This window comes from Callospermophilus lateralis, chromosome 2 (genome assembly GCF_048772815.1).
Source record: "Callospermophilus lateralis isolate mCalLat2 chromosome 2, mCalLat2.hap1, whole genome shotgun sequence".
NCBI lineage: Eukaryota > Metazoa > Chordata > Mammalia > Rodentia > Sciuridae > Callospermophilus > Callospermophilus lateralis.
The window spans coordinates 23561292-23683187 of NC_135306.1; the positions used below are offsets into that span (position 1 = coordinate 23561292).

General features: G+C 48.5%; 1 protein-coding gene and 1 pseudogene across 7 annotated transcripts; one reads left to right on the forward strand and one right to left on the reverse strand.

The window, feature by feature from the left end:
* The first annotated feature begins 13042 nt into the window (after positions 1-13042).
* Positions 13043-121272, forward strand: Ptpn3 (protein tyrosine phosphatase non-receptor type 3). 7 transcript variants are annotated; one of them, XM_076845699.2, is made up of 26 exons: positions 13043-13100; positions 43246-43400; positions 49198-49305; positions 49380-49422; positions 51573-51651; positions 56446-56490; positions 59877-59929; positions 65009-65129; positions 66245-66332; positions 69115-69203; positions 73204-73267; positions 74484-74656; positions 77759-77893; positions 80180-80356; positions 88076-88262; positions 88363-88440; positions 89454-89510; positions 90523-90679; positions 93162-93322; positions 103255-103345; positions 103616-103677; positions 105612-105758; positions 114643-114771; positions 115739-115884; positions 116374-116509; positions 117828-121272. In XM_076845699.2, exons 2-26 carry the CDS (start codon positions 43263-43265, stop codon positions 117894-117896), a joined length of 2733 nt encoding a protein of 910 aa, XP_076701814.1. In that variant the 5' UTR covers positions 13043-13100; positions 43246-43262; the 3' UTR covers positions 117897-121272. The 7 variants fall into 7 exon arrangements, with proteins under 7 accessions (XP_076701814.1, XP_076701815.1, XP_076701816.1 ...); XM_076845700.2 differs by lacking the exon at positions 77759-77893; XM_076845701.2 differs by lacking the exons at positions 13043-13100; positions 43246-43400 and adding an exon at positions 46623-46659.
* LOC143392069 (POU domain, class 5, transcription factor 1 pseudogene) lies at positions 107777-108889 on the reverse strand (annotated as a pseudogene).
* Positions 121273-121896: the final 624 nt, after the last annotated feature.

Here is a 121896-nt window from a genome sequence, read left to right on the forward strand (position 1 = left end):
AGATCTATGTGATAGATCCCATCCCATGGATGCGATCTATCACATAGATATCATCGGCTTCCCTCCCCTGAAGATATTTGAATTTTGGCTCAGCTGTTTGTATACGTGGATTTGAGAACCAGTATGGGGGTATTGTAAGACTACAGGGGGTAATATGGAACGTGGGCATCTCAAAGAATCCCAGAACAGATATTCAGCTGGGCTTACGTGAGCCAGTAATAAGTCAGTCTGCAATAGAAGGATTCAAAGGATAGGCTCGGCAATAGGAGTCCCTCTTGTGACTGCCTTCGTTATCTGTTGCTGGTAACAAGCCACTCCTAAAATGTGGTGGCTGAAAATTACATTTTTTTTTTTTTTTTTTTTTTAATTCTCATGATTCATTGTGTTGTCTGGGTAGCCCTATTAATCTGCTCTGAGTTCAGCTCAAACAGACCTCACATGGCTTGGCCTCTCTCCATGTAGTTGCTAATCCTGGGCTTTCTTGGAGTGGGGATTGGACCTCACACATGCTCAGCATGTGCTCCACTACCAAGCTACACCCCCAGCACCATCCCAGAATTCTTAATGGGATGGTGGTCTCAGGATTCCAGAAGGGCCAGCAGCAGTGTGCAAATACCCCCTTGTCTTGTTCACTGATATTCCACCGGCAAAGTCAAGTCTCATGGCGGTGCTCAGCCTCAGCGTGGGAGGGAATTCACAGGGGTGTGGACTACAGAGGCTCACATCTTTGGAGGCCACTGCATTCCACCACAGTTACTCTGGCTGTCTCTTGATCTGGGGATCTTTTTGTGTTTCTTCTCTTTTATCCCCTTGGTAATCCAGGTTAAATTTTTGCATGAAGGAATCCAGTTGCTCTTGCCGTTCACTTCCAGTGGCTTATGGGCATCCCTTTTGTAAGACTCCTCACTGGGAGAGAAGCTGGTGTACAGGTCATGATGAGGACATTAAGGACATCTTAGGCACTATGGTTAAACCTCTTAAGGGAGAGTCATGAAATTCCAAAGGTTAGTGCTGCAGTCACCTTGAGACAAAGGTCTACTCCTATATATTTTATGTATCTACTCCTGAAGTTTAGTGTTTGCTATTGATTACAAAGATTTTTATTTAATGCTTCTGATTTTTAGAAGTGCTGAATGCATGTTTGAAAAATTTTGAAAAAAACAAAATAAACAATTAAAATCACTGGTTATATCATTATCTACAAATAAGTGCTCTTGAGTAACTATTAGCACATTTTCTTTTAGACCTTTCAGTGTGCAGAAGTGTGTTTTGTTCTTTACAAAACAAAGGTTATGCTGTGGGTTGTATGTGGTAGCACGCGCCTGTAATCCCACAGACTCAGGAGGCCAAGGCAGAAGGCTCACGAGTTTGAAACCAGCCTGGGCCATTTAGTGAGACTCCATCTCAAAATTAAAAATAAAAAGTGCTTGGATATAGCTCATGGTAGACTACTTGTCTAGCATGTGTGAGGCCCTGGGTTTTATTCCCAGTATCAAAAAGCAAAATCATATTGTGGATACAGCTTTATGTCTCACAATTTTCATCTAAACTCTGTCGCTGACATTTTTCCACGTTGTTACAACTGCTTTGTAAAATAATTCTTAGTTACATCATAATCAATGAGAGGACTGGGGGTGTAGCTCAGTAGTGGAGCGCTTGCCTGGCATAGCTGAGGCCCTGGGTTCCACCCCCAAAACTGCCAAAAATAAAATCAATGTGACATTTCTATTTTATATTCATTCAGTCACTTGTTTCATATTTTTAGCAATTATCAATTGTGCTATAATGACTCATACCTGTTCATAAGTCCAATTTGCATTTTTTTTTTCTTTGACTAGATTAGGTCCATGTTTCCCCTTATATAGGGGACTTTTTGAGATGGTTTCAGTGTTGCCTAATAAATAGCTAAAAAGATACTTTCCCTTCTGGATGGGATCAGTACTTTCCTCGACTCCATATGCCCAAGCTGGCCTTCCAGCCCTGGGCCCTGTACAATGAATCCATTTCCTCTTGCTCCATTTCCTCTTGTTGGACAGTCCGGATTGGCCCCCATTTCCATGCGGGTACACAGAAGAGCCAGGCTAAGTTGGCTTTTCAGTGACTTTACCAGAACTAGAGAAAGAGCTGTACATGTTCCCACGGTTGCCTCTTGATCCAAACCATGGAAAACTGGCTTTTTATTTTTTCATAACTGGCACAGGCTCTGTTTGGGTCAGGAACCCAACATCAACTACAAAGACTGACCTCAACTGAGGGAACTTGAGAAAAATCTAGATAACACTGTTGGGAAATTGTTCTCTCATATGAACTGGCATTTGAAATATGTGCTAGTATTATGTACATTTTTTTTATATCACTGAACCAAATATAATGGAAAATACTATAGTGGCTTTGGTAAGTCACGGGGCTTTGTTGACTGGAGCACATCAGTAAAGGAATCCAGGGGTGGGGTGGGGTGTGGAATTCAGTGGTAGAGCATGTGCTTAGCGTGCCCAAGGTCCTGTATGTTCAATCCCCAATACCCCACAAACACAAATAAATCTAAAGCAATCCTATTTCCATCAATTCACTTACTCATCACACTCTTATTAAGTAACAGAATCTATCTAGGCTCCCAGCAGAAGAAGAAAGGATGTGAGAGTTCACAGTTGGGGTGACAGACTCGCTCAGTTGTATTTAATTGGCTAAAGTGTGAATCTAGTGGAATCTCCATGCAGAAGGCGGGGCCCCTTCACCTGCCTGTGCAGTGGAAGCTGATTGATTACTGCAGATTGTGCAAGCCAAGGTTGGGAGAGATATGGAGACAGTCCTCAATGCATTTACCCTAGAGTGTGAGAATAAAATACTGTCACAGCGACTGACAAAGTTGGGACAGCTTCCCAGGGTTGAGACTGTTTATGATTCTAGGCTGCAGTGAACTGAAACCATGAGACATCAAAAGGGTTTTGGCCTTTCTTTGTTCCCTGGTCATTTCTATGAGGGATTTCACTCCTTCCATTATTCCCAATCTTTCTGCTTCGAGATGGAGGTCATGAGTCCCAGACTTGGCTTGGAATTAAGTCACACAGCAATGCAGGTAGACAACAAAGAAGTGTGCACTTCACCTATAGACCTTTCGACAGCACAACCAGGTGGTGCTTGGGTGTGGTGAGGCAGAGATGATGTCCCAACGCCATTAATTAGTTCGCACAGGCAAGAAATTGAAAGTGCATAGTGATAGCCTGTCATAGATTACATACACCTTATTTGGGACACTGCTGGACACATTCCTACCTATATGTGTACCTATCTATATCTCTTTCCTATCTATCTAATGGTTGATTATCAAGCCAGCAAGCAAAATTCTGGAATGATTTTTGATAAAAGACCTTTAAATACATCATGGAGTGGGGATTGGACCTCACACATGCTCAGCATGTGCTCCACTACCAACTTTTCCTGTTCACTGTAGGAAGGCAAGTGATTTTTCAGAAATGGCTCAGAGTCCTTTACGTACTTTGCTTATAAATCATAGTCACAGCCCATGTGGCATGGGAAGGTATTTCAGGAGATTTCCCAAGAGCTTTCCAAAAGGGACACACGGTCATTAATAACTAAGTGCAAAAGTGATAAGAATAGGCCTCGAGATATAGCTCAGTTGGTAGAGAAATCGCCTCCTATGCACAAGGCCCTGGGTTCGATCCCTAGCACCACACACACACACACACACACACACACACAAATGTGATAAGGCATAAAAGAATGAATCAAACACCCTGCAGCACAGAGGACAGAGAGCTCATAACCAGTTGAGAAAATCTAGGAAGTAACTTCTGGGATGGATCTAAAAGGAGGCATGGGATTTCAGCAGCAGAAATGGTGGCCTGAGCTGTTTCTGGAGGTTGATACAGGTGGCCTTCATTCTTCAAGGGGAAACTTGAAAGAGAGTTGTGCCTATGCTCAGGCTGGAGGACCAAGACTGGACAAGGTGGTGACCTCCAGGACCAAGAAGGTTGCCACAGTTTGAATATGGTTTTTTTTGTTGTTGTTTTTTTTTTGCTTGCTTTCTTTTCTGGTACCAGGGATGGAACTCAGGTGTGCTTAACCACTGAGCCACACCCCCCACACACACTTTGGCTAAGTTGCTAAGGCTGGCTTTGAACTTGCAACCCTCCTGCCTCAGCCTCCCTCCTGAGCCACTGGGATTACAGGTGTGTGCCACCATACCCAGCACGAATATGGTTTATCCCCTCCCAAACGCATGTTGAAATTTGATTCCCCATGTAAATAGTGTTAAGAAGTTGTGGGCCCTTCAAGAGGTGATTAGATGTTTAAGAGGGATTAGTGCCTTTCTCCCAGGACTGGGTTAATGTCCACAGAACCAGATTAGTTATTTCAAAAGCAAATTGTTACATAGTGAGGCAGCCCCTTGTATTGGTAGAGTGTTTGCCTCTTCTGCATGTGCCCACCTCCCTTTCCCACTTTTGCACATCAAGAAGCAGCACGAAACCTTTACCAGGTGACCAGATGTGACTGCCAATCTTGAATTTCCCAGCCTCTTGAGCTGTGAGCCCAGAAGCCTCTTTTCTTTATAAATTACCTAGTCTTGGGTGTTGTGTTATAGCAGTAGAAGCTAGACTAAGACAAAGATGAAGAAATGGAGAAAGAGTAGTGTATTCTGATAGGATGGCTGGAGAACTACATCCCGCAGGGGAAGTTAGCGATGAAGAGCAGCCTCTATGTAGGCCTCAGTGACCTCTGCATGGAGCGCCGCTCACTCATCTCGGCAGGAAACCCTAGGACCCTCATCAACCTGCACTCCTCTGTGAAGACCATGTGCCTCAGGAACCCTGCTGTCCCTGGCTGAACACGGATCCCTTTAGCTTCACATGTGACTCATGTTTATAGAGACATCACCGTACAGACTGTTTGGACTGTGACGCAATGACGAAGTGTACCATGGAAAAAATGAGAAAGACATCCTAACTGGACGCCAGGGCGCAGTTGAGGAAATCCTGTGATGTGTCATGCGGGCAATGCTAGAAGGTCACCAGGGCACTGGGCGGGCCAGACAAGAGCCCCGGTTCTTGAAATGTCACCAGGAGTCAGGAGCACAGTTTTCTACTGGTCCCAGATCAAGTTTCCAGCTCCTCAAGGATGAACCGGTGAGAACGGGACCTCGGATGATCCTCTTCCCAGAGACGTGACTTCCCGTGGGGACCTGGGTAGTTGGAGTTCCCCACCTGGCTTTGCGGGCCATTTTGGCATCAGTGGTGTCAGGCAAGCATCATTCTTGATCTCAGGGTCACCAAAACCATTTTTCCTTTCATCTTCATCCAAAAGCTTTTTTTTTCTTTTTCTTTCTTTTTTTTTTTTTTTTTTCCTGTTCCAGCCCATAGTCATGTGATTTCCCAGGGGAGTAAGAATTCTTGAATTACGGCTGTTTCCTTTGAGCAAAGTATACATTGCTGTGCCTGGGTCACAGTTAGGGACTTCTCTTGTCAAGTGACCTGGGCTTTATTTACACCTGGGCAGCAAGATTTAGAGGGAGCTGATGTGGGGTACAAAAATATTTTGAAAAAAAAAAAAAATCACGTGTACCTCCATTATTTTTTTTTTCCTCCAGTGAAAACTTCTTTATTTTTAAATAGGTTGCACATTACATGGTAGAAAAATTCAGAAGATTTGAAAATGTTTAGGGTAAAAACTAAACTTTCATTCCTCCCCTCCCTGATCTCGCCCTGTTTCTCTTTGGGAGGTAATGACCTTGCCAGTTTCAGTTTTGTGTATATCCTAAATACTTCCATGTGTTTATTTTAAGGTCCACTCCTCTTGCAAACATCCCCCCATGACTATTACCCTCACTACTGCCTCCTCGCCTGTCACATGAGGACCTTGCTCTTTGCCCCAGGAGGGCGAGATGGATGCTATCAGGCACACAAGGTCAAGGGCAGAAAGCCTGACACTGGGGAGTTCCTATTTGCCTGCTGCCCTTTACCCCTTTATATGTACACCTCCTTTAGGAGCTTAGCGTGTGTGAGGCCCTGGGTTCAATCCCCAGCATCCAAAACAAAAACACCCCAAAACAAAAATAAAGAACTTCAGTGTGCCGAAGATTCTTACGGAAAATTTTAAAATGCAGATTCCTGGTCCCATGCCCAGAGATGCCCTGTGCTGAGGCTTTGAGTCTGCTTTTCTACAAGCGCTCCCTTCCCAAGATGATCTTTTTTTTTTTCTTTTTCTTTTTTTCTTCATTTTCTTTTTTCTCTTTTTCTGTTTTGGACTACCTGAGATTAAACCCAGCATCAATGTGTCAGGAAAGCAGAGCTAAACAGTGCTACACTTGCTGTATCCCCAAGCCTATCCCAAGATGATCTTGATGTATGGGGGTGGCTCCAGGATCTCACTTTGAGAAACACTGTCTCCAACATTATTCCTGACTTTCCTGGCTCTACTATTGGGGGTCACCACAGGTCCTCTTCATTATTGCTGATTTTTCAAACTCATGCCCACTGGATGGCTATTCTTCATCACCTGGGCATTTTCCCTCTCTCCTTCTGTTTTCAGCAGAGGAAGCTTTAACGTGTTGTTTGGAGACTCCCAACAAATCCATTGTCTCTGAGTTTGGTAAGATGACACCATCCTTTTCAGGGAAAGCCATTGGTTAGATATGGCCAGCCACCGTTCAGGAATCCTGGGATGGAGTTGTTTGATGTTATATTTTCCATTTCCATTTCTTTCTTTCTTTCTTTCTTTCTTTCTTTTTTGGTACTGGGGAATGAACCCAGGGGCACTCAACCACTGAGCCACATCCCCAGTCCTATTTTGTATTTTATTTAGAGACAGGGTCTCACTGAGTTTCTTAGCACCTCACTTTTGCTGAGGCTAGAGATCCTTCTGCCTCAGCCTCCTGAACCACTGGGATGACAGGTGTGCGCCACTGTGCCTGGCTCCACTTCTATTTTAATATTAAAAATATATGCACAATTTGGACTGTCTGGCTGAGCTTCTTATAAAGGAGGGCTGCCTCATGATTTGGGTTCCATTACTTCAATCTGTATTTACGGTCAAGTTGGCATCAAGTGACAATCTAAAGGGTCCACATTTACCTTTTGATAGGTTGACAAGTGCATCCGACAGTAAATTGGCTTGACCCCCCATCTACCTCAGACTGGAAGACTGAGTTCCTCCTGGAGCCACTGGAGAGAGGGCCTCAGGTTCCCACCCAATACTCTCTGACCCTTTCCTTGTCCTACCAGGCTTCTTCTCCAGATCTGGTCCCTTAAAGGCTTTGGGACTGGCTGTTCCCTCTGCCCAGATTCTTCTCCCAAATATCTCTATTAATAACTCTCTGTTCTCCTTTGGGGCTTTGCTTAAGCCATTAAGTTTCTCAATCCCCCTATTTAAAATGGACTCCTGCCCGCTTCATGCTCTCTAGCACTCTTGCCCTCTTTACAGTTCATTTCTTTATCATGTCTGTTCCTTATTGTTGCATGCAGCTCCCTGCATTAGAATGTGTACCCCATGGGAGTGGGATCTTTGTTCTGTTCATCGATGTCTCCCAAGCACCCAAAGCAATGCTTGACACACTGTAGATGCCTAATAGACTCTTGATGAATGAATGAATTCTCTAATGCCTAATTACTAACAATCACCACCTCGTGACTGCTCTTGTATTCAGTGATAAATCTGTTAATTAGTTTTATAAAAACAAAACTCCTCTTTTCAGTGATAATTTGCCATGAAAGACATTTTGCAAAGTTTGAACATGGGACTCGAATGTTTGTATTTTTGGAATGGGTGGGGGAGTGTAGCTCAGTGATAGAGAGCTTTGGCCAGCATGCAGGGGCCCCTGGTTAATCTCCACCATCAGACACACACACACACACACACACACACACACAAAATAAATAAATAAATATGTGTGTTTCTCAAATGTGGAGTCCAGGAGCATAGGCTGAATGGATAAGGGTCCTGGGTTTGACACCCTCTAGCATGTTCCTGACTGAGCACTGGCCACTTGTTCCTCTCTCTCATTTTCAAGCCAGGAAAAGGCATCCTGTCACCATCTGCCATTATTGGTCATTTCTGGTGTGGTAGACATACCCACTTCTCCCTCCAAGAAGAGTCTCCTCTTTTTTTTTTTTTTTTTTTGGTACTGGGGATTGAACTCAGGGATACTCGACCACTGAGCCACACATCCCCAGCCCTATTTTGTAATTTATTTAGAGACAGGGTCTCACTGAGTTGCTTAGCACCTCACTTTTGCTGAGGCTGGTTTTGAACCCTTGGTCCTCCTGTCTCAGGCTCCCAAGCCACTGGAATTACACACATGCTCCTCTCTCACATTCTTTGGATAATTCTGGAGTAACCATTTTTCCCCCTCTTGACCTTATTTCTTTCTGTTTGACAACATTTTAATTCATTCCATTTTCCCTCATAATAAAAGAAACACTGGCCGGGCTTGGTGGTGCACACCTGTAATCCCAGTGGCTTGGGAGGCTAAGGCAAGAGGATCTCAAGTTCAAAGCCAGCCTCCAGCAAAAACTGAGGTGCTAAGCAACTCATTGAGACCTTGTCTCTTAAAGAATATGAAAACAGGGCTGGGGGTGTGGCTCAACGGTTCAGTGCTCCTGAGTTCAAAAATCCCTAGTACAAAAACAACAACAACAACAACAAACCAACAGCAACAAAAACAAACAAAAAAACATGTTTTTGTAAAATAAGATTTTGTGAACTCTAAAGATATATGAAGAAATAGAAGCCCCACAACTCGAGGACCTTCTGTAGCTTGTTTCTCTGACTATAAATGTAATAGCGGGACACAGCCACTTTAATATTTTGGTTTAGTTTGTTTGGTCTTGCAGTGTCAAAGATCAAACCCAGTTACTCATGCATGACAGGCTAGCACTCTACCACTGAGCCACAACCCAAGATTCTTGGTGCAGTTCTTTCTTGTTTTTTTCCTATGTGTACCTATTGAGGTGAAATACAGGAAACTGCCCATGTTCAACCATTTTTGACCCACACATTGGCAATATTCTATGTTTCAACCTGGTAATTCACATAGTTGAGTCTATACTATGTATATAATTTTACACTGTGTTTTTCCATGGTATTACAACAGCAACATTTGCCCAAGTATTTCCGGATTCTGGGCCCTTCCTGGACTTGCATTAGCTGCACAAATAATTCATGAACATTAGCATGTCGGCTGGGAGCCCCGCCCTGTCAATCACTGAAGCAGTTCAAGTGGAGCCCAGACTTGCTGAGTCTTCATATAAATGACAGTCCTCACCAATTCTTCTAGGCATCTCTTCCTATAAATTTCCCCAACCAACTGCTGGTGTGCAGTGCCTGCCACCAGATCTTCTGTCCAAACGGCAGTTTCTGGGAATGTCGCTAATGACTGTTTCGTTTCTCATCTCCGGTCCCTCCTATATGAATCTGGTCCATTACTAGTGACGTGTACTCAGCTTGTGGCTTATCTTCCTCCCCAGTGAAATGCCCCTCTTTGATTTGTTGTTGCTGTCTCTTGGTTTCTAGATTTCTGGGCTAGTCTACCAGTATGTTTAAAAGGGAGAGCCAATTAGTTTTGGGGGGGTTTAACAACAGGAGCAGTGCTCCCCTGGGGACCTCTGACTGCCTCAGCAAACAGTATCAAGGCCGTCAGCTCTACATTTTATCAGCGAGTTCCTGAGAAGTTCATGGACCATAGTTACCCTGAGTTGTGACCCTGCCCCCAAAATTATTGCCCAAGAACAGTCATCTATGTGGGTTCTGTCTGAACCAGCCTGGTTATCTGGATTCTTTCTGTGCAGCTTTGTTCCCAACTGGGCCTAATTTGCTCTAGATTTGCAATGTTCAACTTTCGACTAGGGGTTCCTCCAAAAACCCCATTTGAATAAGGTTTGAGAACTTCTGATACAAGATCAACTCTCTCTGCTGATAATAACATTATGTCTCTCCAGCAGATTAAAAAGGATGGACTTTAACATTTTGGCCCTAAGAATAAGAGAGTAACAGGAGACCAGAACATTTAAAGGTAATATGTAATCTATGAACACATCAATGGATAAAGAAAATAAGGCAAAAAAAAAAAAAAAAATCCAAAATAAAATGCTCTGTGGCTCCTCTTATCAAAACACAGTAAGCTGCCACACATGGAGGCAGTGGGCCCTGAAACCTGACACCCTGGTTTTGAAATCAAACTAACTTGCATTCAAATCCTGACCCTGTCTGTTCCCAGCTATAAACAGGGCTGAGATTGCCCTTCAGTAAAACTGAGCTGAAAAAAAAATGTCCACTGTGAGGATGGGAAAACTTGAAGAGAGAATGTGTAGAAAATACTGGCCACACTTGAACTTGATCAGAGTCATGGTTACTATTAGACTTAACAAAACAAAAAAAGAATGTAATTTGGTCTTATGTTTTTATTATTGCAAAAACAACATTACAGCATGAATCAACTCTGTTATCTAAGCTCTTTGCTTAGATAAACTTGAAAAAAATAACCCTACTACAAAAAAAAAAAAAAGAAAAGAAAAGAAAGAAAGAAAGAAAAATCAGACTTGACACTTTTCTCTATTTCCTTCTGGACTTGGTGATCTTTACCCACTTGCTTCTCAGCTTCTTCACTTATCACATTCCCGAAGTCTTCCTGGCACGGCATGTTCTCAGTGTAAAAGTTATTATTTCAACCAATATACCCAACCTGATAGTCATGCCTCTATTGTTGAGCACTTATTTCCAGTTTGGGAAATATCCTTTCATTTGGTTCCTGTTATGGTGATTTGAAATGCGTGATTAAGAAAAAAATAGGTCTTTTCATTTAGGTGTACGGATATTTCTAGCTCGAATTTGAGAACACTGCTTATGGTAAGCAATGTTAAAAGAAAATAAAGATGGTTTCAGTCTAGTGGATTGCAAATTGGGGTAACTCCAGGAACTCGCATGTCCGTTCACCTCGGGTTTTCGCATCTCGACCGCTGTCAAATTGGTCTGAGGATGAAGAATAACTGAGAATGAGATTTGGGGAGCGGGGGTCTGTGGCAAAGTTCACAGCTGAGTGCTAAACCATGTGCAAGGCCCTAGGTTCAATCCCCAGCACCAAAAGAAAACAAAAACTTTTAAAGTGGACTAAACAAATTCGTGTTAATTCAGTTCTTCACACTCCACCCATATGAAAGCGTGGGAATCCGTATTACTTGAACACAGAGAGGGATAGGTGCTCGCCTCAGATCCACAGCAGCTAGAGATGGAGAGAGTACAACGCCTTCGGCCAACTCGGAATTGTTTTCCCACGGCACTTTGGGGGGTGGGGGGAACTTCCCCAGCCGCTCTCGGGAGAAGGCGGAAGGGCGAGCCACCAAAGGCCAGGTGGAGCTCTGTGGGGCGTCGCTGGCCCTCCAGAGGGCTCCTCCTTCCCGGAGCTCGGCCCCGCCCGGCTCCGAGCATGCCCAGTGCGCTCCCCGCCGGTCGGAGCAGTATTGGGCAGGCGCTGCGGCTCCAGGTTTTGCCGGCGACCCGGCCCGACCGGGGCGGGGCGCCTGCAGCGCTGCCCCAGGGACTCCCGCTCCATCGGAATTCCCCCGACGCGACGCCCGGGCGGCGCCCGCAACAGTGGCGCTACCGCGGGACGTGTGCCACGGTGACAAGGACTAAAGTGAGGTATCTGGCGTTGCCAGGGTCTCCGCACGGCTCTGGGACAGATAGCTCCCTGGATCTCGGGTAATCGGGTCGGGACCGGAGGGTCCCAGGCTTCTCTCCATCCTTCAGTTCACGCACTCATCCAACACGTGTTCATACTCTGTGCCAAGCGCAGCTGAAGGGCCAGGGTCACTGCAGCAGACAGGCAGAGCTACAGCCCCAGAACTGACGTTCCGGAGGGGCCACACCTGAAGAAGTGAGCAAATCAGGAAAAGCCAAAGTTTGCTCTCTCGCTGTTCCTTCCGCAGTCTTGCGCTTTTTTGCACTGGTTGGTTCCTCTCCCAGGAAGGCTCTTCCCGTTCGTCTGCGGGGCTGAAATGTCACCTCTCAGTGTCACCCGATCCGGCCACCCGATTAGACTACTCCATCAGCTCAAGGGCCTGAACTGACCGCTTCATTGAAAATTGCACCAACTCCACCCGCAAGCCTTCTCACCTGGCACTTTTCCCATTAAAGAACTTCTCGCCTTTCCTGTGCAACTTCGTTTGCTAATTTGCTGTTGATCTGTTGTCGGGTCTCTCTTCCTGCAACCCCTAACCATGGGGTAGGATTTTGTCTGTTTGTTAACTGCACGTGAAAAAACGGGAGCAGGAACTCGGCAATATTGGTTGAGTGGATAGTGACAAATGCTTTGAAGAAAATTAAGAAGTCGAGGGCCAATTTAGAAAGGTGGTCAGGGAAGGCCTCTCCAATGAGGGGATATAGGTACAAGGAGGAGGCGCCAGACACGTGAAAAGCTGGGCAAAGGCGTCCTACAGAGGGACAGACGTGCAATGTCCTGAGGCTGCTCAAGCCCTGAGTGTCTGATGAACAGAAAGGTGCTCCTGGAGCTGGAGGAAGGCAGGTGTGAGAGGAGGCTTAAGAGTCAAGTAGTAACACGGATCAGGTAGGGGGGCCCCACAAACCATGGATGGAAGCTTTCTACAGCCGCCGGACTAGCACAGCACTAGGAGCCAATAGGAATCCATTTCAGCCGCTGACCTGCCGTGTAAGACCCTTCTCCCCCCTCGTTTTAAAGAGTTCTTGGGCGCCAACTGTTTGCCATTTGTCGGCATGAAATCATTGAGGGCCCAGCACTTAGTAGGTGTTCAATAAATGCGTAAGGAACGAACGCCTGCGTGCCGGAGCCAGGGAACAGGGGCCGGTCCTGAGCTCCGCGGTGGTGCCAGGTGGTCCTGGAAGCCGCGCAGGAGCGCGCGGCCCGGGGCGGGGGCGGGAGCGCCCCACAGGCCGGCCCGGGCACCCGCCCCCCGCCCGGCGCGCGGGCCCGTCGCGGCCAGCCCGGCCGGCGGGAGCCGCCCGCGGGCGGCACTGGGCATGCTCAGACGGCGGCCAGGTCGCGCCGCGAGCGAGCTTCCGCGCCGCCCGCACGCGCGACCTACCTGGGCGCCCCGCGCCCCCGGATGCTGCAGGTACGGGCCGGCGCGACCCCAGAGGGCCGGGGGCAGGGTGCGGACGGCCGGGGCTAGGGACGCACTCGGCGCCGCCCCGCCCCCACTGTCCCCAGGCGCGCGGCGGACGCGCGGGCGGGCTGGCGGCGCGGCGGACGCGGGGTCCCGGAGCCACGTCGGGGCGGGGAGGGGGCGCCGCGCCGCGCTCACCTGACTGGGCCGGGGCAGAGGGCGGGGGCCGAGGCGGGCGCGGCGGGGCCGGGGCGGGCGTCCGGGACGCCGGGCGCGGCGGGCGTGGGCGTGCGCTCCGGCCGAGCGGGGCGGGCGCAACCCGCCGAGCTCGGTGCCTGCGCGCGGGAGGGCCCCGCGCCGCAGCGACCCCGGCTCCGGGCGCCCAGGGGCGCACCGCGCGCGGGGAGCGAGCCGGCGAGGGCCGCCAGAGCTCGGTCTCCGGGGCGAAGCCGCCTCTAGGCTTTCAAAGATGGCATTTCCTGGGCCTGGCACGAACTCCAGCGCCAATAAACCCTCCCGTTCCGCGGGCGATAGGGAATGATTTATCAGGTAACTGCGGTGAGACAGCTGCAGTGGGGGAGTGTAGGTGAGAGCGCTCAGCTCCCCGGAAATGCCCGTGTTCTGCCACCTAAACTTACTGAGAAGTTGCAGTTGCCTTAAAAATTAATGGGAAGTTGAGACAACTTGACACCTGGGTTTCCCGAGGTGGTGGAAGGATCTTGTGGCTCGGAAACTGGAGACTTGTGTTCAGGTTGGGCTCCCCCTTGGACAGCTGGTGTCCTTGGGCAAGTCGTTTAACCTCTCTGATCCACCATTTCCTCCTCTGCAAACAGCCGGTAATAATGCCCACCTCATTGGGTTGTTGGTGGATTAAGTGGGATAAATTATGTGGAGGTGTTTGGCTCTGTGCCCGGCACAAAGCAAGCGAGCAGTTGGCGTGATGTGAATTTAATTCATTTAGAGACCCTCGTGGCTCCCATTTCACCAGGAAATTAGAATTAGCAAAGCATCTTCTGGGCCTGTCTGTGCCCAGGAGAACTTCTGCTGAACGCAGAGGCTTTGGAAAAACAATTTCCCGAAGTGTAATCAGAGAGCATCTTCCTTAAAAGCAGTTTTATGCATTCAGAAACTCCAGAAGTTGGCAGTTTGGCTTCACTTACAAAAGAGCTGTTTTGCAAGATGGATCATCTTGCAAATGTTTAAGCAGATGATTTGAGAAAGTAAAGCCTGTTTAGGAGGATTTTTGTTCTACAAAACTCCCGGGCCCAACTTTAAGCGATTATTTGGATCAGGCTTTCTCAACCTCACACAATTGACAGTTGGGGTTTGATAATTCCTCTTTGAGGGCGCTGTCATATGCATTGTAGACGTTTAGCAGCATCCCTGGTCTCTACTCGGTATACTGCAGTAGCAATCCCTCTCTCAGTTGTGCCTCCAGACATTGTTAAATGTTTCTTGGGGGCTTAGTGCCCCCCTCCTTCCCCTTTGAAACTGCCAATTTAAATAATCCCTGTTTTCTGACATTAGCCTGAGTTATTTGAGAATTTCATCTTGTGCTTTTTTTTTTTTTTTTTTTTTTTTTTAGTGGTGCTAGGAATTGAACCCAGGGCCTTGTGCATGCAAGGCAAGCACTCTACCAGCTGAGCTATATCCCCAGCCCCCATCTGTGCATTTATGATAATAATCTTTGCATCACCTTCTAGAACTGTATGGAGTTACCAGTATCATCTCATTTGATTTTTACAACTCCCCCACGAGGCTGGTGTTACTCCCGTTTCACAGATGAGGAAAATGAGGCTCTGAGCAGCCAATTACGTAGAATGTGGTACAATTGGGATGTAACCCAAGTCTTCTGGGTCCCAGGGCAAATCTTTCTCTTGTGCATCCAACTGCCCTTTGTCACATGGAAGCCTTCACTTGGATGACTTTCCTCCTGATTGAATCAGGATGTAGAATATATTGGAAGCTGGAAACCTTTCTGACTAGTTGAAAATTAACAAGAGTAGGCCATTATCTGGGAGAGAGTAGGCTGTTCTAGTTAAATATTCTAGTTTATAGCGAGCTCTCATAAATCCCACATACAGTTAATGGAATACCAATTTGCAGAGAATTAGAGTAGAATAAAACGTGCCTAATACTCTATATTGATCCTGGTTGTCTCTGGTGATTTGCCTTCTCCTAAAAAGGACTCATATATGCAAATTAGACATTAGCCCGGGCTTGTAAAAGGTCAGGTTACTAAAGGCATTTCAGAATAGCTCCACTGATTGAGCTGCTTCTGTATGGCAGGTGCAGAGCTGCGTGGGGATGCTGAGTTGGACCAGTCCCCAACAAACAAAGGGTGCCGGGGTGAACTTCCCTGCAGTTCAGGCCAGGCCAGACCCTTGGTATGCCCTTCTGGATAGCTTAGCGCAGGAGAAGGAGCCCCAGTTACCGTGGAGGCAAATTCAGGATCCCACACTGCTCACTCCTCCTATCTCTGAGCGTTCGCTTTGTCTGTTACACCAGAGGTATTTTGGTAGCTTTTAACATTCTTCAAGTTTTAGGGACCCGGTAAGGGAGGCAAGGTTCATAGACAAACCTTATCTCAGAAAGAAGTTGGGGTTCCAAGATGGCAGATGGTCTTAGGTTTGAGATCAACAATGACATTTTACTGTGAACTGGAAGGGTTGCTGCCCATGCCTCCTGACTTCCATTCCCTTGCAGGTGAGGAAACTAAGTTAGAAAAGATGGAATGGGACCAGGAGTGAGAGGACTAATTGTCACCTTCCGCACGCAAGGGGTGCTGTTTTCTAGAATGGAAATAACCAACCAGAGGGGACCAGCATTGTGTAGTAGAGGGAACAGGGAAACATAGCAACTCCCTCCTGAATTCTCAGGGACTGGCGCAGATTGAGAGGGATCAGCGATTTGTGTCCCTGAGAACTCCTCTGGACCTAATCCTAGGGTTCACTGTCCTGCCACGAGACAGTGAGTTCCTAGAAAGCAGGGCTGATCTTTCCACTCTTCCCAGGCTCTGCAGCAGGGGCTGGAAGGCCAGAGGCCAGAGGCCATACCTGGGCTGGCAGGGGCAGGGCTGCTCCCCAAGGGTCAGCTCTTCCTTCCAACTCTGATTCAGATGGGACTGATCCAGGTCCCTTGCACACTGCTCTTGTCTGGGCCCTGGCGACCTCATGACCTCAGCCTCCCATCATCCAGGTATCTTCTTTCCTTGGGCTGCAAAGGAGACCAAGTGAAGCTCTTGGTAGGCTCCTAGCTGAAATCTGATCTGGCCATGGCTTCTGAGACCCGAGCTTCTGCTTGTACCTACCTGAAGCCTCCAAATTAACTGGTTATTCTAAGACCAGCTGTGAGCGGAGTCAGCCACAAATTCAGACATTTTTTGAGTCTATACTATTTGTCAGGCCAGAGGGCTGCAGAGATGAAAGCTGAACCTTGCCTTGGAAGGATTTGTGACACTTGTACATGTGTATGTCTCCATCCATCCATCTATCCATCTGATAACATGGGGGAGCTGAACCTTGCTTTGAAAGGATTTGTGACACTTGTGCATGTGTATGTCTCCATCCATCCATCCATCCATCCATCTGATGCAACATGGGGGGAGGCAGCCATTCATTTTGAGGGGCACCAGGAAATACCATAGGGAGTTGCTGACATTTGCATTAAGCCTTGAAAGTTAAAAAAAAAAAAAAAATGGCATTCAGGGTGAACAGAATAGCAGAAACAGAAATGCAGAGGCATGAAAGACCTCGCATGTTTTAGTTTAGGGTTAAACCCAGGGCCTCGCACAGGCAAGACAGGTGCTCTGCCACTGAGCTCTGTCCCTAGCACGCGAGAGTTTTCATATTTTAGGCCTGCTGACTCTTTCCAAACCCATTCTTTTTTTATTTTTGAGGCAGCGTCTTGCTGTGTTGCCCAGGCTGCCCTTGAATTTCTGGGCCAAGCGATCCTCCCGCCTCAGTCTCCTGAGTAGATGGGACTAGACTTGTGGGCCAGTGTACTGGCTCAGGCCCAGCCTCTTGACTTGCACTGCTGCAAGTCGCCACTCTTATGGACGGGGTGCTCCCCCATCTCTGTGCCGGGCTGGGCCTACCCAGCACAGGGGTTAGTGCCAGTTCTTTTTGTCTCCCCAGCATGGGAGTGACACCTCTGGTTGTCTTTGAAGCAGGACCCACTCTGCCTGGGATGCTCTGGTTTTACCTATTCAACCCTAATGTGGTACTCCCAGGCGGCTAGCCACTGTTCCCAGAGCTTTCCAAACATTGACTGACTCCTTTAGCCCGGTAGGTAGGTGGGGGCAGAGCTCACCTACGAACTATGTGTATCTGTGCAAGTGGTGTTCTGGTCACTGAAGTCACCTCTGGCTATAACTGACTTTGATGTGCGGGGGAACAGCCGAGTCTGAGAACGTGAGGCACTGCTGACGGCCACAGATCTCTCTCTGTGACCCCGTTTCCTTCAGGGGGCCAGCAGCGCTCTGCTGACTGCATTTTCTGAACCAAAGACTGGGATGGGTAGTCCAAAAAAGAATGTGCTGCTGCTTTGTACGAGAGGAGGCCTGGGAGGTGTTTGGATACTGAGAGAGTGGAATTTTTGAGACATTTTGATGGTTTATGTGGAAAGTTAGGACAGAGGATTTGCAATTGGGATAGCGCTGGAAAATTCAGGTCTTATGATTCGTCAGGATACACAGCTTTTAGCAAATGTTTATGCAGTGTGTAGTTTGGAGTGAATTTTCTGCACTTATCCTCTGGTGCCCCAAAAGGGAACAAATGGTGCCTTCTAGCCTCCAAATTTTGCTCATTCCTACCAACCTCGTTTGATAGATGGAGTAAGAAAATCAGCCAATGAGAGGTACACATAGTGGCCTGGGAACCAGGACCCCCAAAGGACACAGGGCTTATGAGCAGAGCAGTCTAGATTTGAACCCATGTCTGTCCCCACCCAGATCATTTATCTGTAAAATGAGTATCACAATAGAACCTATTTTCTTTGAGCTGGCTGGATTTCTTTTCCTAGTTCTGGGACTCAACCCCGGGGCCTCACATATGCAAAGCAAGTGCTCTTCCGCTAAGCTGCAACCCCAGCCCTAAACTGACTGTTTTAAATGAGCCAATAACCCATGAAAAATTGACAGAAGATCCCAGACAAGTGCTTGGGTCTGGCTCAGTGCTGAGCATCGCTGCAGGACCTATTCCCGGGGATCCAAGAGGCAGGACCACGAAGGAATTGTGGCTGGCTGGGAGCTGTGTTGGTGAGAGGCACTTGACTAGGGAGTCTTCTGTACCCTGCCTCCCTCAGCCAAGTCAGCCGCAAGGACTGTCCCAGAGGCTCTGGGTGAGAGAGACAGAACCAGCTTCCTCCTGCGTCCCTGACCACTGCCTGCTGATGACCTGGAGAGAGGAAGGGGCAGCCTGAGCCCACTGTCCCCTCTGTGTTCCTCTAGCCCCTCCTGGGGAGCAGCAGAGACACACAGTGCTCCTGGGGGGAGCGGTCACTGCTGCTGTGGAGTCCTTCGTGCCCTCTCCCCTTCCAGTCTGTTCTCTGCTCTGCAGCCCAGGGTCTCTCACAACACTTCCTGTTGCTCTTAGAATAAAGACAAAGTGCCTCTCCCTGGCGTCTCCCTGTGGCCCATGGGTACCCTGGCCCAGTCTTCCCAGCCCCGCCTCGCTGTGCTCCTGTCAGGGCGGTGCAGACCAGGAGGCCACTTAGCGCGTCCCCTCCTCCCCATGGCTGCAGACGCCTCCCTCACCTTCCTGAGGTGGGTTAAACTGCTGCTATAAATGGTCATGCCACCAGAGCACTCTCCCTGATGGCGCTTTTCTTGGTGGCAATTTTGCAGTTAATTAGTGTAATTATTTGTATTAGTACCTGTCTCCTCCGCTACGCTGTGAGCTCTGAAAAGGCAGGATCTCTCTCTTTTTAAACTTTCTCTAAGCTGTATTTTTTCCTTTTAACTTTCTATTTTGACCTAATTCAGACTTACAGGGAAGTTAAAAGAACAGAACAAAGAACTCGCATGTCCTCTTTAGCTCGATTCCCCCCATGACCATTTTACCCCATTTATTTTTTCCTTCCATGTAGATGTTTTTGTTCCAACCATTGGAGGATCACCGAGAGGCTCTTCCTTTCCCCTTCAATCTATTTCCTAAAAAGCAATGGCACTGCTTACAAAATTACAGAATGCATTTTAGAATCACAAAATCAACATCATTACAGTAAGTGCTGGGACCTAGCCTATAGACCGTCCTCAAGTTCTGCCAGTCATCTCACTAATGTCCTTTTGGTAACAGAGACCCTCCAAGCATGCATTGCATACAGTTGCCACGTCTCTTTGGTCTCCTTTAAACAGTTCTTCAACCTTGCTTCGTCCTTCATGACCTGGACGATCTGGGAGAGCATAGGTTGGTCATTTGGTTTCATGCCCCTCAATTTGGGCCTATGTTCTAACTCACCCGTTGTGTCCCCAGCACCAAGCACAGTGCCTGGACCATCCAGTGCACTTGGGTGAGTAGTGTTGGGTGAGGGGAAGGAGCCGCTGTGGTTTCTGGCCTCCCCCACCTCTGCCTTTTTCCTTGCTGAGGGATGTTGTTATTTGTTGCAGTCAAATGTAAATTGTTTATAACAAAGAGAGGTTTCCTCAGCAGAGAGAGAGCCTGCTGTCCTTGCAGGTGTAGAAGCAGATGCTGGAGGATGGCTTGCGGAGGGGGATTGAGAGAGAACAAGGGGACATTTGAGGAGGGCCTAGACTCAGACTGGAGTCCCCTCCCGGCCTGAGCCGCCCTTTCTCACTGCACCTCTAAATTCAAAGGCTTAGCTGCCCAGGAATAAGGCATCTCGACTTCATCATCCAAACAGGACCTTTGGAGAAGGAAAGGAGGTGCTGTTAATAATTGCACATGCTGGACAGGCCTCAGCCGGGACTGCCCTAGACAACTCAAGTGTGGCTTTGAGATTTAGGATCAGTGCTGCAGGACCGTGGAAATCCCTCTGGCACTAGAAACCCTCCTCCTGGATGAGGACAGCAGTGGCCAGTGTCCCCATCTCCCTGGTCCCACACTTCTGTGGCACCCACACCCTGGGTGTCCCCTCCCCAGCTTGCTCCTGTCATTGCAGCCTCTTTGCAGCCCTCCCCTCAGTGTGCGCTTTCCTGCTACTTGGTCAGGGAGCCTCGCTGTGTGCAAGAGGATGGGCATTCGGTAACTAGTAGGTGCAGAAAGGGACTTGGATGCAGAGAAACCAGGCAGGAAACCAGCCTTGAAAGATCCTGGTGACAGGGTCAGTTTGGGGCCATTTTTGGGGAAGTCTAGGGTCAGACTATCAAGTGTGCAGACGTTGGTCAGGGCCGGGCTCCAGGATCCATGCAGTCAGGTTCTTAGAAGAAAATGCTAACCCTGACTTCCTGGGTTAAGAAGTGGATGAAGATGTGACGATGTGGAGCTACTTTCTGGGAAGCATCCCAGTCATGTGGACCTCAAGGACATTGTCGGGGCACTAGAGTGTTTATGACTCTAGGCCCCAGCGGCTTTGTTGGAGGAGCCAGTTAATGCAGAACGTTCAGTTCTTAGAGTGCAGTGCCTTGGAAACGTTGCAAAGGCTTTCCAGTTAATGTGCTGTTAGATTTTACTACTTGAAAATGTACTTGCCCTCCCAGGCACAGGTAAAAGCATTTAGTTCGGGGGCATTTTTTTAATAGAACAGAGTCACCCAGTGTCAGAACTGAAAGGGACCTTAGAAAAGCCTTTTCTTCTATTTATAGCTGGGGAACCTAAGGCCCCGAAAAGGATGTGGTGTACCCAAGGATGGGCAGTTGGCCTGTGGCAGATCGGGGGTGGTGCCCAGGGCTTACAGTTTCCAGCCCCCAGATCTTGGGTGTGTTTTTAGATCTCACCCAAGCGAGAGTATCAGACAGGATATACATTTTTCTTTTTTTTGTTCATACCCTTTGCCATTCCTCCTGCTATAAAAATACAGCATGTTGGTATTGAAGCAGTTATGCATTTCTTGTTTTATGTAGAAGTTCCTAGGTTGTTTAAATTTTTTTCCTATTAAAAATATTATACAGTTGCCATTGAAGCCCTATATTCTTTAAGAGTGCTTCTCAAACTTGCACATCACAGTCCCTAGGAGGACTTGTTAAGATGCAGGTGCTGGGCCCCTGTGTCCACTCCCCGAGCTGCTGATTCTGTTGGTCTGAATGGGAACCTCAGGGGGGACTGGAAAATTTGCATTTCTCTCAGCGCTCAGGAAGTGGCTGGTGCAGGGACCCTCCTTTGAGGAAGCTCCCCCGCACCCCCCAGTGCTGGTTGTGTTCAGTGCGTCCTCTCACCTGGCTCTCACACCAGCTGACCGGACCTTCCTGCTCTCCCCAGGTCTCCTTGTTGTCCTCCCTCCGGGTGACCTCACCACCCCCTCCAGTTCCCTGTGATGCAGGAGGCTTCTGAGCCCCCCCCCCTCCACTCGTTCCTTTTCATTTTCTGGCTCTTCTCCTCTCCTTCCTTTTCTGAAAAAAATAAATGTCTCTGGCTCCAGCTTATCCTCCTCCACTGACCTCCTGCCGCCTGGAGGGAAAAACCTTCCCTCTGGGGACAGCCTCGCCCCCTGGGGTTACTGCCTCACCTCCTGGAGGGGTGGTCCGCAGCAACTGTGAAGGACTCGCTCCTGCCATTCCATTCCAGGAGTCAGTTTTATCCCTATAATGGAGGAAAGATATAATTTTAAATTTTTGGTGAAATGCACACAGATTCATCATTTCACTGTGGTTTTAAGGGTACAGTTCAGTGGCATTCAGTGCAGTCACACTGTTGTGTGATGGTCATCATTGGTCCACAGAGCTCCCTGCGTCTCCCAGAATGCACGCTGTGCCCATTAAGTGGTCACATCACTCCCTCCCTCCCCCAGCACCTGGCGACCACCTTTCTACTTTCTGCCTCAATAAGTGCCTCCTGTGAGTGCCATGGTACCCTGCCCTTTCTTGGCTGGCTGATTTTTCGCTGAGCGTGGTTTAAAGGCTCATCCATGTTATAGCTGAGTCAGAATTTTCTTCCTTCTAAAGGCTGAATAACATTCCCTTTATGCAGTTGTGTGTTTTGTTGGTCCATTTACCGGTTGATGGACACTTGGTTGCTTCTGCCTTTTGCCTATTGTGCATAACGCTGCCACAAGCGTGGGTGTACAGAAAGAGATCATTTTGATACACTTAAAACCTCAGGTGGAATGTTGAGGTATTTGTGTAGCAGCCTTAGCCTCCTCCGCAGCCCACAGGCACCAGATTTCCCCTTCCTGCCACTTGACTGACACTCCCTTTGCGGACATGGCCAGGGACTGCTTACTTGTTAAGACCAGAGCCGAGTTCTCATGTGTCAGCCTATTTGGTCTCCTCGTGCCAGGGCTTCTGTGATGCTGTTCTCCTACCCCGCAGCCTACCCTGGCTCCTCCTGTGCTTTTACTTCCTCCGTCCTTGTTCTTACTGTCCTGCAGGCCATCCTAGCTCAGTGCTCCCATTTCTGTCGCCAGGGGCTCCCACGTCTGTGCCTTCAGCCTGGTATCTCTAGGCATTTCTGGTTCTCAGGACATCACTTCTGGACATTTCCCCAGGAGTGTCCCCAGGAGTGTCTACAACAGACTTGTTACCTTCTTTCTTAAAAGTGACCTCTCTGTTAGCGATGGTCTTCCAGCCTAGAAAGACCACTGTCACCCTACTCTGGTCCCCAACACCTGCTCTGGAGAGATCTTGCCAGTCAGCCTCAGCACCCCACCTCCAGCCTACCCCCTTTTTCCATCACTCCCCAAACTGGCTTTTTTTCCCCACATGCTTCTCCCATTGCCTCTGCCTTTGCTTAGTGTCACAATAGGCCTCTCATGCCCCTCTTTCACACTGTCACCAGAAACTGTTCCCCTGAAAAAGCACGTGGATCACAGGATGTTCCGCCGGCCCTGTACTGCCTCTCTGTCTGACCTTTCTTCCCCGTCTTTCCCCAGCTCTGCACGCCATCCCTCTAAGCCAGGGCTTCCCCAGCTTGTGTGTTAAACTGCAGGTGCACATTAAGCAGGGGTCGGGTGCACCCAGTGCTCCGTGTTTCCAGCAGGTTCCCTGCGCATGCCAAGATGTGGTCCATAGACCACCGCAGAGGAGCAGCTGGACTCCAGGACACAGCTGCGTTTCACAAAGCGCCACAGCCCTGTTTTCCATCTATTGATAGTATAAGAATTTTTAAGTTTTGTGTTCTAATTTTTTCATGTAAAGTTGATTCTAAATGTTTTCAGTCATAAAGGCAGATTCCTCCTGGCACGATTATTTGCTCTTGAAAGAATTTTTGTTGTTGTTTTTAAAGAGTTGAAAGAATTTTCAAAGACTAAGAAATCCTTTGCTACTGTACTGGGGTGGGAGGGTGGCTTGTGAGATGGTTTTCCCTTGACAGGGGTTCTGTCTTATGAGGGGCTTCAGAGCAGAGTGCTCTCATGTTTAGCCCTGTCCCACAGGGCCCAGTGCATCAGGGGAGTGGGACTGGAGGACATGAGTTTGGAAACAGGATTTGAGACTGGAAGACAGGGCTTGGCGGGGAGTCCTTCTGGGGTAGTGATGGAGAGGGACAGGGTACACCTCATGGAGGCCACAGCAGCCTGGCTGGGAGCTCTTAATAAGACTGTGCAGCCAAGGAACCAGTTGAGGGAAAGCTGGACATTCTGGAGGTTTCCCAGGAGGTGGGCTTTGTCCTGGTCCAATAGGGAGGGGTCATGGAGGTGCAGAGTGGGCAAGGTCGAGCAGGCAGCTGATGGAGCTGATTGTGTTTGCAACATCTGGAGGGATAGGAGCAAGTGCCAAGTGGTGATGAATCAGGTCTGCAGGGTGAGGGAACGGGATGGACGTCAGAGAAAGAGATTGGCGATTTGGACCACTGTTCAAAGACTTCATCACCTTCCTGACCCTCGTAGGTCTGCCCCTGTGGGGCTTCCGCACCTGGCCTCTCCCACTGATGTGCACCACTCCCCTTCTATCCAGGTACCAGCCAGTGGATTGTCCCCTCACTTAAAGTGCAGATGCCCTGCCTTAGGGTGAAGGCTTTGCCCAGCAGTCGGCTCTGCCAGGTGTGGTGCTCAGTGTTATCTGTGTACAGGTTGGAAGCCCGGACCATTGCCAGCCCCCACTGTCCCACTCACTCAGTGGCCTGTGTTGAGCCCCATAGGGTCTCAGTCTCTACATCCCACGCAGGAACAATCGTGGCACCTCCACCTCACCAGGTTGCATGAAGATTGCAGGATGACCCAGTGGCACGTGCTGATTACTCAGGCAGTGCTGGTTGTCAGCCAGTGCCTGCCATGTGACATCTGTCCCCCATTTGAGCCAGCGGTCTTGGGGATGGAGAGAGCTGTGGTTTGTGCATGCTGCCTGGGCAGGGCAGGGCAGGGCTGTGAGTGGACACTCTGAAGGTTGGCATTAGTTCCCTGTGTGGGTGTTGAAGGCGCCAAAAGATGGCAACTGGTAACAGAGTGAAGAGGGGGATGCCAAAGCCTGGGAAGTGGAATTGTGGGAGCAGAGCCTCGCAGAGTGCATACCAGATGAGTCTGTTCTGGGGGCTTAGAGTGGGACCGGTGGGTCTGCAGGTCTGACACACACTCAGTGCTGCTGGAGCTGCTGGTCTGGAGACCATCCTTTGACTGGAACATGATTTATGATGGGGAGGCTAATGGAGAGAAGGAGGAATACAGATCCTGCATAGGCTGTCTTTTCCTGAACACCCATACCTATGATCAAGTTTAATTTGTAAATCCTGGGTTCATTCGATCCCGAGAAATACACACACACCCTCCAAACTTTGAATTATTTCTGGAATTTTCCATTTAATATTTTCAGACCCAATTAACCACAGGTAACTGAAGCTGTAGAAAACCAAGGAGCTGGCCCAGGGGAGAGGGTACAGTAAACCCAGTCTATTGCTTGGCTCCTTGGAGAGAGCTTGGCGCACCCAGGTCTGGAGCCTGCAGGTACAGTTGGAGTTAAGTTGTGGGTGATGAAGGACGTTCCCAGGAGCTTTGGATCCAGTATGGGGCCATCTGATTTTGTTGACTGGTACTCCCTCCTTCTGGGTCTAGCCTCACAGTTAGATTCTCCTTAGGAGGTGTTGCTTTCCGCCCCAGGCTGAGCTGGGTTGTACCCTGGACTAACATAGCCCAGCAGCCAGTGGCTCCTCTGTCCTTGCAGCACTCACCACACTGAAAGGTGATTTTTCTGTCCCACTAGCCCTTGAGTTCCCAGAGTGCTGAGGCCTCAGCCAGCCTCTTACATACCCCCTAGGAGCCCGCCTCAGAGCCTGGCCACAGTAGGGGCTCATAAATCCCTTAAGTGTCATAGAAAGGGACTAGAGCAAATACAGAATTTTAAGAGGGAAGAATGTGTGCATGCTCTGACCAAAAGGGAGCAGGGGAGCCCCAGCCCTGAGCCAGGGAGACCGGCCAGTAGGGCCTCAGGTGGGATATCAGGGATGTGGAGCCAGAGTGGGGCTGTGCATCTCCAGAGGAGTAGAGGGTTCCGCCAGGGACCGGGGTGGGAGGCAGAATGAGGATTTCAACCAAAAGCCTGCACGTTGATCTGAGAAGCCAGGGCAAAGCTGCTTCTCTTCTGCTGTCCTGAGGAGAGGATGGTGCTCAGATGTAGGTCACTGAAGAACAAAAATTCTCTCCCTGTGCCTCAGGGCACTGCCAGTAGCAGAGTCTAGGGCAAGTTCACAGACCTCAGTGCTCAGGGGGCACTTTCAGCCTCTTGTCCCTGAGGAATAGGCAGAGTCTCAGGGAGGTTCAGTCACTTGCGCACAGTTGGGGATGGGCAGGCAGTGGGGGCCTTGCCCCAGGAGCTGGGACTTGGAGGAGCAGGTGCAGAGTTGGGAGGGCTATGGGGCCAGGTGCTTGGGGGCCAGCCCCAGAAGGAGGGAGCGGGTCAGGTGCAGGCAGGGTGCTGCCTGTGGTCTGTAGAGTGAAGTTGGGAGGGAGGGCTAAGTCCTTGAATGCCCTGTGCACCCTAAAAGCATCTGGTGACCACTTTTTCTTTAAAGTTCTATCAGTTTGATTTCCTTTAAACTCATTTATTGCTCTTTGTAGAAATGTCACACTCCTTTGTATTCTCTCAAATTCCTTTGTTCTTTTTATTAGTTCTGGCCTGCTGAGGATGTGACTTTATAACCAGCCTTTCTTAATATTCTAATCACTTTCCATATCATTTTGAGGTTTTCCTATGGTTATTTTTACGGCTCACTTAAGTGGCTGCCTGAAGTTGGCAGTTAGCTTTTTTTGTTTGTGATCTCTAAGGGGATAAGTGTAGCTGGGGAGATCTTTTGCAAATAACACTTTTTGTGTGTGTGTCTGATAATCCTGACGGTAGGTTCCTGGGAATGGAATTAGTCACACCACCTCCCAGCGCAGTTGGGATGGAGTGAAGCGCTGACACAGGCCTTCTCAAATTGCAGGTGTAAGCGCTGCACGCATTAGTCGATCGTTCATTCATGTGTGCATTTATTAAGCACCTGTGGGTCGAGGCTTCCTTTTCTCTGGCCAGGTCAACAGAGTGGCCGCTGCTTGCATCTTGGGCTTGACAGCGACGTGTGGGAGTGTTTGACTACACATAATGTCCCTGTTCTCCCTGTCCTTGTCACAGCCCAGGAGTCCCATCAGCCTGTGGGTTCAGAAGTAACTTGTTGCCTCCATGCCACGGGGCCTGGCAGCAGTCACCTGTGCTTATGGAGCCACCTGCCTTCCCTCTGATGCTCGGCATTAAGGTACAGGCTGAGTGTGTCTTTTCCATCATCCCTGTGTCCTGCAGAGACTGATCAAGCTAGGGACTGCTCTAGGTCTAGGGAGTCAGCAGGTCACTGACGAAGTCCAGCCACTGTGGAGCTTACGTACTAGTGGAGGTGGGGGCATAAGGATGTGGGAATCAGGGCAACAAATAGTTAACAAAGGTGGGCAAAGGACAGTGATCTTGGGAAGGCCACCCTGATAGGCAGAATTTAAGCAGACACAGGAAGGAAGCGAGGGAGAGGGCCAGGGGTGGATCTGAGGGAACATCGTTCCAAGCAGGGGGAACAGCATGTGCAAACACCTGAGATGGGAGAGTCTGGCCCAACCTGGGAATGACCTGGGGAGCTGTGTGGCTGAGCAGGGTGAGTGTGGGTGTGGGCTGAGGACAGAGAGGTGGCCAGAGCCAGGCCATGCAAGGCCCTTGGGTAGTGGAGTGAGATCTAGGACCTGGGGTTCACGCCTCTCACCCCCAGTTCCCTGTTTGGAGGTTTGGGAACCAAGGGCCACCCCGCTATTCAAAGCACTTCAGACTAAGCTCATGTATTTTTGCAGCTTCTCTATACGGGTGATCCCTGCGAGTTTTCTGGGGAAGGCCCTGGCAGTGGAAGCCCTTCCCTCACTTGCCCTTCAGCTTCCTCATCTGCACAGCGAGAAGCAGCCAGTGAGGGGACTGGTAAGGGTCGGTGAGCCTTCCCGGGCTGGGACCCTTGCTCCTGTTAGTTAGGGATGCTCGTTCAATCGTGGCTCATTTTAAGTTAACTAATAGGAATGTGTAAGAGACATGGCTGGCACATACGTCCGGCCTGTAGGGTTTGCATCTTGTTTGTTGTGGAGCATCTCTCAGCCAGCTGGGGTGGTCTTGCAGCAGTCAGGAGAAGCAGGTGGAGTGAGGGGGCTTATCTATCAGTGAATTACTGATCACCTGCTGGGTGTGCTGGGGGTGGGGTGCTGATCTTCTACAGGTACAGACCAGCCTTCATTACTATATACAAAAAGTAACTCAAAATGGATCAATGACCTAATATAAGTGCTAAAGTCATAAAACTCTTAGACAAAACAGGAGTAAATATATATCTTCACGACCTTGGATTCAACAGTGGATTCTTGAATATGTCGCCAAAAGCATAAGCAACAACAGCAAAAAATAGGTAAATTGGACTTCTTCAAAATTAAAACTCATTTGCACCAAAGGGTGAAAGGACAACCTACAGCATAAGAGAAAATATTTCGAATTGTAGATCTGGTAATATTCTAAATTTAAAGAATTCCCAATGCTTGACAAACCCAATTTAAAAATGGGCAGAGAGCTTGAATAGACATTTCTCTAAAGATACACAGATGGCCACTAAACCCGTGTAAAGATGCTCAGCATCCCTAGTTGTTACGGAAGTGCAAATCCAAGCCATGAAGAGACACCACTGCACACCTGCCATAATCAAATAAAGAAAAACAGCAAGTCTTAGCAAGGATGTGGGGAAGTAGGAAACCTCCTACATTGCTGGTGGAAACATCAAGTGGTGCAGCCTCTGGAGGAAAGTTAGGGTCCTCAGAAAGCTAAACATAGAGCTGGGCATGGGGCAAATACCTCTAACCCCAGCAACTCAGGAGGCTGAAGCAGGAGGACCACAAGCTTGAGGCCCTGAGCAACTTAGCGAGACCCTGTCTCAAAATTAAAAAAAAAAAAAAAAACAAAAAAAAAAACAGCTAAATATAGAATTATCATATGGCCTAGCAGTTCCACTCCTAGGTATATACTCCACAGAATAGAACACAGGGACTCAAACAGATTCTTGTATGCCTCTGTTCATTGCAACTGTAGCCACAGCAGCCAAAAGATGAAAACAAATGATTATTGACAGATGTATTGATTTTTTAATATGTATATATTTTTAGTTGTTGATGGACCTTTGTTTTATTTATTTGTATGTGGTGCTGAGACTCGAACCCAGTGCCTCACATAGAGCACTAGGCAAGCGCTCTACAACTGAGCCACAACCCCAACCCCAGATGTGTTGATGTTTAAAAAAACGATGTCATGGAGTCATGAAAAGGAAGGAATTCTTGCTATGTGCTAAAATAGGGAAGCATCTTGAACATATTACGCTGAGTAAAATTAAAACACAAAAGGTAGATACCTGAGACTCCACTTCTGTGGGGATAGCTGAAAGGTAAATCCATAGAGCAGAAGGTAGAGGTTCCTGGGAGGCGGAATCGGGGACGTGTTGCTTAATGGGTACAGAGTTTCTGTTTGGAGTAATGAAAATTTTCAGGAAATAGTGGTGACAGTTGCGTAAACATTGTGTGAATGTAATTAATGCCGCTGAATTGTACTCTGTAAAAGGGTTAAGACGGCCAACTTTAAGTCCTGCGTGTTTAAGTTCTGTGTATTTTAAAATACCACCGTTTTTAAAAGATCACAGTAGGTGTGTCTGGGAGGAGCCCCGCAGGTCAGGAGCCCCTGGGTCTGGACTCCGTTCTGCTGCTGGGGAACCTCGGGTGCCAAGCCTGGGGGTTCCTTCTGATGTGAGACTCGAGTGGGGTGGTAGGTGTGGGGAGCCTGCAGTGGGTCCTCAGGATGCTCCGAGGATGCCCTTGTGGCCCCCCAAGTCCATCCTTCTCAGTGTAAAAGACTGCTGGTCTGGTAGACAGAAAACAGTAACTGTGAGGATTTTGCCCAAGTCATCCCCAGTTTCCTGTTCGTCTGATGTGCCATTTTTGCCTGGGTGTTGGTCTAGCCCCTTCCTGTCAATGCCTGCCCACTCATCTTTGGTGTTTTTGCTCTAAAGCAGGGCTCCTCTGGGCCCCACAGCCCTGTTTGTGCCTGTCCTTGGTCACATGCTACCTCTTCCTCCTCTGGGTTCATTGTGGATTCTTTTGAAATCTGAGCTCTACTGATTAGGAGTCATCTGAACACCCGGCCATGGTTACCGTGCACCCACTTGGTGGAGTATTGTAAAACCATAACAGAAAGCTCAGTGGTGTGTTTGACAAACCTGGACAAATGTTGGATCGTGATAATGTGAAAGAGGAGACTATACAACTGTGCAGACGTAGATCACAGCTTTCTAAAAAATACACCCCAAGCAAACAAGACGGTTGGCTTGTGGTGCTGGAGGCTTGTATTGTTCAGGTGCTCGGAACCACCTTGAGTTTGCACAGCCATCAAGGTCGATTTCCCTCTGCCTGAGCATCCCCCAAGGTTGGTTTAGACACTGCGAGGCTGTCTTGGGTCCTCCTGTCCCACCCAGGGTGAACCCTCTAGTTTATTACCCTTGCCCCAGGACTACCTTTAGGAGATCCTTGACTTAGAGCCTGCAGGTGTGCCCCTGAAGTGAGCAAGCAGGGTGTGAGGGAGCTCAAGTTCAGAGGGTGGGGATGAAAAGGGGCCTGGCAGTTCTGAGATCCCTGCAGGCAGGTACCCACAGAGGGGGTACTGGCTGGGCTGGCTGGCGGTGCCCGCCCTGCACCCAGGATGTCCTAGAAGACAGCCACTGGTCACAGGGGAGGAGGGGCCCAAGGTCAGACCTGGACCTCGCCTCAGGAAGTGGGATGGCCCACTCTGCTCTGGCTACTAATAATTAACCCAGGGATGGCTGCCTGTCAGGCCGGAGGCCTTTAGATGTCACGTGATGTGCTCCAGCCACGCCTTTCCAAAAGTGAGAGGAAGTCATTTACTACATTTTCTCCATTCTGAAAAGCCCTTGTCCACATTTTAACATTTCTGAAATCGCTATGACTTTCACAATCAAAGGGAATTTGGGGTGTCCTGTTTCTTCAAAGTATTTTTTCTGAAACACCTGTTAAATCAGTTGTGTCACCTTTCAGTAGAGGGAATATGGTAATAAACACCAAATCATTACTCAGGTTTCTAATGTTGCAGAATTAATTAGGGGGAAACAAGGTTTTCTGGACCATTTCCTTCATAAGAGGAAATTTACCTACATATGAGCCTCAGGGAGTGTTTATAAAGATTATCTCAAAAGGGTAAGAATATACCTGTAGTCAGTAAATTACAGGGACGGTAGTGATTAAGTGTGGGGCCCTTTTTACTCCCAGTGAATCACCTGTAATTCACCTTCTTCCTGGTTGTGTAGGTCAGTAAACTCGAGAGTTTGGGAGGTGTGTAATGCCTGGAACCAAGTTGGGGCTTTTGATCCGTGTCTGGATCTGTGAGATGGGAACAGCAGTGCTGCCCGCCAGGCCAGTCACAATCGGTGGTGTCAGGGGTGATGGGTGTGAAAACATTTGGAAAACTGAAGTCCTGGAGGACCAGAGAATGTTGCTCAGGACAGAGGCCCCAGGCTGGGAGAAATGGGCCAGGGACTTGGGAGCAGAATGGGTGGAACGTGTCTGGTGGACCAGGCCCTGCACTGCATGGGGGTGTGGATTGTTTGTAGATGGGGAAACCAAGGTGTAGAAGGTCGGTTTGTCCAGGGCTGTGTCAGCTTATGAGACTGGAACCCAGCTCTGGCTTTTTGTCTTCCAACCCTTGAGTTGGCCCTGGCCTGCTGAGAGCCCTGGCCAGGCAGAGCCTCTAGGCAAAGATGCTCTTGATCCAAGTTGCCCAGTGCTCTTTGAAATCAAGGAAGGGGTTGTGTTTGTCTCTGTGGCTTCCACATCCCACATTTGGAAGGCCTCAGTCCAAATAGATGTAACCACAGAAGCAAGGAGATATGCATATTTTTAAAGAGCTTAAACATCATTTGTATTTTAAAAAAATAATTTTGTTGTTATTTATTTATTTATTTATTTATGGTACCCTCAGTGGTTGAGGGGCACTCAACCCCTGAGCCACATCCCCAACCCTAATTTGAATTTTATTTAGAAACAGGGTCTCACTGAGTTGTTTAGTACCTCGCTTTTGCTGAGGCTGACTTTGAATGCAGTCCTCCTGCCTCAGCCTCCCAAGCCACTGGGATTACAGGCATGTGCCATCAGGACCCGCTATTTTATTTTTTTATGTGGTGATGGGATTGAACCCAGGGCTTCATGCATGCTAGGCAAGTGCTTTACCACTGAGCTATCTCCCAAGCTCCTCTTTTTTTTTTTTTTTTAAATGACATCTATACATTCCTGTATTTCATATTGTAAGTTTTAAGATATTCAAAATGATGTTTTGATAATACACATCTGTTTCATTCAATTATTCCTAAGTATTGTTGTTCTGATTAGCACCGTCATATGATTTTGTCTTCTATGGAGTTGCTTTTCACCTGTTTTTTGAACTCATTTTATCAAGGCCCCAAGCCTTGGAAATGTGAAAAAGCTTCATAAAAAGGCATTTTATCTTGGTTTCTAGAGGCATTGGCAACTAGCAGGGTGAGTGTGCCCAGTATCACCCGCGATGGCCCTGGGAGCGAAGCCTTCCAGGCAGAGGACTCTTGCTGGAAGGAGCCTTACAGGCTTCAGCTGTGAAGCCCAGCCCAGGAAAAGCAGAGTAGTGACTTCCCAAGTGACAAACAGGAGGGTGCTTTGGGGGCCAGGGAGCAGTAAGGGCAGAAGTATTTTTCTGTTTTTTCCTTGAGATAAAATTATGGCGAGGGCTACTGGCGGTGAGGGTCGGGTTTCTCTGGCCAGGCTGCCACTGGCTTTGGATTCCTTGGCAGGAACAGTCTGGCGGGATGGTCCCTTTGTAGGATTCCAGCCTCTTGGCTGGGTTGCGCTGCGATTAGCACATCTCAAACCTTTCAAAGTGACTTTAGCTGTTTTCTTTTCTGAAGTCTTCTGCTGCTTTTGGCTGTTAAGGGGTGGGGGCTGGAGCCTAAGATAGAAATATCCTAGACTGACACCCAATTGGGTGTGTCTGTGCCTGAGGGCAAATATTAGCACAGTATTTTTGTAAAGTTTATGCAACTTGAATCATGTCCCTGTAGAGTAAATTTATTCCATCCTGTTTTCCAGTCTGTTCGGAGCCTGGTGGAACTATTCAGAGGGAAGATGAAAAGAGGTTGGTAGCTTAATTTTAGGTAGAAGCTGCTAAATATTGAACATATTTCATAGTCAGTTTTTGAGCTTTACAGATGACTTTATGTCCCCTCCCATTCTTTTTGTCTCCCTGTTTCATGGTTTGATAAACCATTTTAGTTTTTTCCGAAAACAAGGTATTCATTTAGAATTTCCCATGAGAAGTCCATCCGTGGAAGGAAATCTGAGTTTGAACAGTGTGTGCTTGAATGTGGTTTACATGTACAGAAATAGCCCCTTGGCACTTTGGAAACAGAAGTCGCTGTAGAATCCCAGACCTGGAAGCCTGAAGTTCATCAGTCTCGCCCTCTCCTGTGTCAGTCATCCCTCTATAGCCTTCTCAGTGCAGGTCTGGTCCAGTTCCTCTGCTTGATGGCCGCTAGGGACCTCAAGCTCCCTGCCTTTCATATATGTGCCTTGTTCAAAAGCATTGTTCTTCTGTGGAGAAATCTGTTTTTTGAACCCTTGAGGTTGAGAAAAAAAAAATCAGTCTTATGATGGTAGCTAGTCTGCTTGTATTTTCACTCCAGTGCTTAAAGCAACTTTGGAAAGCAGGGGAATCTTCCTTCTTTCATAGAGAAGGAAACTGAGTCTCCGAGATGGGAAGCGATCTCTCAGGTTCATCTCTCAAGCTAATAAGTAGTCAAGCTGGGGTTCCCAGCCAACCCACAACTTCTGATTCTGAATCTAGGAGCCTTCCAGAGCCTACCCTGAACCCTGATTCCTCCCTTAGGTTTCTGAAGAAACTGATCTTATCCTCCCTGAGATTTTGCTGGGATTTCAGTTACTTCTGACACTTGTGCTGAGTCTCTTTCCATAGAGTACCTGAAACGTCCCCTCCAGCCTTTGCACATGCAGTTTGCAGTACCTGGAGTCTTCCTGGCCAGTTTCCTTTTATCTGACAAGATTCCTGCGAACCTGAGTGAATGGTCCTGACCCTCCCCCCAGAGCCAGGCCAGAGCCCTGGGGGTTCCCAGTCCCCTAGGCTGCCTTCTCCCCCCAAGTTGACACTTGGGCACCTCTGCCTTCCCTACCCCCACCTCACTTCCTGGCCTGGCCTGGCCGGGAGCCAGGAGTGAATTGAGTGAGTAAATGGCCCGGAACTCCTTTGCCAAAGTAATAACAAAGGAGGCTAAAAGTAATTATAAACAAGATCTGCTGGTCTGTGAGATTGCATCTGAGTCCCTAGTTTAGCTGGTTGCACAGAGGCTGTTGGGGGGCCTCTTGTGCAATGGCAAAGTCCTGGAAGTCATTCTCAGCAGCCCGACACCACTGAAACACTCCACAAGCCATTTTGCCCAGGAGGCAGGTTTGCTGGCCCTCAGGCTTCTGGGTTCATGGAGGGGCACTGGTGGGAATATTTGCAGTCCCTGTTCAGTGACTGCATGGACGAGACCCCACTCTGCCCTTCTCCTTTCTCCAAAGCCACACCACGCAGGCCACCACAGCCCACCCTGTGTGATCCTAGAAGCCACCCTGGGAGAGTTGAGTCCTGTGGGCTGATGGGGTGTGCACCTCAGCGGCACCCTATCTCTTCCATGAACACTGAAAAAGTAACTTCTGAAACTCTCACTTAAAGAAACCTCATGAAAATGCTGTCTAAGTCAGGAGGGGTCACCTCCAGGGGGAATAGGACGCGAGGGGGCTTCTGCCAGGTCTCCTGAGAGCAGTACACTGAGGATTTGTGCTTTTCCTCTATGGGAAACTTCAAGAAAAAATATAGATATTTTAAAAAAGAATCCAGTGACTGCATGTAGAGTTCTCAGCGTGAGCGTGTGCTCCTGGCCGGGAGCAAACCTCGCTGAGGTAGCGCCCATCCCAGAGCTGAGCCCTGGGCTCCGCAGCAAGGAGCTTGATTTCTCTTTATAGCAACCGGGCCTCTTCCCAAAACTGCCCGAAGCTCCCACAGCATTCTCATTCTCATCTTGCCCTTCAGAGAGCTTAAAGCTACTTCTTGTTATCCTCCCAGTATCAGGTATGGCTTTTTATTTTGTTAGTTTTGCAAGTGTCAGTGCTGTCCAACCTATAAATAAAGCCTATAAATAAATCCACACTCCATAATAAGAAAACTATTTGACATTTTGAAGTTGTATGAGAACAAGGGTGCTAATTATGGGTCTCGGTTAGAATACAACTGATCCTACAAATTACTCCACCACTGCTTCCCAGGGGCGTCCCTCAGAGATCCATTCCCTGAACCAAGCATAGGACCCACAGAACAGGTGATGTGCTCCCAGGAGGGTGCTTCTGAGTGCAAGGATTAATCACTGCAGGATAGTTGGAGTATTGACCTGTGTTGTTGAAGTGACTTGTGTTTTATACCATGGTGGTAGAAAATAATATGAAGTCTTGAGTGTCATGTTCGTAAATGCACTTTCACTTAACATGATTTATAAGTACTTTTACAAATGCAGGCCCAAATTTTTAAGAAGTTTTGCACACCAGTAGTTGAATTGGGAGTAGTTACTATCATACTCATCAGCAGGTTTTAAGTTTTAAAAATATTTTTTTTATTTTACTTCATCTTCTTTTACTTTTTGCAGTACTGGCGATTGAACTCAGGACCTTGCGCGTGCCAGGCAAGTGCTCTTCCAATGAGTTACATACCCAGCCCTTCAAAATGTCATTTTAAAATAAATGTTTGGGTTTATAGGTTCATGATAAATTAGTATACTGGCTTTAACATTAAAATAGCAATATGAACTGGGCACAGTGTACACGTGTAATCCTCAGCAACTTAGGATGCTGTGGCAGTAGGACCACAAGTTCAAGTCCAGTCTTAATAGTATTATCGTGTGCCCCGCAAAAAATAAATAAATAAAAAGGACTGGGATGTAGCCCAGCTGTTCAGTGCTCTGGGTACAATTTCCAGTACTGTAAAAATAAGTAAAAAATAAAAATATTGAAAATGCCTTGCTTAATGAAAAGTTTTTTTTTTAATTTACTATGTATTTAGTAGAGATTGTTTATATTAAAAGCTAACTTTTGAAATATATATATATATATATATATATATATATATATATATATATATATATAGTTATACAGTGTTGTACTACTTAGGAAATTTTAAAAGCCACGAAAATGGAAGAAAGAAACAGAAGGTAATGTTATCAATTTAGAAAATTTGAGTCACAAGGAAAGATATTAAATACCATGTAGCAGTTGTAGGATGATTTTGTTATCAGCTGCATATAATTTAAAATTAGTAAAGTGAATGTACTTGGAAGTATTTTCTAAGTTGTATGGACATTTCACAAATGCAAACTAAAATCACTTGATTTTTAATTAGTTGGGCTGAATTTTATTAAGAACATTTGCAAAGCCTAATTAATCACCAAATGCATTCATCTCTTTCTTTCTTAGCTATTTTTTAAGACAATTCGAGTTGGGTCTTTCACCTCTTTCTGAAAAAGGAGGTGCTTTATGCGGTACTGTGGTCATTTTGTCATATTGGGTATGATGAAATGTCCAGAATTGGTGTCTGTGAGTAATGCCAACTATTCTTGAGTGAACAAGACAGACATCTGGTTATGTAAGAGCAAGTGACAGAGCCCTTGTTGAACTAGCTTTCTTCTCTATTTTGACAGCAGTGCTAATCCTAGCACTGACATATAGACTGGGAAATCTGTTACTTCATCAATAACGATTTAGGGAGCACTTCTCCCACACTGAGTGATAGACAGCTGCTAAGCTATGGAAATTTTGTAGTTTCTAAAATATAAACAGGAAAACTGACATTAGGGCACCAACCCATCCACCACCCTGGCTATGTGCACAGACGATCGAAACCAAAGGAAGCCTGGAGATGGTCTGGTTGAGGGTTTTACGGCCTGTGGTGCTCAGACAGCCTTCACGGTTGTCTTGCGGTGAGGGGTGAGAGGGGCTCTGCTTCTTAAAAATGCATCTTCCCTATGACAGGTAAAATACAGCACGATTCCAGTTTGCATCCTGGATCAGAAGAATAAAAGGGCATCACCCCAAACAATTTGCAGAATTTTAATGTGGACTTCATATTAAAGTATTGAATCAATTTTTATTTTGTATCTTCAGTGTGATAATTGTACTATGGTTATGAAATGTCTTCGTTCTTGGGAGATATATGCTAAAATATTTGAAGTAAAGGGTTATTACATCCATAGAAAGTGGTTCTGAGAAAAGTGTGGGCCATGTGTGCTCATATCGGTAATGCAAAGGTAAAACGGTAACAGGTGGATTCAGGTTAAGAGAGGCATATGAGGTGTTTTCTTGCAATCCTTCTGTAAGTTCAAAAGTTTCTATTTTGAAAGTGCAGCTTCCTGGGCCCTTACTGAACCAAAATCCCTGTGAGCTGTGCCCAAGAATCTATCTTTTAACCAGCTCCATTTTTAAAAACAATTAATAAATATATATTTTTACAGTTTGATATCTCTCTCTCTCTCTCTCTCTCTCTCTCTCTGGTACCAGGGATTGAACTCGGGGCCACTCAACCACTGAGCCATATCTCCAACCCTGTTTTGTATATTATTTAGAGACAGGGTCTCACTGAGTTGCTGAGGCTGGCTTTGAACTCAAGACCCTTCTGCCTCAGCCTCCCGAGCCTCTGGGATTACAGGTGTGCACCACCATGCCCGGCTTGATCTCCTCTTAATTGTGCTAATAAATGATAAATTTCTGCTCAAAAGTTTGTAAGTTTTATCCTTACAAGGGAATACCCACTTCTTTCCGAGGAGCTTAAGGGATACTGAGGCCTGGCCTGGCCTGGACCTTGAAGGTGCCCTGCGGCAGGTGGAGACTGATTGGAGAGTGTGCTTTATGTTTTCCTGTTTAAGCAACAGAAAGTCATGAAAGTGGCCAGTGATGGTCAGGGCCCTGGTTGGCCCCTGGAGACTTGGATAAAGCGAAATGCAGCCCAGCCTCTGTGTTTACAGTGAGAAAGCAGTCCTGGCACTAACTTCGCATTCAGTAAAAAACTTATCTACAGTCATTAAATGCTGGTATTTGGTGAGACTTGCACTTGGCTTGATGAGTCATTGTCTCACATGGCTGATGGCACATGTTCTTTTCCATGCTGGAAATGTCCCTCTCCAGCAGATCAGTCATCTGTTGAGGTTCATAAATAGCAAAAACATAAACGAAGGAGTAAGAAAGAGCTTTCCTGAGTTCACTAGGGAGGTTGAGTTAGAGAGGGAACTGGGCTACAGAGAAGGCCTTGGATACCGACCTGGAGAGGATTCCTGGAATAAGTTGAAATGCCAGCGATAAAAGAGCAGAGCCATTGGCTTGAAGAAGTCCTGGGCTGGAGGGGAAGTGTCTTCTTCTGGTGGCCACTAGGTGGTAGCATTGGCCTAGGTCAGCTTGAAGACTTGCTCAGGTTGGTTCCTGGAGCAAGCCACCCAGGATTCTCACAAATTAGGTGTTTATGAGTCAAGACTACTTTCTTCTTTATTTTTTAAACTGAAACTTACATTCTTGAGTTAGAGACCTAAGCATATTTTTAAAAACAAGGGTGGGGGATAATTTGCATTTCCTTTTAAAATGATTCAAATAGAGTTGGATTGGCTGTCTCACTGGTGTGAGCTGCTGGTCCTTCTTTCAGTCTGTGGTTCATTGACTTTTGAAAGAACGGAGTTCTGCAGATCAGCATGGAGACAGACCCTTAAGAAACAAAGCAGCGCCATAACCTCTCCTCCAAGGCTGAGGGCAGCCGGAGAGGGGCAGTAGTGGGAGCCAGGTTATCCAACCCTCCCACCAGGGCCCTGGAGTCCCTCATGCCCGGGGTGTGGCGATTTGTGCCAAGGTACCCTTGCATCTGGTTCCTTTGAGTTTGTAGAGACAGCTCAAGGGTATATCACACATCTAAAAATGCTGCCTTTAGCTCTAGTAAGCACTTTATTTAAAGGAATAAAAATTTAAGGAATGAAACATTTATACTTCTGTAAGGTATTCGACATCAAGATAGCCCTACAAAATCTGGGATCTGTAGTCAGTACCTGGTAGCATCAGAAGCTTAATATAAATAAAATGTCTTTTATTGAGTACCCAGTATGTGTTCCACATTGGGCAGGTGCTTTACATAAGCTATATCTGACTTCAGGTATTTAGTGAGCCCCTGCTGTGTGCACAGTGAGATGTTGCCTCTTCCTATTGTGTTTTCACTGAAAACTGTGTTCACAGAACAACCTTTACTGGCTAGTGTGTAAAGCATTCTAACTAAAACTTAACTGTTTGATTTTTTTTTTTTTAATTATGCAAAGAATAGGCTTGGCGTCCATGTTCTAAGTGGCTTCAGCTGTGGCTGTGATCATTTGTGGTCACAGAGGCCAGTGTGTTCCTGTTTGAGTTGTGGCTGTGTTGAGAATTAAGAGGCTTATAAAGGAAGCCATAGAAACCCTGAGTTCCCCAATTGCTGTGGTACAGGAAACAGGACAATTAGTCAGCATCCATTGTCCCCATTAGAGTGTTTAAGATACACTTTCAAGACAATCTGAAAACATCACGTGGCTCGATTATGTGGTCGTTCAACATCAGGCACACTCTTGTCAAGTTCCCTTTAGGAACAATTGTAGGAAGAACATTTTTGCAACTTTCATAAAATACCTTTCTATGACTTGGTCCTTAGATTCCAAGCCCATGTGACAGTCAGAAGTGGATACAGGGAGGGAAAACCCTGTCTCCTCTGGTTACTGGTCTCCTTTATTTGGTCCACTGGCTGAGTGGCCATGCTGGGAGCCATCCTTAGCCATGGTTAAATTCACAGGTGCCACAGGTCGGGGTCGGACCCGATGCTGGCATCACTGTGAGGAGCAGTTTGCAAGTCCATGCCCACGTGACTTTCATTGCAAGCTCCTGTTTGAAGTCACTGTAGGTTTCTTGTCCAGGCCACTGTGTGATCAGCTCTGCTTAAGGTGCTGCTCTGCAGAACTGCCCCCCAGCTTCTTCACACGCCCCACAGTGAGTGGCCTAGGCCATCCAGCCTCTGTTCCCACCCCAGCCGTCCAGACACTGTCCCTCCACTGCCTGGCCCTTTGTTGGAGGGCCTCCCAAAGGGAATGCCATTGTGTGCCATACCCCAGCGTGCTGAATCACCCTGGGGCGGGGCCAGGACAGGAGTCATTTTTGAAAGCTCCCCAGGTGATGCTGATGTACACCTCCCACCAAAACCACACTTGGAATGATTCTATTGTATCTTTTATTTTATTTTGTTTATTATTGTAACCCGCCTGAGATTCTTAGACAAGAGCCAAGCAACAAAACTGACATTTTAAATTCAATGTGGGTTAAAGCATTATGGAACACATTTGTTGTCTTTTGGTAACTTTTTGTATTACTCAGAACATGCATCCCTGCTTCTGATGACATTTTCAATGAAAAGGGCAAGGTGGAGGTGTTGGGGTGGGTGGAATTTTATAAGTGATTGAATATGTTTCTCTGCACTGCAGGTCCCAGGAATTATTTTTTTATTAATATTTGAGATTTCCTGTCACTGTCTACAGAAGAATGTTGGTTTACCTGGAGCTTCTCAAATACGTTGATAAGAGACCTTGTCTTCCTGCATGTACCTTCTACACAGTTGTCACGTTCTTTGAATTTTCTCTTTCTGCACCAGGCTGTATCTGTAGGTCTCTGAAGCCTCATTCTCAGGCCCGCACTCTGCTTTGTCCTCATCCCTTCCAGAGCCGAGTTAGTTTAACAACCTTTGCTAGTTTCCCAAACCTCAGTCTCTGCCCTGACATTTAGTGCTGATTTTCCATTTATCTTGGACTTGCTTCTTTTAGGGCAAACGGTGGATGCGTATCTTGGGCATCACCTGGGAGACTGAGGACTGCTGGCACCCGAGTCTGCATTTTCATCAGTTCCCAAGGACCTCTGTGTGCACGTGGCATTGGGACGCACTGGTCCGCGGGGCGTCTCCCCTCCACCCTCTCTCTCATCCCATCCTGTCTCCTGCTCCCTCCCATCCACGTTTGTCTCTCAGCTGTACTGCTCTTGTTCCAGACTGGAAATCGTGGCTTTGTGTTCTGTTTGATTCTTCATTTCATTTTCTATCCATTCAGATACTGACTGACTGCCTCCCAGAGCTAAGTGTTATACAGTCAGCAAACCCAGACCTGATTCCTGCCTTTGTGGAGCTCAGTGCCTAATGGGAGAAGCAACTGTTAAATACTCACTGAATAGTAAGTGTGAAATTCGAATGAGAACTGAAGAGAAAGCAAGTCGTGCAGACAGGACTTGCATCTCAAACAAGGGGCAGCACATGCAAAGGCCCAGCTCAGTAGAGGAGGTTTATAGGGGATTAAGAAAGGATTTCCTTGCCCTTAAGACCCTCATCTGTGTTTGCTGTTCCCCCTAATCCTGACAGATCTACATCTTCTCTGTTCCTGGGATTCAGGGCATGCCCCTCTGCACTGGGCTGCTGTTGTTTTTAAAAATTTATTATTAAATATAATGTTGTACTAGTGTTTCCTCACTATATTAAAATACCCAACACAGTCTACAAATGAAAAGAAAAGGTTTATTTAACTCAGCTTTGGAGGTTCAGGGGCATGGCGGTAACACTGACTCAGTTGTTTGCTGCATCACAGCCTTGGGGTGGCAGTGGCGGGACTCTGTGGGGGAGCGAGGGTTGCATCTCAAACCAGAAGCAGAGGGAGGGGACCGACAGCATCAGGCCTGTTCCTTTAATAACAGCCCTCTTGCGAAGGCTACCAAAGGGGTCTCATAAGAAAGACCTCACACTCCCAGTGATCTAGGGACCTCCGGCCAGACCCCACCTTCCAAGGTTCCACTGACTCCCAGCAGCGCCACCTGGGGGCCAACCCCTCAATCGCAGTGGAGCCCCGGGGCACACACACTGTATTCAAAGCATAGCAAACTTACATGCAGAAAAATGTCCGAATCACGAATGTGATGGATTTTCAGAGTGAGAACAGGAGCATGTTAGCATGCGCACCCAGACAGGCCGTGGAAAGCACCAGAAGGCTCCTTGGGAGCACTTTGGCACTCTGAGCAGAGGGACTGCCACTCTGCCTTTGATCCGCCTTGGTTGGTTTTGCCTGTTTAACTTTATGTAAGTGTAGTGACACCGTGACCTGCTGCAGCCATCTTCTGTTATCCAAGGTAACATTAGAGAAATTCTTTTCTCATCGTCGATGGCAGGGGTAGTTCATGTCTGTCGCTCGCTTTGTGGTAGTACCCGGTATGACCACCAGACCGCAGTTGGTGGGTTCTGTGGTGGATGGCCGTTTAGGTCTTTTTCAGTGGGGGAGAGGCATTTTTTCAGTGTGGGACTGCTATGGAGATTCTCGCTTGTATCTTTTTGTGAATAAATGTACATTTTTCTGTTGGGAACGGACCAGGTCTGGGATTGTCTTGCCACAGAATGTGGATATGTCCGGCGTGGTAGATATTGCTTAGCAGTTTCTTGAAGCAGTTGCTCTGATTTATGTTCCCCTCAGCAGTGCGTGAGCGACACCCCACCCCCACCCCTCCACGCCTCCTAGGAGGTCATGTGGCCTGCAGGCTCTGGGCAGGTGTGTGGATCTATGGCTTTGTGGTTTCATTTTGCATTTCTTTCACAAATCATGTGGTTGAAAACCTGATTATGTTTTCTTCCCATTTTCTAGTGTTTTTTTTTTTTTCCTTACTGAGTTGTAGAACACTTCATGCAGTCTTTATAAATCTGTATGTTGCAATTATCTTCTCCTCTGGGTTGTCTTTTTGCTCTTCTAAGTGTGGCCTTTTAATAAGCAGAAGTCTTTCATTTTTAATGCGATCCAATTTATCAGTCAACCTGTTCATGTTTTAAATCATATTTAGGGCACACTTGCTTCTGTAAAACCTGAGGGTAGACTACACAAAAACGTAAGACAGCAAAACCTAAATAAGAAATCTAAAGCCTGGGAAGCTAGAAGAAATTAGAAGAAGAAATAGACCTGTGAGATAATAAGACAGACAAATAAGCCATGTAATTCTACAAGCAGGTTATAATTGAGCAGTCCATTTTGCTTGATCAATGCAAGTGGAAACCTGGTTTGTGTACACTTTTCTTTACCTGTGAGTTTCTCAGATAAGATTGTATCAAAAAAAAAAAAAAAAAGAAGAAGAAGAAGAAGTTTGAAAACCACCAAAGAGAATAGAAACATTACCTGTGAAATGATACCTCAACAATGTGGACGTCAGCATAGACCAAAGTGTACACTTCTGAGGCGAGCTTCAGAAAATCACATTTGTCTTCCTCTCAGAAAGACTTGAGAGAGAGTTGAACAATAAAATTCTCCAAGTCAGCATAAAGAAAAAAGAGGAAGAAAAAAAAAAAAATAAGCCAACAGTTGTGAAGGGGCTGGGAAGGCTAAGATGTTCACAGGTAGCTGGTAATTTGCACATGAACTCACTGACGGTGTGTTTCACCTTGCAGGTTACTCAACGATAGTTATGACCTCCCGGTTACGCGCGTTGGGTGGAAGAATTAATAACATACGCACCTCCGAGTTACCCAAAGAGAAAGCTCGATCGGAAGTCGTCTGCAGCATACGCTTTTTAGATGGCTTGGTCCAGACCTTTAAGGTTAACGTAAGTTCTCCACCTTTGCTTTCAATTGCATTAGTGCTCCAAGGAAACAGTTCTCATCTCTCAACTTACAGAATGAAGAAAAAGGTGATTTTAAGATGAAAGTTGAGATGTCAGGTCTGGTCTCTTGAGACTGGACTGGAAATACTCCTGGAGCCGTATCCCATGCCTCGCTGTTGCGCTCTCCTTTGTGACGTGAACCCTAGGGGTCTTGGCTGCTGCTGCTCCTGTGAAGTCCCCGCCGACCTTTTGAAGCAGAGCTGGTTCTGAGCAGTTGTGCCTCCTTGGATCCCACGTCACACTGCATTTTTAAAACATGGTTATAATTATTAGATTATGTGTCACCTACTAAACTGTGGGCTCCTGGAAAACAGGGAGGGTGTCCTGGCTGTCACCGGGCTGGGTACACAGCAGGTGATCCTTAACTGTGTGAATGGGTGGGTCCTAAGATGGGCAGCCTCGTGGCAGGAGTCCTGGAGATCCTGGCTTTTCCCACTTAGCCCTTGGCAGAGCCAGGGTTGGGAACAGCCCTCCAGGCCAGCAGCTGTCAAATGCGGGGACCGTAGCAGCCCCCGCTGGCCATCCACTCTGGCCATTGCCTGTGGTGACCTTCGCCTCTCCCATCTTCTGGCCAGTCCTAAAGGGGTCAACCCCAACCTTGAACCCACCAGAAGGCCTAGTATGTGAGGAGAGGTGTGAAACAGAGACACACAGGAGAACAGTCTGGGGACCCAGAGCCCCTGCAGCTCCCACTCACCCACAAGCTTGCCTCCTGGTGACCCCAGGGGCCGGGACCTTGGTGCAGGGAAGAGGAGAGGAGCCTAACAGCATCATGGGTGCTCTGTCTTCTCCCAGACTGGGAAAGGACCACCACCAGGAGCTGGGCCCTGGGCATGTGCCCAGGAGGGGATGAGACTCAGGTCGTGGGCATTTGGTCTCTTGACCACAGAATGGAGGTGGTCAGTGGAGAACTGATGTCCTCCAGGCGCTAGCTGCTTCCTCAGCTCCCAGACCTCCAGCTCCTCCCTAGGGTCCAGGAGCCATTCTTTTGAGGGTGAGAAATATTTTTGTAGTAAGAAAGGAAAAATCCAGCAGTTGTCTAGCAGTTGTTCAGTTGTCTAGTTAGTTGTCTCCAAAGTCTGATTAGGGGTTCACATAAACACCTGCGACCTGGTTGTTGTTGTTTTGGTGCTGGGGATCCAACCCAGGGCCTCCTGTGGGCTGGGCAAGCCTCTGCCGCCCCCTGGGCAGGGGTCTGTGGTGCTCCTCACGCAGTCTCCTCATATGCTGATGCTTTAGGCCCTTTTGGCAGGGTCTGGCACGTTTCCTCCAGAAAGCAGCTACTTTGGTTCTTATGTAGAGTTTCCCTTTTAATAATACGAAGCCCTGAAAAGGTCACAGGTGTTGTCTGTTTGCTGCAAGGTGACCGTGTAATGTGTGTCTGACTTCCTTGTTAAAATCTGTTTGTGTTGAGGGTATTCCTCTACCATATGGCTTCTTCCTGATCAGACGGTGAATGTTCGCTAGTAGGTTACTCCTTTATCCATTCAGCAAGTGTTTACTGAGCACTAACTATGGGCCAGCCTTTGTTCTGGTTACCGAGAAAATCATAGTGAGCAAAATAGAGTACAATCACTGCCTCTTGAAGTTTACAGCCCAGTGGGAGGAGATGGGTGGGACTGTCAGCTTTTAGACATGATTGGGAAGCTTCACTGGTAAGATGAATGTGATTGTCTGGAGGAAGCACATTCCAGGAAGAAGGAATAACAGTGCAAAGGCCCTGAGGCTCCTGAGGCCCAGGTAGTGAGATGGTAGAACAGTATAGACGCCAGTGTGTCTAGAGTGGAATAAGCAGAGAGTAGCAGGAGATAAGGTCAGAGGGAGAACAGGGGTGAGAATGCAGTGGGGGATTGTGGAGAGCCTCTAAATCCTTCTGGGAGCTCCAGCTTTCACACTGTGTAGCTTTGGATAGAGACTTGACATGATCTGGCTCAAGTGTCACTTGTGAGGCCATGTGGCCAGTAGCCAGGGAAGGAAAGGGCTGAGGGACTGTGGACAGTCTCGGGAGAGATGCTGGTGAGGGGGCAGAGTGAGCTTGTGGAGGTGACTGAGCGGAATCCACGTCTGGAAACACTTTGAAGATGGAGCCAGTAGGATTTGCTGAGAGCCGGGATCTGGGGTGTGAAAGACCCAGCGAGGCCTCAGGTGACGCCAAGGGTTCTGGCAGCACAGAGTTGGAGTTTGTAGAGATGGGAAGGCTGCGGGAAGGGCAGGTTTGGGGATGGAAGTGACCAGTTGTGTTGTGGACATGTGAAGTTTGAGGGGCCAGTTATTTGTCTCCATAGAAACGTGGAGATGAGGATAGATGCACCCGCCAGGCTGGGGTTATGAACGCGGATTTCACCAAGGTGGAGGCAGTGGGTCCAGCCATGAAGCTGGGTGAGACCACCTGAGGAGTGAGAGGGAAGAAGACGGGGCTGAGGCCTGAGGTTTAAAGGGGGTAGAGGTGGCAGCACTCGGGAGGCGGAGGGGGACCGTCTTGGGAGGCAGGAGAGACCACGCAGCAGTGTCTGAGGAACTCGGGTACACATGCATTGTCGGAAGGAAGGAGACCAGCCGTGTGACGAGCGGGCAACGCCGGGGCCGGCCTGGGGCGCTGGCTGTGGGTCTCAGAAGGGGCCCAGAATTGTTCTCCTGCTGCCGCCACCTGGAGCTTGCCGTGGCCTGCTCCAGAGCTGACCTGGTGGAGCCCGAGGGCCTGGCTTCGGATCAGAATATCCCTCCCATTGTGTGGGACCAGGTTTGCTTCCTCTCCTGATCTGTGTGGCCCTGTGGGTCACCCCAGGATCCGGTTGCTTAAGTAACAGAAACCGGTAGCCCTGATCTCGAGGATAGAGAAAACGCAAATGTGTCTTCGCGCATGGGCGTGCCTTCCCGCCTTCCCTTCCCGCAACCCCATGGGTGGAGCTGTGCTGGCCTGTTCCTTTGTAATACAACCCCTTGCCCTTCTAGGATAGAATGTTCCCTGGAAATGCCCTTTGTGTGTCCCCTTCTCTTGCTCTGCCCTTGGGTGTGGCCTTCCTAGGTGTCATTCAACCTGCTGACAGCAGACATCATGAAGCTAGACTCAGCCCCCTGAAACCTGACCCCCTGCCTCATTTGAATGGCTTCTCCTCAATAAAAGGAATCAGCACATGGGCTCTCTCTCTTTCTGCGGACCCTTAAGGTCAGAGGAGCCATCACAGAACCCCCAAAGAAAGAGGTATTTCTGTCTCTTGTGCGGTTATTTCGTGCAGCCCAGTTCCCCTGGAGTGACCCTGAGTGTTTAGTCGCGTGGAACGCGACAGGTGGTGTCCCTGGGTGAGCAGTCTCCCCCGAATCTAGCCTGGACCCTGGACCCGCTGTGCTAGGAGCGCCCTCGGGGAACCCCAGCCAGGGCCGGGGGGGGGGGGGGGGGGGGGGGGGGGGGGGCTGCTGGCAGTGAGCCAGGGCAGAAGAGGTGACCTCTTGTGTGGTGGGGACAGGCCAGCCCTTATTAGAAATGTGTCTTTAATTCTATTTCAATTTCTTTCGAGAGTTGGGTGAATCGTACGTAATTGATCCCCGTGTGCTGGAATCATGCACTGGAGGTGTGGTGCGGGAGCACTTGAGCCCTGGTGTCAGTGAGACCTGAGTCGGGGTGACGGTGCAGGGCACGGAGCCCCTCGGTGCCTCTGCTGCTCCCTGGGGAGGGGGCTGGTGATGGCTGTTTTGCAAAATTACCACAAATATTGGAGGTCAGATGTGAAAAGTACACGTGGTATTATATCTGCCGCTTGTAGACTTCCAATGAGTCACAGCTGTTAGCAATATGTGGTAAATGTAATATGAAGTCATATTTAAGTAATGAATAGCAAGGGGAGCAGATAGCTCTTTGATGCACTGACCTTTTAAGTCTCATTGTCCCAAATGTGGGACGCCTATTAAAACTTAAACTGAATAACAAGTTTACCACTTAGGGTAACTTTTGAAATAAATACCATGTTTTTATTTATTTTTTCAATTTTTTCCTGTTCTACAAGGCATAAAACCCAGGGTTTTACATGTGCTAGGCAAGTGACCCACCACTGAGCGGCATCCCTAGCACTGTTTTATATTTTATTTTGTGGCAGGGTCTTACTTAGTTGCCCAGGCTGATCTTGAACTTGTGATCCCCCTACCTCAGCCTCCCGAGTAACTGGGATTACTGTAACTGGCGTGTGCCGTTGTGCCCAGCTGATACTGCTTTTAGAGTTCTGTTCCTCTGAGAAAAGTAATAGGTGAATGATAACAGTGTTTGAAAAAATGTCTCTACCTATTTGTATATATTTCATGTACATATATAAGGGCATTGAAGCCCTCGATAATGATTTTCAACCTACTTTAATGAGCCTGTGTCAGTTTTGTGGAAATATCCTCACAGTTGTAAACTCGGGGATTGGGTTAGGGTTAGGAGAGCCCCCCACAGCTTGGAGGGTGAGTGTCTCAGGACTTGGGGTGTGGGGCCTGATCCTTCTTCCCGCACCCACCCAGATTCTCTTGGGGTGGGCGAGGGGGCAGGACAGGCCAGAGGTGTGTTGGGAGATGGTCGTATCTTGAGTTCCCCTTGCTGAACAAACAGATCCTGTGAGGCTGCGGGAAGGGCCTGACTGTCATGGAATTCTCCTGGTCCCGGTCACCGCGACCTATTTCCAAGTCCATTATCTGTTGTCAGGCACTCAAAAGAAGAGCTGCTCCTGCCGCGTCTGTGCCCTGTCCGTTTCTGACTCACGTTGTCCCCATATTAAATGTTTTGGTTCAAAGGATTCCTGAGAAACCTGCCTGTTAAAATAGAATTTGTGATTTCCCGAACATGCCTGGCTATTTTTGCAGCCATGCCCCACCCCACCCGCCCTTCTACCGTGCCTTCGCTGTGCCTGGAGACCCAGCCTAGGTCTCAAGTGCTTGCCTACCTAGAAGTGTGTGCCGTTCTTGGCCCTTGCAAACCCTGATATCAGGGGTTGCTTCTGTTTGTCCCCAGGGGGAGCTGACCGTTTGTACCGTCCCCTTGGGTTCAGCGTACTCATGTACTCATGTAACAGCCGCTGCTTCCACGGCCAGCAGGAGAGGGACGCTGACCCTGGCTCTGTCCCGTGCTCACACGCGCCTTTCTGTAAACACCGTGTGGTGAAGCGGTGCCGTCCCGCTGTGGAGTGAAGCGTGGCTGAACATCCTGCCGGCTCCTCAGCGAGGCAGATAATCCCACAGGGCGACACGGGCCAGCTCACTCTGAGGGTATTTCCAGTGGCATTCAAGTATTTTTAGCAGCTGGTCAAGAGTTTTCCTCCCCCGGGCGCACACTCCTGGGTCCCTGCAGGGGCAGGAGCCACTGGCGTCCCGAGGAGCCAGCAGAAGCTGACCCTGGATTGGTGTTCGTGGCGGGTGATGCTTGGTCAGGTCACGGTGAGGTTGCTGTGGTCATAGTGTGTGGGTTTTCTGGTTCGCCCCCCACCCCCCGGAAGCCTCAGCTCGGGGGAAGGAGAGCTCAGAAAGCCAGCTCATACCATCTCACGTGGAATTTACCTAGTATGGTCTCAGCCCTCCTCCCGAATGCACTGTGCAGCCTTGTCACCTGGAATTTGAGGTTGCTTTTGTTACTGTGGGAGGCGCACGTGTGTCAAGTCTCTGGCTGTATCCACTCCCTTTGGTGGGCAGTGGAGAGGCGGTCACCACCAGTTCTTAACTTGCTTTCAGATTTTTTCCATTCTATTTTTATTTATTTATTTATTTATTTTCCTCCTAGAAACAAGACACTGGCCAGTCGCTGCTGGACATGGCGTACACCCACCTGGGCGTGACTGAAAAGGAGTATTTTGGTTTGCAGCATGGCGGCGACTCGGTGGACTCCCCCGTAAGTGCCAGCCTGTAACATGTGCTGAGCTCCTGCCCAGGTTGGTTTTATAGCTTGTGTTTTCTTACCAACAGAGATGGCTTGAGTCAAGCAAACCCATCAGGAAGCAGTTGAAAGGTTGGTGTGATCTTTTCTTTTCAGTCCAACATTTGGTGTGTGGGGACTTGTTTCTTCCAGTCAGCAGGATGCCTGTCACACCTGCTACCCAGATGCCAGGGGACTCGGGAGACAGGGGTGAGCTGCCTGCTCCCCATCCGACTTCTGAGTTAGCAGACGGGCTCGCAGATCAGCCTCAGGGTGCTCAGCCAGCTGTGGGCGAGGAGGGGACAGACCAGAGTAGGTATCTCAGGGGAAGAAGGAAGGCCTTTCTCGGCCCAGGGTGAGAGCCGGGTGGGAAAGACAGACACAGACCAACCCTTTTACGTTCCACCATCACAGTTACAGTTCCTGGAAGCTGAGCCCTGGGTAGATAATGTCTCAGGCGTAAAAGATCAATCCTTTCACAATACGGCGTTCCCACCACGAGTGGCTCCGCGTGCTGTAGGTCAGCTCCCAGGTAGCTCCCAGCCACGCCTCACCCACACTGCCTTGATCTGTTCTGAGCCTGGTTTCCCACCATACTGTCATTTTCCCATCAGGGCCCCTCAGACCCCAGACAGACCTGGCCAGTGTGCAGTGCCTTCCCTCAATCTGTTCCCTCCCCCAGGAATGGATGCCCTTGTCCTGTGTCTAACTCCTGCTCTGTGTCAAGGCTTCCAGACCCCATCTCCTCCTACCAGAAGCCAGGACCCCTGTCTTCCCTTCCCGTTGCACTGCCTGCTTCACGGCTGCACACTCTCGCCCTCGTCTCATGGTCTTGTGCCCTTGGCTTCCTCTCAGAACCATGGATCCTTGCTGCATTCCTCCCCACATTGCTCCTGGTGCCTGACAGACAGGAGGTGGGCAGTGAGTGGCTGCGGGGTATTGGGCAGGTTAACTTGTGCACACAAGTGTACATACACATAACGCCCTCTCCGCCTGCCCCAGGCCCCAGGTGGGAAGAGCAGACGGAAGTGGTCGTGGCTCTGACCCTAAAGCTGCCCTCTCCTGGAGCCACCTCAGTTCTTCTCTCCTGTGATCGTGAGCTTAGTGTTCAGGAGCACCCAAGGGAGCCAGGCCACTGTTGGAATTCATGGGAATGAGCACACACGAGGCAGGACACAGGCTGTCATTGGTTTTCTCACTGACTCATTCTTGAGCGAGCAGACTGCGGTAAGGCACTGGGCTAAGTGGTGGAAATCCAGCCCAAAGCAGATTTGGACCCCACCCCAAGTATCTCACAGCCACGTGTGGAAAGAGACAAGAGGAGAAAGAGTTCTGTGATGTACTAAGCTAGGAGGCCTTGGGTGTGCAGAGGAGGACAAGAAAGTCACTTGACTTCAGAGCAAACAGTGCTGAGCACAGAGACGGGACCAGAGCAGAGCATGTTCACCAAGTGCAGAGGGAGGGCGAAGTTGACAAGAAGATGTTGGGATCTTAGCAACACTGTCTTATCTTCTGTTGCCATGTCAATCAGAAGAAATGGACTAATTTTATCCACACAAGTGAACTGACTGGTGTTGATGCACAGTCATATTTGAATATGTGCTTTGTGTTATACTCACTACATATTAATCATTTTAATCCACGTTGCATTGAAAGCATGAAATGTTTTCCAGTATAAAAATGACTTTGAAATGTGGAATAGCAGTCACAAAACTCAGTGCTCCAATTCTGGGTTTCTCACTAGCTGTGTGACCTAAGGCAAGTCACATTTCTAAGCCGGTTGGCTTATCTGTAAAATGGGGTCATCTATCAGTAGCAGCTTAGCCTACTCACAGTCATAACGGTGTTTACATCTGGAATGTACATGAAAATGTTTCATCACTGTATTAATGTAAGCTAGTACTTTGTGAACTGATTTAAAGATCTTAAGAATTCCTGGTAGAGATAACCGAGTGCATTGTGTGAACACAGCCTAAGTTAAACGGGATTGATGTTAGCACTGCCACAGCCTCTGCTGCATCAGTGTTCAGCCTCTGTGTTGTATGAAGGCTTCATGTTTTGTAGACTGGGGAATTTTCTGAAACAGTTAATTTATGCACTCCTTATTGGAAATTAGTCCTCTTATAATGGAAAAACTATGGTTGAGCTTAAAACTGTGGTTAAGTTTATGGAAAGAGTAGTAACTTGTATGCATTGACTTTTTTTAAAGGGGGAATTTAATATGTTTTTGAAAAATGTTGTAGGAGGTTTCCCCTGTACCCTGCATTTTCGAGTAAGATTTTTTATACCTGATCCCAACACACTGCAGCAAGAACAAACCAGGTAATAACATTTTCTTAAAGTTTTCTACTTAGTGTATAAAATGTATTCTTCATTTTATGGTAATGGTCAGATGACTTCATTTGGGTATAACTGCATCATCAATTATGATTGCAATTAGAGTTTGGGGTACATATATTGAAATTTTGATTGATGAATTAGTTTTCCACTGTGGGCCTCTTCCTCTCACCTGGTTTGGTGCCATTTCCATCACACTGCTTCCCCCTCCTCCCTCTCCCTCCTCCCTCCCCCTCCCCCTCTCTGGCCTCTCATCAGTGGACAATGGAAAGCCTGTCCACTGATGCATGCTGGGTTTGGGAGACAAATGTGTAGAACAATTGTCCGCAGGTCACATAGCACAATATCTCTGAAGAACAGGAATCCAGGCCCTGGAGGATGACAAGACACTGCTGTAATCAGATGTTTTGATCAGGTCCCAGTTTGCAGGGTCTGGGAGGGGAACAGGCTGGATTCAGCCTGTCTGTCACTGAACCAGCAGGTGCAGGAAGCTTGGGAACCAGATAAGGAAGGAGGCCTTGGTGGGAGCTGTTTACCCCCCAGGGCTGGAGTCTGTGCTGGCTCTGGTTGTGCTGGCAGGTGGGATTTCTGGGTGGGGAACAGGGCATTTAGAATGGGGGTGGGCAGCGCAGGAAAGCTGCTGCTGTCAGAGCGTGGGCTGTGCCAACACTCCACCCCACCCGCTCCGTGGCAGCATCAGCCCCTTTATTACCCGTCCATTTACTGTTCTTAGGGAGAAAAACTGCTTCAGCAGGTAGAGGCTCACGGTGGCCGCGAGACCATCCCCCTGAGGTGGCACTGACTGAGGGCAGTCTCATTTTCCCTTTCTTCATTTCCTTTTAACATTTTATTTTTTAGTTGTAGATGGACACAATACCTTTATTTTATTTATTTATTATTTTTTATGTGGTGCTGAGGATCGAACCCCATGCCTCATATATGCTAGGCGAGCGCTCTACCGCTGAGCCACAACCCCAGCCCCATTTTCTTTTTAATGGCGATCACACAATCACATTTTAGCTTTTAATATGTTTACCGGATAAGTGTCAGTCTACTACTCTCTTGCCTCTTTGTGTACCCCTTCCCTCCACAGTAGCAGACACTGGGAATTCGGTTTTTTGCTGTTCTGTTAAATTTTAAGCCTGTGTGCAGGGCGGGGTTCAGCGTGACTCCCTGGGTCATGGCGAGGAAGTGTACCCTGCTTGGGGTCCTCCTTCCACAGCTCTCACCCTGGCCAACCTGCTGAGGCAGAGCCACTCAGCTCATAAGCTGATCAACACAACACTGGTGACACTGTCTATGAGAAGTGTCCCACATGACCCTACCAAGGCCTCCCCAGACCAATACTAAACAACAGATTTTGTTTGAGGGACACTTGACAATGAGAGGAAGAGTTGGGTCTAAGGACATGTACCTATAGTTCCAGCCAATGGGAGGCTGAAGCAGGAGGATCACTTGGGTTTAGAAATTACAGACCAGCTGAGGAAATACGGTGAGGTCCCAGCTAAAAAAAAAAAAAAAAAATGACATTGAATAATCATGTGTGTGTACATATGTGTGTGGGGGCTATATGTTATTTACACTGTGTGTCACAGGTGTGTGATTACGTTTATGTCTACACGTAGCTATGCATAATCCCATTAGGTACGTTTCCTGTGTCGAGTGTTGTAATGCAGTACACACACATACGAACTGCTGAAGTAAAAGTTCTATAAAACCAATTCAAAGGGCTGGGGATATAGCTCAGTTGGTAGAGTGTTTGCCTCCCATGCACAAGGCCCTGGGTTTAATTCTCAGCACCACACATACACACTCACAAATTCAAAGTACATTTGACCCACTAAATTGGGTTTACCATGAGCTGATGGGCTCTGGTCCCAGGTGTGGACAGTTCTGCCCAAACTGGTGATTCTCACTATCCCCTTGCTTCTCCCTGTGGCGCTGGGGCCCCAGATTTGTGGCACCTGCTGGCATGGTAGAATTCTCCAGTGACAGAAGCGGAGGGCAGGATCTCCAGGGCTGGCTGACCCAGGAGTACCTCTCCAGGACCCTCGAGGTCATTGGCTGTTCACCTGGGACCCTGTGGGAAAGAAGCTTGCTGCTCTCCTGCGTCTGAGAGGCTGCCTGCTGAGCACTCCCATCTCTGGAGGGGCAGGTGTTTGGGTGGAGAGAAGGCTCAGGGAAAAGTGAAGCTGCTGTCAGCTCTCCCTGGAGGAGTTATAGGAAGAGGGAAGTGGGATGTGCTGGTTAGGAGTTACGGCCCGGTGCGGTGCGAGTGGGGGCTCCAGAGAGGCAGACTTCAGCGCCAGACGAGCAATAGGTTAACACTTGTCCTTCCCCAAGTCCCAGGTAAGAATTAGTTTGTCCCTGTCTCTTAAAGTTCTCCAGTTCACATCTGACGGCCCACTCCCCACCGAGAGGTGAGTGTTCCCTGCTGTGTGCAGCAGAACGTAGCTACTACTTCCTGGGGCGCGGGCACCAGGTTTCTCAGTGTGGCAGAAGACATGGCGGCCGCCATCCCTGTGGCTCCTCTAGAGCTGGTGGGCAGCTAAGACTGAAGAGTTGTCTTATGCTGGGTCAGGATTCCACCATTAATTCACACGCTTTTTAAAAATTGACATGAAAGGTTTGACCTGTTTCCGGGTATATAGTATCTTATCGGGCTTGAGCTTTGAAGCTTATCCAAAATTGAGGGCCCTTTTAAGAAAATTTGGTTCCCAAGAGTCAGAGGAGAATAGAGAGAGTATTTGTAGGTTTTGTTTCTTTTTAAGGAGAAATTCAGTGCTTTTTTTCAGAAATTGAGGTCATGGATGGGATTTGCTTCAATAGGGGTCATTACATTTCCAGATTTAGGCATGCTGAGTTTATCTTGTAAATAACTTTCCTTTATTCTTGTTGCTAAACCAATGTCTTTTTTATTATGAGCCTCCACAACTGCTGTTTCTGATAAATTTAGATCGTTCTAAACAACTTCACTTACTGTCAATCTCTAAAATTTAAGCTCCTTTTCATGATCCCTATGGAATCACCTAAGTTTGGGTTGCAGCTCCTGATTTTAGTTTCTTCACGTGTGATGTTATAGGGTTGACTCACAAACTTCGCTCAGCCTAGGATAAAGTGGCATCTGGTGTATGGCGATCTCATGGTCGTGTTCTTGTTTATATCCCTAGAAAAGCACAGTGACCCGCTGGGCTCTTCAGCACAAGCCCAACTTGACCCGGGGACTGTCTCTAACTCTCTCCGCTCCCTTTCTTTTTCTCTCAGAGGAGCCCTGTAGGAAGAGAGAACACTTAATTCTGGTTGAATGTCAGCTTGGATAAACATAGAAACAGACTAGAAAGGACTGATCCTGTTCTCCTAGGTGGGAAAGTTAGGGAGTCCAGTAAGGCATGATCGGCATGTGCCCAGTGCCGCCGTCTCTGAATGCCAGGTGCTCCACCCGTTATGGGGAGTGATGATAATTATAATCAAAGTAGTAACGTCAGTTATGACATAGACCCTAAGCCTGTCTGTCTTTAAACACACAACAGATTTGTTGCGTATTGAGATTTTTCTCATGAGTTTCTAGATCAAAATAAGCCCTAGCCGACCTGAGTGCCTTATCTGAGCTTCAGTTTCCCTATCCGCAGTAATGGTAGAGGTGATGGCACCTACGGACGGCACCTTGAGGAGGCTGAAACGAGGGGATGGTTAGAGTCCAGGCACACAGCTCAGAACTGTGCGGCTATGAGGCTGTGATACCGTTTGAAGCATTCGCATCTCAAAAAGCCAGTCCCTTGACCTTTTATCAAACCCAAGGAATATGAGAGTGAGTGGCTAACTGTGCCAGAATGCTCTTTGTCCTGCCCCTCAGCCCTTCTGCCCTGACTATATTAGATTTCAAGGTTTCCCTTTTGTCGTCTTGGCCAGACCCTGGAATGTCTATCCCATTTGAATCTGGGTTTTAAAAAAGAGTGGGAGCTGGCAGCCAAGAGTCACATGTGTGGCGCATCCCTAAATATAAGTGTCTCCAGGGTACTGCCTGGCCTGCCCCGCGCTGCTCTGGACCTCCCTGCTTCCATCTGTGACAGTGGCACAGACTCATGGGCTGAGGGGCTTGTGACAACTTGTCAGCAAAAACAGGTTCAGGCTTTTGAGGTTGAGTCTATGGGTGGCACACAGAGGAGCGCAGGGCGCAGCGCGGAGGTGCTGGCACCTTCTCCTTTACCCATGTTTATGCTTTTGCTCCAGCACCCACAGTTCCCGGGACACAGGAAAAGGCCCAGCTGGGTGTTTGCACCCGAGCCAAGGCGGTGTCTTCGTAGACCCTCCTCCTCTTAGCAGCTTCATGCAGAGGGAACGTGGGTGTGCGAATGCTGGCTCGGTGTTGGGAACAGTGGCCCCGTCAGCGTGCGGGGGCTGCTTGTGGAGAACGCTGTGGGTCCCAGGGCCTGGTTGGGAAGTACCAGGCTGAGGGAGGGGGCACTTCCTGTAGCAGTACCAGTGGTAACAGCCAGTCACTGGTAGGTTGCTTATATATCCCTGCTCGGCCTTCCCTGGGGTGGCCCCCACCATCCATACATAGGCACCGACATGAGCAGTCCTTATCGCTGGGGCAGCTTTACGATATGCAGAGTAGCTCCTGATGTCCTAGACCTGCTACCAGTTCAAATACGTCAAAATGTATTTTTATGTATTTTGTTTTTCAAATGTACGGGTCTTGTTCTTGATGCATCAAAAAAAACCTTTTTTTGCTCCTCTTAGTTTGAGTATGAATTAATGGAAATCCTTGTTTTGTAGGCATCTGTATTTCTTACAACTGAAGATGGATGTTTGTGAAGGAAGGTAACGAGCATTTTGCATTTTCCTTTTCCTGTGGGACTAGCCAAATTCATGGTTTTAATCTAATGAGTGTGTATTTCTGACAACAATATTAAACCTCGACAATGACTGGACTTTGAAAACAGCATCCTGTGTGACATCAGGCTCTGGACATCTGTTTTCAACTCAGTCTTGGCTTAGAGAGGCTAAAGATTGATAAAGCTTCATTTTATGCCATTTCCACTGTATTTCAAAGGTGCAGTTATCTTTCTGGTAAAGACCTGAGAAATCTTAATGGGAGGGAGAGACCCAGAATATAATATGGGCTTCATTCAGGAAGGCAGATCAGGCCCAATTTAGGTCCTCTTCCAGCCCCTGGTATCTTGGATGATTCATTTTCTCACTGGGAAGGCTTTTGCTTAAAAGACATGAGCATCTGCCTGTGATTCAGCACTTCTTGTGTATCCAGACCATCTAAATGACTGGAAGCTCTCCGAGATAAGCCCAGAAAAGGGGGATGGAATTCCAAGCAAGTGGTCCCGGAGCCACTGCTTCCAAATCCTTAGTATTTTCTTGACTCATAAAAGAAACTGCAGCAGGTAAATTAGTAGAAACACCCCCCCCCCTCCACCTGTTAGCTTATTCCTGCAGAGAAGGGTCATCAGAGGCCACCAGCATGCTGTACCACAGACAGCTGGCAGTCTGGTTGGGGGAACAAGACAGGAGCCCATGAAGCAATGAGGACCAGCGTTGGCAGTGGAGACCACAGTTGTCATAGGCGTTGAGGAGCTCCTTCTACTGGTGCCGGCTGGAAAAGTCTTTGTGGATTGCTGGGGTGAGCCAGAGTTGGGAGAGTAGAGAAGTGAGGAGTCAGATTTCCCTGGGCAGCAAGAAGCATCACCCCCCCACACACACACACACGCACACACACACACTCACACATACACATAGTCCGAGCTAGAAACCACCCATCAGCAGCATGCGGGAGAACAGAGAGGACTCTTCATGTCAAACATGGGCATGCATCTCGCATCCACCAGGCAGAGGAGAGCAGTCGAAGGTTTTTAAAAGCAGGAGGAATGTGGCAAGAACCACACCTACAACAATCATGTCACTGCACACAAGAGAAGATGGAGGAAGCCAGGGTTCAGTCTAGATGGAGGACAGTGGACATTCCCGGGGGGAAGCATTACAGACCTGCCAGGCAGAGGTCTGGGGGTGGCGGGGAGATTGGAGGGCCAGGAGCCTCCTTGGGGAGAGGACAGCCAGACCTGTGGACTGCGTATCGGTCACAGAATGCAGAACCCTGGTGACATGGCCGGTTTTTTCCCCGAGGTAGGAGCACATTCCCTTGCCGGCACAAACTGTGGCCTTGGGGCACCTGCTTGGTCACTCCAGTGGTGGGGATGTCACCCTTCTGAGAGGCAGAACGTTTTAAGATAACTCCTCTCCTGGGGCCCAGGCTTCCTCTACGGCCACCGAGACCCGTTCTGCTCTCAGGTCCTGAACTATGCAGTTAGATAAGACCAGGGCTGCCTCCTCTGCGGCTCTCACTCACTCACAGGTGCTGGGCAGTGCTTGTCCTCCTCTTGCCTTCTCCCAGCAAAACATCCCTTTGTCTTCCTGTGTGAGTCAGTAGGCGTCTGTTGAGGAGCACATCTGGCCTAGATCCCTGGCTTTCCTCATCAGCAGGCCCTCACCCCTCTTCTCTGCTGTCACACCTGCTTCTCAGGTGTGAATCAGGCTGTTTGGCCAGGGTGTAGGCTTGGCAGTGGGCATTTCTTGGGACCTCAGATCCCCTAATGGGGTCTGAACTGTGAGCAGGCAGCACTGCGGCCTTCAGCTCCTTCCTGCCTAGAGGGGTGACCAGTCCACGCTCTTCGCTCAGCAGAGTGAAGATGGACATCCCCGCTCCCCTGGACCTGACAGAAAGAAACACACCTAGGAACAAGCCGAGGCCGAGAGTAGTGCCCTTGGTGTTCTTCAGTGTAGGTTTCGGACACCACTTTTTGAAAACGTCCTTCCTTGTGACTTTGTAAAATTGTTGCTTCCACCCAGACTGAATCTCCTTAGCTTCCTCCTCAGGTGTCCCCCAGGTCCCATTCACCTGCTCTTCCTCTAGCAAGGACGCTGGCTGGATGGCAGCGAGGCCCTTCTTGGGAGGAGAGCGAATGGCTGATGCTTGTCACGTACTGCCTGCTCTCCCTCCGCCTTTTGCATCTCCAGGTGACTGACTGGACAGTGAGCGTCCCTGGGACGTGCACGTGGGCTTGGACTTGGAGAGACGCTCACAAGTGCCAGCAGGAAGCCAGAGTGGCTTGAGGGGAGGTGGAGGCCTCTCTGCTAGGGAATGCTGCCTTTGTAAGCAGCCTGGGGATCAGCACAAGGTGCAGTGGATGGAAGGGGGACCCCCGGAGGGCCCAGCAGATCAGTCAGAGGGCGGGATGTTTCACCTCTTGGGAACTTAATAAGCTGCCATGGAAACTGCATGTTTTCTCCGCTTCCCACTGCGTTGCTGGGAAAATGCTTTTAAAATCTCGGTGCCTCTCGGTGTTGCCGTTGGGGTTGCCTCCCTTTATCAGATCCCTTCCACCTCGCACTTTCCCAGCCTGTGCTCCCATCCAGCTGTGCCCCACGTCTGCTGGCAGAGCTCCCAGGGCGACAGATCATGGAGCCAAAGGTGAATGGAGGAAAGGAGCAGTCAGGGCTCCAACTGTGACCGACAGGTGGAGTCACTGGTTAAAGGAGGGCATTTGGGGGGACAAGTGAGTTCTGAAGAAAATGAGAACAAGTCCACCCCAAGTCTGGATTTCTAGGAGATGGCAGAAGACAGGCAGACGGATCATGGAACCTTATAGATCTTCAGGAGGGCAAATATATACAGGAACCTGAAGTCATTACAGCCAATTAATTAATTAGGGAATTGCAAGTGTTAAAATGCAAAATGCTTTTTCACTTTTCCCTTCTAAGAGGATGTGAGAAAGGGGATAGTCAAGAATCACAGTCTCTAGAACCCAGGAATTCAGTCGGAGAGCCCTACCAAAAGTGTCGCATCTTTACTAGAAAGATTTGAAGGTTGCCCACTGATGTAAGAGTTCACGTTCCCCTCCCTTCCTCTCAGACATGAACCTGACCAGCCAACCTGATGGCCAGTGTCAGAACTCTGTCTAGCTTCCTGGTACCTGTGGTATTAGTTATTTTAAACACAAAAAGTTCTTTTTATTTAAAAAAAAAAAAAAATCCTTAGTGTGTTACAATCAATCTCAAAGAGCGATTAAATGTATCATAAAGTTGTCTCTGTTGTGAGTCATGCTGTCCTCTGTGGTTAATACAAGAAAAGAAAGACCTATGAGCATTTGGGGCCCCGCCCCGGACCGTGTGATCTTGCTAAGACGTTTTTCTTCTGACAGGTTGACCTGCCCTCTGAACTCCGCAGTGGTTCTTGCATCCTATGCAGTACAATGTAAGTCACCAAGGGAGTGTGGCATGGAGGGACAGATTGCTCTGAGCAGTATATGGAGAAAGCCACCAGCTCCTCCTCTGTGACCAAGTCCCTCTTCCCCAGGGACAATATATCTCTGGCTGTCCAGATAGTCCCACTCGTACCCTGACTTTGATGCTCCCCCAGCTTGGGGATGTTGGATGAAGGGAAGTGGCACCAGGGGAGGGCGTGGATGAGCTCTGGCATGGTGTCTTCTCCAAAGGGAGTCATAAAGCAGCAGACAGCTACCACACATGGCATTTTCCAGAGGCTTTGCCCAGGTATTTGGATTTGATATCCATACAAACCCCAGTGGAGCAATATTTATACTGGTCATCTCTTATAAACATGGAAACTGAGACCCAGCTAGGTTAAGGAATTTGCTGGAAGTCACTCCTGCAGCATGCTTGGTGCCTGTCTGAAACACTGCTGAGAGCTTATGAATTTATTTTTAGAGTTTCATTATAACTAATGAGATAGGTTCACAACTAATAGGTTATGAACTGGTCTATAGAAGTGCGGTCCATTAGAAGTACAATTTAAAAGCCGTACATGTAGTTCTGAGTTTTCCAGTAAAATGAAACAGGACAGATTACTTTTTAATGTTTTAAATTAACCCAGCTTATTCAAGCTATTATTTTAATATGTAATCAATATAAAAATTATTAATGAGATATTTTACATTTTTTTTTCATACTGTCTTTGAAAACCAGTCTGGAACTTATGCTTTCATCTCTGTTTGGACTAGCCACACGTGGCTAGTGGCTGCCATATTGGATAGAAGGTCCAAATGGAATTTTCTATCAGGGCTGGTTTAAGCTGGAGTAGAAACCCACTTGTTCAATTAGCACAACTTTATCAAGTGTGTACTCCATGTCAGGTCCTGTGATAGAGGCTGGGTTTGCACAGTGAAAAGAGTACATAGTCAGATGCAGGACAAAATGTCATTTTATAGTTAGCTGTGTGATTCTAGTACAGTACACAGGCATATTGCTGTGTAGAGTTATAGGGTAGATAGCTCAAGACTTTTTAAGAAATCTTCTCTACCTTTGCCATAAGTCCCAAACCATCTTGGCCTCTTACCCCCTCAATTGACTGCATGTTGGGCAATTAAGGGAGCAAGATGGTCAGGTCTCAAGAGTAAGCACTGGCCAAATTATTCACTCTATAGGTTCAGAAGAAGCAAAATAGCAAAAGAAGGTTTCCAGGGGCTGTTGAGGTAGCCCCAGTTCTGCCTCCTCCCTGGCAGCAAAGTACTGAAATAAGAGAGGTGAAGGTGAAGAGCAAGGTAGCTGGGCCTGCAGCTCACTTGCCCACATACATGGAACCAGGAAGTGGGGGAAGACGACATCAGGGGCAACTTCATGCCTTTAAGCAAACAGCAAGCCTACTTGCTAGTAAGACAAGACCCAGCACTGGTCTCCATCTCCCCGTGTCTCCTCCTGCCTAAGTGGGACACTCAGAGCTTGCCCAGGGAGTCCTGGGTGGATTTGAAAGTTTCCCTCTCCCTGCAGTACAACTGGAACAGACCTGGCTTGTGGTAGCCATTATAGCAGGTGGCGCAGCCATCAGTCAGTGTGCACTCCTGTGGGTCTCTAGGTTTTGCAGACCCACCTCTGCTGGGTGGATCAGCTGAGAAAACCAACCTTGTCCACATCAGAGTGAGTTGGGTGTTCATAGCTGGAGCTCCAGGCTTGAGAGACAGGGATATTAGAAAGGAGACAGTCACCCCACTTAAATCCTGCATGCTCCATTTGCTGCTTACCTGGTATTACCTCTGTGAACCTTGGGTCTCTCGCCCGTTAAATGGAGGTGACAGTAATTCGCAGTTTGGCTGCAATATTATTTGGTTCAAATTTAGTAACACATGCAAAGGTGGTCTAGTTAAATATTCTTTATGGTTTGATCATCACTGACTGAAGCCAGATTACCTGTGTCTTGCCTCTTCCACTTACCCTGTGTGACCTTGAGATTGCCAGGCCACAGCTTCTTCACCTGTCAAATGGGGACATGGGAACATCTACTTCACAGGGCGTGAAGATAAAACGAGCATGTATGTACGTGAAGCTCTTAGATCAGTGCCCAAAATCTGGCTGAGTGTCAGCTCTTACTGTATTTTCCTATCTGCCCAGAAGAAAGCTATCTGAAAAATTGCCTATTACAAGCATTAAATGTAGAGTAAAATTTAAGAACTACATTTAAAGCATCCTGTTCCAACCTTCCCACTCCCCACAAAAGATTGATAAAATGAGGGCTAAAGAAAGTGATTAGACCTAAAAAAAAAAAAATGCATACAGGTTTCAGTGGAAATATTAATACTGCCATGCTAATAAAATCATGAGTTGTCAGGCAAGCATTTTATATTCCTCTACCTTCAGTAAATAAATACATATATTTGCATACTTCTGTGCATACCGGTCTAGAAGATTAATTCTTAGATATGAAATTACCAGATCAAAAAGTTATGTCTACATTTTATCAGATAGGTTTTGCTGATGTATCACAAGATGGATAACTTATAAGTCCTACCAGTGATTAGATAGCCAAAAGCACTTTTTTTTTTTTTTTTTTAAGTAAAATGATCTGTAGGTTAAGTACCCAAAAAGACATGATGATAGAAGATAGCTAGTAACCTGTCAAGGGTTTATGAGGCACAAAGAATGAAGCTTTTAGAAATTCTTATTTATTCCACAATATTCTCAGACCTCCTGCCACATGCAAACTCTGTGCCAGCCTCAGGAAGGAGAAAGCTCGCTGCTTTCCCCGAGGGCTTTCTACCCCATTAGTGAGGCAGGTGAGGACCCGGTGATGTTTGCTGTAGAATGAGCTCAGGTGATACTCCCCGTCCTGCTTGGGAGAGAGGGAGCATCCCAGGAATGAGCCCATGAAGAGCCTCTGGGAGCAAGTGGGAGTTGAAATAATAGCAGGTTTAAAGGACTTGCCCAGCAGAACCGCTTGATAGCTGGAAACATGGGACCTTGGGAAGCTGGGCTGGACCCTGTCTTTGCTACATAAAGTAAAATATGCCTGCATATTTTTGGTCAGCCAAAACAAAAAACATGAAACTTGAAAGTCAAGGTATTTTGCACAGAAGCATTTATTTCCTTTTTGTTCTGCTATAATTAACTTTTGCACGTGTTGCTTTCCTACAAATAGGAAAACTTTACTCTGGAGTTTGGGGCATGTAATGGAAGTAGGCAGATAGGAGGAGGAACTCTAGTCAGGTCTAGGCTCCCAATTAATAATGGTCAAGGAGTAGTGGCAGTAGCAGGTCCCTTTTTTCAGTATCAGTTTCTTTACCTGTTTAATGGGGATAAAAGCATTGCCCAGTTCTGGGTTCTCAGGAACAAGTGGGATGACGTCATTGAAGTCTGGTGGAAACCACCCAGTGTTCTCAAATGTTTATGTGGCTGTTTAACTTTGTCTCCCCCTAGTGGTTAACACAGAGCTTTGTACAAAGTAGCTGCTTAAGAGTTGAAGGGAAAACAGGGAGGTTCGTTGGTCATGTTTACGTTCAGAAGGTCTTTCAGTAACTTGACCCAGGAGAGAACCTTGCAGTTCATGTTTGCACGGTGGCACTGGGATTGGTTGGGACTGTTAGCTAATGTGATGGATAACCAAGTCATTCAGGAGGATCTGCATGAACTCATGAAACCAACAGAGGAAAACTAAATAGGATTCTGCTTTCAAGCCCAGGAAAGACATTTGTAGCATTTAGTTGGTCTTTGGGAGATATCATCAAATGGCCAGCAGCAGCCTGCTGACCTGACAGGAAGGCAGGTAGAATGATAGGGCACTAACAGAGGGCCTCCAGTCCCCAGGTTCTGGCCTTGACCCTGTGGACAAGTGGCCCTGTGATAGGAATAGATCCATTTTCCTCTCTCAACTTCAGTTTCTTCCCCTTAACATGAAGGGTTTGGATGAGGAGATGCTAATGCTTTTCTCCCTGGTACTCTGTGTCCAGGCATCTCAGTGGTTCCTGTAAACATACTAGTCACACTCAAGAAAATAAAGCATGAAGTCAGTTATTCTTCAGAGCTCGAGGTTGGCTTCTGTTTTTTGTTGTTGGTGGTGGTGGTGGTGGTGTTCTTGTGGTGCTGGGCCTCCCCATGTGCTAGGCAAGTGCCCTGCCACTTTCTTGCTTTTATGGAAACAGAAAACTGATTTGGAGAAGGGAACTGGATGTCCTCAGGTCCTGCCTCTGGTCCTTTTCCCTGATCTCTTCGGCAGGAGTCCACATAGTGGACTGAGTCCTTGGGGCAGCCATGTGTATTTGTACCAGTTGGGCCCAGAACAACCCTCAGGAGTACCTTGCCTTAGAGACAGCACTTCATGTCTGCAGACAGTAGGACAGGGCTTCAGGGAGACGCGTCATCTGGGACAGGGGTTAGTCTGGAAATCCTTCCATAAAGCCCCTCTTCCTCTTCCTTGTGTATCCCCCACCTCCACTAATAGAATGTGTCCTCCTCCCCTGGAATCCTGCCACCAGCCTTGCCTGGGCCCTGACTTTTAGCCCCACCTGTACCTAGCCCTTACCCCCATGGCCTCTGAGCATATCCTGGGGGTTTACACAGGTCACGGGGGTGAGTCATGACCTCTCTTCTGCCCAAATCCATTTCTTAGAGCCAGCTGATCCAACATTGCAATAGCCTTGGGCTGCGACAGTGCCCAGAGGCTGACGTGAGGACGGCATCTTCCCTGGTGGCATCCCTTCTCTTTCCTTCCCCAGGGGTGGGAGGCAACCTCAGTGCTGAAACAGGGCAGAGGAGGCGGGGGGGGGGGGTCAGGATAGGATTTAGATTCCAGCACCTTCTTCCAGCGCTCTCCGTGTGTCCTCAGGGGGAATGAGAATTGGGTCGGTCATGTGTGATGGCGTTGGCCCCCAGCAAGGGTTCAGATAAGCAGCGTGGAGTCTTGAGAGGCTGCAGGTGGTGGTGGGGAACTCATCAGAAGACGTTTCCAATTAATGTTTTCTCACGACTCTGTAGCTGCTCATAAATGCAGACCATATCGAAAAGGCAAAACTAATTCCAGTTTCCCCCTTATTCTGTCTTTTAATAGCTCATTTCGGAGACTTTAATTCTTCCGTACATCATCCGGGTTACCTTGCTGACAGCCAGTTTATTCCAGATCAAAACGATGACTTTTTAACCAAGGTGGAGTCGCTGCACGAGCAGCACAGGTGAGGGGCTCGGTGGCCCACTTTGGGAGCTCGGGGTCGGGTATTTTCAGACATCGCATCACCTCCTGGTTAATGCAGACTCTCCTTCCTTTTGCTCATGATTCTCTTTGAAGATGTCAGGGGTTTTTGAACCTCTGTGCTGTGATATGGTAGCAGATAGAGTGAGCATGACCAGCATTTCTTTGCAGTATAAAATCCAGCCGGCAGAGTGGGACACGGCTGCTGTGTTCCTTTTCAGGATGCCATTGAAATCGACTTAATTCCTAAAGGAAACACCTGCTTTGAAATCTGAACGCCCCACAGATTGCCCCCACCAGGCAATCCTTTCGGCTGTACCACGTTGAATAAATCAGGCCTTTCCTTCAGAGATCGTTGAGTAGACAGACAGGTGACCTGAAGGGGCTGACAGGCTGGACATTCATGGGTTCAGCTCATGAAAACTGCTTCCAGTCTCCTGTGACTGCCTAGGGCCAGCCTCCCCCAGCAGATATGCCCAGCTCCAGCCTCCTCCTCCCTTTCCCCACTGGGCTCAGAGCTATGTGGCAGCAGTACAGTTCCTGTCAGGCTAGAGCCGTGCTGGCCCGGGAGGCTAGCTCTCAGGGGACCGACCGCTCACTTCTTAGGAAGGCCATAAAAACAAAGGGCCAGCAACCAGTGTCCCTTCTAAGAAGGCGCTGCCAGTCGCTCTCCCAAAATTGCTCCCCTGGCAGAAGTCAGCATCCGAAAATAGCACAGGGCCAGCGTCATTTGAAGTTTGAGGCCACTGCTGAAAGAATAGACAAAGGCAGAAAGATGTCAAGATTACCTGGGAATTGAGTAACCCAGGAAGATCAGGGCAGGAACCATGAGAGGGGAGACCTGGAGCCTGTGGCTGGAGACCCGGAGCCCCCTGCGCGGGGCAGCTCCACTGCGTGAACAACGTCTAGATGAAGTCAAACTCAACCGACCGAAGGAAACCTGGTTCCTTAGAATTTAGGGTTAGGTGGTCTGAGAGTGGCCATGTAAGGCGTTTCCTAACCTCAGAGCAATGTTGCCAAATCCTCTAGATTTTCTGAACCTTTAAAAGTTGGAGTTGACGTTCCCAGTTTGGTGAACTTGCACCCTCTCTTCTGCAGTGGGCTGAAGCAGTCGGAAGCCGAGTCCTGCTACATCAACATAGCCCGGACCCTCGACTTCTACGGGGTGGAGCTGCACGGCGGCAGAGTACGTAGCCTCAGCGTGTTTTGGTTTAAAATATATATTTTTTTAAATTGTAAAAGTTTGGAGAATTCCTTGATGAAGCTATTCCTTTCCCATTATAACAGAAGTCCTTTTTAAAGATACTCAGAGGGCTATTAAGTTGTGCCGAGCTTTGCTGGTCATTTATCTTGCTTTGTTCATGGTTGCCATTACACATGAAGACTTTTCCCTTTTGAGAGAGGTCAGGGGATAGAAACTTATAATTTTCTAAGACTGTATTATGGTTAAACAGGCAAAAAAGTGTGTATAAATTTATTTTTCAAGGTTTAATGAGTCAAGGTTTCTGCCACTTCACTCAGCCACTGCTCAAATTAGAGCTAGTTACAAACAGTTTTTAAAAAATATCGTGGAGGAGCTGGGCATGGTACTGCACACCTGTAATCCCAGCCACTCAGGGGGCTGAGGCGGGGGATCTCAATTTCAAGGCCAGCCTCAGAAACTTGGTGAGCCCTTGTCTCACAATAAAAAGGGTTGGGAATGTAGCATGAGACCCTGGGTTTGATCAGTAAACTCTACCCCCCCCCCAAAAAAAATGATGGTGGTTTGATTGTGAAAATCAGTAAATATTTAAGATTATTGTGATTTGTGAGACAGTGTCTATGGTGCCAGTGGACTATTTAATTTTTCTCCCAATAATGCCACAAGCTAGGTATTACTCCATTTTACAGATGGAGAAACTGCTACTTGGGGACTACACAGAGGATATAAAAAGAAGCTCAGTACATGGCCCCAGCACTGTCTAATTCCCTCCCACCTTCACGGTGACATACTAGTGTTTTCTACCTGTCACCGGCCCATATCACACCCACAAGGAGTAAATGTTAGTAGAACTCCAACTATGTGCCAGTTTTTGTTCCACAGACTTTTACACCATCCGGTCTCATTTTAAGAATTATAGAAACACTTCCAGTTCTGTGGTTTCCCTTGGGTCCTGTAGAAGCCTGTGAGGTAGGGAAGGCATAACTTTGCCAACAAAGCAGGAAAAAGATAGCAGATCTTACAAAATACCAACTCTGGGCTTTAACCCTTAATGATTACTCTTATTTGCAAATAGTTCATCCTTGACAGAATGTTTTGGAGACATTTATTCAGTAGCAAAACAGTATTTTATGTCTGTCTGAGTTGATCTGTGTCTTCCCCACCTCCAGAATGTCAGTGCAGTGACCCTCAAGGTTTCTGAGGCAGAGGCTTAGCTGCCCAGCCAAGGCCCACGAGGTATTAGAGGGGGTTGTGTCCCACCAGGCTGTGCTGGGTGAACTCAACCCCCCAGATGTCAATAGTTTGAGACCACAGAGTTGGCTTTTTAGAAGGAAGTCAGTACTGCATGGGGTCCAGCCATCTCTCCAGGGCAGGCTGCTGGGGACTCCGTCTTCCTCCCATGTGGCTTCCTCGTCATCAGGAGCCTGAGGGTCCCACAGCAGCTCTTCAGGGCTGCAGCAGAGGCACAGGGCATGTCTGCTCAGAGCACATTGCCAGCACTGGTCCCGTGGCCCTGCCTTCTGCCAGGGGAGCTGGGGAATGTGGTGTTGGCCACGGGAACCTAATGGACAGCAGCCATCCATGATGCGGGGGTGAGGGACACACGGAGAGGCTATAAAACTGGGAGATTTGAGACCAGTCCTTGGCCTACTCAAACCAGTCATCTCCTTATTCACTCAATTTTTATTTCATTTGCTAATTCGTTGTTTTCTCCAAACGGCAATCACAGCTGTCCTGTTTAAATGAGACCCTGTTCTTCATCATGCTAATCTGGCTCGCTCTAAGCACATGATTTCAGTCGGCCTGCTATCAGGAGGAATACTCTCTGGCCTTTCCGCCACGGTAGAACCCTTCTCCCTGTCCAGTTTCTCTGACTTCCTTTGTTCATATTGCTGCTCATAGACGATATGTCCCTCAGCCAAAGGGGATCAGCATGTATCATGCCAACTATATGCCAAATCCCATTCTAGAAGCCACACACTGAGCTCTGTTCTACATTCCTTCTCATATTCTCTGGTTTTAGCTATCAAAATCCTTTGGGGTGGCAGACCAAAGGTGCATGCCCAGCTGAAACCAACTCAAACGCCTTCTTTACAGCCTCAGGTATCTGATGGCGAACAGGAAGTACATGACTCAAGGGAAGAGGCCATCTGTATTTTTTTGGTTTTATTTGCTTATATTCAGATGGATTTAAAACAGCTTGGAGTGTTTGTGCTTCCCTTCTCCAGGGTCTCCAAGGACTACAGTGTGACTGGTGCTCTGTAAATGTTCTTAGTAAATGTCAGTTGTATTGGACTCGTAAGCAACAGTTATTTCTTAATTGGATTTAGAATCAGTTTTACACTTGTAATTTTCCCTCATCATATCATAATAGTGAAAGCCTTTTTCCTAATGGGAGCTGAGATTGTACAAACCATGCAGAGAGAGGCCTCTCGGATTTTAATGTGGCTGTCAAATGCTGATTTGAAAATTTAGAACTGAATGTCTATTTAAGTGATTCTGGTGACTTTCTAAACTAGGTGACCAAGAGCTCTGTGTGTGTGTGTGTGCGCGCGCACGCACGCACGCACGCACTTTGGAAGAATTTGGTGCCAAGTACTTGGATCTCAAGTAGCTATTAAGTGGGGATTTTTGCCTGTTTTCAGTAGCATTTTCCCCTTTGGAGCTTATACATATTGCTATTTATAAAACTCTGGATGCTTTCAAGTTACTGGTGGGCATTAAGCAAGACTGTAACACTGCAAATCTGAGATCTTCCTTTTCACAGGATCTGCATAATTTAGATCTAATGATTGGAATTGCTTCAGCGGGTATTGCTGTGTACCGAAAATACATTTGCACAAGTTTCTATCCTTGGTAAGTGAAAACAGTTCTAATTATTGTCTGAATCACGCTTTAAAAATACGCTGAACAAAAGTAATTTTACACTCTTTTTTTTCCCTAAAAGAGGAGTAGAGATTTTCTCCCAAACTTTAACCTCAGACCTCAGAATTTGATCCAAATTTAGTAAACCTGGGTTTGGTTTTCATTAGCATCCTCTCCCCCAGTCATTCTGTAGTTTGGGGTACTCTGTGGAAACATGGTGGATGAATGGTATGAAGTGGGTTTGAGTTAAGAAAGCCTTCCCGTCCCTCTGCATCTGCAGTACAATCCAAGACTCCCAGGGTTGCCTGGAATTGCAGACAGTGCCGAGCCCTGTATACACTATGAGTTTTTCCTGGTACATACATATGGGTAAGTCAGGCACAATAATTGCATTGATATGCTGGAGAAGCCAGGTGTGGTGGTGCACTCCCAGGTGTAATTCCAGCTTCTCAGGAGGTTGAGGTAGGAGGATCAAGACTTCAAGGACAGCCTGGGCAACTCAGCAAGATCCTGTCTCAAAAATAAAAAAGAGCTGGAGATACAGATCAGAGGTTCAGTCCTTAGTACTGTAAAGTAAACAAAAATCCAGAATACTGTAATAAAATTGTGTGAAATGTGGTCTTTTTCTTTAAAAAGTCAACACAGATGTTGGTCTTTTCAGACCCCAGTTGTCCATGGGTCACTGGACTCGTGGGAAGCAACAGCACAGGGAGGAGGGGCTGCATCAGGGTGAACTGAATTTTGGAGAGAAGCTGGAGCCTGAGGTACCAGGTGACAGGATGCTTAGGGAAACACAAAATAATGTCATCTTTATAGATGACAGTGCAGTGGTGGTGTGCGGTGAGGGGGCAGATTTGCCAGGGGGGTTGAGGGAGTGAGGTCTGAGGTCCGCAGGAGGTGCAGAAGCCGAAGTACAAGCAGGTAAAGAAGAGGGGCTGTGAGGAAGAAAATCAGGGACAAGATTTGAGTGCCAGGTCTGAACCACGCTGAACTTGACCCTGGGGTCTAAGTCTGCCTCTCTCCCCGCAGCAGAGCCTCACTAATTGGGACCTAAATTAGCTCATCATAGCATCATCTACAACAGGAAAGAACTAGCCTATAAGTTTGTAAAATTAGAGGGATAATAATAATGACAGTCGTCATTATTGGTATCAGCTGTGTTCAAGTCCTGTCGCTGTGTACTTTACCTGTTTATCTCTTTTAAACCTGGAGTAAGCGCTGTTGTTATCCCCAGTTTCACAGAAGAGGAAACTGAGGCACAAAGAAGGGAGAACTTGTTTGGGATCAACTGCTGATGCCTGGTACAGTTGAAATTTACACCCAGATCACACTCCATGCCTGTATGCTTGTGCCACCCCTAAAAATTGCATTTGTGGGAAAGTGCTTCAGTAGGATATGTGTTTACAGACACCGGCTTCCAGTGCTACAGGGTATCTGTTTTTCAAAAGGAAAACATGTCAGTCCAATTTTCACAACAAAACCAGTAAAACAGATAACAAGATCTTCTCCCCGTCTTCCTTTCCCCTTGCCTTGTTACAAACTCCCCTTAGGAAGCAGGAGACTGAGTCTGGGCTTCCTAGCTGGGACGTGGCCTGGGCAGCTCTCCAGCCTGCCCAGGACCAGGACTGTGTGTGGTAGGCCCAGGGCTCACGTTCCCTCCAGATGCTGGAGGCTTCCCCAAAAGCCACAGGGCAGAAGCCACTGGGTCCAGCTCTTTTGCACCTGAACCTCTTAAAGCCCTACAGGCAAGGGCTTCATGGGACATAGGACTTGACACCCCGCCTGCTCCTGGGCTCACCTGCAGACCTGTCTGTAACTGCCTAACCTCTCAACCTCCAGATGGGTCATGCTGAGGTCTGTCCCTGCCCATGATGCAAACCTCAAAGACTGGAGGCTAACCCCAAATGGTGGCCCCAGGGCAGTAAATAAGTACTGCAGGCAGACTTCACGAATCGCCCTGAGCCCCACATAGGTAGACACTGAACCGAATGGGCTTTGGCCTGGTGGAATAAATTTTCGAGGAAAGGTGCAGTATGCATTTGGGTTCAGAAATGTAAGAACATGAGGTAAGTCAAGGGGAGCTGGGTGGTCCAGTCTGGAGCACAGTGTGGGTGGGGGGAGTGGTGGGAGAGAGGCCTGGCAGGGGGGGTCTCTGGCCACAGGAGTGTATACTCCATTCTTGGTGAAGAGGTGCTGGACTTTCTCACTCGTAGTGTTGCCCTGACCATGACTGATAGTACACATTTGCAGTTCACACTTAGAGGGCCCATATAGTTAGTTATCTGCATCAGTGTTTTATTTGTTACTGGTCGCCTTCAGAAGACTCAGCGTCTCCAGATGCTGCTGCCTACAGTCATGTTCCCTGTGGGCCCAGGGCTTGACATAGGACTTCAGACATCTAGACCCTTTGTACACTTTTTTTCTTCCCTTATGAATGAATGGAGGACAGTAGAAACCACTGTAGGGACTTCATCCTGGAATGATATGGATTGTGTCTGCACTTCATCAGATTTGCTCTGGCAGAGAATGCTGTCAAGTACAGAAATTGGGGTGAGCAGGGATCCCTGTATGTGAAGACAGAGGCGGGGCTAGAGGCCCACAGATTCCCATGGGCAAAGCAAGGTAAGAACTCAGAAGCTCACAAGTTGTGTATCCTGACTCCTTTAAAACAGGAGTGCCTGCGTCTGCCCTTGAGCACAGGAGAGCAGCAAGGAGACCAGGGAGATGGCAGGCAGGGTATTCTCATGCGAGGACGAGTACCTCACAAGCGTTGAACCTAATACCTCTGGTCCTTGCTGGTTAGCCTGCAAGCACCCCAGAAATTCACTTGTCAAGTCCATCTGCACCACAGATCATGCACTGTTTGATACTTAATATGTAATGTAGGTAGACCACATACTGCTGATGCAACATGTATGGATTTTCAGTTTACCCACCCAGTCTCTCTGTTCTAGAATGCTCTCCCTAGGTCTTCATATGATCCTAGACATTGATAGAATCTTTATTCCCTGAAGTATTACCAAAGTAGTCTTTAGTGAGGAAATGGCCATTCCCTGTGTGGATTACAGTAGTGTGAATGAAATTGATTTAAAAAATGAATTCTTTGACCAGTTTTAATGAAAGGAACAAGTATTGAGGCCTACTATATATCAAGTATCATACTCAGGACATGACATGCCTAATCACTTGGACTCCCACAAGACCACTTTGTGAGATAGTATTACTGCTGCTGCTGTGCAGGAGCCTTCACATTGTAGGGCCGAAGAGCATAGGCTTTGGACCCAGGAGGGTGCTAGGTAAGGATCCTGGCTCCCTAGGACTTCAGACATCTAGACCCTCTGTACATTTATTTTCTTCCCTTATGAATGGGAAGAATTCCTGACCAAGTGATCTTGAGCACCTCTGCAATGTCTCTGAGCCTCAGTTTCCTCATCTGAAAACTGGGTACAGTATAACAGTATGCACTTTTCAGGTTTGTTGCAAGACTGAATGGAGGGGATATTTGTAAAGTTCTTCACACTGGCCTGGCATATAAAAATATACCCTGCTAATGACGTCTTTAATTCTGTATGTGCGTGTGATAGGCTGCTTGACACGTGGCCGTTAAGTAATAGAGCTGGGATGCTGACCCTGGCCTGTCTGCTGCTGCTCTGCACTGCCCTCAGCTGTCCTCCCCACGTGTCCACCAGCTCTGCAGGGCTGTAGTGTCACAAAAGAAGCTCACAGCAATGAGAGCGCATGGCCCGTCTGTGCTTGTTATTTGAAAGCTACATCAGTCCAGCGACTCCGTGCGAGACCCAGCTCAGTCGGCTCCTTGGTGCTGCTCATGGTGAAGTGCTCTCCAGGAAGCCGGGAGCCCCCCGCGTCAGGACCATGGACTAGAGGACACATACTGAAGGGAGTCGGCTACCACTGGCTGATCCCGGATGTGTGTGTTATTTTGCATTTTGTTTTAGTTTTTGTTTCTTGCGTTCTGTTTGACTTTCTGCAGGGTGAACATTCTCAAAATTTCTTTCAAAAGGAAAAAGTTCTTTATACATCAGCGACAAAAACAGGTGAGTTGTGTCTGCACTGCTTTGTTTTCCTGTGTTTTGAAGTTAACCTCAGCCCTTAGTTCTTCAGAGGTAGGAGGCAGATGGTCACCTATGTAACAGGGACAAAAGAGCACGGTGGCCCTGGGTCTGGAGGGTCCAGCAGTGCTCTCCGTAGGTGTCTGCTTCTCTGGTTGGAGAATGGACTTGCTCTGAAGTCAGAGGTGGTGGGTTCAGGTTGCACCTCTTTCCCTCACCAGCTGGACAGGGCTGTAACCTCCCCAGCCCGAAATAAATAAATAGAGCCCTCTTCTCAGGAACAGGGAGGATGGAATGAAAGGGCATGGTCAGCGCAGCCACAGAGCCCACGCAGAGTAGCAGGAAACGTCTGCAGGGCCACTTCCTTCCCTTGGTGTTGAGAGCTTGGTGGCTTGTGTCTGCGTCTTCCGGGAGGAGGCTGATAACACTGTTTGCTTTGCCACAGGGAGAAGCAGGTTTAGAGGTGAGGAAGCGGAGGCTCCCACTGCCGGGGTTGGGGGTGCTGGAATTGGAACAGATCGTTAGGAGTCTGGGATGCCTGCCCTTTCCACACCACACAGTCTTGTTGTGATTCATACATGCCACCTGCTGTCGTTATGTCCATTTCCCAGTTTTTCAAAGATAATATGTCCTTAAAATGGCCCCACATAGCAAAGAACCCTTAGAAAGGAGGGAGCATCTGGGCTCAGAGCAAATGAGGGCAAGAATCTGGGCCAGCTGACCCCCCAGCATGACTCTAAAATGCACGAGAAACCAGAAAACCTGAACCCACGCAGAATGAAGGCAGAGCCAGGGATTAAAATGCTTATCATGTCGCCATACTGGGCTTCTCTCTGTGCTCTGTGGGAAGCAGTGGAGAAATCGCCAGGTTACGAAGTTGCTGTTGTCTGGTAGGGCAAAGGGTATGTCTTCAGAACAGAGATGTTCACAGAGCTGAATTTTAAAAGGAGCATGTTGGACGGTGGCCCCAAATAGATCCAACCTCAAAATGTAAGGAGACTTGAAACAAGTGTTGCTGAAGGCCTGCCAATGAGGAGTGGGTTGTGGCCTTTACCACTGCATTCACAACGAGGGTGAACAGTCCTGCTCTGGAACATTCCGTGACACTGTCCCTTGCATCTTTCCTGGTTGCCCCCAGAGTGGCTAAAGCCCACCCAAGGCCTTCAGCTATGCAGATGAAATCTCTTGTTTTTCCTCCCAGACTGAATCCAGGGAACATATCGTGGCCTTCAACATGCTAAATTACCGGTCTTGCAAAAACTTGTGGAAATCCTGTGTCGAGCACCATACGTTCTTTCAGGCAAAGAAGCTACTACCTCAGGAAAAGAATGTTCTGCCTCAGTACTGGACTCTGGGCTCCAGGAACCCCAAAAAGTGAGTATGTTTTTTTTAGGAGCAGTGTCCACACTAGAAGGCTAGTCACCACTGGGTAGTCGATGTCCTTGGGCCGAGGCGGGAATGTTGTGACCTTGAGCCTAGGCACTGATCCTGAACCCTGGCTGAAGAGTTCCTGGGGGTGGCAGTGTCCCTGCACACGCCCAGGTGTGCCTCATATTCTCAGCGTTTGTTTCTGGTCCCTCAGCTCTGCTGTCCTCAGAGCTCCCAAGCAACCAGGGGTACAGCTGCCCCTTCACCCTGTCTAGTAAAGGGCTCCGAGGGTCATCCTGGTGCAGCATGTTGGACATTCCCACTGAGGTCACTTGGCAGCCTCTCCACAGAACATTAATCCCTTCAGGTGCTTCATGAAGATGAATGAACAGAAGAAAAGGTTTCCAGAGTCAGGTGACCTTGGAATATATTTTATAATGATTACAAAATATTAGTAATTACAGTTGACAGTTACCTAGCGTTTACTTTGTGCCAGGCACACATTTAATTATATTTTATTCTGACAGCTGTCCTATGAGATAGGTATTATTATCCATGGGAATCATATTCAGAATATTTAATGAGTAGTAAAGTAAGGGAGATTCATGTATGATTCATCTGTATATTTAAAATTTTAAATTTAGATTAAAACGTATTTAGTCTCTAAAAATAACCATGCAGTATTTTGTTTTATTTCTTTGTTCTAAGTATAAGAGGCAGCAGAAATTGTTTACCAAGTTATTCTTAGAATTTCTAAATCATTCGTTGGTTCTCTAAGTTTCTGTGATTTGTTATGTGGTCGTTCCTAAATGAGGCTCACGTTGGATTTGTTCCGTGGCGTGGAACTGCATCAGGTGTTTTCGGACTTTCCCCTTGTCTGAAGTCATTGGGAACAGATTCAGTAAGTGGCAGATTTAGTATCAGGGATGCCACTCATTACCAAATGCTCTCTCTCGGCTTCCCATGATCCAAGAGCACCTATAAAGTTTTTAGCTCCTACAGTACTGTCTAGTATTTTACTCACTCAGTAGCTATCCCTGAATAAGTCTTGAGAATGATTTATTGGTGGTGCTTCTAGGTGTCAAGCCAGTGCACACTTAGCATGCCACATGGAAGCCCAAGCCTAATTTCCTGCATGGCCCCTCTGGCCGGCAGGGCCCCTAGGGTGAGAGCTGCACCCAGGCCAGCACAGAAGCTGGGCACCAGAGGCAACCCCACTGTCTGCAGGGTGCTCACCTTCTGCTGCTGTCTGGCAGCCAGGTCTGGAAAACCCTGCAGCTGCATGACCGTGTACCGGTACATAGCACTGACTTAGGTGGGACCTGACGGTCCAGGCCAGATGCGAGGTGTCATCGTGAGGGCCTAGACAGCATGAGTCCCAGGGCTGAGCAGCCAGGTTTAAACCCTCCCTGGGCCACTTGGATTCTAGTTTGGTGCTTCAGTTTCTTCCTCTACAAAACGTACTCCTCAGCCAGGGGGCTGGGTTCTGGTGATCTACTGTTGTGTAATAAACTGTGTCTATTTCGGTGGCTTTAAGCCGCCATTCTATTGTATTTTAAGATGTTGTGGGGTAGGAATTCAAGGATCTTAGAGGACTGTGGTATAGACAAGAATGTCCTAGCTGGTGGCTGGACTTGTCTGGAGGGTTCGAGACAGTTTCTCTCCAAGGCTTGGTGTCTTTTGAACTACTTGCTCAACCTGTGCCTGGTGTGTGGTGGAATGATCGACAGGCTAGACCCACCCAGTCCCCTCAGCCTCTTCAGGTAGACTCTACAGTTGGGCAGTTGAATTTCTTCTTTGGAGGCTCAAAGCTCCAAGAGCCAAAGATAGAACCAGCCGGTCCTCCCAAGGCTGAGGCCTGGATCTAGCAAGTGCCTTTGTCAATTAAAGCTGTCCCAGGCAGCCCAGGGCGAAGAGTCAAAGAACCACCAGCCATCTTTAGTCATCAAGGGGTCCCTCGGGGCCTGGGGGTGGGTGAGCTGGGGCACGAGTCAGCACTCCTTCACCCCAGGACTGGCTTCAGCGTGCTGTGCCTTTCAGCTCTCGTCACCTCCATCTACTTCACAGATGGGGAAACCGAGGCTTAGAAAGGTGACGTAGTTGCCCACGCCTAGACATAAAATCTGCACATTTGCATCCTGGAATTTTCCAAGCTTACAGGACAACAGAACGCTCGTCAACGCGTTAACCCATGACTCGGGCTTTGGGAATTTGATGCGTTAATCCTGGGACCCATGCAGCTAGCTCCCCTTGTTTTAATGGTCACGTGGTTTCTGATATAGACCAACCTCAGAGGGAGGGTTCTCCCTGTGATGTCCCCGTGAGTATTTCCATCAGGGCAACTGGCCTTTATTATTGTAAATTAATATGTGACATTCTAAGGGGAGTTTGGTTTTGTCTCTCTTTGTTTTTATTGATGGGTTGGTTTTAGGCCACAAGGAAATATGTGGAATGTTTTCCTAAGACATTAGAATTTAGTTGAACGTTCACAGTACCAGAACCAAAAGTGTTTGCCCTAAATGAACTTCAGGCTATTCTCTCAAATAATCCATTCTCCAAGATTTAAATTCTGTAAGTATAACTAAGATTCAGATGTAACCTTCAAAAAACACGGGTGAAATTGTACTTTCTAAGTATATCCTTAGGTTCTCTGTCAGTTACCAGTGATTTACAGGGACAGCTTCTGCCAGCCAGGGTGACAAAGAGCATCCGGGGGGATGGTTAATATTTTCACTCCTGCCAATGTGAGTAAAGTGAGAACCCCTCGAAGTTGCTTGAACTGTGTTTCTGCGTGCTATCCTGGCATTCCTTCTAATCTGGTAAAGTTTGGTTATATCCTGGAAGCAACCAGGTAGCTTAAAATAGTAGAACCACGAACACATTTTAACCAAAAGAAATACCATAAGGAAAAGCCAGGGTGGAAAGGACCCTCCTAAGGACAGTTTCTCCAGCTCTGCTCCCGAGAACCTGGTTGGTGTCACCCAGGGTTGAGCGGCCGTCCGTCTGGGCAGGAGTGTGGGGAGACTCTGATTCACGTCACGTGTGCTGTGCTTTCTTTTCTTGCTGGCAGTGTCAGTGGGGAAAGTGAACCTGTGTCTGATTTTTCAGGTCTGTAAATAGCCAATATTGCAAAAAGGTGATTGGAGGAATGGTGTGGAACCCTGCCATGCAGAGGTCCTTATCAGTGGAGCATCTAGAAACCAAGAGCCTGCCTTCCCGGTCCCCTCCTATCACCCCCAACTGGTATGTCCTCCTTTGTGCCACCCACCAACAGACACGCGCTCTCTCTCTGCCTATAAATTCCTAAACACAGATGGCCTGCAGTCAGAGTCTCTGTGTGCATTTTGGGCTGTTGTAGAGATAACTGTTTTTCCTAAAGTCTACAAGCCTAGCTAAACATTTCCATAGTATATAATGTTGAAATGTCCTTTAAATTTTTTTAAAAATGTTTAAATTAACATTAACTGCACATCTTATGGGGTACAGTGTGATGTTCTGGCCCAGGTGTACAATGTGTAATGGCCAGATCAGGGTAATTGAATATATCCATCACCTCAAATACTTATCACTTCTTTGATTTGGGAACATTCAGAATCCTCTCTCCTACTCATCTTGCAGTATACAATTGCTGTCAACCACAGTTACCCTACTATACTAGAACATTAGAAGTTATTCCTCCTGTTCAACTGTGTTTTTTTAAAAAACACATTCAGTCTTAATAAATTTGGAAGCTGTCACCTGCGGAAACGCCTCCTTAGAGTTGTGGTGTGCATTAGCATATTAAATGCTCTGAGAAGTCCTGTGGTGAAGAAGCACAAGTAACACTATTTAGCCTTACATTTCCTGTTAATATCACACAAAGTAAACTTTGGAAAGAGTCGATAAAAATATGTGATGTAAGTGAAGTGAGGCTGTGTGACCCTCAGCAACAGCAGCAAACACCCTTGGTGGGGGGCTGCTAACTTTTAAGGGTGCAGCAGCTAAAAAGGAGGGAGATGTGAGTGGGTGGGGGTGTGGCTGGTGGAAGGGCCCTTGCCAACGTGCACAGGGCTCTGGGTTCCATCCCTAGCTCTGGAGCCAAGGGATAAAAAGGAAGGATGTGGCCATTTGGGTTTGCAGCTGGAAGACCCAAATGCAGAGCTTAGCTCTTCTGCTAATTAAGTTTATTTTTTTACCTCTCTGACCTCAGTTTTCCTTCTATGTAAGGGTCGTGAAAAATCACCACAAATAGTCATTTTATATTCATATAAGCAATTTTCTTAAGTTTGCTGTATATGATTTTATTTTAAAAGAGCCAGGTAGAATTTCTCTGTTACTGTTATATTATTATAATGACCCCAAAGATACCAGCCCATTTTTGTGCCTGTCTGCAGAGAGGCCAGACATCAGCAAGACGGGAAGCAGGCAGGGAAGTCTTGCCCCAGCTCCACTTGGAATTAACAGTGTGGCTTTAAGACAGGAGAGCCTGTGAGTCCTGAGCCAGGATCTCCGAGGACAAAGGGAAACCGGGACAGAGCCAGGGAGGGAGGCTGTCTGCATGGCCTGCTGGGAAGGACCCTCTGCCGGGCGCCAGATGCCCTGAGCAGAGTGAAGATAATTTTCAGTATCAGAAATCATGATCTAATGAATAGATTTGCTTCTTGGTTTCCAAGATTTAAAATGTTTTGATCTTCCAGGATCCTAAAGAGATACATTTATGCTCTATAAAGTAGCAGCTTCCTTTATCTGGAACTCTCTCTGGCAGCAGCGCCAGGAACCAGAGAGCCCTGGGTGGGATCCAGAACAGCCGGGCTGGATATTGCCAATCCTCGTGCCCTGGAGCTCTTGATGCTAATTATAGGCCCTCTCCTAAGAGAGTCACAGGACACAGCACTATTGATTATCTGGACTTGGGGAGATTGCAAGTCATGGGGGTCCAGACAGTCCCAAGGAGAAATAGCTAACAGAGAGAGGGAAGATGGAAACACTGTGAGGGAAGAGAGCATGCCCAGGACCACCTGCCGCAGGTGCCCAGGTGCTGACCCAGCGTTCTGAGAAAGTGTCTTCAGTTGGCTCATTCTTAGGAGCCGTAAGTGTAGGGAAGGCCCCCAGGTACAGGGGACTTGCCCAAGGTCACTTGGCCACTGCTGCTGTTGGAGAGTAAGGCAGCACTTAGATGTCCATCTCCCCACATGTGGCTGATAAGGAATGTAGTTGGAAAAGCAAACATTCCCTTCTGGCATCAAGGGAAATTCACGCAAAAGGATGTATGTAAAGGAAACAAGGTTTGCGTTTTGCCAAGAAATTCACTTTGGCTCCTAAACTTTTTATTTACCATTGTTCAAATTGCTGAGAAAAATTTTGATTGGCACCTGGTGTGATGTCTTGACGCCAGGTCAACAGGAATAAGCTACCTGGCTCTGACTTGGTAGCAGCATCAGCCCAGGCCTCCTTAGCAAGGCCAGCACATGATCCCCATCATTAGGCCTGGCCAAATTCTCTGTGTCAAATTTGTTTTCAGCGCTTTGAACTTAACCTCTCCCCACCCAGGCGAAGTCCTCGGCTCCGGCACGAAATCAGGAAGCCCCGCCACTCCTCTGCTGATAACTTGGCGAATGAGATGACGTACATTACGGAAACGGAAGACGTGTTTTACACCTACAAGGGCTCCCTGTCCCCCAAAGACAGCGATTCCGAAGTTTCTCAGAACCGCAGCCCACACCGAGAGTAAGAACCCTGTGGCCTTTCCTCTTTCTGTATCTGCTTCTTGGCTGTCTATTGAGGAATTTGCTCAGGTCCAAGTGGCCTTTAGAGCTGGTGCCCACAGCCAGCTCCCGAGGCTGCTCCCTGCCAGGATGAGAACACCAATCAGAGTGGCCCGTCTACACAGGGAGGCAGCCTCTGGGCCCAGGTGTGGTGCTCACACTGCTTTTCATCTGTGACCGAGTCCTACTCTCCATGTACCCGTCAGCCTCTCACAGTCCCCTCTAGTTCATGAGCAAAGCTCATTTTAAATTGTTCCATGTTGCCGGGGAAGACTCAGGTCTGTATGAACTACAGCTTCTTTAGACTATTTGAGCTTTGCTGTGATTGCAAAGCACTGGGAAAGTGCCGAAAGCCTTCTTAGAACAAGAGTACGCCCTGAGGGATTTTGTTTTCTTTTCATGTTTAATAGTAAGAAGGAAAAAAACATGCTAGATAGAACATCCCTGATTGTCAAATTTTGTCAAGGACACTTTGTTCTAAATCCCTCTATTTCCCACTCTTTTTTAATGTGACAAGTTCCCTTCATTGATAAGGCCAGGAAACGTATGTCTCTTCTAGAAGACTGGCTTGAATTCTTTGTTATTCAGTAACATGTGGCTAACCCTTAGTTCCCTTTTTGCCTTGCTTACCAGGAAGCTCAGATCTATGTGTTATGCTCACTTGCATTCACTTCCCTTAGCCCAGGTTTTGGATGGAGCCCCTTCTCTTACTTCCTTACCTTTCTTATACAATTTTATCTATCTGTACATTTCTAGGGTAAGCTCTCTTAGTCATTTTCTGTTTGTTTGTTGATATTTTTAGTTATAGGTGGACGCAATAACTTTATTTATTTTTATGTGGTGTTGATGATCAAACCCAGGGCCTCACACATAGTAGGCAAGTGCTCTACCACTGAGCAACCACCTCAGCCTGGACCCCCATGACTTGAAGTAGATAAGATAGAGGTCATAAATTAAATGACTTTTTAGGTTAAAGTATGATAGGAAAGAATGCACTGGTAGGAAATGAACTTTAGTCTTTAGGTGTCCATTCTCTTAAGCCCCAGCCTATGACCAAAATACAGAAAGGCGGTGCCTTCCCCTCACAGCGGAGGGTTAGCAAGCGGGCTCCGTGTTAATCTGTCCATGCTTGTCGCTGAAGCTGGAGGCTTAGGGCACTAGGCACATCCTGATGGCGCCCAGACACTCGCAGGTGAACTGCAGATCTCCTTCCCACTCCCGTGCGGGGATGCTGCCTCTCCTCTACCCCACCCACAGCAAACACGGTCTTCCGCTTATCTTCATTCTTAACGCCTCTGGATAAATAATCCCTATGGTCATTATTTCCTTGTGACCTGAGCTTGACGATGCTTTTCTTGAAATGATTGTGGAAGCCACAGAGAATGGGTATGAGTTCTTTGGTGACCCTTGTGGCTTTGCAAACCACAAGCAAACCTAGAAGTACAGGCAGGAGGACAGGTGTGCGTGACCAGAGCCAGTTTGACTCCTCTGTGGGTCTGGGCTCTGCTGCTTGGCTGAAGGAGAAGCGGGTGTAGGGAACTGCCTGGGGGCTCACGGGAACCCAAGCGCCCTCCCCGCGCCAGAGCTTCCTGCTGTGGTTTGCAGCCCCAATAGGGGATCATAGAGCACCCTGACCTTCACTGCCCTCTGGGGTAGCCACCAGCTATGGACATTCAAGATAAAATGTCAGCATTCAGTGCCTCTGTCACAGAGGCCACATTTTAAATGCTCTGTCAAGCCTCGTGTAGGTAGTGGCTCTCATGTGGGACGGCACAGATGTAGCCCACTCCAGTTGTCACAGGAAGTGCCATTGATCGTACTCTAGACTGAAACTTTTTTCTATGATTCATTGAATGTGGAGTGAACTCCCAGAATGTCTCCAAGTGGAAAAGGCACTTCTCAAACACAAGTGACCTTTAAGTTGGGGACTAGCTGCTGGCTTGCCATTGGAGCTCTTCCTTCCTCTCGCCTGGCTGCTTGGCTATGGAACCAGGTGGCCTCTGGGCGCCTTATGGCCCAGCTCCCTCTGTCACTTCACTGTGTGGGGTGGGCCTGTGCAGGAAAGATGCCACTCTTCTTCATAAGAGTGGCTTGTGGCTGCTCCAAGGTCCTGGGTCCCGCAGCACACTACGCATCCTCTGCTGACCATGGAGGGGGAAATGTGGAATCACATCAGACAGAGCTTTGCCTTCAGGCACCAGCTGGGCCGTGGCACCTTATCAGCCTCCATGGTCACACTATGGGGCTCTGCTGCTTTGGAGAACTGTCGCAGGGTTCAGGGAAGCCCAGACAGCTGCATGTCCTACGTCAGATTTTCCCACTGGTCTGCATTCCATGGAATTGTAGTACACCTAGGCCGTCACGGCCCAGCAGAGGTGCCACCAGCCACAAGGGCTGTTGACTTTTAAGTTTATGAAATGAAAGCTCACTTCCTCAGGCCTGTTGACTTCAGTGAGTTCTGGCCCTGCCCACCCCTGCGCAGTACACCCTGACTCTCTGAAACGCCTCTCCGAGACCCTGTACGAGGTCTCTTCCAAGAACACTTTTTATTTTGCATCTAAATATTAAAAGTAGGGTGATTTAATGACAGCCTTCCTGCCGGGGTTTTGCCAGGGGCGAGGACCCTGGGTGTGAGTGGACGTGTTGCAGGAGGCCCGGAAACTGGGGAAACCAGAGCCCCTCACCTCAGCTAGGCAGGAGACCTCTTCCTGCTGTGGGAAGCCTCTCTGCTGGGGCTCCAGCTTTCCTGAGACCCTCCGCTGCCCCAGGCAAGGAGGGCAGGCTGGTCTGTACTTGGTGAGAAGAGCTGTGTTGGTTACTTCACTGAGTATTTGCAAAATGTTTAAGAAGAGTTTGACATGTTTTCTACAGCACATTTGTGTTAAGAGGCAAAAAGAAGCATTCTGTCAGAGAAATCAGATGAATAATACCACAGGCGGCAAGGAGCGTTTCTTTGAAGAGGAAGCATTAAGTGTAATGTTCTGTACTTGCTTAAAGACAAAGAAGCAAGAGAGAAAAAGAGTGGTTGGGCTCTGGCTCTCCACCCAGAGCAGCGCAGCCGGGCTGTGGAGCGCGGTCCTCGCACATGACTCACTCCGCCCGTTCCACATTTACAGCGGCACAGAGTTTACGCTGGGGCTCTGAGGCCTTGGCAGTTTGCTTTGGGCCCAAGCAGGCCGTTCGTGGCTGCTGTCCCCACGGCTCTACCAGCCATTCTCGATCCTTTCCTCGCTTCCAGGGGAAGAACAGAGTCTACAGAGAAGTCAGCTTTCCTCCTGGCGATAACAGTGAGAGGGACCCCACCTCCCACCCCCCACCCAGACCCAACAGAAAACCTGCCTTGCCGAGCCCAAGCCCCGGGAAGCGCGGCCCAGAGCAAGTTGGGGCTGTGTTCAGAAGACCTCTTGCTCTTACTTCATCCTGTCACCAACACGGACACCCCTCCCGAGAGCACTGCTGCTTAAAGACAAAGAAGTCTCTGCTTATTCCCCCGAGCCTGACTGCTTCCGCCAGGTCTGGGGCAGGTGTCACCTTTTATTTCAGAACCTCCCTGCCTGGAGAGGGACCTTGGGAATCTCCTCCTTGAGTGGCACTGATAGTGGGTAATTCTCTTGGCCTTGTCATCCAGGCCCCCAGGGCCTGAGGACCCCACCGTTGATGGGAAGCTCCCCTGCAGCTTGGCCGCACCCTCTGTCTGGACACTTGGGTGTTAGGGCAGCTGGGGCAGTGGGCCCCCTCTGTCCACAGGTTCTGCCTCCATGGACCCAGCTGACCACCTGTATGTCCAATGTGCGGTTAAGCCTGTGAGGGTTGCCGCATCTTTACCCAAACACCTCCCGACTGTTTTCCTTCTTGTTATTCCACCAACAATACAGTGTCCCAGCTGCTTATGTGCCCTCTGCGTTGCATTTGGTATTACAGGTCAACTAGAGAGGATTCAGGGTCTATGAGAAGATGTGCGTCGGTCATGTGCAAATACCGTGCCGTTTGATGTAAGGGACAGGAGTGCTGTGGACTTGGTGTCTGCAGTGGTGGGTGTTACCGCCAATCCCCCATGGACACACCAAGGGCAACTGTCCTTCAGGACTGCTGGATGTCCCCCTGATGTTGGCCTGGTGTACAGGTTCCTGCCTCAGTCCCCTGGAGCCACAGGTGTGGCATCTTTCCAGATCCACCTGACAGATCTGGCTCCTGTTCTCCAAGTTAAGCAATCCCAGTTCCTGTGGCCCCTGCCCTCTCCGAGTGTACGTCAGCCCCTGAGATCCAGGAGCATGAGAGGACCTGTGTCCATCTGTCTGTCTTCCTGGGGCACCAGCCAGGGAAGTGCGTTCCTGTCCCTGAACCTTGCCTCTCCTTTGCTGGGTTTTGCCCACTCGCACGTGAACCGCACGCCCTACCTGGGCTGTCCGTCTTCCCCTGCGCCCAGCTGAGGGAGGGGCTGTGCCTCTAAGCCCCCTGTGCACCTGCCGGAAACGTCGGTCTTCCTCTGCTCCCGTCTTTCTTTCACCATCCTCATCCAGTCTCTCATCTTGTTTCTTCCACCTCCAAAGCAAGTCTCGAACCGGGTGCAGGAGGGCATCGTGCCCCGTCTTTCGTGGGAAGCCCTGCCATTTCTCATTTCTTGAACATGGCCGGTCTTCAGAGAAATGACCTCTCCCAAGGCTTTGTTTGTGATGCCTGTTGTATTTACAGTTCTTAGACATCTGGCAGTCTGGCTCTGCCCCTCTTTCCCCAGGGTCACGGGCACGGTCCAGACCATACTGGCCACTGTGGTTCCTGGAGGAGAGGGATACTCTCCTCGGTGTCCCCCTCCCTCCTGCCTCAGGGCTTTGGCTTCTGCTCCTCCTCTCCAGTCACGAGCTTCACCCACCCACATCTTCTTGCCTCCCGCATCCTACTCCTTCTCTGCTCTGTCACAGTAACTTCCTTGGAACCCGGCTTCACAGGGCATCTCCCCTCCCTGTCCCTTTCAGTGGCACCCACGTCCTGCCCAGAGAGGGAGGAAGCGTCTTTGCCCCAGGCGCTCTATCTAGCTACCACTGTCTGATTACTTTCTGTCTGTCCATCCATCTTGCATACCAAGCAGAATGTCACCGGACCCTGCAGGGAACCTCTGTATGCAGCCTGGTCAGGCCAAAAATAATATGTACACTGTGTATCTAAAGTCACCTCCAACCCTATTGGAAAATGCGCTGGGGCACGGGATGGATTTGGAATGTCACTAGTACTAGTCGTAGTAGCGGCACTAGTGTTACTTGGCACCGTGAGCTCTTTTAGACTACTGAGTTTTATATTGGCAAGAGAAAAATATTTTGAAATCTCATATAATAAAACCTACAAATTTAGAAAAGAATTTCAATTAACCATAATATTCACTAATACCACTTAATTGAAATTAGTCTGTTTGCTTGTTCATCAGCCCTGCTTTTCTTTTTTTAATGTTTACTTTTTTAGTTATAGATAGACAGATAAAATATCTTTGTTTTTATGTGGTGCTTAGGATTGAACCCAGCGCCTCACGCATGCTAGGCGAGCGCTCTACCTCTGAGCCACAATCCCAGCCCCTCGGCCCTGTTTTTCTGTTCGTGTGCCTGCCTTTCATTCTTCCTGTGGCTCACCCACCCCCTGGACTCCTGCAGACATTTGAAGTATGCGCACGATATCAGCAGCTTCTTCCCATTAAAGGTTCAAGTGCATCCCTAGAACTGGAAATAGCATCTCCTACGCCTTTGGCTTCTGCAGTTGCCCTTCCTGCCATCGGGTGGTGCTCTTGTAAGCAGTAAAAGAGGCGGTGGGGTGGAGCCTTGCCCGGCTGGGTGAAACCGTGGGTTCAGCCCCCAGCACTGCAAAAACATAAATCAGTAAGAAGACCAGTAAAACAGTCACGTTGCCCTAGTTGGGGGCAAATTTTGAAATCTTATTTTTAAGTGAATCAGAGTCTCACTGTCAGTGTGAAAACACACCCAGCATACAACTTCAGCTCCCAACACCCTCTCCTGAAACGCCTTCCCGCCCCAACACCCTTTTCCTGCCAGCAGCAGGAAAACCACAAGCCAGATCTTTCCCCTCCGTAGAGCTGTTTCTGCATTGGTCTGTCACTGAATATTTTGTTCAATAAATTGAGATTGCGAATTATTCTGTGTGAATAGGTACAGATTTTCTATTTAACGTAAGCTAATTTGGGCCAGGGGTATGGCTCAGTGCTAGAGCAAGCACGCACTTGCCTGGCAGGCCCGAGGCGCTGGGTTTCATCTCCAGCACGGCAAACAAACAAGAAAATGCTAATCGGAACTTGAGGAAAGAGAGAAGCACCATATTAATGAAAAGCCCCCGGACAAGGCCTCGAAGTAAAGGGTTAGTGAGGTGGGGCCCGCCGTCTTCGCCGTTGGTGTTTCAGCCTTCTCCATTCACCTCTCCCTGGGTGAGATTGGGGTGCAGCAGAGTCTGTAGGATGTGGGGAGAAGCCATACTTCTGTGCCTTGTGAGACACCTGTGTGAGGTCCAAAGACCGGTGTGGGCAATACAGACACTGAGCGTCCTGTCCTATAGCCTGTGAGGTTAGAAACGGGAGTCTTAAGAGCAGACTCGGCATCATGCAAAGCCGAAGGAAACACTCAGGACCATCAGAATGTGAGTGTGAAGGGAAAGCTGTGTGACCCTAAGCAAGTTACTCAGCCTCTCTGGACCTTGGCGTCTTCATCTGTGAGGTGGAGTTGGAGCAGATGACCACAGAGGCCTGGTCAGTTCTAACCATCTGTAATTGTCCAAGACTGCACTGTCTAACAGAACCTCTGTGATGTGAGAAAAGTTCTGCGGCTGCCCTCCAGCTTGGAAGGCACCAACCACGTGTAGCCATTGAGTATTTGAAATGTAGCCAGCACAACACAACTGAGGAGCTGACTTTTCATCTTAAGTCATTTAAATATAAGTACCACGTGTGACAGAGGCTGCCGTATTGGACAATGAGCTGTAGGTCCAGGAGAACCCACGTTAAATACAGAAAGACAAAACAGGAGCTCATGAGGGCAGCCCATGGGTGTCGGATATGAACTAGGAATGCTAGTTGTCCTCAACATGCAGCCGTCACCCCGCTTCCTTTGGGTGGCCCGGGATCCCAAGGAGCAGAGCTGTCGGCAGGAATGAGATGGAAGGAGAGTGTTCTTCAGAGGATATGGGGACGTGTGCATCTGCACAGCCTGGCCTGGCAGAGTCTGGCTCAATACTTCACCCTAGAGCCAGGCACCGTGCTGCACACTTGTAATCCCAGCACCTGGAAGGCCGAGGCAGGAGGACTGCTCAAGTCTAGGAGTTCAAGGCCAGCCTGGACACCATAGCAAGACCCCAGTCTCAAAAAAAAAAAAAAAAAAAAAGTTGAATCACCAGAGTAGCCGGACACATTTTGCCCAGCAGCCTTCTAAATGGAAGGGAAACCAAGTCTTTAGCAGCTCATGCATCCAACTTGCCCTCCTGTCCCTCTGCCCCCAAACTTAATGTGCTGTATGTAGGCCAGACCAGGGCAGGCGTGGCCGGAGGACTCTGCATGGGCCAGACCCCTGCAGTGGACCTTTGCAGCTCAAAGGTTCCAGAGATCCATGACACTGGTCCCCAAACAAGTTGGTGATGTTTGCATTAATAACATTAATCCAGTTATTAAAATATCTCCTCCTTCCCCACGATGAAGGAGTCTATCCGAGAACAATCCAGCACAAAGCTGCCTGACCCAGAAGTCATCCAGTTCTGTGTCTCCATCTTCAAATGCTCCAGGCTCCTGCTCACCTGATGGGGTCGACCAGCAGTTTTTAGAGGACTACAACAGGGTGACCAAGGGAGGGTCCACTGAGGACGCCAGCCAGTACTACTGTGACAAGGTGAGCCAGCCCAGGTCCTGCCACACCTAAGTGACCCACCCTTGTGAACGGGCCACTGGAAGGGCAATAACGTAAATGATCACTTTCCAATGTTTTCTAGAATGATAATGGTGACAGCTACTTAGTCTTGGTCCGTATCACACCGGATGAAGATGGAAAATTTGGATTTAATCTTAAGGTATGTCCTGTGTATTTATTTGGTAGGTTTACACTAGGAAACCACTTGAGGTGAATTTTAATTTCCATTAGAAATGTGCTGCATGGCTAAGCTGCATAGGGAAACTGGCTCAGCCCTCCACATGGGGAGTGTTTGATGTGACCGAGGCTGCTGCTACCTCCTCTGTGCCCGACACTTGCTGCACACTAGATTTATATCACCTCATTGAGCTCTTAAAATAAGCGGTGAAGACAGTATTTTTAAATCTACCTCACAGATGGATAGTAAGGCTCAGAGACATGAAGGTACTTGGTTGGCAAGCAGATCTACCCCGTCAAAGCCCTTATTAAGAGAATCCCACAGCATTGCTAAAGCTGATAAGAGAAAACAGCTCTCCAGGGTGCAGGGCCTGTCCCATCCTCTGGGCGCCTCGGAGCAGTCTGCACATGGTGGCCCGTAGGCTGGATCCCATCTGTTCCTGTAGTGTGGTGGGAACAGCCTGGCCCGTCCCTTTGCAGTTTGGGGATGTGGCACAGAGTTCAGCAGTTGCTCCAGAGCCTCTTTCCCATGAAGTCTGAAATGTTGGCTCCCAGGCCCTCCAACCACCAACCTACCAGCCGCCACCCCCTGTCCTGGAGCTGGTGAGGGCAGCTGGTCTTTGCCAGCCGTCCCCGGCTGCCCTCGTGCACATCTTTCTCAGCACCCAGTGGCCCTGCCCACACGACGTATGACCCTTCCTGAGGCCTCACCTGCCCGCCCTGAGAGCTCCCATTTCTGGCCGCTCGCGGGACCCTCCTGGGGGCGCAGTGCTGCAGACAGGGCGCTCGTACCCTCTTCAGCTCATCACCAGTGGGGGTGTCCCCTCCACAGAGAAGCCAACAGGGCGTTCCCTAGTTCTGAGAGGGGTGGCACAGGCTGCGAGCAGCACAGGTCCAGGTCTGAGGCCCCCACGGGCCAGAAGACTGGCTTTATTGGTGTCTACCTGCTTGTCGCTGTGAACTACTCAGTGTCGTTTTATGTTGACACATTGACAGGGCGGAGTGGATCAGAAGATGCCTCTTGTGGTCTCAAGGATCAACCCCGAGTCACCTGTAAGTAGACGTGTCCCGTGTCGTCTCCACATTTGCTTCCCCAGCACCTGTCGGGTCTCTGCCTGTCCCATTGCTTTTTGCGGCAGCGGGGTGTAAGTCCCCACAGGCAGACGGAGGGAGCGGGACTCAGGTTTGCTAAAACCCTGCTGCTCTGTGGGCCCTGGAGGCTCGGCACCCGTGTCACCTGGGGCCTCGTTAGACAGCAGAGCCTCTGGCCCCGGCCCCGGCCTGAAGAACCAGAGTCCGCGTTTGGGTGATTTGTGTGCATATTCAATTTTGAGAAGTACTGTGGAGGCGGGGACACTGAGGCAGAGTCTGCCGTTGTGCTCGCTTTGAGCAGGATCACAGACCTTGAGCCCCTTCCCACCGTCTCCCCACCAGCACCACCACAGCCCTCCACATCTCTGGCGTTTTTTCTTTCTAGTTGCTGTGCTTGTGTATGCGGGGGGGCACGCAGCACAACACGATGCTCAGACACAGGCACAGTGGACGGATGCCCACAAGTAGACTCAGGGGTCCGTCACGCACTGAAGCTGCCTGGTGATCGTTTGCTTTTTTGAAGTGGTAGAACATCAGAGTCTCTTCTAAGAAGGGGCCCACCGGGGGTTCTAACTCTTGAGCAGTCTGTCCCCAAGCCTGACGCTGTCCTGGTGTTGCTCTCCGTGGTTTCTGGGGGTTCCTGTGCTCTTACACTCATCACATCGCCCCGCAGCGGCTCCTGCTCCTGGTGTGGTGCTGACGAGGGCCTTCCCTTTGCAAGCCACGGCTGCGCCCTCACTTCCAGCTGCCGGCTCCTTTTCTAACAGCACCTCCAGAGTGAAGCCGTCTCGGGCCTTATCCTGAACTGCTTCCTAGCTCACACTCTGAAATCCCACGGCCACCTCCCTGTGCCCGTACCAGTGGGTAAAACGAGACAGTGACGTGGTGGCAGTCTCAGGTGTCCGGGACCAGGGAGCCTGCAGCCCCTGGAGAGAGGTGTCATGGTAACGGATGCTCGCTTTCCTCCATGCAGGCGGACACCTGCATTCCGAAGCTGAACGAAGGGGATCAGATCGTGTTGATCAATGGCCGGGACATCTCGGAGCACACCCACGACCAGGTGGTGATGTTCATCAAAGCCAGCCGGGAGTCCCACTCGAGGGAGCTGGCCCTGGTGATCAGGAGGAAAGGTAACAGTGCCTGCTGGGGGAGGAGCCACGGGGACACTGTCCAGCCCATTCTGTGGTTTGAAAACATGGGGTGTGTAGCCAGCATCTGAAAATCGAGAATTTTCCCATAGCAATGAGAGTGTCTCGTTTCTCACTGGGAAAAGGTGAAGGTCTTCCTCCCCAGAGCCTGACCCCTCCAGGCTGGTGCTCTGAAGAGAGGCAGCCCCAACACCACTTTACTCCAGGCTGGAGCCCCGGATTCCTCCAGCTCAGGCACAGTTCAGCCGCGCCAGGCTCTCATCTGCCTGGTCCTGTGGAGGGTCACGTGTTCAGCCCCTTCCCCAAGGAACCCTTGCATTTCACTGGTACCTGCTCAGGTCTGCTGGGCAGGCCCTGAGGCTAGAGGGGTGGAGCCAAATGTCCCCCGAGATTCCTGACTCCACCTCCTGGTTGAGGTTTAGGGACCTTGAGCAAGTTACAGCTCCAGCCTGCACTTCTGTTCCCCTAGAGTGACTTGAGGGCTTGACAGTGCCCCCCCAAGGTGCTTGGGAAGATTAAGGATACTTACACTGGATGCTCTCTGGGCTGTGGAAGGTGTTTGAAGGAAGGCCTCTATTGAGTGTCATCTCTTTTTTTGGGGTGGTACCAGGGATTGAACTCGGGGCCCTCTGCCACACCCCCAGCCCAATTTTGTATTGTATTTAGAGACAGGGTCTTGCCCACTGCCTGGCAAGTGTCATCTCGTGAGGGCCTCCAAGGAGTTACCATTGTTGTTCTGAATAACAAGCCAAGACCCGTGAGTCCCCCGACAGCCTTCAGCACTGGTGGTAGATGAAGGTGTGACTGCGGAGCCCCAGCCACGCGGCTCTGCCCTGGCTCACGCCTGCTGGGCAGCTCCACCCTGCCACTCTCTGCTCCCAGCAGAACTCCCAGCCCAGAACCAGCATGAACCCACCTCCCTGGGAGGCCGTAGGGGACCTCTGATCCCTCCTATGCCCCCTGCAGCCTGCCAGGCACACAGTGGGGGTCCACAGGACAGTAGCTGGTGTCTGGGTCATGCCAGGCGAGGACCTCGCCCTGGGTCAGTGGCTTTCCATTGTATCCTCCTCCACTCTCACGACTCCCCTGTGACGTGGGTGTTGTTACCCCAAATAGAAAACAGGGAAACCACATCACGGGTGAAGAAGTTTCCCTCTGCCACATGACTGGTAAGGCCACATGATGACGGGAGTCTGAGGAATCAGAGGGTGGAGCCTCCATCACACAGACCTGGGTGTCCCCGGTGGGCACAGGAGGCCTCCTCCGCTGGCCCCTGGCTGGTGCCTCTTGAGGTGAGGAAAACCAGTGAATAGAGGCTGTCAAAGCTAAAGAGCAAGGGCTGCCGGATTTCCAGTAATCGTAATGTTAAGCTTATTTCTAACTTAAGCATTTAAGTAAAAAAATATGAACTGAGCCAGGCACATAATGTTCTCCTAGAATCTCGGCTCCTCAGGAGGCTGAGGCCAGAGGATCACAAGTTCCGTGCCAGCCTGGGCGATGTAGCAAGACCCTGACTCAAAAATAAGTAAAAGGAGCTAGGGATATAGCCCAGTGGTAAAGAGCCTCTGGGTTCAATCCCCAGTATTTATATTAAAGAAAAAGTGATAAGTCAACTTTGGCACAGGAAGCTGTAGATAGGGTCAAAATCATGTAGTACAAGAAGAGCCAAGCTGTGGTCCACGATAGAGTCAGACTGATTTCCCATGCCCTACCCTAATGATTCACCCCGTCCCAGGAGCCCCATTTCCTTGTCTGTGAAATGGGACGAACAACAGCACATTCAGAATTGTGAGGATTCAGTTCCACTTTGGGGGGAAACTCGAGTGTTTAGTTCTCCTCCTCCTCTCTCCTGTGATCTTGAAGGCAGTAGGGAGTCACTGAGGCTTTTGAGGGAGTGACTTACCTTTCTGAGTGAAAAGGGAAAATTCAGAAATGATCCCAAGGTCTCCAGCTTGGGAGAAGTAAAGAAGAAGTGTTTCTTCCCCTTCTGAGTTGGACATGAAAGAAGAATGTGGACCTAAGGAAGCTGGACTGAGGCTTCCCACGTAGAGACTGGGCTGCTGCGCACGAACTTGGGACCCTCCCCCAACCCCAGCGCCTGGGAAAATGGCATTTAAGGGAAATAAATGAAAAAAGGACCCAAGAAAGGGGGGTGGGAAAATAAAAAGGTCAGAGAACAAATGAGAAAATTTGCCCTAAGAACATTCTTCCTCCCTTCCTTACCTTTGGCAAAAAGCCCTCGAGTACCAAACGCAGTCATTTAAAACTAACCAGGGATCAGATGTTGTCTATGTGAGTGACACATACGGGGTCATTCACCTGGAACGGGGTCTCGGTGGAGGTGGTCACCACGTGCTGATCCACTTAGTAAGACATTTGAACACCTGTGCCCAGCTGCTGCAGGGTCCTCCTTTGAGGGAAACCAGTAGCAAAGTGCCGGACGCCTTCTGTCTTGTTCTTGCAGCTGTCCACTCATTCACCGAGATCAAATCTGAAGATGAACTGAACCAGCTTTTCCCAGAAGCCATTTTACCCATGTGTCCGGAGGGTGGGAACACTTTGGAGGGATCCATGGAACTGCTAAAAAAAGGCCTTGAAAGCGGGACGGTGCTGATCCAGTTTGAGGTAAGAGGCACCAGGGCTGACCCTCGCTGCCCAGGCCATGCCATGCACCTGCGAGGCCACCCTGCTGCCACTGAGCGGCTCCGGGCGAGGTAAGACACAAGTCCTCAGTTCTGCAGTCAAGATGACTGTGGTTCACAAACCTCAAACGGCAGAGTTGCCACAGGCCACAGCCATGGGCCATCTCCTAGGGGTGGAGCAGCACAGCAATGAGGTCCAGCAGGCCCATGAGGACCTCAGCCATGGCTGAATTCAGTCTTGCCCTCTTCTAATAGCATTCGGTAGACCTGGAGAGACGTGTCAGGAATTGGAGAGGAAGGACTCTGAGCTGATTAACTACCAGCACAAAAGCTCAGACTCACAGTGGAAGGAAGCAGGGGGCAGTGGGGCCAGCTCTCACACCCCCGGCCCAGCTGCCCTGGGCATCCGAGCACTTGGCGTCTTCCCATGAGGACACAGCCTCTCCCTCACCCCAGTATCTCAACCACAGAAACCAAAGCCAGACCCCATCTTCCCCAAGAGGCACAATCCGTGGTGCCAGGAGTGAGGCTGCCAACAAAGACACCCACCGACACCTTTTACCAAACCAAAGATGTCCATTGCTTAAGGGATCGAAATTAGGGTGCGTCCATCTTCCAAATTTATTTAAAGGTAAAAGAAAGCAGATTAGCTGACGCACTGAGAGAGTAGAAGGAACACAAAGGAACGCAAAATAGGCCAGCGAGAAACCAGAGCCTGGTCAACAGCACGCGGAGTCTGGGTTCATAAATTAAGGACAAGCATCTCAGATGGATTCAGGCACACAGCTGGCGTTTATTAAAAAGTCACAGAAGCAAAAGTAGGAAGTTTGGTCAGTGCGTGTGACTGCAGAGTGGTTCAAGAAAGCAGGAGGAACATGAATATCAAACAAAGACGCAAAGCCACAGCTCTGAGAGGAAGGTCTGTCTCCCGGTGGTGCAGCGCCTAGAACATAAAAATACACCACAGCAAAACAGGTTGAGCAGCAGCAGAGAGCAAAACCCATAGCCCAGAAGGCAAAGATAACTGATCCCTAAAAATTGAATAGGGAATTTTAAACTTTTAATTAGCTACCTTGACAGGTAACATAAAACAAAAAAATAAGTTCCTATCTTGTGGAAATGAAATTTGGATAAGAGAACAGTAACATAAACACTCTCCAAAGTAGATAAAACAAGGAAGAACTCGCAACCCAGTTGCTGGTGATCTCAGTTTTATCCTTCTCGTTTTAATATTGGGGAAGGAGGGGAGGGAAGAGGCACCATGGAGTCGATCACCCATTCAGCCAGTGGCAGGTACTTCCCAATGGCCTAACGCTAGATCTGGATCATAATGCTAGATCTGGATCATAATGAGGGAAGAAAGGGGGTGGGGTTCTGGCTGCAACGGACTCGCCATCTAATTTTGGTGTGTTTGGGGTCGATATGTATCATGAGTCAGAAACAGCTGAAGACCAAGGTAGGTTAAGATTTTATTACACAAACAGTTCATACAGGGCAGCTGCAAGAGAAGGTTCCAGGTGGTCCCTGGGGTAAGATGTGGGATTAATAAGGGATGGATGGGATAAGTGGGGAGGGGAGGGAATTCAGAAGGTCCTGCTCAGCTGAAGGCCACAGAGTGTCAGGTGGCATAAGGAAGTACCAGGAATCTTGGCTGGCCCCAGATGAGGGAGAGCCCTGGACCCAGGGAGAGCTGTTCTGGCTGATGCGGTGCGGTGGCTGGGCGTGGGGAAAGCTCCAAGGCTGGCCCTGCCCCGGCTTCCTAAGGCCTCCTCCACGCCCAGCCTCTGCTTTGATGTATTTCCCATTTGGGCTCTCCATTCGATGGACCCTGAAAAGTGTTCATCAACTTTTTAAAGAAGTTTTAAAAGGCCTTGCCACCCCTTATCTTTTTGTAAAAGTGTTTCTCAAAGGGTGACCTCTGACCACCTGTATGGGAGCCACCTGGGGAGCTTGTTAAACTAGGGCACTGTCCACAGCTACCAGATACTGGTGCTTTAACAAGGTCAGCTGAGGTTCTGATGCACGAGCTGATGTGGAGAGGAGAGGGTGGAAACCTATCAGGACCTTGCCCCCTGCCGCCCATCCTAGTCTACTCGTGGAGAGTAAGAAAGTAGCAGAAGAAAGAAGCAGAAAACGTATACATCCATAAGAGAGTTAAATTTTAGTGTGGACACATGTTTTTTTCATTTCATCTATAAATTTTCTAGAAATAAAGTAGGAAACCCTTCTTTTTACATAGCCTCTTTTGCAGAATTCCAAAATACAAGCAGATAAAAGCAGATCTGCTCTGTGGTGGGAGCTCTGCCTCTGCCATCGTCCCTCCTGGCCTCCCAAGGAGCCCTAGGGTCACTGGAGCATCACATGCAGATGTCCTCCGCAGCTGCTAGAGCAGTTTGGTTCAAGGGACACTAGATCAAACAGGAAACTAGTACGAAAGTGAACGCTTTAGTGGGCACTTACCCAGTGCCACAGGCTGTGAAGGTGTCGGCTTACGTAATTCTCTGAACAGCTCTGTGTGGATCCAGCCATTATCCCCATCATATAGAGGAAGAGACAGAGTCTCCGATAAAGGGCCCCCTGTAAGAGGCAGGGCCTGACTTAAGCCCAGGCAGCCAACTCTAGAGCTTGTTCTGTAGCCGTTGGAAATTAAAAGATGCTTTGGCCCGTTGAGGGCTGTTTCTAGGGTACAGAGCCTAGCGAAGGTCATAGAGAGCCAGAGTCACTTTAAATCCTGGCTTCACCCCTTACTCCCTTCCCTTGACCTCTGAGGCCCCATGTCCACATCTATGAGTAGGTCGTGTCGTGTCGTGTCGTGAGTTGAATTGTAAGAAGTAGATGAGATAAACACTTAATTCATTGCTTGGTGCGTGATCAGGACACCATAAAAAGTAACCACAGGGGCTGGGGTTGTGGCTCAGCGGTAGAGTGCTCGCCTAGCCCGTGCCAGGCGCTGGGTTCGATCCTCAGCATCCCATAAAAATAAATAAATAAAATAAAGGTATTATGTCCAACTATAACTAAAAATATTTTTTAAATAAAAGGTTTTTTTTAAGTAACAACAGCTATTATTTATTATTTGTAAACAGAGAGGCTCCAAGAGCATGCCCAGTCTGCACAAGAAGTGGTCGTAGGGCTCTGAGCTTGGAACCCTGCAAGTCCTGCCTGTTGTGCCCAGACAACATGGCCATGTCCCCATTACTCTTCCTTCAGTGCCTTGGGCAGACAGGCAGCTTGACTGATGGGGGCATGTGCTCTGTGCCCAGAAGCAGGAAGTGGGGCGATGGCTGGCAGGGTCCATGGGCAGGTGTCCTCCTCGCCCACTCCGTGACACAAAGCACCTGCCTGGGGCAGCAGACAGAGCCCCTCCTGGAGCTTCCTGGAAGCTTGCTCTGAAGCTTTCTTTCTTCTTTTTTTTTTTTTTAATTGAGGGAATTCCCTCGTCCCTCCCGTGGCTTTCAGTAAACAATTACATATGTGTTCCAGAAAGCATTTGGTCCCAGCTGTAACAAAATCACACTTAATAATAATCAACATTCTGGAGTACTCTAGGATGTACCACGTGTATTTCACATATGTTGTTCCAGTTCTCACAGCAGTACTGTGAAACAGGTGACGACGGCCAGAGTTGTTAGGATTTTTAATTAATTTTATTTTTTGGTGCGAGAGCTGGTACGTACTCCACCACTCAGCCACAAGCCCAGGATCAGAATCAGGAGAGGGAGAGGCAAAGAGGTTGTCTGGTGTCACATACCTAGTCAGAGATAGAGCCAGAATGATAATTTATGTTAAAAAAATCCACCTGGGTATGGGGGTGCATACCTGTTGTCCCAGCCACTTGAGAGGCTGTGGCAGGAGGATCCCAGAGTTCGAGACCAGCCTGGGCAGCAGAGTGAGATGCTGGCTCAAACACTTACCTACCTACAAACAAACAGCTCTAGTCCCCTGGTGGCAGCAGTTCACCACTGACAGGCATGTCCCAGCTCCACCCAACCTCCAGAGCTGTCCGTCCCCCATCGTGACACTGGGCAGTTGGGCAGCATCTGTGATTGGCCTCAAATGCTGTATTTTGTTCAGCCAAGATCAGGTTTTCTTCTCTGTAGGATGGAACAGATTGGTTCTTGCCAGGTCCTTGTCGGTAGCACCTCCTTGAGGACTGTACCCGTTCGCCACAGCTCCCTTCCGTCCTTCCTGGGAGTAGCTTGTAGCTTCACCCACACTGCCCCGAGTCGGAGTTCTGTTGAAGCCAGGGAAGGCCATGCATTTGGTTTATGGTTTCATGGATTAAAAACTCAGTGCTGATGCTCAGCTGTCCGTTGTTTGAGAACCAGCTTTCCAGCAAACAAAAGAGCCCTGTGTCCATGCCATCCAGGGACCCCGTGACAGGCAACCGCCTTCTTGCCCACTCTTAGTTAAGACCTCTTTGAAGACTCCTCTTCTGATAGAAAATGAAGAGTACTGCAAGGGAATACCCCCTCCCAGATTGACAGATTAGAGCAGTGGCCACAAGATACCCAGTGTCCTGTCCACTCGTGTACCCTCACCCCTCCACTTCAGCATCGTCCATCCTTACCAAAACCCATTCTTCTCTTTTCCGACCCGTGCTTCCTTAATTGGCACCTACCTTGCCACTGTAAGAACTACCCGTTAGTGTCAAAACAAGTGACTCACGAGCAAAGGTAGCTGAAAACTGTGAGAGGTTTAAATCAACACATGTCAAAATTAATGAGGGCAGTGGTACCTTCCAGAGCAGAGCCCACCCATCAGAGTCACATAAAGCCAGGGGCGGTGGTGCACACTTGTAAGCTACTCAGGAGGCTAAGGCAGGAAGATGGCAAATTTGAGGCCCACCTGGGCAGCTTAGAGAGAGTCTCTATCAAAATAAAAAGGGCTGGGGAAGTGGTAAACACGCTGGGTTCCATATCCAGTACCCCCCCCAAATGTATTTTTTAAATGGTTTTCCTGGCCTGGGGACATAGCTCTGTTGATAGAGTGTTTGCCTTGCCTGCACAAGGTCCTGGGTTCAATCCCCAGCACCACACACACACACACACACACACACACGCAAAAGAAAAGAAAAAGAAAAAAAATGGCTTGCCATTTTTTTCTCATTTTTTAAAAAAAGTATCAATTTAGTGTGTCTGGAGTAGATAGACACACACAGGCGCCCTTGAATGACCCTGTGTGCATCCTGTGCATGTCACATGCTAGGACTTGCCCCGTTTGTGTGTGTATGTGAAGGAGACGCCACCAGTGTACTCGGGAGTACGCCAACAGTAGAACGTACATCTGGGACTGGGCGTTGAAAGACCACTACTATCAAAGGTCTCTGTTAAGTGTCCACTGCTGTGACAAAATCCACCTGAAAGGAGGGAATCTTTATAGTTTAGTTTGACTCGCGGTTTTGGCGCTAGAAAACGACGGAGCTTTTAGCATAGGAGCCTTCAGGGGACATTTAATACCCAAACTATAATGAAATCCCCAAATAACTGCAACCATGTCAGCGCAGCACACCTGGACAGTAGGTAGAGGCTGCGGGTGCCCTTGACACCGTGTCCTTGGTCCTCTGGCTGGGTCGATATGAAGAAAGGGCTTGTCCCCAGTGTGGACAGGCTCCCTGGGAGTAGTGAGTTGTTAGCTCGTCCATCCAGTGGCACCAGGAAAACACCTCCTGGGGCCTTTGTGCAAGGTGAGTGCCCTGAGCTCTATTCCACAGCACCACGTCCAAGAAAGCCACAACTGCCATCTCTTGTCAGCTTCGTTCACGTGGTTTACACCCCCTTTAAAGCCACAGACCCCATGCTCCCTTCCCGCTGCCCGGCATCTCCTGTGTGCCAGGCACAGTGCTGACCCCAGGGTTCATGGCGGTGAACAGAACAAGCAGGCTTCCCGCAGAGATAACGGCGTAGTTGATTCAGGGGACAGTCACTGGGAGTCCCAGTCATGGCTGAAGCTGGCTCTGGCTCTTGTGGGGCATGGAAGGGACTGCTCTTGCTACTTGCACTCCCCTTGCCCGAGGTCCCCTCGGCCCCCTCCCTTTGTTCTCCTGCCTCCCCCTTCTCCAGTTCTCAGCCTTCCAGAATCCAAAGAGAAGCCCGCTCTGTTCTGGGGTTGGTGGAGGTGTCCTTTGCTTGCCGGGCCCCACCCTGCCACAGTTTCTGTTGGAGCTGGTCGTGTCTGCAGCCCTTGTCCAGGGTGCAACTAGATCTCACGGCTTTGGCCCAGTGAGAGGAGCTAAGGGATGGGAGCCCCTGAGGCCTCTCTCTGATGTTGGAAACCGCGCGCAAAGCAGAGATGTCTAAACTCCAAAGCAGGCCTTCAGGTCCACCCCGCCAGTGTCTGGCGGTGTAGCGCCAGACAGCGCCAGGTCCTCTGCTCAGCTGTTTGTCTTCAGAGGCCAGAGCTGGAGATGTTGATATTTACAGTTTAAATACTGCTGTTCCTTAGCAACCCCTCTCGGCCCGAGATTTTCATAATTTACCCTTAGTTTCAGAGCTTCTTAGAACTACACTCTGATAGGATGAGAACATGCATTTTAGGTCATAAAAATTCATGTTTTCAGCAGGGCATGGTGGTGCACACCTGTAATCCCAGCGACTCAGGAGTCTGAGGCAAAAGGATGGCTAGTTTGAGGCCAGCCTCAGCAATTCAGCGAGGGCCTAAGCAATTTAGTGAGATCTTGTCTCAAAAATAAAAAAGGGCTGGTGATGTGACTCAGTGTGTGAAGCACCCCTGGATTCAATCCCTGGTACCAAAAATAAAAAAATTATTCATAAAACCAAGTGATTTCATAAGTGCTTGTCCCCATGACCCTGCCTCCCAACCCCTGGCTGCTCCCATTTGAAGAGGACAGAATTTAGGGGACCTACAGCTGGGAGATCTTGTCTGCCTTACACACCTGCAGCCTGGGAATAATGGAAACAAATGCTGTTTTTTCCAGGGAATAGTTACTTTATGGGTCTTGTCTCAAATTCTGGCCAGTGTCCTAACGCCTTGGTCACTGCTCCGTCCCTGACATGCCTGTGTTCCCAGCACATCCCACTCCACTCTTATCAGTCCCATCTCAGAGCAAGCTCTTACACCCAGCTGACCCAGCAGCTCACGGGCAGAGAAGAGTCGGGTGCATTAAAGGACCTTGAAAGCCACCTTTTCACACGCCTGAGACCATGCGCTTGAGTCCTGTTCCCCTGGATGGCGTCAGTCCTGTTCAGCGCCAACCTTTGCAGAGCAGATGTAAACACGATGGGCTTTTTTGGACTTCCTAAATCCAAAGAAGTCTTGACTTTTGATTTGCTCACCCAGCTTTCCCGGAAAATTTTGTATTTTATAAATAGATTTGTTCTCTTTTTTTTCACCCTCACTCCAGTCATGAATTTAAAAAATAATCATTATCATCATTCAGAAATAGCCCACATAAAAAAGTCTCCCAACTCCCATCCCATTCAGTTTCTTCTTTGTTATAGGTTATAGATAACGATTTGGTGTGTATCCATCCATACCTGTTCCTGTGTTCATGCTCATATGTGGTACACACACATACACAAGTGCACACACAGGATTGTGTGTTATACACCCCGTATACACTCTGTATGTGCTGCTATTTTAATATGCGATTTTCATTTAAAAGTAGATGAAGGGATGTTCTTCCAAATCTGGACTTTTAGCTTTTTATTTTTTGTACAAAATTTTATGGTCTGGCTGTACTGTAATTTAAGTCAGAACTTCCCCTTCTTGGGGGAATATTCGGGTTGTTACCGTTTTCTGGTTTTCCATGAATAAATATTCTGCTGCAGGTAAACTTCTCCGACATGAATCTTTATGAATTCTTGTTGGATAAATCCCAGAGCATACATATTTTAAAATGTTTCTCTGCCATAGTACATCTTTAAAATTTTTAGTGTTCTATAGTCCTACTACTGAGGTACATTTAAATCGTATAATTAAAGCATTTTACTAGATCTGTTTGTCTGCCAGACCTTCTCAAGGTGGCTGCATGTGTATCTTTGTTACATAGAAGGTATATATCTTTTTACCTCCAGGTAAGATTTACTGGTTGCATTCACATAATTAGATTTCCCTTCATACATTTAATTAAGTTAGAACCAAAATGCCACTTAGATAAATTTGACCCACTCAGCTGTCCTCCTTCTGCCAGAGTCAAACTAAAACCTCCAATAAATCATGACTTTATTTCTAGAATGAACTCACAGAGTCCTTTAAAGCCTGCAGATGTTTAAGGAGTAGTTCAGCAGCTACTTGATTGTTGTGAACTGAAACCATACAGGTGATCAGATCAGTAGCCAAGCTCTTGTAGAATTCAGAAACTCAAAATAGTCAGTAAATATATAAAATATAGCTATTCTTATGACCCCAGGTCTCCATGTTAATTCTCTTCTTAATAAATTCGGTGTAGTTTAATAAGAACAAAGCAGACTAAGAGAGAAGCCAGTTTGCTAAACAATACAGCTTGCAAAAATAAACATAGTAAACTAGATTATTAAGTTTCACCTTTATAGAGACTATCTAATGACATGGAGAAATGGATACTACCTAGTAAATAAGGGGACAGGCTTTAAAATTAGGGCAGTGTTTCCCAGAACTCCCCCCTCCCATCCAGTAGGATGCTGAGTCCTTCATGACTAAATTAGTCTAAGAAATACTTAGCTGATCAAAATTAAACTCACGTGGGAAGACTTGTCTTGTTGGAGATTCATAGAACATCAGGTAAATCTTCAACTTTGCAACTTTTTTGAGAAATACCTACTGCCTTCCTTTAAGATGCTTGGTTTCCATTGAATATAGTATGAAAAAATATAGATATTTTTGTCTTTAAAAATGTCGTATATATATATATATATTATATATGTTTACATTGCATACTAAGGTATGTTCATATGTTCATGTACATATATGAGCAGAAAACAATAATCTGGAGAAGATAAATGAAAAGGTCATCTCAGAGTTGTGAAATTACTGATAAGATTTTTTTTCTTTAAACCAGCCTGAATATCCCAAATTTAATAAAAAAAAAAAAAAAAAAAAAACAGAAAAATTAACACTTCCAACATTGAAAAAATTGTTTTCTCAGGGAGCCCCATAGAACAAAGGGCTTAACTTTAGTTGTTCAAGTGGGGAAACTGCTGTATAGAAAAGAAAACATAAGTATTGGCAACAGATGTGTTATCTTGGGCAAAGCATCTATCCTCTGACTGTCCCTTGCAAAATAAGAATAATTATAGAAACTCCCAGAGGGCTGTGGGGAAATCATGTCATGCACTATATCAACCTATTTGATATGTGCTTGTGGATACACAATTTATTTTAAAATTTTGGTAGTGATTGCATGTATAAGGAAATAGCGCTTTAAACAGAGTTACTGTATGTCAGACAAATGTTTTTACTTTGGAAATAAACTTCTAAAATGACGAATGACACGCTCTGGCTCTTAAGCAAAAGATGTGGTTCACACCATTGAGTTGGAGGGAAATGGGGCTCAAAACTAATTCAGGTGATTTTTATTAATTTTGAGTCAAAATTCCCCCCCACACACACATCCCACCACCACCACTATTTGCTTTTAGCATGTGTCAAATTGCCAAGGGAAAAAAAAAAAAGTTATCAGGACCCATTATCTGTGACTCAGATCCCCACCTATGACTCCCCCCCACCCCAAATATCCTCAAATGTAAAACATTAGTAAAGGATTTAGTCAGTTTCTCCTAAAACTGTAGAATTTCTTTTTGGGAAGATTTTTTTCCCCTTAATATGTTAACCACATATAATCACTTTAAAATGTTAAGATTTTGGAGCCATGTATGGTTAAAGTATATTTTCACATCCTTCTTTCCTTAGCTGTTTTTTCACAGTGATTTTTTTTTTTTTTTCTTTTTTCTTTTTTGGCCTCTCTCTGTCATTTAGCAACTCTACCGAAAGAAGCCAGGTTTGGCCATCACATTTGCAAAGCTGCCTCAAAATTTGGACAAAAACCGATATAAAGATGTGCTGCCTTGTGAGTATCCGGCATGAATGCCTCCTTCCCCCCTACACTGAGATAATGTTTCCCTTTTTAAAACAGATTGTCTGGTATTCTGGAGCGATTTTCAGTGTGTCTGTAAACACCACCGTCTTTATTGCAGCCATTTCAGACTCTGAACAGTTGGGGAATAGTGTTTATGCTAATGAGGCAAGAGCTGCAGATGGGGCTGGGAACTGAACTCTTGTTTACTTGGGATGATAAAAATAACACTCAGAATAATCGGTAAATTTTTCTCTCCCACAGATGACACCACCCGGGTATTATTGCAGGGAAATGAAGATTATATTAATGCAAGTTATGTGAATGTAAGTTAGGAAACCGGGTGGTAAGATACAGCGCGTTCATCACTCTAACAAGGATGGGGGTGGCCTGCGGGGTGCTTGGCAGTTGACAGTGCTCTCCTGTTCACGGCCTCATTTCAGCTCAGCAGCCATGTGAGGGAAGGCAGAGGGGTCTCTGTTTTACAGAGGAGAAAACTAAGGTTCAGAGAGACTGAATAATTTGAAAAGCCGCAAAACTGAGATAAGGGCAGGAGGCCTTCAGTGTTTCTAATTCCATTGTCCACACACCTCTGTATTTGCTGCTTACTTAGGTATTTGGTTTTGCTGGTGGTATGTTTATGTGGTTTTCCCCACATTATTAGTGTCATCCTGCCTAAATATAAGAAAAACAATACCTCTTCTGTACCTAAGACCCAAAAGAGGAAAAGGAAAAGGTACACATGTTTTGGGGAAAGCATTCATTTTTACTCTGAAAGTGCATTTTGGGCAATTTAGTTGGTCTCTCTGAACTTCAGTTTCTCCATCTAAATCCATTGTCAGCACACTTTTTCTATACAGAGTCAGAATTTGGTCTTTGCATTTAAGATACTACCATTTTAAAATGTTGAAAACTACTCTTAGCTTGTGGCCAGCGGATTTGACCCTCAAGCCATCATCTGCCAAACCCTGACCTAAACAAACATGACTTTTCAGACTAAGTCTCAGGTTATAGAAGTGATCAAGAACTGTCCTGGAGCTGGGGTTGTGGCTCAGAGGTAGAATGCTTGCCTAGTACACGTGAGGGACTGGGTTCGATCCTCAGCACCACATTAAAAAAAAAAAAAAAAAAAATGAAATAAAGATATTGTGTCCACCTACAACTAAAACATAAATATTAAAAAAAAAAAAAAAGAACTGTCCTAATAAAATTTGGTTTGATCATTGATTCTATTTATTCCAAAGCATCTATGGGATTCATAAGCCCTCACTTCAACATTCTTGATGTCTTAAGAGCTGAGAATCAGAAATGGGTGGCCACCCCACAGAATCCAGTCTCTTTGTTTTATCAAGGGTCAAGGAAGCCATGAGCCCAAGCACTAACCCAGTCATGAATTGGGATCCTTCATTTACCTTCCCAACCTAAGGGAATGAATGAAATCGCCAGTCCGAAGCGCAGAGGGCTCTGAGTGTTATTGCATAGAGAAGGCTCGGCGCAGAGGGCAAAATGAAAGAGGAGCAGCATGGGAAAATGTTGGTCAAGATGGACCAACTTGGGCTGGGGCTGGGGCTCAGTGGTAGAGCGTTCACCTAGCACGTGTGAGGCCCTGGGTTCGATCCTCAGCACCACATAAAAATAAGTAAATAAAATAAAGGTGTTGTGTCCATCTGCAACTAAAAAAAAAAAAAGAAAAGATGGATCAACTTAATGATATTATCGTTGGAAGTCGTGCAGAAAGCGAAGTGTGACAAGAGTTGGCGGTATTAACCTGTATTACTGATGCCACCAACTCTTGTCTGCTTTGAATAAAAATAAATGTTTCCTGCTCCTAATTTCATGGCACATAAAGGGTAGCCTAATTAAAGCTATTTGAAAAACAATTAAATGAAATAATTCTGATAGAAATTCCTTCATGGGAAAACTTGGTGAGGATTGATGTGTCCTGCTTAAAATGAAGATAATGGATAGTAGTCATATTTAATAGAAAGCAATGAAAGTCACTGAAACTCCATGTTGAAGGGACATTTCTGGGTTTTGCCAACAGAGTGTCATCCACTTTAATCTTAAAGATATTAATGGTGGCGTTATCATCAAATCTTTTTCAAGGATTTTTAACAATAACCTTCTTTGATTTTTCTTATTCACTGTGGATTGATATAATGGTTTGATGTGATATCAGCAAGTAGAAGAGTTTAAAATGCAGAACCCTGTCCACCTTGTGGAAGTAACAGATTGTAATCCCTTACTAATCTCTTGCTAGATGGAAATTCCTGCTGCTAACCTTGTGAACAAGTACATTGCCACTCAGGGACCCCTGCCACATACCTGTGCACATTTTTGGCAAGTCGTCTGGGATCAGAAGTTATCTCTAATTGTCATGTTGACAACTCTCACAGAGCGAGGGCGGGTAAGTAGATCAATTTCCAATTCAGATGTGTGCAGTGTCACATCATGTTGTATGGAGCATAAATCTTGGGCTGGAAGTGGCCTCCTGGTCTAGCCCCTTCATGCCCCATAGATCTCTCTGGTTCCACCGAATGGCACCCCCAAGGATGGGAAGCTCAGGCCCATTCCTGCCCATTCCCAGCATGGATTCAGTATACTAAACCAGAAGACAGTTCCTCTTGCCTTACCCTATATTCTCAGAGCCCCTATGTTGGCTGGGACAAGTGCTCATTTTGAAAGGGCAATATGTACCAGGTAAACGGTGGCTGTAAATAGAGAAATTATATTATTGTACCATTTTCCATAGAAATAGTTCCATGATCCTATAACAGAAGTTAGTATATAAGTGATACTCCTATCATGCTTCCTTAACTTGTAGATACATCTGGATGTCTTCTTTATGAAATATTCAGAAACACATTCCAAAATCAAATAGAAATTACTTTTTTTATAATATCTTTTTTATTTTTATGTGGTGCTGAGGATCAAACCCAGGACCTCGCACATGCTAGGCAAGCGCTCTACTGCTGAGCCACAACCCCAGCACTAGAAATTACTTTTGAACCCCCTGCTTTGAGTGATCTCTGTGCCACTTCCTCCCATTGATTCCCTCCCCTGTGTAGTTCAGAAAGCCAAAATAATCCACATTGAAATTGAGAATACCTAGGAATTGATAAGACTACTATTCTTGAGGAGATAAGTCTACTTTCTCGCCTGAAACAAAATAAGAATTTCTACTAATTCCACAGAGCCCCATGGATTGCAGAGGGCTTTTACGTATGTGGTCCTAGATAAACTGCTCCCTACCTCGACTAGCACACTTCCAGGACCCATCCTGTTGATGTTCAGCTCTGCTTTTCAAAAATTCCCCCTCACAATGAAGATATCTCTTTTAACCTTCATCCCATTTGGTTCTGCTACATGGAAGACACAAAATAAGTTCCTCTTCTTTTCTGTATCACCTTTTTCAATATCTGAAAATAACCCTGGGCCTCCATTAAACCACGGTCAGCAGAGATTATGTGGACTTTATCTTGCGATTGCCATTGAGCCTCTTTTTCCTCTTTAGCGCTTAGGCCCTTAGCTCTTGGAACCTTTATCCAGCACACTAGAGCCAGACTGGGATGAAAACAAGGTTCCTTTTGAGCAAGTTACTTAACCTCTCAGACCCTCGGCTTCTGCTAAATGTACGATGGAGATAATAATCATGCCCACCTTGGAGGGTTAGTGACAACTAAGACAATGCAATATTATTAGCTTAGAGAACTGCAGGTTTCAAGTGTCCAGCAAATGTCAGGTATTTAGCCCTCAGATCTGGTTTTTGGGGGCATCCTTATTTCTTTGCATTAGTTATTATTCTTAGCTCTTGTTGATCACAGAGTTAGTAAGAATCTCTCATCCCTAAGTCAATGATGAAAAACCGTACAGTCAAGAAACAGTAGAAACTTCCTCTAGAATACTGTTCTTCAGAGGCATTGAGAACGCACTTTGGGGAGCAGTTGTTAATCCTGACAGCCCTGCTCTTGTTCCCTCCCATTTTTGCTTCTCCTCTACCCAGTAACCATGAGAGACTGTCTGAGGCTTGACTGATGTATGTGCCAGCTCTGTGGCGTCACCTCGTCTTTTTGTCTGGAAATCTCATTTTTGTCTATTTTTGTTTCAGTTGTAATTTTTTAAGATTTATTCTAGTTAGTTATACATGGAAGTAGAATGCACGTTGACACATCATACATAAATGGGGTATAACTTATTCTTCTGGGTGTACGTGACGTCGAGTCACACTGGTTGTGTTTTTGTTCTTTTTGTTGTTGTTGTTTTTATCTATCTACTGTGTCCCAGGCTTCTATTTAAGAACAAAGTATGAGTGATGTGGGGATTAAAATCAAGAGCATGATTGAACTTCACCTTCCCTCCAACCAGTTCCCCAACTCCTCACCCCACCCTTTGAGCTTCCAATTCCTTCCTTAGTGAATGAAAAACTTAATCCCAAAAGCCCTGGTCCAGACTCCAGGTTCTCTCTCTCCTCCTCTGGAAAGGGAAAGTACCTGAGAAAGGCAGGTACATGGGAGAGCCCAGAGTGATGACAGAGACAGAGGGAAAGGCTTCCCCCTCAGGAAAAGGAACCTGGTAGTAGAGTGTGGTGAAGTGAGGGCTTCCGTAACCTGAGGGGCCCTGGGGCCAGAGGAAAAGTTTCAGGTCCCCCTGAGAAAAGAGAAGTTGCAGCCTCAAAATCCTCTTGTTGGGAATAATCAATGCTTGATCATTTGCCCTTCTGGCACTGGTTACAGAACCACACACGGACCACGTCCTTCTCAAGCCCTAGCTGTTCAACAGTGTGGCTGATCTGCTGCAGTGTGGGTTTTGGGCACTGCAAGAACATGTTCTCCAGGTTGCCTCTCAATCGGTTCTCCATACTTGTTCGCTTTCTCTTCTGGGCTTGCAGGAGGGTCTCTGCATATCTCCTGAAGGTTCTCATTGTTGTCTGTTTTCTCCACCCACTTCTGCAGCAGGGGCCGCAGCTTGCACATGTTCTTGAAACTGAGCTGCAAAGCCTCAAAGCGGCAGATGGTCTTTGGCTGAACACCTTCCCAAAGAGAACCCCCAGGGAGAGCCCATCAGCCTGAGTATATCCCAGGTTGATCCTCTTCTGCTTCAGCAGCTTGGCAAATTCCTCTAGTTCTTTCTGCAAAGCTTGGGTATCTTGGGACTCCTCATGGTTTTGATCCACCTTCTCCTTCTCCACTTTCACAACAGCAGGGTGAGCAATGCAAGGCTCGGGGGAGGCCTCCTCAGAGTTGCCTTCTATCCCAGCTCCCACCTCGATCTCAGGTTGAGAGGTCTCCAGGCCATTCCAACCTGAGGTCCACAGTATGCCATCCTTCCACAGAACTCATAGGGCGGAGGGCATGAGGGAATCCCCCACACCTCCGAACCTGGCCCAACCCCTGGCCCGATTCCTGGACCACCGGGAGGGCCTGGGAAGCTTAGCCAGGTCCGAGGGTCAATCCAGCCCGGCTCTGGCCCTCCTGGCCCATCACCCCCACCGCCCGGAGAGGGTGAGAAGGCAAAGTCCGAAGCCAGGTGTCCAGCCATGGGTTAGAAGGGCACCTCAAGCCGGGGCTCTGAAAAAATAAGGGCTCACCAAGGAAAAGCTCAACACCTCTCCTGTTTTTGTTCTTAAAAAGAAATTACTTGGACCCTTTTTGAATATGGGTAACTCCAGCCAGCTCACAGTACCGTCCCCTCTGTTTTTCTAAAGTGCCTACAGCTTGCTGGTTCTGTTGTGTAGTGGGTAAGGAAGCCCTAAAACCATACTTTTTGAGTTTAAATTCTCGCTCTGCTTTTGAGTTATAAGCTCCTGTGTGGCTTATAACTGTGTAAAATGGGAGTAACCACAATCTTGTGGGATTGTGGAGGAATTGAAAGCTAATATGAGTAGCTTCTTGTAAATATGAGTAGCTTTCTTGGCACACAGAAAATACTATATAAATCTTAGCTGGCAGTAGTGGTAATTTTGGTGCCACATTAATGACTATTATGAGGACCATATTGTGATATTATTTATCATTTTCTACGAATTGACTTTCTTCTACTTTAATATTTCTTAAGATATTCTTAAAGGGGAGTCTGTTGGTCCATATCACTTGCCATAAATAAAAGGTATGTGTAAAAATATGAAGACCACCAATTCTAAATAATCTTGCCTTCCTCAGCTCTGAATCTGAGGCGCTCTCTCAGTTATTATAAAAATAGAATTAAAGTATTAGGTGATGTTAAAGTGGTTTTGAACAAGGATTGAGTCTATCTTTATGGCAGAATCAGAAATACCGTGTGAGAAAGCACGTCTCCGCATGTAGCTGTGACTGAAGCAGACCCAGTCTCGTAAGGTGGGAGGCGTCCTGCGCTTGTCAGGCTCTAATCTGGGCCATTCTGATATTTTACAGCTAGTGGACATCAAGTCTTTTGCCTTGTCATTTTGTGCTGCATCTGCCTGCCTTTGGTCCCCTGTCCTGTCTGCTGGGTGCCTGCTGGTCCTGATTTTCTCAGGGCCTGGTGCCCCTCTGCTGTCTCATGAGGTCTCTTAGTTCATAATGCAGCTCTGTAGAGTCTGCATCGGAATCCACTTGGGCAGCTTGGTGCTGTCCCCGGCCTCTTGTCTGTCAGGCTTCTCTTTCCCCTTAAGTCCACCGTGCCCTTCCCAACTGGACAGCCATTCTTCTCCTTGGAGAAAAGGCGGAACGGGCAGTGACAGGTGATCTGCCCTGGATGGCAGCCCCTTCCTTCCCTTCTCTGCCAGTCCCTTTGTGCCCTCTGAGAAGCCCCACCCTCCTCTGTGCACTCTGCCAGGTCCTGCCCCTCCTGCTCCTTGTTCCTGCCCTCCTCTGCTCTCTGTTGTGGGTGGCCGCTCTGAACCCGAGCTCATCTGAGGTCTCTGTGACCTGCACGTTTCTTTGTTTCTGAGCCCTTTCTGCCATCTGAACCCATTCTGCTCCCGGCTCTTTCCCGGGTCTCCCGTGAGGCCTGGCGTTCCCTCAGCACCTCTGGCTTGGGAACTTACTCTCTTGGTGATCAGTTAGAAACCTGTTCTTCCAAACTCCAGGGTGTTTCCCCTCTCCTGTTACAAACCCTTGGGTGACCCGAGCCGTATGTCCTACTGTCCCTGACTCCTCGTCACACCCCCTAGTTCTTCTGCATCAGGAGTTGGTCCTTCCAGGTGAGCAGCTTTGCCCCTCCTTTTCCAGAAGGTGAAATTTCCATCAGCTCCTACTTCTTTTCTCCCCTGCGGTGCATTCAGTAGAGTAGGACTCGGGCAGGTGTGCGCTGGCTGGCAGCCCCATGCCCCCCGTGCTGCCTCTGCATCGGGGGGTGCAGAGCCACGGCCTCCATCTCCTGGGGGTCAGGCCGACTCTCGCCTGTGGCTCGCTTTCATTTCTCCTTTCTTCCGTTCTGTGCAGAGTGGTTTTCATTGTTCTCCCCCTTGAGGCTCGGGTTTCCCCCTTGAGGTATTGCTTTTCATCTGGAAGTCACTTTCCCTCATTTTCCTTCCATAAGACATTTCTTTGGGGGAGAGATCCATTTTTCCATCTACGTGTGAATAATATGGATAAGTTTTCTTCCCATTTGCCAGTCATTTAAGGCACAGGCTTTGGGGTCAGTGGAGGCATTTAGCTTCCGGAACTATCATTTAATGGGTACACGTGCACAGGACTCAAAGCCTCGGTTTCCTTGTCACTAGAAAGGAGTGGCAACGCCTGTCTCTTGGGTTGTTTGGTGGGTTCAGAATGAGCTGCACTGGGCCTGTTGTGGGTGTTCTGCATGATTGGTGACTCTTCATCCCATTGCCCTCATCTTCCTGCACCAGAGGCAAGTTGTTCTGCTGATCTGAGTAACAGTAGAGACCGGGATTGTCGTGAGAATGCCGTGACGTGTCAGGAAGAGGTTTAGAGCAGCATAGAGGTCTATGGGCTCCCACGCGCTCGTTACCCATTAACCACACCGTGCCTGGTGACATGTGCACAGGGGCAGGAGGATTCTGCCTGGGAACCTCTCAGTCAGGTTTTGTCCTGCCCACTGGGTAATGAAGCAAATGGCGCTGGGCACTGACTCCTGCCACCCCCTGATCCACAAGCCCCTCTGCTCACTGACAAGACACGCCTACCTGAGTGTCCTCACAGATGGTGCCAGATTCACCACCCTACAAATGCACACGCGCAGGCACATGCATGGCCCATCCCCCCAGCCCCCAGCCCGGACACTTGGCACTGGTCACCCAAGCAGGAGTCTAGTGCATCCCTTCCCATGCTTACTCACCATGGGCCGCCACCACTGACCACCTTTATGACCCCCAGTCTATCCGTCCTGTGTCCCCAGGGCCCCTGCCTGCTGTCACAGCCTTCGCATCTCCCTCCCAGGAATAGCAGGGACTTCCTGCTGGCCCCAAGACTTCCGCAGTCTAGCTCAGGCAGGGACAAGCTTTCAGCCAGACCTTGCCTTGGTTCACACTGGTCCTGTGTTTTCCTGTGGTGCCCCTCAGATGCTCAGAGCACCGCCTCCCCAGCGCCCACCCCAGACCAGCTTGCCTCTCCTGGGTGGTCGTATCCAGGTGTCTTCTGTTCCCTTGCAGCACCAGGCGCCTCTTTACCTTGTGCAGCCCATGCCCTCTGCCCTGATGATCCCTGCCTGCCCCACCAACTGGGGAACACCCTCAGCCTTCAGCACTGAGCTCCTGTCCCCTATCCAGGACATCCACATCACCTCCCACATGACCCACCTCTTTCTCTGCCTTTTCTCCTTCACACCTTCTAATGGCCAGATTTGATAGCACCTTGAGGATGATGACAAGCACATCTAATTCGTCACAACGTCTGCAGGGATGTGTGTTAACTGACTAAGCAAGAAAGCAAACTTCATCATAAAAGTTGGGTCCATCATAAAAGTTGCCTCTCCCCTCAAACCCATGTCCATCTTCCTAAGATAACACTCCACCCGCTCCAGGAACACAGTCTTCAGCATGTCCCCTCTGGTCCAGACAGGCACTTCTTTTCTAAAACCATTTCAGTGGTCAGTTTTCCCTTCCTGAACCCTCTTCTCAAAGCCTCACTCGGGGCTAGAAGAAAGAAGCGATCCCTGCTCAGCCTGTGAATCCAGAGGAAAGAGCCTCTGAATCCTGGCAGCAGCCCCATTGCCCGCTGACCAGCTGCACTGACCATTGTCCCTCCAAGCCCTTTGTGTGGGTTATCTGTTTAATCCCACAGCTCTGCAGAGGTGTGTTTCCTTGTCATTTCATGGGATATCCACCCCACAGCGAGTTCATAGCCCTGGAGTGAAACTCCCACACCCCAGTGCCTGTGTGGATGACCTGACGCCGACTGATTAACTCTCTGAGCCTCAGTTTACTCACGCAAACAGAGGCCTTCATAGTACCTTCCTCCGGCTGTCCCTGGGCCAAGATAAAATAACGTCCATGCAAAGCACCCTCCCATACAACCCCAAAGAAAGAACTGTGAATGCCTCTGTTTTGCAAACTGAGGCTGAGAGAATGAATGAGCTTATATCAGGTCATCCTCATAGGAACTGGGGCATCCTCGTCCCCTGCATTCCCTCCAGCAGTAGTCACACAGAAAGTGAGGCTCAAAGAGGGTAAGTAACCTTCTCAGGACGACACAGTTGCTTAGTATAACGTATTAACCAGGACTGAAACCCAGGATCTCCACAAACGTCTTGACTACACCCCAGTGCTTACACATCCAACAGACCTCAAAATCTAAATTTGATCAGAGGTAAAGAGAGACCCAGTCCTGACCAGGTGCACTGTAAAGACCCTCTGAGAATACAGGTGTTTGTAGCTCTGCCTTGAACAAGTTATATTATTTTAAAGAGCATCTGCCCCCACTTTTCCTGCGGGCAGGACCCTTGGGAACTATAACACAGGGTCTCACCTCCCGTGCAGGTGAGGACACAGGCAGATGCAGAGCCCTTGCGGGCGACTTGGCTCCCTTCTCTACCCACAAGCAGCCCTTCGTGTCTAAGGAAAGTTGGAAAGCGGTTCCTAACCAAGACACCCACATGTAGTGTTTCCCAGTAAATTCTCAACTGCAACTTTACAGCAGCATGTTTTAATTTCAGATATTCACAGCGATATTTGAAAATAAGGTTAGGAAAGCTGTTTCCTGACAAATTGCTTGTGTCAGGATTATTATACCACCTTTCTGCTCTAAACAATGTAGTTTTTACTTAAGTCGATGCAACTCTAGGCTTGGGGGCAAATTTTGTTTTTTTTTTTTTTAATGAGTGAGAATTTGACTGACAGGAACCGGGATGGGAGGGGCAGCTTAGCCCAGCATCTGACTTAGAAGCCAGAGGCAGCGGCAGCAATGGCGAATGGAAGACGCTGCGGGGTTTGTGGCGGGGAGAGGACCACGGTGAGGGTGATGGGGTTGGTCAGTCTGTGGGGAAGCCACAGGTGTATTGAGAGACACTGTAGTGTCCTGGGCATGTGTGCTGAACAGGGTCACGGCACTCTGTGACCTTGGCAAGTCACTGCCCTGAGTCGGGATCCGAGTCTGCTCTGGAGTCTCAGTGCCACAGAGAATTATCTCGGAAGCATTTGAGGACCAGGAGACACTCCCCACGTGAAAAGGGGTCTTCATTTCAGCTTGGAGATTCCTTAATCTGGATTTCTAGGGCCTCTCTGAGCCCCCCTTACTCAGTTGATGCAGACCCCATAGCAGCAGTAAGAGGGACTGCCGTGGGACAACCCCACCTTGAGCTCCCTGCACACCCTCTCCAGCTGTCACCGCCCTCCAGGTCCTCAGGCTGATGCTGTCTCCAGCCCTCAAGTGGAAAATGGGAAAATGAGAGGGGTTTGTGAAACCATGGGAGCTCTCTCTGTGCTCTGACCACTGTGCCTGGGGCTCCCCTCTAACAGGCAAGGTCAGGGGTGGAGGGCTGAGGTTACAGGGGCTCTTGGAGCTGGGAAGGGGCCTGCGAGACCTGGTAGGCCTGAGAGGGGTGGGCGGTTGGGTGGAGGTTGCTCATAAGCCCAGGTCCGTGTCTGATCATCTTCAACAAATGAGCCTTGGAGAGAAGAAGTCTCTTGTCCTCTTCCTACAGGCTCCGTCCCAGGGCTGACTGGCCTCTGGCCTGCCGACCCCCACCCACTTGCTAAAGGAGGAAGGCGCTTCCTCTGTGTCCCTGTCCCAGCACACACACAGCAGACGGGCCTCGCCTGACTCCTCTTCTCCCACCAGCTCTCCCTGGGGCGCCTGCCCAGCCAGCCTGTCTCCCGTGGGCTGTTCCCGCACACACCCCACAGAGGAAGCTAACCTGCACTCGGCTTCTTACAGACCAAATGTCACCAGTACTGGCCCGACCCCCCTGATGTCATGGACCACGGCATCTTTCATATCCAGTGTCAGTCAGAGGACTGCACCCTCGCCTACGTGTCCCGAGAAATGCTGGTCACAAACACGGAGGTGAGCAGCGGTCTGCAGGCAGGTGGAGGGGCCCTGCTGGGGCCACACCTTCAGGTCTGCCCTGTTTTCCCCTGATGGAGCTATCACCAGGGCGCACTGTGGCACCTTTTACAACAGCTGAGCAGGGGACGCAGCCCTGTGACCATCAAGTAACGAATGAGTACACAAAAAGGGTCTATCTGCACAGTGGAATAGTACTCAGCCTTTAAAAGGAGGGGGATTTCGACACATGCTACAACTCAGGTGAACCTTAAGGATGTTATGCTAAGTGAAACAAACCAGTCACAGAAGGACAGAAACTGAGAATTCCATTTATGTGACCTACCTAGAACAGTCAGATTTATAGAAAGGAAATGATAGTTGCCAGGAGTGTAAGGAAAGAGAACAGTCGGGAGTTATAGTGTAATGGGTATAGAGTTTATGTTTGAGTGATAAAGAAAGTTCTGGAAATAGTGGTGATGGTATCACAACATTGTGAATGAGTGTACTTGTTGCCCCTGGACCTTACATTTAAAAATGGTTAAATGCTAAACTTTGTATGCATTGTGCCACCGTAAAAGAAATACATATAAAGGGGCTGAGGGTGTAATTCAGTGGTAGAGTGGTGGGTTTAGCATGCTCAGAGCCCTGGGTTTGATCCCCAGCGCTATAAAGCGTGTGTGTGTGTGTGTGTGTGTGTGTGTGTGTGTGTGTGTCTCCAGCTGTGTGGGCCTATTGCAAGCACAGTTGGAGCTAATGGAAGAAATCACTGTAGGCTAAAGAGTTGGAAGGCCACCCTCCAGGAGGGGGCTCAGCTGAGAAGAGGATGGGTGTCTTGGGAGAGTGGGTGGATGTGGGATGTGGCAGGGGCCACAGCAGAGCTGTGCACAGTAGGAGTCGGAACACCGGGCCCAGGGCCCCCTGGACGGTGTTGGGGACGGAGCCCACCACCAGGACTGATTAACCGAGGCCACTGCATGTTCCACAGACTGGGGAAGAGCACACGGTGACACATCTCCAGTATGTCGCATGGCCCGACCACGGTGTGCCCGATGACTCCTCGGACTTCCTGGAGTTCGTGACCTACGTGAGGTCCCTGCGAGTGGACGGGGAGCCCATCTTAGTTCACTGCAGGTACTGCCATTGTTTTGCCTTATTACACCCCTGGGGAAAGGCCTGGAGAAGATTGGCAGGCACCAAACCGCCCTAAGCCCACCACGTTGTGCGTTCTCACCAAGCTCTCTTTCTTCACCATTTCAAAGTATTTGGAATTTTCAGGAAAAAAGATCATGAGCATGTACGTGTAGCCCAGAGCCCAAGAGGAGAGTCCTACCCTCGTCTCTGTCTGTCCTGAGTGTGTCTCCCTTCGCCCTTCATAGCAGATGGAAATAGCAGAGGAATTGGACTTTGCACTCAGCAGTGGGCTTCTCCCCAGTATCTGAGCCCAGCCTCAGATAGCCTTTGCCCCTGCCATGAAGCCCGCCTAAGTGTGTCTGTGCGTTCCTGGTGGCCAAGCGAACAGGCTCCTTCTGAGTAAACGCAGGCACTGCACCAGGGTGTAGCTGGGCTGTGCAGAAATGTTCCTCGGGCAGATCTTGAGTCTCTGCTCCTCTCCCTCCCCAGTGCTGGAATAGGTCGGACTGGCGTGTTGGTCACTATGGAAACAGCCATGTGCTTAATTGAGAGAAACTTGCCTGTTTACCCCCTGGATATTGTCCGGAAAATGCGAGAGCAGCGCGCCATGATGGTGCAGACATCCGTGAGTACAGACCAGCAATAAAAAGCCTAATGGTGGCCGGCACTTCCTGAGCAGCTGCCCTGGGCCAGGCCTGGGTGAAGGGTCTGATGGGTCATGAGACGGAGGGTCAAGGGAACTGAGTCCTTACCCACAGCTTGGGGAGCGGGGGCGTTCACAGTCCCAAAGCCCACAGCCATCTGTCCTCCCAGGTGTACCGCCCTCCATACCCATGGCCTCTGGCTGGTTTCTCCAGTGCCCTGTCATCAACAGAGTGTCCAAAGCAGACTTTGGAAAGTCCTAGAGGAGGGCCCCTCAGGCACAACCCCAGGCAGTGAGAAGGAGGGGGTCGGCAAAGGCAGGAGCTTGGACAGCTATGAGAGTCCCCTCACAGATTGTGAGCCCTTGTGGTTTATTAGTTTGTACCCAGGAAATGTGACTAAGAGAAAAGAAGTGGACATGTATTTAAGGCCACTCTCTGTCCTGTTTTGTGATGGAGAAGACCTCATTGCCTGTCGAGAAGAAAGAGTCCTTCCTCTTGGGACTTTCCTACTTGGAGATGCTCCATCTCAGTGCTCTGGTTTTCTTCCTTCTCGGCTTCTTTAAAATGCGCCTGAGGTCTTTGCTAGTGCAGTCGGCCCTTGGTTTCCATGGGCTCTGCTTCCAAGGACTCAGCTGATTGCAGATCAGAAATATTAGGAAAAGTTGCTCCTGCAGCCAGACACGCGCAGACTTTTTCCCTTGTCGTTATCTCCTCAGCAGTCCAGTAGAGCAGCTGTTCACGTAGCTTTACATGAAGCATTATAAGAATCTAGAGATGATTCAAAGTACATGGGAAGATGTGTGCAGATTTCACGCAACTACGCCAGGGGTTCCTGAAGCCCATCTCCCATGAACGCCGAGGGGCACCTGGAATAACCATATCCTGCAGAACATCCTCAGTAGCTTTCCTAATCCAGACTCTTTGCCCCATGCGGGGAGCCCCACAACCAGATCCTGGCTCACCTGAGCACCTCCCTCCTCCGCACACCCAGGGATTCTAGGACAGGACTCTGGGGCCCCGAATACACTTCTCAGAACGGCCCTCCTCATCGAGGGTTTGCACTTCTGCAGAGTGGCCACCCTGCAGGGACCCTAGTCTTTCCCAGACTACCACTGCCTCCTCGGTCACACAGAGGACCCTCTGCCCTTCCCCCTCGGGCAGCTGTCCTCATCAGGTGGCACACCTCCCTGGTGGGTCTCTTTTGCCGAATCGGCGCGGAGGGAGCTGTGAAGAACAGCACAGAGAGTCAGCCTGCACAGCTGCTCCTGACCTGACGGCGTCCCTTCTCTCCTTTTCCAGAGCCAGTACAAGTTCGTGTGTGAAGCGGTTCTTCGCGTGCATGAAGAAGGCTTAGTCGGACGACTGTGACGCGCTCCTCCCTCGTTCCCGAGGGCATCTTCCCCAGGAGAGCAGGACACACCTTCCTCCAGAGGCGGGGAGAGGAGCCGCCAGCTGTGGGGAAGGAATGAGCACATTTGAACTCAGGCACTTTAAATTTTATAGGAAAGGGGTCCTGTACACAGCAACTGGTGTAGATATGCACGCAACTGTGGCTTCCTTTAGGCCCAGAGAGAAATCAAAAGGGATCCCAGTTTGGACCTTCCTCCCCAGTCATCACCACCCCACTGTTGGCCACCCTTGTGCGTACAAGAGGGCTGGCGGCCGTGCTCCTGACCTCCCCAGAAGCTGGACAGCATGGTTCTTCGAGGCTGCGTGGTGTTCTGTGTGTTGATCTGGGTAGGATTCCGGGGGCTGAGCTTCCTGTGCGTCCGGGCAGGGCTAGAGCAATGCCCAGTCCCACCCCGGTGCCAAGGAAGCCCTGGTGAACGTCCCACACACCCGGTGGTGGCCATTCAGGCTGAAGGACAAGCAGCGCCCTGCCTTTGTCTCAGCTCCATGCCCCTTGCAATCTGCGATCTGCAAAGCACCCCTCCCCTGCCCCTCCATTGTCCCCCTTCAGGTTCATATCCAGTGCCTGAACCAGATTAGTAACCTACGCGCAGGCGAATTTCCAACCGAGACTGAGAACTCCACGCTCGGCGTGATCCCGCGTTTTAGCGTTAGAAACAGGTGTGTGTCACCTCTGCTTGCCTCATCCTGGATTCACGGACACCAGGACCAGGACCCCTGACTACTGAATCTCGTACATGGACTGCTGCTACTCCAAGCTATTACACTTGAAGAGACATGTCCCCCCGTGGGGGACAGGATCATAGCATCAAAATATTCTTTGGCCCTTCTAAGAAAAGACCTGCTAGTAAGTGACCACGGGAAACCCTGCTTGCCAGGAGCGCCTGTTGGCATGTGTGCCTGTGCGTGCGCCCCGTAGAGGTTGCCCAGGATTCCTGACTCGATTCAAATTACCGTTGAGTTTATATAAAGAATGAGTCTCTGTACCGAAGAACAAACGTGTGCATTCACCCTCAGTTGCAGCGGTCTCCGTTTCACTTCAGATGAGAGGATCAGACTATCTGAATATAAACCCAATTTGATGTTAATTTATTCTAAGTACCCCATGATTTTGATTGTCCTAAAGAATTCTGCCTCTGTGAATACTGTGTTCAATTTTTTTTTTTTAATTTGTGACAGGACTGTAGCAAGTTACTATTTAAGGAAAATAAATTACATAAACATTTTAATGTGGTATTTTTAAATAGCAGTTGTGTATCCAAAAGAGGAAGCTAAGCCAGTTTCTTAACGGTGTTTATAGAAAAAGGATGTTTTCCTATTGTAGCCCACAGAGATGAGGCCGTTTTGATATCGGGAAACCCTGGACCAATGGAATTGTTCACCTGGTTGCATGATGGATAGGGACCTATCCCTAGGGAACCAGGTTTCTAAAGATTCTTTTATCTTGCATCCTTCCTGTCTCTTCCCCATGCATATTTTACTGCTATCTGGCATGGGTGGGAGGAGGTGGCGCCAGCACCCTGACCCTGTGCGGTGGAACAAGAAGCTCCCGGCAAGTGGATCTGAGGGCGGGAGCCTGGCTCTGTTGCCACTCAGCCCCCTCTAACCCGCTCTCAGTCTAGGCACTGAGGAGCTGTGCTTCTAGCTCCCCTGTTTTCTCATCTGTGAAATTAGAGAGACAGTACCCAGGACTCCAGATTGAATGTGAGCCTTGAATGAGCTCCTGCCATCAGTGCGGATTTTCATTGGTTGGAATGTAAACGGACACGGAGATGGAAGAGTGACTTGGAAAAGTGTCCTTCTCTGTGATGAGCCCAAAACATATCCAGCAAGTGGAACCCAGTGGCTTTCTATAAGGGGGGAAAAAAAAAAGTTCTTCCGAAAGGACAAAGCAAGACTACAAAGGAACAACCTATTCAATCTGGACACTGAAAAATTCTCTGAGCAAAACACGGAAAAAGAAGGAGGGCATGCAGGGTACACTTAAATGCCATCAGGATATTTAGCACACCGTTGCCGCCGGATAAAACGGAACATGGCCCTGTGCGCAGACATCCTGGAGAAGCCTACATACTTTCCGAGATTTGTGTTCCATTGTTTTTTTAAACCAGGCATCGAATATGAGTGCAGAAGCGCTGCCACCCTGGGTCCCTACATTTCTAGAAATCGAGCCGGAGGTTGCAGCCAGCCTTTCTCGGCCGCCGTGCAGGCGCCGCAGCTCAGACCAGCACGTTGCCAGGAACAAAATTCATGAACTCCTTTGAAGAAAATGATCTAAAGAAGCAGCACATGCTAGTGCAGCCTGCAGAGACGGCCAAGTGAGATCCACAGCTCGAGCTCCCAGCCTCCCCCCTTCCGCCCGTCGGCAGTCATTCTTAAGAGGCCTCATTTTCCTCCTAAGAGCAGCATGGGAATCAGGGTAAACATTTGGCCTGGGGAATTGGACTAGATGAGAATGGAGAAGACCTTTGTTTCCTAGGTTCTGGAGCTTTCCGGAAGGCCTGAGTAGACCCGCTGATGCGCCTGATTTACTGACTTCTTCCGTGTCACTCTAGAAACTGCACTTGGTGGTTTGACTCTCCAGAGGGAAAGACCGCATCACTTTGGTCGCAGGTGGGACGCCAGCCCCTAGCTTCCTGCCGAGGTGATTCGTACTGAAATGCGCTTCTAGGTCAGCGCAGATGCCATTGCTCGTGTGTTGCTGGTTGGGCCTTTTTGGTCTTCCTCAGAAATGATCATCTGGGGAAAGCAACGGGTCTCTTCATCGCGAAGAGGCAGCAGCCATGGGGGAGGATCGGGAGACGCCGGCTCCGTCCAGACCTGGACACAGGCAGAGCACAGTGGCCCTCGGTTTCCTTTGAGTTGGAAGGGGACAGTGGGCTGGACTAGGTGGGTCAAGATTTGCCGTCCTGAGAGTCTGACCTTCCAGAGGAGTGAAATTGTTCTTTAACCAAAATGTGTCGCTACCAGAGACACGTGTGTCCCACTTCTGTGACTTGTCCCCAGGAGGTTGTCCCTCAGACCCTGGCACTGTCGGATGTAGAGATGGGGGCTGCCGCCCCCTGGTTCTCGCCTGTCATCCCAGGCCGAGAGCAGCCTCAGCTTAACTGGCAAAGCATCTGTGGCCTCAGCCTGGGGAACCAAACCCGGGGGGCCAGATGCCCGGCTCTCCTGCCATCTTGGTGGCTCCCGTTCTGTTCAGAGCAACCAAAGGATCATGTTAAGCCATGTTGTTTTGAAAAGCATCTTAATTGATCAGCAATATTTTTTTCTGTAAGTTGGGGATGTTTTTCATACCGACCTGTACTGTCAGCGACGACTCTACTGAAAGCTGTTTGATCAATATAAAAGCGTTCGAGCTATGCAGCAACGTGACTGTCTGTTGACATCTTTATTCTTTGTCTGATTTCTGCAAATGCTTCCGTGATTGACCTGCATGATTGACCTGCAGAACTTGTTTGTTTGTTGCCCCCTATGGTCACTCTTTGGGCAGAGGGTGCTCTCAGCCTGTCTTGTCCTCCCTGTTTAGGAAAATGACCTCCCACACACAGTGCCTGTCTCTGCCCTCACCTTGGGTGACAAATTCTAGATCGGAATTAGGTTCCTCTCTGGTGACAGCAGTAGCTTACACCAAGTCCAAGGGTACCCTACATTGCACAGGGCTGCCAGGGTGGCTCCATGATCAGCACGGTCCCAGGTTCCTTCCAGAGTGCTGCTGGAGGCCCAAGGTGGCCACCCGGCCGCCGTCACCTGCTGTACATCCCATTGATCAGAACTTACTCACCGGGGGAATGGTTCTCACTCCAGGAAACCACGGGCCTAACTAAAATCAAGGTTTGAGTTTCTGAGAAACCGAGGGACGGAGAGTGAACAGCTGTGGCTCCGCCCTGTGTTTGTCCTCCTTCCCTGCGTAGAGCTGACCTCTTATCTTCCCCCCACGTAGCCCGTCAGCAGTAAC

Coding starts and splice junctions, on each gene's coding strand:
- Ptpn3 (XM_076845699.2), top strand. CDS start 43,263: ATGACCTCCCGGTTACGCGCGTTGGGTGGAAGAATTAATAACATACGC. Junction 66,333..69,114: donor TGGAGCTGCACGGCGGCAGA/GTACGTAGCCTC, acceptor TCCTTTTCACAG/GATCTGCATAATTTAGATCT. Junction 116,510..117,827: donor CCATGATGGTGCAGACATCC/GTGAGTACAGAC, acceptor CTCCTTTTCCAG/AGCCAGTACAAGTTCGTGTG.